The sequence below is a fragment of the Pygocentrus nattereri genome, chromosome 19 (assembly GCF_015220715.1).
Source record: "Pygocentrus nattereri isolate fPygNat1 chromosome 19, fPygNat1.pri, whole genome shotgun sequence".
In the NCBI taxonomy this organism is placed as follows: domain Eukaryota; kingdom Metazoa; phylum Chordata; class Actinopteri; order Characiformes; family Serrasalmidae; genus Pygocentrus; species Pygocentrus nattereri.
In genome coordinates, this window is record NC_051229.1 from 31,966,995 (window position 1) to 32,084,203 (window position 117,209).

Sequence of the window (117,209 nt, forward strand, 5' to 3'; positions counted from 1 at the left end):
CATCATATTAATGTAATTAGATATGTACTTAATTAGCATATACATTTGTATATGCTCAATTAATTGATTAAATCATTAATTAGATATATAACATTCAATGCAGTTTAAAAAGGGGGTTATATGTGGGTAATGTCCACAGTCCACATATTACTGCGTTCATTTTGTTTTATTTATTTTAGGGTAATTAGTGCATCTCAGACATGAAGCAGCATTCTAAACCATTCTGTGTGACCATTTTTTGAGGGAGCTTTTAAAGGCATTAAATATGCAGCATGTAGGATTTAGAAGTTGGTTGAAGATTGCAACCAAATTAATGCCCCTCCCTCACCCATCCATTTCCCAGTGGTGGATGAAGTACTTGAGTTAAAGTAGAGACACCCAAGGTAAAATATTACTCCAGTAAAAGTAGAAGTTCCTCCCTTTAGACCTCCACGTGAGTAAAAAGTACAAAAGTATTTGCCTTCAAATGTACTTAAGTATCAAAAGTAAAAGTACTAAAAGAGTAAAAAAAGAGTGCAGAAATCTTGTAAAAATCAAAGGGATTTCCCTTTAAACCATTGCTTACACTTTCTCAGGTTAACTGTTCATTCTGTAGAAATTTCATTCTGGGCTTCTTTGGTTGCCCCAAGCTGATCAGCAGTTCTTTACACCAAAACACAAGTTTTGCTTCTCTTATATTTCTCTCCCTCTATCTAACAACAATTTAACAGCAATTCCACAATTTTTGAAAGGACTCTACATAACTAGCTAACTGAGATGTAAAAAAGTCACGTGTTAAAACCACAGGCTCTGGTCTACAGAGATGTGGAAAAGTGTGATATGATCACCACAAGTGGGAGTGCTTGTGCAGCATAAACCAAGAGAACAGTACAGGCCCGAATGGGAGTGAATGGAGCTCAACGCCTAAAAATGGAAAGTTAAAATAGTTTCTACTCACTCGCCCAGAACATTTCTTTCATTTTAGAAAGTTGAAGGATGGATTTCACTAAAAATAAACAAAGAAATCTCACCTGTATGTTTCCTTTTTTCTACAGCTAACGGGTTTCGGGCAGCAGGAGGCGGGCTTTACTGCTAGAGCAGGATGATTGATTAGCAAGTGGAGCAGCTCATTGGCTGTTCGCACTCACTGATGTCATATATATGCATAAGGTGCTGTTTTAAACTCCTATAGCTCGAGTTTAAAAGCTCTTAAGATTATAACAGTGGTGTTAAAATGTTTTATGATATTCACTTTTCAGGAAATTAATTAAAAATGTTTATAAACGTTTAAGCGTTTATAAACTATGATTTTGCTCAAATGCTCCATATCAACCCATTCATTTTCGACTCACTCGGGAGCGCCCTCTAGTGTTTGAGAAAGACATTGCAGAGTGGGAATTCTCTCTACAAGTTCTCTGACTGATCACCTTTTTTCCATGCAGAACACTTCTATCCTGCTGAGAGTGGCCTCAGTGCTGCCATCCACAGGACACAAGGTGTCACTAAATGGTTTCATTAGTATGAAAATGATGTAAATCATGCGTTATGGCCTTTATAGTCACCTGATCTTAACACAGTAGAACACCTATAGGAATCAGTGGAGGAACACGTTACAGGTCATATCACCACCATCAAAACACCAACTGAGAGATTATCTTTTGAAAGATTGGTGTTCCAATCCCTCCAGTAGGCCTACAGTATTTTTATTTTTTCCCCTTATCCCTAGTATTTGAGTGTCTCCTTGCCCCTTGGAACTGAGTTACTGAGGGGTAGTGGTTGAAATCTTCCCTATGAAATGGGACCCTCAAATAAAAAGAGCACCACTTCATTAACAGCTACTAGTGCTGCTCTGTAGGCAACCCTGCCCGTCTGCAGTGACTGCAGAGGAGGGTAAAGTTCAGCTCCTCTCTGCTGGGCTTTAACTACATTCAGGCAATTATATGTCTTCAATTAGGGGGGATGGACAATTATTTACTATCACCCACCCCTAATTTTTCAGTGATATGAAACTGAAGTCAGATATCTCTGATGCCTAAGGCGGCAGAATGTAACTGCTGCACAATTTCAGTTGGAGCAGCAAATTTTTCTGGCAAGCTACTGAGACATCAGCATACTAGTAGCAATTTATTTATGTTTTTTTAAAGAAAAGGACCATAATACATTGAAATGACATTAAACTAAGGTAATGCAATGCTTCTTGTAATTTTTTTAACGAAGAAAATTCTCACTTTTGTGGGTTTCTTTGGCCATCTTCACCTTACCCCTCTATCTCATCATCTTCACACTGCCCTTCTATCTCAACAAAAATCAGGACACCCTACCCTTTAATGTGAATGCACAAAACAGAGGAGTAAGGGTTAAGTGAAATGGGATTGGCCCTAAAATCTATACCAAGATGCCCTGGTACTAATGCTCTGGTGGCTTTTAGTGGCCCAGTACCTTACTAAGACCCTTCATGATGGCTTTGGCATAAATTTGTACAATTGTGTGAATTGCTCTTGTTACCTAAACTTGAAATGCCTTCTTCTTCCCCACCTCTGGCCCCCTGAACACATGGATGGACATGGAGAAGCTGCAGATCGGGCCAGTGTTAAAGTGCACTCATCCCAGCGCTGACTCTGCGGGGGTCCTAAGCCACGGATGAATGGGAGTGCTGAGTGGCACAAGAACACATAGCCACCTCACATAGCCACCCTCCAGTCCATCACTTTTTCAGCAGCTCCAGACCACACATGGATGGTCAGAAAAGCATTGTTCAGCTTCTTTGTTTGATGTGTCTCCTTTCCTTAGCAAGAGTTTCTTGAAGAGGTACACATCCTTTCAGACCCCCAGCGCTGAGTCGTTGTCTTACAGTGGAAGGATGGACAGAAACACCTGTGAATGTTTTCAGATCTGAAGATCTGATTTCCTCTTCTATTTATTTAGGACAGTTTTTGATCATGGATGGTCTTTCATGGTTGTTATGAGTCCCAGTTCTCTATTTGAATAGTTTTTAAAATTTCTGTTATAGAAATGATCCTGTTATTTTTTGATTATCTCCTCCAATAACTGAGTTGACTTGTATTTAATGGCTGTTTTGACTATAAATGAACTAAATGAATGTAGTCTCTGACTTTTGCACAGAAGTGGGGCAGTCGTGGGCTGGAGGTTAGGGAACTGGCCCTGTGACCGGAAGGTTGCCGGTTCAGTCGACAGACACCTGACCCCCAATTGCCCCCCGGACACTGCGGATTGGGCTGCCCACTGCTCCGGGCAAGTGTGCTCACTGCCCCCTAGTGTGTGTGTATTCACGAGTGTGTATGTGGTGTTTCACTTCACGGATGGGTTAAATGCAGAGGTGGAATTTCCCCGTTTGTGGGATTAAAAAAGTATCACTTAACTGTATCTGCACATGTTGACAGAGACTTGCTTGAAATGCTCAGTTTATAGATTGTAAAAATGAAGCAGACCTCCTGTTTTGTTTGATGCTTAATCAGCAGTTTTTACCAACTTGACTGGGTCATTTCAGAAGGTCAGGAAAGGCAAGTAATAAGGCTAAGAGGCAATTTAGAGCTGGACTGTTAATACAGAGTAGACTAATCTAGAAAGTGCATCGCAATTCAATATTTCTTACAGTGGTTATATTGGCTGTGACTGACTCCAGAGATCATCCATTAATGAGTACATCCATTCAGTTATTACCTTCCTGAGTCTACAAATGGCACTTTGCAAAAAAGTCAACCTTTTATCATCTTAAAATCATCCTATTAAAAAAATGTGTCCTACTGTAAGACAGAGGTGACTAGAAACTCAAAGTACTTAAAGGGAATTCCACACATTTTTCAAAAGGGTGCGAATATAAACAACGTCATTTGGAGTGGTTTGATGTGAAACGGTGCATTGTAGAGAAACTTGCCAACTCGTATTTCTGTGTTATGGTAGTGGTAGGAGCAGGGTGCTAATGACTACCTCAGAAATAAAGCCATTTTTTAATTATTCAAAATGACCAGTGAACCTTATTTCATATGTACCATTAATCATCTTAATTAGGAGTAAACCTGGTTCCTATCACTGCTGCAGTAAACAAGCCTGTCACGATTGGCCCCTCCCAGTCCGGTCCATGTGCTTTGTTTACATTTTGATCTTCCATGTGCATTTGTTTTGGTTTCCTAGTCTGTCCCCTTGTTTTGGTTACGCCCCGATTGTCTCCACCTGTGTTTCCACCTGTCCCTCGTTTACTCTTATGTATTTAAGCCCTGTGTTTTCCCCTGTCTGGTTACTGGTCTTTGTCTGAACTGTCTGGATTGTTGGATGTATTGTTTTCTCATGGTGTTTGGTGGTTTGATTCAGTATTCATTTCGTCATGTCTACTTGCCCTGCGATGGACTGGCGACCTGTCCAGGGTGTATCCTGCCTTCTGCCCGATGACCGCTGGGATAGGCTCCAGCACCCCTCCACGACCCTGAGGGAGAAGCGGCTGAGAAAATGGATGGATGGATGGATGGATGGATGTCCCTCCTACTCTCTGTGTTGGATGTTTGACCCTGGACCGTTGCGACTATGACCCTGGATTTGCCCTTAATAAACGTCGCTTAACTCAGCACATGCGTCTGCCACCTCGCTCCCCGTTACACTAACTCCAGCACAGAGCTTTTCACATCAAACCACTTTGAATGACTTTGCTGGCATGTCAACTATTTATTAGACATATATTTGAAAACATTGGTGGAATTCCCCTTCAAGTACATGGATTTGCGCTTCTTTAGGTGTTTCCAAATGACAATACATTTACTTTTACCTAAGAAAAATTGCACAAAAAAGGTAATCAGTTCCGCTTGGTGGAATTCCCATTTATGAGCTGATCTATGAAATAAATTGCTAAGTGTTTTTTATAATTCTGCATGATTAGATTGTAAACATGTCAGTCATTTAGAGAAAGTTACCAAAGCAGAGTTGTTCATAGTGGTGGTGGTAGGAACCAGACGTCCTCGTCTAAAAGCTCCCTCACAAAAAGTTCCATGAAACGGTTATGAATGGTTATGAAGACTAACATCTGATACACTGATAAGCTGTAGTTGTGTGGTCTAAATGTATTTCAATCAATGCACTTTAATCCATTCATGGTGGATGGATACATGAAGGATGTACGACAGCAAAATAGTCCCCAAAGAAAGCGTGTTTTTAGATTTTTGGACCTTTACTATCAACTAAGATGATATGTAGTTTCACTGGTGGCTTTAGGTAGTTAATGCCTATGTTTGCATTATAGACATTGGGATCCCTGGTTCCTATCACCACCATGGTGCTGGTAAGTTTGTCCACACAGGAGTTATTTCACATCGAATCACTCGAAATGACTTTGTCTACATCTTATACACTGAATTATATTATTGTATAATATTGATAATGATGATGTGTTTACTTTTCCCTTTAAAAAGTTGCACTTTAGGCCTTCACATTTTTTCCCTTGGTGGCCAAAAAGAGAAATTTCAGTGCTGGTAGATGATGAATGGGCCAATAAGTTCCTCTGCAGTTCTATATGGAGCTCAGTACTGAAAGAGTTTTTGGATCAGAATTTTTTAAACTCATTTTCCATGCACCCAAATTGAATCGGTGCATTAACACTGGACTCCACACGGGGGCACTGTTTTGCATAATTTTCACTGTGCGGGCTGGAAGTTTGTCAGTTTGCCAGCGATGGACGCTGTGTGAACTTCTCCGAGGACTGATCTTGTTTAATCCTGGTCTGTCACGACTAATAACTTCGTTTGAACCCTGAAGAAAAAGCTACTTAGCCGTAGGAGCTTCTGTGGATATTGACGGGAGAATGGAGTGCAATGGCGCGGTGATCATGCACGGTGAGTTATTCTCTGGGCGGTAAATTCACCTTCATCAGTAAATGTCTGAAATCATTCTTCATTCGAGGTGACACTGTTGAAGATGTGTAGTTTTAAGAGAACATGAGTTCTAATTAAACCTAGTGGTCCCATGCTCAGTGAAAAGGGCGTGTTGCTGTAGCACGTTATTCCACTCTAAGCCGGATTTTTCCACCGAATTTTCGAAATTTCCCCACAGCTCAGTGTTGACAAAGTTATTCAGAGTGATTTGATCTGAAATTATCCACGTGTGGAGAAGCTCACCAGCACAGTGGTGGTGATAGGAACTACCCAAAACCACGTGTTTTCTGAGTATTTTTAATGTTTATTGTAATGTTGATGAAAAGTTTCTTTTGGGATTACTTTGCTCTAGAACATCATATATCCATCCACTTTTAATGTATATTAAAATACATTTTAGACCACAAAACTAAAATCGATCTATCAGACATTAGGCTGAGTATTCATAACTATTTCAGGTAACTTTTTCTGAGGGAGCTTTTAGAGGAGGACGTCTGGTTCCTATCACCACCACTGTGTACAGTTTTGAATCAGTTTCTCTTGGGGTGCATTCATTTAATAGATCACTTCTTAAAGGGGAGTTCCACTGATTTTTCATAATGTCGGCAAAATAAAGTATTAAAATGTAAGCAAAGTCATTCAGGTTGCTTTGAACCCAAGACCCTGTTCTAGAGAAATATACGTAATACATCATGCATCAGAGTTGTTCGCAGTGGGGGGCGATGGGAACCAGATGCCTGAAGCGTTTAATGCCTCTGAAAGCTCCATGACAAAGTTAATACATGAAATTTAGTATGAGAAATTGATGGCCACGATGCGGAGGGGTACATGCATGGTGATGTGTGGCAAAATAGTCCCACAAAGCAAACAATCAGCTTCACTCAGAAAGATAGCTAACAAGGCCCTGTGCAGACTGTGTGCCCAGTAGGAGCTGTTTTTCTTCTATGTATGATTAACTCTGTTTTCTTTTTTTTTTTTTTTTGGTTAAAATATAATTAATCCACACCGCGTCCATAAACACCCTATTCCAAATGTTCCCTTGAAAGTGCGACTCCAGAGTTGGCCCGGAGGGACATTCCAGGTAGCAAGCAGGTGGAGCGGGTCACGTAACACATAATCCACCCTGCGCCTCTCGCATTCCCCCACGGGACGGTGCCTCAAATCATAGGCTCCCCTGTGTGATTATACTGATAGGTGGTTCATGACACGATACAAATAATTACATGCTTTAGACCAACACGTGACACGTTCCACAGTTGCAGGAAAACTCCAGCGGTTTTTATTGTCTGTCTGATGCACATGTGGAGTGTGGTTGATCACCACAGCCAGTTAAAGGGAAGGAAAATAAGTATTCAGTACAATCAACCACAAATTTACATGCAGAATGCCTTCTGACTTTGTATATTGATGCCGTCCACAGAAAAGCAAGGGAAGGCAAAACATTCTTTACTTTTAATGCAAGTTAATGTGACAAGAATATTATTGTTCCAAGCATTTTTGGGGCTTTTCTGTTGGTCCCTTAAAGTTTCATCCAGTGGAAACGACAGCTGTCGCACTCAAATGATATGGAAAGGTAGAAAAAAAAAAGAGATGCGTGTTTTTCTTTGGACAGTGATGATATATTTTATGAATGAAAAGTGTTGTTGTGTGTCTACATATTAAAGCTGCAAACTAAAAATCTGAATATTTGGACAGTTGTTATGCTGATCACTGCCAGCCAGCGAAGCACACACACATCTTAAAGGAGGAAACACCCACCACACAGTGAGGTGGAAGCCAATGTGTGCGTTTACATGCACCCAATACTCCGATTATAATCTGATATCTGCAGTTATCTGATTATAAAAGTGGTCATGTCAACAGCACACTCTGATTTCTTACATTGGAGTCAGGTCCAGAAATCCGATTAAGAAATCAGATAAAGAGGCTGGATTTTAGCTCAGTAATCAGATTTCATCAGTGCATGTGGACTCTTACTCTGATTTCTTTCGGGTTTCTCAGTGAGAAACAAACCGCCGTACTGGAAATAAGCAAGCAGCGTCTCCGCGAGACGCAGCAAAACACGTTTCAGCAATGCTGAATGTTTTTGAAAAAAGCCACGGCGTGCAGTTTGAGTTTTAGTTCTTCTGTGAGTTTATTGGAAATCTGATTACTCTCTGACTCATGCAGACCCGGAGTTTCACATTATTTCTGATTGCTCAAGTGCCTTTAAACGAAATGATCGGATTGCTGACAAAATCTCATTTTCTCCAGTTATCGGATTATTAAGTGCATGTAAACGCACTTGCGACGTGGCAGAAATCCTTTAAAACCGTGCATGTTAGTACAACTTTAAAGGCGGTCGAACGGGCACTCTTTTTGCAACTTTGGCCATTTTGGGTGTCAATCGGATGTGGATATGTACACTGGACTGACTGCTATCTGAATACTTGTTTCCCCTCTGTGTTTAGAACAGGAAAAGAACAGGAAACCTGATAAGTCAACACACACTTGAAGCCAATGGGCAGATGCTTCTATTATAATATGGTCCAAGTCGAAGGGCTTTCTGTTTCTTTGCTAAGCCCCCTTACTAAGAGGAAGTTACACTCACTAAAAACTCCCTTTCAGGTCACCTGAGTGGAACCCTCAAGGACACGTCTTCAGTGTCTTTAGTTAGGAAACAATGTGCTGTGTTTTGTTACAGTTGTGTTTAAGTTGCATTGTCTCCACACACCCTGTATTGACTCCTTTACATTGTTTGTACCCTAAGAGACTGCACCTTTGTCCAACAGCATACTAAGAGGAACATCCTGCTGGGGAATGTGATAGTCCACAGTTTGCAGAATGTTCTTAATTATCGCAAGGCCACTTAAAAAGTGTGTTGGGCTGTAAACGCAGGTTATTTGTTGTTAACAGTCAATAATTAGAAATTATGCGCTGCTTTAATGATTAAAAAAATGTGCAAACATATGTGTCTCTTTTGTAATTCCAGCATGGCAAAGTCAACAGAGCTAATTTAACAACCGCAAGGTTAAACTGGTTTCCCCAGCACTCATTTAAATCAGTAAATCAGCATTTTGCGACCTAGTGTGCTGCATGTGTCGTGACACAACCTAGTATCTCCAAAATGCTGTTCAGGAGGAGGAAAGAACATTCTCAATGCAGACCATGCCTTGGGCTGAAGGAGATAACGAGGGGAGGGAATTTTGGGCTAGAGTCTTATATGGCTTCTCACTAGAAGGCCGTGTGCTTTCGTGGATAAAGCAGAGGAGAAGGGGGGGAGGAAGTGGGGTGCGAAATTTTGTCACGAGAATGAGGAGCTGGAGGACTGGTATTTTACAGGAATCCGGAATTGAGAAGGAGGAGTTTCAGGCGTGGTCGTTCCTCAAACATCACTTATGCCATAACTCAATTTCATGGGACAAGTCATTTTGGAATATTTCAGTTGGTCCATTCATCGTGAATTTTTAACGCACTGTAAAGCCCCCAAAGGTCAGTAAATCTAAAACTATGTCTTTAATTGAATAAACAGGCAGCCTTGAAATAGAAGTACTGAAATGACCAGCTATGCAGCGGCTCATTCTTCCTGCAAAGCAGCTTCAATAGCTAATTAAATGAAGCCAGACTTATCTAACAAAGTTCCCCACCTTCACCATACTTCACCAGCGCATTCAAACAATAAAATGCCAAGGTACAAGATATTCTGTGATGCTGAATGAGCCCCAGAACATTCTATAGAAGAATGAAAAGGACAAAAATGGAGATAAAGGTTTTGCCGCAGTACACTTCAGCACCTGCACATTGACTTCTGTTATAATAAGGTGCAGTAAATACAGACTGCAGATACAGACTATGTTGAAAAATGTTATAGTAGTCCTTTAATACAGTTGGATATATACAGATATTGCTATGTCCTTCCTTGACCCATAACCCAATGCTCTTGCCTAGAGGAGCCACATATGAGCTCAAGGTCACCATGCCCATGTGTATAAAGCACCCCAACAATGGACTGTAAAGCAGTAGAGCAGTAGGTCTATGTTCTCTGAAAGCATTCACACTGGGCCATTTAAATATTGGACCAGAACACATTATATGAGGACTACATCAAAAATTATGCCAGTGATTACATAAATATGTCCAAAGTGTCTTGAAATTTATAGTAGTGTTAGTTGGCATAGTATTTTACTAAAGGATGATTCCTCCAGTTTTTCAAAAATGCTGCATAATTCAGTTGTCGAGATGTAAACAAAGTCATTTTTACTGGTTTGTTGCGAAATATCCATCGTAGGGAAACTTGCCAGCTTGGATTCTCTTGTGGTGACAATAAGAACCAGGGGTCACAAATAAAAACGCTGTTGTCGGATGAAAACCTTGTATCTCCATTTTTCTCAGTTTTTCCGCTTTTGACATAATTTGATGATGAAATCCCTAAATTCCTTGCAGTTGCACGTTGAGAAACGTTCACAAAGTGGTGAACCTCGCCCCGTCCTTGCTTGTGAACGACTGAGCCTTTCAGGGATGCTCCCTTTATAGCCAATCATGACACTCACCTGTTTCCAATTAACCTGATCACCTGTGGAATGTTCCAAACAGGTGTTTTTTGAGCATTCCTCATCTTTCCCAGTCTTTTGTTGCCCCTGTCCCAACTTCTTTGGAACATGTTGCAGGCATCAAATTCAAAATGAGTGAATATTTGCAAAAAACAACAAAGTTCATCCGTTTGATCATTAAATATCTTGTCTTTGTAGTGTATTCAATTGAATATGGGTTGAAAAAGGATTTGCAGATCATGGTATTCTGTTTTTATTTATGTTTTACACAACGTCCCAACATCATTGGAATTGGGGTTGTACATTAAAAGTAAAGCAAGTTTTCCTGTACAGTGACCATTTTGGAGATAGGAGGTTTTCTTCCGACAACAGCGATATCCATTTTATTTATTAACCAAAATGACCAGTGAGCCTACATGCGTCTTCTGAGTTTTATATGTAGTGGTGAAGATGGCAAAATAGTGCTAAATCTGAATAAAGAGGTTTTTACAGAGCTATTTTGCCTTATAATGTGCTGCATGTACCCGTCCAGCATGACTGCATTTGAGGTATGTACATTTAAAACAGTGGCTCGTGTAACAGGATTCTGTGAGGGAGCTTTTATAGACGTTAAACACTTCAGATGTCTGGTTCCCGTCACCACCACTGTGAACAGTTCTGGCTTTTTGCTTTTCAAGAATAGAGCATTCTACATTCAACCACTCTAAATGACTTTGTTTACATCTTAACCGTTTAATTATACTAGAAATGCTAGAAATCTGTGGAATTCTCCTGCAGTAGATGGGGACTGTGATATATTCCCCCTAGGGAAAACATTGCAGTGATGTGCCTCATAGCGTTAATTTACAACTTTGTACTTTTGTAAATTTATGTACACGTTATGTAAATGGCAGTAGTCACAGGGGAGAGCTCATCTTTGTTTTCCCACAGGGTGAAATTTTCCACCACATCGACAAAGTCAGAGCAGCGCCACGCCGTGTATTACACGCGTCGGGCGCTAGATGTCGCCAAAGGTTCAAAAAACAACATACAGGCCACTGCCGCTTTCCTCATAGTGAGGCCATTGCGCTGTTTTACTTTTAGTATAAAAGTCAGAATGATTTCCTTTCTGTATTAACTCTGTGTTTATCTAACGATTCACACATGTCTTTATAAAACTGCCCTACTGGAAAAACACCATTAGAACCATTAGGATTAAAACCTGATGCTTTTGCTCTCTAATGGGAACTGGCTTAACTGCCTTAACTGGCTTAAACTGGCTTTTTCCCCCCACAGGGTTCCCAAAAATGCAAATTGTAGAGCTAGAGCAAGCTGTTAAAGGGAAATTCCACACATTTTTCACATTTTTTGGCATAATTCCATCATTGCATCGCTAGAAATTAATTTAGAGTGTAAAATTGATGTTAAATAGTTAATTGTAGAGGTTAGACTCTGGTTTCTTTACAGTGGCGGTGATAGGAACCAGGGGTCACAATATCTGCAAAGCAAATATAGCCATTACATTTACTATCCAAAATGACCAGTGAACCATTATGTGTCTTGTATTTTTTTGTATGTAATATTTATAATGATGGAAAATTAAACTAAGTGCTTTGGGGGCTATTTTGGCTCACAACAACCGGCATGTACCTCTTCGCCATTAACGATTAACGTAAACGGGGTGACCAGACACTTTAGGCCATCATTTTGAGTGCCTTCATCAGGCATTTCGTGTAATGACTTTCGGTGAGGGAGATTAAGAGGTGGACGTCTGGTTCCTATCACCGCCACTGTGCACAGTTCTGTCTTGGTGAGTTTCTCTGGTATAGAGCGTTTCACACCAAGCTGCTCTGGATGACTACGTGTATGTTCCAACCGTTTATTCGTGTAGACATTTTGAAGGACTGGTGGACTTCTCCTTTAAACTAGTCTGTAGTGCTTCTCAGCCCCGTGTGAGTTGCGGCAGGGTGCTGAGTAAAACTGATCGAGCTCCTCCGCGCCGTGTAACAGGCAGCTGCTGCTTCGTAACGCAAGGAGTGAACTTTGGATGGTACACGCCCCAGAAAAAAAAGAGAAAGACAGGAACACAAACTTCCTCAGAGGAGCAGAGGAGACGTGCGTCCTCGAAGCGTCGAGATGCAGTGCATAAGAAAGGAGACAAGCAGGAGCAAGTCGGAGGAACTCGTGCATCAAGCCCAGAGCCTGAGAGTGGCGAGTCTGAACTCGAAGCTGCTGGGTAGGATCAGCATTTTCACCTCTTTAGGCTTTTGCGTCGTTTTGGTTCTGATGGGAACGCGTTCGCGCGCAGTAAACGGAGCTGCTCGCTTTCTTAAAGGGGAATTTCACCGCCTGCTAAACATCTGGATAACCCAGTGGTTGTGATGTAAGCTAAGTCGGGGTTGTTTGGTGTGCGACGTCCTGTATGAATGGAAATAATGCGTGGTCACGCCTTATTAACGCGTGGGAACGAGATCCTAACGCGTGGCCACGACTTGGTGAGGCGTGGGAATGAGATGGCAAGGTCGCGGCCACGACTTAAGTAAGGCATTAAGTCGTGGTCGCGACTTAAAGTTAATGATGGCATTACAGTGGTGGTGATGGTAACCGGGTGTCACACGGACTACACAGTGTAGTCATTTAATCTGCTGTCTATTGTGGCTGTGCTGAGGTTTGATATGAAGTGTTGATAAAGGTAATTGGAGGGGTGGGGTGGTTGCGGGGGGGGGGGTGTATGGGGGTGGACAGGGCAGTGTTTAGTGATAAATGACATCACAATATGCTTATCTGAGCATATTGTGGTGCTTAAGTCACTCCCCAAGTATATTTAATTATAAAAAGAGCACCTGTTTCATTGGATTCAGTGCATTGCAGTATGTTAAATGCTGAATAGGAGTCATTGTATACGTAGTTTCTAATAGTGATTTTTAAATGTAGCACTATTTTCTTTTATTTACTTATATATATATATATGACATACTGTGTCATGAAAACATATTGAAGCCATGAAGTATGGATTTAAATGTACAGGTGTCATTTAAAAATATATATAACTTCACAGAACTAACAAACCTCATATCACAAAAATATCATGCAGCATATTCATAACCATGTCATGTAACTTTCTGTGAGGGAATGTTGAGAGGCATTAGACACTTTAGATGTCTGGTTCCTATCACCACCACTATGAACAACTCTGAGAGTCTTTGTTATGAAGCGTGTCGCGTCGTGTGGCTCTGAATTGGCTTTGTTTACATCTTAACTATTCAATTATTCAGACATTTTGAAGCATCCGTAGAATTTTCCTTTAATACAGCGTGAGTGATGCTAGTAATTCAAACTCACACGGGTTTACTTGGCCTCGGGAAGACTTTCTTAAGCAAAGGCAGGAAAAGGTGCTGCTCATTGACATAAAAATTTCAAGCGAATCTCCATATAAATAATGAATGTGTCCTTGCTTTTGGTTTCAAGTTGCCATGATGGGGTTATTAAAGCTGTTTTGCACTGTTTATGCTGTTATTGCACCAGAAATACATCCAGACTGGTGCAGATTGAATGATATAGCATGGTGGTGTAAGTGCATCTCCAGGAAACTGATGGATGCCTCTGTAAGTGTAACACTACAGAGTTGCAGACTGCACAAAAACTGTGTGTTGGGTGGTGTAATAAAAAGAGTTTTGATGGCTAGAGTGGTTTAAAACATGGAGCAGTGAATGTGTATTTTCTGGAATCACGCTTTTCTACCTGGCAGTCTGATGGGTGAATCTGGGTTTGGTGGATGCCAGGAGAGTGTTGCATACCGGAATACATAGTGCAATCAGTAAAGTTTAGTGGAGGAGGTATAATGGGCTGGGGTTGTTTTTCAGGTCCCTCAGTTCTAGTGAAGAGTGAGGGTCATCGTAAAGCATATAAACCCATTTTAGACAATTATAGGGCAGCGGTTTGGAGAAGGTCCATTCCTGTTTCAGTGTAACTGTGCTCCTGTGCACAAAGTGAGCTCTGTAAAGACATGGTTTAACTAGTTCGGATGAGGAACTCCAGTGGCCTGCACAGAGCCCCGACCTTAACCCCTTTGAACACCTTTAGGATGAACTGGAGTGTCAATTGCAAGCTGGACCTTCTCATTCAACATCAGTGTCTGACCTCACAAATGCTCTTTTGACTGAACGGGCCTAAAATCCTATAGACACGCTCGTAAATCTTGTGGAGGCTGTTACAGCCGCAAAGGAGGGCCAACTCCACATTAACATGCATGGTCTTGGAATCAGACGTCCGGCAAGCTCATATAAGTGGGATGGTCAGGTGTGGTCAGGTTAGTAGATGCGCGCAGTCGCGTGCAAAAGTTTGGGCGCACTGTCTGATGCCGTTTTGTTGATTTTTCTATGTGAAAAGCAGAGCACACACCTCTGCACATTTTTAATGCACAATGAGTAGTTTATTTGCTGAATTTAACATATTGGGGTGACGTAAAACATGAAATATGACCTGTGCAAATGTTAAACTGAGCAAATCCCTGTAGAGGATGTGTAAACTATTCCGTGCTCCTACCACACATATTTTAAACAAGCTACAACCAGCCAGATTGCTGATATGTGATGGAGTGTTGCGTTATAGAGATCGAACACTCAGACACACTGGCAGGAGATATGTTTGAGGGGAGGGTGATGTATTATTCAGTAGGTGGGGCGTTATCATGTGAGTTGAATTGTTCAAAATGCAAACTCCCTAATGTGAGTACACATGGGTCTCCGTTACATTTCAAATATTATTTTTCATTACAATTCAACATTCCTGACATTTGGAGTTGCTGCAGCCCGCTCAACACCCGTCCACATACCCGCTTATATAAAATAAAATTCTACAGCTCCAGAGACAGAGGCATGAAATAGTAGATTACTTTCCTTACAAACTACTTGCCTGTTTAATGGAAAAAGTAAAAAGGTCAAAGAAATGTACGTAAGTAGACGGAACTGAATAAATGGAGCCAGTGTACCATTTACCAAAATTTCAGTGTAAATAAATGGTTCAGATGTAAACAAAGTCATTCAGAGTGGTTTGATGTGAGATGCTTCGTACTCGAGAAACTGTTCACATTGATGGTGGTTGGAACCAGACGTCTGCACAGTTTCATGCGTTTAAAAATGGTTATGAATATGCTTTCAGATGCCTGAGACATTGTTTTACAGTAGCTTTGCAAGAAGATTTTAACTGAAATGTATTTTTACACTGCATGCCAGATGAAGAGGTACATGCAGGGCTTTGTGAGGCAAAATAGTCCCCAAAGAAAACCTACTTTTTCAGATTGACCACTATTTTGTCATTATAAGCATTACATTAAAAGGCTCACAGAACACGTGTAGGTACGCTGGCGGTTTTGGGTAGCAAATAGAATGGCTGTATTTGTGTTGTCAACATTGACTCGTGGATCCTTTCACCGCCAGTGTAAAGAAAGCTGGTAAGTTACTCTACAGTGAACCTCTCTGAAAGACTGTGTTTACATCTTGAATTATGCAGTTTGAAAAAACTGGTGGAATTCCCCTTTAATAGCCACCAGCCCTGCCCCTCAGACAGCCCATCTGTAAGAGAAGGCTGGAGAATGATTGCAGGGTAAGATGAAAAGGACTCTAACTTATCCCATCTCGTGCCTCTTTCCTGGCTGTAGGCATGGAGGATGATCCGGATCTGCAGTTTCTGCTGAGCGGCGCGGGGCTTGTGAAAGTTCGTTCCAGCTCGTGGAAGAAGACACGCTTCTTCAAGCTGCAGGAGGACTGCAAGACTATGTGGCACGAGTCCAAAAAGACCCTGCGCTCCAAACAAACCTGTGAGTTGATCCCACATGTGGGTGTGTCTGTGTGTACGGAGTTGCCTGTTTGCCACACCTAACTTGTGGTGCCACTCATTGCCATTTTATCAGAAACACCAACCAATATTTCTTGGTGTTGTTTTTCTTTTCATCGTTTCATGAGCAAAACTTTTATTAGCATCCTGCTCAACAAGACACAAGTCAGTTACATTAGATAATCAGATTAGATTAAAGGTCATGGCTTATCTGTGACGTGATTAAGTTCTGTATTATGAGATGTATTACATTAACCTGTTATATGGATCATTCTACCAAATTGGTTTAAAGTCAGAGTTGAAAACATATTTGGGACTTTTAAGCGACTTGAGCCCAGTCCCATTTCACCCCTTGCCCCTGACACTTAGCCCTACCCCTCCGTTTTGCGCATTCACATCTAGGGTTAGGGTTGTCCTGATGTTTGAAGGGCTGTTTGGCCCTTCAAACGGAGGTTTTTCCGAGGTGCACTACAAACAGAGGGTTATGAGAAAATTCCCAGAATGCTATTCAAATGATCTGCAAGATGGCTGGACAAGCGGCCAAAGAGACACATAAATGTGAGTATTTCTCTGTTTAAAAGTTGCTGTGTTGTAAGATAACCATGGTTATAACGGTTTATGGTAATTTCTTTCATAACACGCATAAAAATAGCTAGTAATACGCTGATGTCGTGGGGGCAGTCGTGGGCTGGAGGTTAGGGAACCAGCCTTGTGACCGGAAGGTTTCCGGTTCGATCCCCAGAGCCGACAGCACATGACTGAGGTATCCCTGAGCAAGAGACCTAACCCCCAACTGCTCCCCGTGCGCTGCGGATTGGGCTGCCCACCGCTCCGGGCAAGTGTGCTCACTGCCCCCTAGTGTGTGTGTGCTCACTAGAGTGCATGTGGTGTTTCACTTCACGGATGGGTTAAATGGGGAGGTGAAATTTCCCCATAGTGGGACTAACAAGGGTCTCTTAATCACTTAATGTCTCAGTCGCTAGCTGGCGAATTTTCAAGTTCCACCCTAAATGGCGCAGCAGTTACACTCTGGTACCCGAGGTTGCTGCACCATTTAATCATGAAGCTGGCGATTAGAAAGCTAAGATCAGCTTCATATCACCAAAGAATTCTTGGTGGTGATAGTAATTAATTGCCCCATCTTTGAAGGCATATGATGCCCTAAATGTAACTAAAGCCCAGCAGTGAGCAGCTGAACTTCACCCTCCTCTGCTGTCACAGGGTCGCCTACAGAGCAGCACTAGTAGCTGTTAATGAAGTGATGAAGTTTTTTGTTTGTGCTCTTTTTTATTCTGTGACTTGTTTGATTGATTGATGCGTAAAACTGAAGTTGTGAATGAATCGAGCGCCCATGCTTTTCAGTCTCCTTCGGATAAATGGCAAACATCAGCGTGATATACCATTATTGTTATAGTATGGAGACAAAGCAGGAAAACACGTCCTGATTATTTTCCACACCACAGCTGGAGGCGGCATATTGGAAATGGCCGGAAAATCTCGTCTCATCTGTTTACGTAAAAGTCGCTGACAACAACTGATGACTTATCCGGTTCTTGAAGGGTTGTCCCATTTCATAGGGGCAAGATTTCAACCACTACCCCTTGTAACACAAAACGTTTTGTAAATTTTTAAGGTTTCATTAGGCAGAAAAAAATGCACAACGCCCCTTTTTATTCAGTTTTAGTTTAGTGTTAAAAATTGGCCAGACATATTTAGAAAATCTCAGACCAAGAGTCGATGTTTACACTGTATATCACATGACATCAGTGCGAAAATGACGTGTGCTTTATTACAGTTGATCAAAGTTCACAATTGGCATGTTTGCTGGGGCTGCAGGAGCACCATCTGGAGAGCTTGGTTCCAGTCCTGATCAAGCATATTTTAGCTTGGTGACTTCAATTATCTAATTTTATTGGATTATGATTCTTCAGGAAATGATTAATTGCGTAATGAAATCTCAGATTTCACCCCAGTTCAATTTGATTTGATTAACTGTAAGTATTTGTAATGGGGAGTGAGGAGGCAGACGCATATGCGGAGAAAAAATGAGATTTATTATGGGCAAATCCAGGGTCATAGTCTAAATGGTCCAGGTTCAAATAGCCAATACGGAGAGCAGGAGAGACAGACATGACAAAATGAACACAGGCATAAACATCCAAACAACACAGACAGAGATTCAAGCAAAGACCAGTAACCAGACCGGGGAAAACGCAGGGCTTAAATACATTAGGGTAACAGGGGACAAGTGCAAACACAGGTGGAGACAGTCAGGGGTGGAGTCATGAAACAAGGGGGCAGGACTAGAAAACCAAAACAAATGCACATGGAAGATCAAAACAAAACTTTTTTGTATAAGAAAAAGTCATTTATGGCCTAAATTTACTTTACAGTTCACATATTGTGTTATGAAGATTACTGTATTTCTACGTTATTTAATACTAAAACATCTTAAGTAGACTTTCTTTGGGTTGGGGAATAATATGTAACAAAAAAAGCTCCTGTGAAATGAGCTGCACATGTGAAAATGAAAGCTAATGAGTTTTCTGGGTAGGCGCCTCTCACTCCATACATTATTACGTAAAAAAAAGTTTGGAAAGCAGGTTAAATGCCAGTAAGAGCAGAAAGAGTGGTTTGTAAACTGCCTTTACAGGTATTTAATTGAAAGCAGCGCACAGAAGAGATATTTAATATTTTACCTTATTAACTCTGCTGATTTTTGTGAATTTATACTAATTCCAAATGTAATGCCTGCAACACCTTCCAAAAAAGGCACAGGGGCAGAGTAAAACTGTGAAGTTTGTGGTGAGTGAATGGTCTAATGGAGCAATGGAATAATTTCTGCGTAAATGGCAAGGCCAAAAACTGATATTGACTGCCCATGACCTTTGATCCCTGCATTAAAAACTGAGCCCATGTTACTACATGGAATATGCATGGAGAATAGTTTAGAAACCCCTTGTCAGTAAACACAGTTTGTCGCTGCATCTACAATTCCCAAGTTAAGACTGTGCTACATGACGTCATGCATCAACGTTTAGAAGCGCTGCCGACTTCGCTGGGCTAAAGCTCATTTGAGATGGACTCGAACAAAGTGGAACCGTGTTGTGGTCTGACGAGACCATGTTGTTGTTGGAAAGAATAAACATTGTGTTCTGCAGGGCAACAAAGAAAAGGAGCATTCTGAATGTTACCAAAACAAAGTTTGTAAGTCTGTCATGCACCTGTCATGGTGTGGGGGGTGTGTTAGTGGGTAATATATACATCTGTGAATGTATTATTAACACTGTGGGGGACATTTTGGAGAAACATATTCTGCCATCTAAACGACGTCTTTTTCTAGGATGTCCCTGTTTGTTTCAGAAAGACAATGCCAAGCCACATTCTGCACGTTACAACAGTGGGGATTTATAGTAAGACAGCGCAGGTGCTAGACTGACCTGTCTGCAGTCCAGACCTGTCTCCCTTTGAAAACATTTTGTATGTTATGAAGCACAATATACAACAGCAAACAACTGTTGAAAGAAGTGATATATCAAACAAGAATGGGAAAAATTCCACTTTCACAACTGCAACAATTGGAGTCCTGAGTTCCCAAACGATTACTGAATGCTGTTAAAAAGAAATGTGATGTAACACAGGAGTAAACATGCTTCTGTTCCAACTTTTTCAACCATGTTGCAGGCAATAAATCAGAATAAGGGTATATATTGAAAATACAATTTAGTTAGTTGAAACTTTAAATATCTTGTACCTGTCAATTGAATACAGGTCAAAAATGATTTGTAAATCACTGCTGTGTGTACTTTTCCTGACCATCCCAACTTTTTTGAAATTGGGTTTGTAGACTGATTAAAAGTATCGGTCCCTTCCCCAACATGCAAATAATATCTAACTAACTTCATTGACTTGATTGAAGCTTGATCAGTATCTCCCAGAATGCGCTATTTTTGTATATTGTTGTTGTCGGAAGAAAACCAAAATCTCCAGAATGGTAACTTTACAGGAGAAGGAAAAAACATACTGTACTTTTAATATAAGTCAATGGAACCAGACGTTTTTCCAAGTCATTTAGAGTTATTTCTTTTAGTCCAGTCATCACGAAATTTACAAATCACGTAAAGGACAACGGGTATTTTCAAATTATGTCAAAAACTGAAAAACGTCAAAAATGGAGATATGAGGTTTTCTTCTGACAACAGCGATATATTACTGCTATGTTTCTACTGCAAATTTATGCATAATAGTGACTGCAGGAAGTGTTTACTTAATAGTGGAATATAGAAAATAGACATACTAAAAAACATGGTTTTTTTTTTTGTTCTTAGCACATTTATATTTTCAAGAAACGCCTTATTTTATTTACACCGAACCAGCACTCCAAAGTTCATACAGTTAATTCACACTGTTCAGATCAGTGCAACACACTGCATTAGTGGATGTTTACAGCTGTATAATATTGCATGAATGCAATGAATGTAATTTTCATCTGCTTTACCCAGTTTCTGTTGAAGATATTGACTCGGTGCGGTCCGGCCGACAGACCGAGGGTCTCAAGAAGTACACAGAAGAGGCGCTAGATCCGCGGGTCTTCTCCATCCTGTTCAAAGGCCGCCGCAAAAACCTGGACCTGATCGCCAACTCAGAGGGGGAGGCCAAGCACTGGGTCTCTGGCCTGGAGAAAGTCATCTTCAACTTGAGTAACCTCAGTCAGCAGAGTAAAACTGAACAGTATCCTTATCCTTACCGCCTCCTGTAGAGCAGAAAGGCTTTTGTTTACGTTTGTGGTACACGGACGTTATAACAATCGTCTTATTGTTTGTTTACAACATTTTGCAGCATTTTTGTGACATTTTACAAGGAACTGGCTGTGGGAGGTACTACGGTATTGTGCCTGTTGTGTAACTGACCCTTTTAACCCTTTAAACCCCAGGCTTATTATTCTGTTCTTAACCTTAATGCCCAGTAACTACTATGACTTACATAATAACAGCTATGGAACTAATATGCAAGTTCCCAGCCATTTTAAGAAGTTCCCATGTAATCATGTTAATTTTAACACTTTGCAGCATAATGTATGTTCTGTAATGTGGTTGCCCCTTACATCAGAGCATTAGCTGGATATACAACTGTTTGCGGAAAGCTGATATAAACTGTGACAACAAGATGAGTCCACAAGAGCTGATAAACTTCCTGCATGACATCAATATAGAGGTGGACGATGAATATGTCCAGATGCTGATTGAGGTGCCTTTTCCTTCACATTAACTAAAACTGAAACTACTTAACTACCATTCTCTAATACTCTTATTCCGTAGTTAAAATCCAGTTAATCTATCAGGAATGTTATTCCTATGGAATGTATCTAGTCAAGCTGTATCTCACTGTCCCATCATGCTTTTTGTTTACAATAGGTGGCATAGACATACAATAGCATAGACATTACTCCAGGTCTGGAAGACCTAGATATGTCACCCACTGTGAATACAAGCAGTTATCTAGCTGGCTTAATTGTTTGAAATCAAAAATACTTGTGGACGTTCTTTACCGCGTGTCTTTACTCCTTGAGTGTGTTTACATTCACTCAGTAATCTGATCATAATCAGTTTTCTGCAGTTATCTGATTATTCAAATGGTCATGTAAACAACACACTCTGATTTCTTAGATCGGAATCAGGTCTAGAAATCCAGTTAAGAAATTCGATAGGGAGAGCAGGATTTTAGCTCAGTAATCAGATTTCTCCTTGCATGTGAACTCTTACTCTGATTTCGTTCAGATTTGTGCATGTGTAGAAACAGACCGCTGTACCGGAAATAAGCAAGCAGCGTTAACATTAGATGCATATCGCTGCTGTCGGAAGAAAACCTTGTATCTCCAAAATAGGAACTTTACAGGAGAAGGAAAAAACATACTTTACTTTTAATGTAAGTCAATGGAACCAGAATTTTTCCCATGTCATTTTGGGTGATTTCTTTTAGGCCATTCATCATAACATTTACAAACAATGTAAAGACCAACAGATACTTTCAAATGATGTCAAAAACTAAAAAATGCCAAAAGTGGAGATGCAAGGTTTTCTTCCGACAGCAACGATATGTTCATATTTATGGGTAAAGTGGTGCGATGTTTTTAAAAGAAAGCCGCAGAATGAAGTTTGAGTTTTACAGTACGTTTGTGTTACGTCTTGTTCTGTGAGTCTGTCAGCCAGTTGCAAAGCAGAAATCTTATTATTGTCTGAAATCATGTAGGTGGCACAGCGGGCAGCACTGTCACCTTGCCTGGGTTTGATTCCCGGCCAGGTGACCAGGGCCCTTTCTGTGGGAAGTTCGCGTGTGGGTTTCCTACGGGTGCTTCAGTTCCCTCTTACTGTCCAAATTATATGTTTGTGTATTGCATTATTTCAAACAATAAAAATTTATAAACAGGTGACAAGTGACTTGAAATTTACACAAAGAAAGCCACATTTGAACTTACTTCACCTCGTAACTTTTGGTTTAAAAGCTGTGAGTTTGAGAATTCGAGAGTTATCTGGTAACAAAAAGTGTTGAATTCTGTGAATCCTGTTTACAGGTTTACTCGGTTAAATCTATAGAATAAGCATAAAACGCTCGCTGTTTTCGACACTTCCTGCGTGCTATAGCTGCGCTTTAAGCTCTCGACTACGTGACTCGGAAAGACGCTTCTTGTCCGGCGTGCAGTAGCCTTTAGATGGCTGCAGTAGTCTATCTGTGCTTCCTTTTTTATCTAAACAGAAAAACCCTGACCACAAGTCAAGCATTACACTGCCCTCTAGTGGAGCATAGAGTCCTGACATCAAATGATTGCTAAACATGAGAACATACAACATCAGCAAACAGATAAACTCAGTGTTTTACATTTTTATGACTATTTGAAATTCAGACTGATCACTAATGTAGATGTTGGTCACAAGCTTCGCATGTCCATCTTCAGTCTAGAATGGCCAAATATAGCTTCCGAGTAGCGTAACTGTCTGTGTGTTTGTGAGTTCGATCCTTGGTGATGCTGACAGTTCAAGAGAACATAATTGGCCTCTTTCTCCATTTGTGGGTGGGTAGAATGGCTCTCCCTCTCCACCCATCACCTAGAGCGATGCTGGCCAGTCTGGGTGTCTGTTGGCTAACAACAGCATTCGCCTAGTACGTGAAGTTGTCCAGTGATGTTGCGTTAGCAGCAGTTCTAAAAGATGTGGTGACTGGCGTAATGTGACTTGGAGGAAGCGTGTGCTAATCCTTCACCCTCCTAGCACTGGTGGCATTGTTTCATTGGGGGGTGATCTTGCTAGTGGGACCTAGAAACTGGGGGAAAAGATGGCAAAAATATTCCAGCATGTTCAAGAAATGTTTTTGCATGTTAGTTTCAGTTCTGTGCTCTTGCATTTATTGTACGTGGTTCGTTTTGCTGTGGACTTTGTTGTAGAGGGTGGAGCAAGAACCACCCTGATGGTGTGCGTATATGTGAGTGAGAGAAGAAAAGTGAGCTGGGCTAGAGAGCGAGCTGTTAGAGAAAATCTCTGCTTATGTACAGCGTGGTTGAGGCTGACAACCGCTCTAAAATAAAACACGACGATTTGGGTGAGTGCAGTGTCTCTTTACATTTTTACCCAATTTTCTCCCCAATTTAGTCGTTTCCAATTCCACCCACTAGTTAGGACTCCCCCAATCACACGATGCTACCAAGGTTAGAAGGGTGAGGCTGGCACAGGCTTCCTCCGAGAGTGTCTCTCTTAACAGCGGTGAGCGCTACAGTATCTTAATGCGCACCTTTCTTAAGTGTTAGCAGTTATTAGCATTATTATTATTTTTTTTTTCTCGTTTTTAACCGTTTTGACATTTATAGGCCAAATTGATGACCTCACTCTTATTTCTGCAGTGCTTTTGTGCAGTCGGAGCTGCTCATGTTTGTGTGTCTTTGTCCCTGCAGAAATGTGACCAGTCCAAATGTGGTTCTCTGGAGGGAGAGGAAATTCAGCATTTCTATGAGATCCTGACCCAGAGGGAAGAGATTGATGTGATTTATGGAGCGTATGCGAAGACAGAGGGAATGTTGAGTGCTGCCAACCTGCTGGACTTCCTGCAGAAGGAGCAGAAAGAGCAGGTGGATCTGTCTTACGCCGCTCAGCTCATCGAGAAATACGAAGTGGATGAAACAGGTCACTATTCACTTTCAGTAATGTGTCCTCATTTTAAAGCCTCTGGCTGACCTGAAAGCTGTGTGTCCAAAAGTTTGCAAACACCTGCTTATCCAGTGTTTCTTCTGAAATCGACAGTGTTAATAGTAACAGCATCTGCTCTTCTGAGAAGGCTTTACACTAGATGCTGGAACATTTACTGTGATGATTTGATTGCGTTAAGTCACAAGAGCATTAGTCAGGTCAGGTACTAATGTTGGATGGTCAGTTCTGGATCATCTGGATGGAGCTTCATCACTCCACAGAATGTAGTTGCATTGCTCCACAGCCCAATTCTGGGGACTTTATACCCCTCTAGCTGGCATTTGGCATTGGGCCTGGAGACCTTAGGCTCATGTGTTGCTGCTCCAGAGAACCCCATTCTATTGATAACGCTTTTCTCTGGAGATTATACAAGTTGTATGTGAGAAACTGAACACCTGTGTCAGCAATGAGTGCACTTTAAAGTAGCTGTGTTCACTGATTAGAAGGGTGTGGATACTTTTGGACATATAGGGTACAAAATTGAGAGACCACCCTTTTGTTTACTGAATATTCATCAGGAAAAAAGCCAAAAACATATATTTAACAGGAAACATCACCGAAGCCAGTATTTAATGCGTCCACCAATTGCCTTTATTACAGATTTTAGATGTGAAGCAAGAGTAGAACTTGATTTGCTCCTTTTTCTCAAAGATGAAAACTTTAAGTGCTGTTTATCTGCTGGACAGTTTTGGTGGTCTACCAGTTCAGACATTATTCTCTATATCTTAGTGTAATAACTGTGAATGTTTAAAAAGATATATCAGTGTCTTATACTCTGACAGGCTGGTTGTAGTTCTTTGGCCAACATTTAAACCGATAGGTCAGGCCGAGGCTTTGCACACGTATTTATTTGTCTTGACTCCACCTTGACAGCCAAAGCAAAGCAGCAGATGACGAAGGATGGCTTTCTGATGTACCTGCACCAGCCTGAGGGTCTGATCATGAACCCAGCCCATAAACGTGTATACCAGGATATGCAACAGCCATTAAACCACTACTTTATCTCCTCCTCTCATAACACCTACTTGATGGAGGACCAGCTCAAAGGCCCCAGCAGCACTGAAGCCTATATACGGTACGCTTATACTTACAGGCCGATTCCACAAGTTTTCCAAAATTTCTGCATAGTTTGATCATCGTGATGTAAAGAAGGCAATTCTTGCCTTCATTGATGTGAAATGATTCAATTAAACTTACCGACTCTGATTTCTGAACAGTGGTGGTAATAGGGGGCAGCATCATTGGGCAGAGAGCACACCCTGGACATGTTGCCTACTTGTAGTACTTATATAAACCAGAAATATATAAGGAAAAAATAAAGTAAAATAATATATACATATATGTACTGTATGTATGTGTGTCTGTGCATATATGTGTAGAATATTGTTTTGTATGTATGTGTATATATATATTGAATTGAATATATAATTTAAATTTACAGAATTGCATAGAAACACCTGTTAACTCAAATAAATGGGTTTTCTGTTTGTTTCTTTTCATGTCATGCCTGAGCTGTTATGTCCTCCTAACAGAGCCTTGATGAAGAGTTGCCGCTGTGTGGAGCTGGACATCTGGGACGGTTCTGATGGGGAGCCAGTTATATACCACGGCTACACTCTCACCTCCAAGATCCTCTTCAAAGATGCCATCAAAGCCATCAAGGAGTATGCCTTTAAGGTAGTTCTTCTCTTAAGTCAGGAACTTTTCTACCATGCATTTAAGTAGATGGAGAAATGGAGAGGTTAGACTATGATTTGGTTAAATGTAATTATACACACTCACTGGTCAATTTATTATGAAAACCTTCTTGTTTCTATATTCATCGTCCATTTTATTAGCTCTGCTTACTATATAGGAGCACTTTGTAGTTGTACAGTTACAGACTGTAGTCCGTCTGTTTCTCTGATACTTTGTTACCCCCTTTTAAAGCAGTGCTGCTAGAGTTTCCACTCACTGTCCACAGGACACTCCTACCTTGTTGGTCCACCTTGTAGATATGAAGTTAGAGACGATAGCTCATCTGTTGCTGCACAGTTTGTGTTGATGATCCTCTAGTCCTTTTTCAGTGGTCACAGGACAATTTGCACATTCTGTGTGTGTATATATATATATACATATATATATATATATATATATATATATATATATATATATATATATATATATATATATATATATATATATATATATATATATATATACACATACATACACATACATACACACACACACACACACACACACACACACACAGGAAGGGGCCATCCCCAAACTGTTCCCACAAAGTTGGGAGCATGAAATTGTCTTTTGATCTGCATTTAAAGTTCCTTTCACTAGAGCTAAGAGGCTGAGCCCAACTCCTGAAAAATAACCCCACACCATAATCCCCCCTCCATCAAACTTTACACCACTGCATTCAGCGCTTTGCATTGCGCTTGGTGATGTAAAGCTTGGATGCAGCTGCTTGGCCATGGAAACCTATTCATTGAAGCTCTCAACGCTGTTCTTGAGCTAATCTGGAGGCCACATGTAGTTTGGAGATCTGTAGCGATTGACTCAGAAAGTCGGTGACCTCTGCGCACTATGAGCCTCAGCATCTGCTGACTCCGCTCTGTCATTTTACGTGGCCGACCACTTCGTTGCCGAGTTTCTCTCATTCCCAATCGCTTCCACTTTGTTATAATCCCACTGGCAGTTGACTGTGAAATATTTAGTAGTGAGGAAATTTCATGACTGGACTTGTTGCACAGGTGGCGTCCGATCACGGTACCACGCTGGAATTCACTGAGCTCCTGAGAGTGACCCATTCTTTCACTAATGTCTGTAGAAGCAGTCTGCAGGCCTAGGGGCTTGGTTTTATACACCTGTGGCCATGGAAGTGATTGAAAAACCTGAATTCAATGATATGGATGGGTGACTGAATACTTTTGGCAATATAGTGTGTCTATATATATATATATATATATATAATATAATAGAACAGCAAGAATGAAAGACTGTTTGTGTTTCTCCTCAGACGTCAGAGTATCCAGTGATCCTGTCCTTGGAGAACCACTGTAGTGTGGAGCAGCAGAAGCTGATGGCCCACCACATGACCTCCATCCTAGGCAGTGCTCTAGTAACCAAACCCCTGGGAGATCACATGCCTACAGAGCTCCCCTCTCCAGAGGTGACTTAATGCCCAGAACACAAAGCTTTTAACCCTTAGAAGTCACTGTTCTTGCAGATGATGATTGAAGCATGTTGTAATTTTATATGGGTTGTTTCTTGCACGTAGCTCATAGAAACTCTGTTGAAAGAGCAGATTGTGAACTTTCAGGCCATTCTGTTTGAAAGCAAAAGAGCAAGTATTTGATTATGATTTAAATCCAATGAAAAGTTATTGCTGTGCATACAGCACAACAAAAGAAAGAAAAACCTTTTTTACATTATATTTTAAGAATGAAATTAAAACAGATGGATAAATTCAGAACTCGAAATTTCTGATACAGAATAGAAATTCTGTAAAAGAAATTATGACCTATATAAATAATTGTGTAATAATTAAATTATATATATATATATATATATATATATATATATATATATATATATATATATATATATATATATATATATAAAATTAATATAGCAAAATAGTAACAGTTTATGTATTCTAAGAAACAGTCTGACCAAGTCTGACTAACAGCATTTACTTTGCTGATAGTGAATAAAATCTCATGACCACCACAAATTATGCAAATAAGATCATTCTAAATGATGCCTGCTGGATACCTGCATTCACATTTATTCAAATTCGTCCTTTAATGCAGTTGGCTTCAAGCCAGGAATTATCTGTTTATGTTTTCTTGCTGGCTCACTGTCAGAGAACACACGTGAACACATCATCCCAAATGTACGAGTATTAATAGCCGCAGCACAATGTCGTCTTTCTTTGTAAAAGGCTCCCAATTCTTTGTTACATGATCACAAATCACATAGCGCCCCCTTTTAAGTCGTGATGAATTTAGACAGGAGTTTAAATTAGCCTAATAGAAAACCGAAAGTTGTTAGATTTTGTAATGTAGTTCACTAAGTTTACAGCAGTAAATCAGAAACTGAGTGATACTCATTTACATTTAGCAGCTGAACATTCTCCACCAGGGGGTGCTGTTAGCACTCAAGTAGATTTTGGTGCTTTGTGAGAGTGGGGAAAATCAAATTTTGTCATTAATCCGATCAACCCTTTTACATGCACTTGAGTAATCAGATAATGGTGGAACTCCAGGTTTGTATGAGTCAGGCAGTAATCAGATCTCTGCTTTGAAACCAGCCAATAGTAGAAGACATTATGTAAACGAAACATAAAACTCAAACTCTGCGCCAACTTTTTTAAACATAGTGTGACTTTATCTTAAAATATGAACATAAATCACATGTACTTGGTTTCAGCTTACTCCAGACCTTACTCCAGTCTAAGAAATCGGTCTATGATGGTGACAAGACCATTTGAATAATCAGGTGGCTGCAGAAATCCGATTATGATCAGATTATTGAGTGCATGTAAACCCACTTGGTGTGAGGCAAATGTGTGATTATTTGAGGTTTTTTTGACGCTGATGCTTCCATTACATTTTAGCTACATTAGCCTCATAGCTCCAGTTTCAAAGAAGAAGCAAACCTTAGACACCAAAAGGCCTAACTGTTCTTTTAAAAGTTCTATGTCTGGTCATGCAGACTAAGGGAGGAAATTTTCATTGCCTCTGGTTTCTTTTCTCATCCCTGAATTCACTCTGTGGAATTTGAGGAATGTATGCAGCTGGTGTCCACTTGGAATTGCTTGGGCTCCTCAGTCTCACTGCTTGGGCTCCTCATCTCATTTCAGTGTGCAACAGCGCAATCTGTGTAGAATTATTACAGTCATTTTAGGGAGTGTAACAATTCACAAAATTTCTAATTCAGTTCTATACAGTACAGTAACGCCTCAATTCTGTACATTTTTTATTATATTAGCATGTTTATGTTTCTGCTTCCAGTTGATTTAGATAATTCAAATGGAATAATTTGTAATAATGAGTTTACCCTGAGCTAATATGTCAGCCCTGAGGTAATACACATTTATGGGGAGTGTCCTGTTCTTCCCTGCTCTCGATATTGAAGTAAATCGTACTTTCAGAGTAAGTCGCCTTTATTGTGAGCTTGCTTTGTTTAAATTTTACTATACTTTATGCAGTATCATTCATAGTAAAATAAGTATTTGCTCCAGTCTAATATATGTATCAACTGGTGATTGTATGTATTAAAATTATAGGCCCATATCATGAGTTTTCCTGACTGTTTTGAAAGTGTTTAATGTAGTATATAAATGTAGAACAGCCAATCAGAACATAGCTAATTTACATATATAAATCTTAAAAGGCACAGCCTGTTTAGTTGAAAGAGATAAAGTGTGGTTGGAAAATTGGTTGTAAAAGTAATTTTGACTACTTTTGGTACATAAAACTGCACAAACATAATAAACGAAACTGATAAATAAAGAAAGGTGTAACAAATTAAGAATAGAAGGAAAATGTAGAATATGCACCCTTTCAATTAAACTGTATGTAACATTATATTGTTATTTTTCTAGCTGTTTTGCTATACTTTTCAATTGTAATTACATAATTATAATTAATTCATTACAGTTGAAATTCAGCATCAGTGGGTTTAAGTCTGCACTTCTGACTTTTTCTGGTGTAGGTGGAAAAAGTGGAAATATATATATATATATAATTTTTTTTTTTTTTTTTTTTTTTTTTTTTTTTTTGCCAAACAAGATTGTGCACAACGTTTTTATCAGATTTCAGTTAGTAAAATAGAAGCAAAATATTTCTGCCTCTACTTACACACGCAAATGTAGTCTTGATAGAAATTTAGAAACCAACATTCTAGTTGAATTCTAATCCTAGTGAACTTTGGCTGACTATTCAAATTAAACTACTTTTCATTCTTAGCTGCATACTGTTTGTTATCAACAGCGATAACTCAAAGATTCTCAGGGTTAATGGTGATGGTAAAAATGAAAAGTTGAAATATGTGAACACCTCCTCTACAGAGAGCTGTGTGAATGTATTGTTTTGGGGATTCCTCTCTGGTGGAAATGTGTAATTGTGTGCAATGTACGGAAAAACATTGTTACGTGGGTTGTGCTTCGGGCCCCTTGCCAGAGAGAATGAATCTGGTGATTGGAAAGAGAATTCTTTCTCTTTTAGTGTTGAAAGAGAATTCGAAGGGAACTTGGTCAGTGCTTGGTAAAGGACGTGTCTTCCAAAGCTACGAGTGAATCATCTATTATTGTCATTATATCTTAATCCGTCCTAAACATCAAGCTGGACCTTCTTTTCAGCCTGTGCCTGTAGCGTTAATACATAAAGATGCATGGCATCATCCAAAAAACTCCCAGCCTGACACCTCTGATGTTTAAATGAGTACTTCAAGGCAGTGCAACACAATGGTTTGGACAGACTACAGTTTATTTTTAATATTTTAATACATCAACAAACAAACAGTAATTGTGCATTAAATTGTGCAGAATTGTGTTCTCTGTATAGGATGTGTTGACTTTGTCAAAATCTTCAAAACATGCCATTAGACTAGGGCCGTCTGACCTTTTGCACATGATGGTAACAGCATTTCATAACCATCTGGTGGTTGAGCTCATCCTGAAATGACACACTGGTGCCTATAATGACCGTGGAGTTGTTTTGCAGGGAACTGGGTAATTGTAGCTGACCTATTGTTTTGTTCTATTCACCTCGGTGAAGGTGTGCCTTCAGTTTCTGACCTACTTCAACAATGCTGTAGAGTGATCTCCTCTGGGGGATTGCCTCAGACTCTTCGGCTGTTTAAAGCAATATTTAACCAAATATTACAATACTAGCAATCGGCAATCAGTCAGATCCCGTTTAGCATATTAATCTTCACATGCTGAAAACTTCTGTATGCCAGCCTAGCTAGCAGCCTCTATTTAAATTTAAATTGAACACATTACCTTTCAAATCTCTCTCAGGACTTGAAGCGCCGGTTTCTGATCAAAGGGAAGCGGCTGAACAAGCTGGAGGCCTCGCTCTCAGACCAGGCCTCTGCCGAGGAGGAGGAGTCTGTGACGGAGGAAGAGGACTGTCGCGATGATGAAGAGGAGAGTGAGAAGAACTTGTCGGGGGTACGCTGAAATTGTCCTTGCAGTGGTTCAGTTCAGTCCCAGTTCTTTCGGAAGATTATCCAGTGAGTTGTAGGATTGTGGAATTCGTGTCGAAATTTAAACTGTCCAAGGTGAACATGCTTCATGAAACAGGCCACTGGTCTGCATTATAGCCAGTTCTGATGTTCTAAATTGAAGTTGCCACCGTCATATCGATATATTGGGTAACGCTTTATTTGGATAGACCACTTTAGATGCTTTGTTGATACTTCTTTTACTTTCAAGCTACATAACTACATATCTACTAAATTGACCATAATCCTCTTTAACTCTAAACTTGGCTCTAATCCAATCTCCAACCTTAACCTCAACCTAAAACCTAAACCCAACCCTCACCCTAGTCCTAGACCCTAACCCTGGTCCAAATCCTAACCCTAACCCCACCATTGTTTAGAATCAATAGAGAGTTTAACAAGTTGAAAATCTGTAGATAATCTATAGGGGACTATAGTGGACTATATCCAAAGAAAGTGAGACTGAAAGTGGTGACCACAAACCTAAAAAACTCCACTGCACAGCTTTCAGAACTGTACAAAAACTGGTTTGGTTAGCCTACCTTGAATGATTGATTAACTAAGCTTTTTAAAAATACAATAATGTAAAAAAAAGTACAATAATGATGGACAGACCGATGGTAGAATGGTAGACTGACCGATGACAGGGCACTAATGTGGCTTAACCGCTTATAAATGGCCAGGACCCACTGGCAGAGCCACTAAGTGGCGGTTCTGGATGCCTAAAACAAATAACTTGCTCTGTAGGAATGTTATTAGCTGTTGAGGTGCAGCTCTATTTGGTTGTGGGGTCTGCAGTTCATTATATGTATGTATCTATCCATTTATCTGTGTGTGTGTGTGTGTATGTATGTATATATAAAAATATAAATGTAGAGTTCAGTAAGATTGAGATATAACTTTATAGTTTACATTTGTTGCTTATTTTTATATGGATTTCACTTTTGTTTATATTGTGTTTTAATTATTTCATGTCCTCTAAGAAAACGTAGACTTGCGCCAGTTATCTCTTCAACAAGCACTGTTTTAGAGACAGTTGTGAAAAATTTTTTTGGGAATACTTTTTTTAATTTATTGTAGTTCTGTCAGCATTTCTTTACTGATTCTGTACTGAAAATGTATCATGCAAAGCAACGGTTCTATTCATCATTCATTCAATAGTTACACGCAATGCAAAAGCAGCAGGCATTTATATACACAAATATATACGCAGTGTATATATAAGCATTTATATGCAATAATATGTCCCATATGTATTACACAGTAGTTTCCAGTCAAAAGAACCACAGAAGATTCATATTTCAGGGGATATTTCTGAGGAGATTATATATAAGACAATCAACTTGAATAAGGAAGCAAGAAAGTACAACCAATTTCTAAGACTGAACTTTGGAGGTGTGGAAAAAATATCTCGGCAGAATTCTTTTAAAAACTGTAAGCAGTTCTGCTGAAAAGGATTGATGCTGTAATTGCTGTAATTTAGTGGACACTAAATACGGAAAAATATGATTATTGCATTTAGTTGCTGAGGCTTATGTGTCGAATATGTGTAATATAAATTTTTTCTATCATATCATGAAATTGGCATATCAACACACCCCTAAATGTATGCATAGTGTTTACCAAGCCGGTCCTCAGGGTCTCCCAGTCAGTCCTTCAACCAGACTACCATTACTTAGGGATGAAGAAAAACATGGACTGTCTTGGTGACCCTAAGGACAATGTTGGGAAACACTGATGTATACAGTTTACTCACTTTGTGCTTCTGACTCCAAAGAGCATTAATTTTGTGTAATTAATTTTGAACTATTTATGGCTATAGAAATCAAAGACCCTGAAGCTAGCCAAAGAGCTCTCGGACATAGTCATCTACTGCAAAAGCGTCAAGTTCCAAGGATTTGAACACGCGCAGACCCACCAGGCCTTTTACGAGATGTGCTCTTTTAAAGAGGGGGATGCGTTCAAGTTTGCAGAGAAGTCTGGTAAGATACAGTTGCTGAAAGATAAGATGCCTAAAACAGTATCAGTTACTGTTTCATTCACATACAGAGATGCACAGTTCAAAAGTATGAGCACCCCTGGTCAAATTGCACATTTGCCATATTTAAGTGTATTCTCATCACAAAGCATGTGGATTTCCAAGCTTTTGTGTACGATTGTAGATTCGCTGTGCATAACCAGTCGACTGTTTTGCAGCATTTGAGTACATTCACCATAACGTGGACAAGCTGAGCAGAATTTACCCATCTGCATTCAGAACCGATTCCTCCAACTATGACCCGGTGCCTCTGTGGAACGCAGGCTGCCAGATAGGTGAGATTCAAATGTACTGATAATACAATAATAACAATTACAAAAACAAAGAGGGAATTTTCATTGCCTAATCCTGTGTAGTCTGAAACATACTATATTTATCTTTAAATAATATACAGTATTTGTTTCATCACACGCCTGTCAGGTGTCTTTAATATCATTGTGTGTTGTGTACACTTTCCTTCAGTGGCCCTCAACTTTCAGACGCCAGGCCCAGAAATGGATCTAAACCAAGGCCTGTTTGGCCAGAATGGGCTGTGTGGCTACGTCCTGAAGCCATCCTACCTCAGAGATAAGGCATCAGAGTTCGACCCCATCACTCTGACCAGAGGACCATGGCTCAAACATAAGGAGCTTCATGTGATGGTGAGCAAGTCAAATTTAAATGGGCACAGTTTTCCCTTTATCCCAAATGTAGTTGGTCAGGCAAGACATGTTTGCTGTCCTAAGCTGGCGTCATTGGTAGAGCTATGAGGCTAATGTTGCTGACAAGTAATGAAAACTTAAAGCTTCTTGTTATCACACATTTGCTTCATAGAGTTTCGTAGAGTTGTTTGGTAATTTCAAATAGACTTGCTGATGTGGTTCCTACCAATGTATGTCATATTGGTATCTTAAAAAGGGAAAAGTGGACCAAATCAGGCAAAAAATGTACAATTGCGCAATGCACTTTCGTCAATTTCTATAGACAACATTTTCATATACTGTCTGAAACCTCAATGGCAAGTCTATTTGAGATTACCTCAAAGAGAATTCCACTTATTTGTTAAACTTTTTGCATAATTTAGTCATTTATATGTAAATAAAGCACTGCTGTTGGAGCCAAAGTTCATATCTAGAAGGCTGCACAATATTTTGTGGCATGGGACCAACATTCTGTCTTGCATGGGAGAGTGGGCAGGAAACCAGCCCACTGCAGGCAGGAGCAGCCGAAGCACGCAGGAAGAGAAATCCTGCAAATAAAATGTATAGACTACAGTAGAGCAATCACAAAATCATATCTACAAGCAATATCTAAAGAGTTGCGAAGCAGCTACATAGCAACGGCATACAACAGCATACAAATTCTTGTAGCTTACAGAGATGATGGAGCCTTCAGTCCAACGGCCTGAGCTGCCCAGCAAAACACAAAAAATAACCGCTCTGTGGTGTAATTCCTGCTTTACTTTACTGGGAATAAATGTTGTTTGGTGAAGTTGCATCACAGTGAGCCTGATGACTGCCTCGTTATTTTCAGCAGAGAATAATGTATTTATGAATAGACTGTGTCAAGTATAGGATGTCAGGTCGGAATGTCAGGCGGGAGCGGGACAATATGTTTTGGTTGTGGGCAGGAGTGGGATAAATGATTCCAATTTTCTGTGGGAGTGGGCGGGAGCAGGACTGAGGGGAAAAAAAGTCGTACTTTCTCCAAGTAAGGGCCGCTTCTTTTGGTCCATCCATCATGAAATTTACACACTATGTAAAGGACATCAGGCAGATTTTTTTAGAGGTTTTGTTTTGATGGCAGCAAAAGTAATTTAGAGTGGTTTGATGTAAAATAGTTGATTGTAGAGAAACTTAGGAAGTCTGATTTTTTTGCTGTGACGGTGATAGGAACCAGGGGTTGGCAGTCCAAATATATCTGCTTTACATTATGATCCAAAAGTGAAACTATGTCAATAGAGTTTTTTAAGTAGTGTTAATAATGATAAAATAGTGGTAATGTGAAACAAACCTGCTCTTTGGGATTATTCTGTCTTGCAATGCCAAAACCTCTTCACCCTCCACATTTAAGGCCACAACCTTATCACAAAACTATCATGTCCCAGGCACGAGGCAGTGTATTCATGAACACTTAATGTCATAACTTTGTGGGTGGGAGCTTTTGGAGGCACACATCTGTTTCCTAACCACCACTCTGAAAAATTCTTCTCTAGAACGGAATATTTCACAGCCAGCCACTCTGAAAGACTGTTTACGTCTTAACCATTTAATTATGCAGACATCAGAAAAATGAGTGAACACTTTGGCAGCTCAACCAGGGTTCTACAACCAACATGTGAGCTGCTTTTTGTGAGTACACAGGATTAACTAGTGACATAGATCTCGTGCTGGAATGTTAATTATGTAATGTGTCTGAACTGTTGCCTATTTATTTGCCCCTGCCCAACCAATACCCCCCCCCTCTCCACCCAGTCCAATTGTATGCAATAAATTGAGTACTGAGGGTTGTGGTTCAGGTTTTAATTACAATGCCTTTGAAATGTAATAACTTTTTTCTTTTTTCTTTTTTTTTAACTCCTCAAAAGCTGCTCATCAGTAAGAGCTACTACTTGGAGACCTGTGCACTAGAGTTGAAGCTTATGAATGTTTTCTGAGGAGGTTAGCCTTATGAAATCATGGTTTGTTTATATGTTATTGTTCCAGCTTGCTCAAAGCTCCATATACCAAGGAGCACATTTCACGTTGTTTCGTTCAGATTGCTTCATCCTAGCGAGACTTATTGCAGAATATTCGGGGCCTCTTTAGAGTGAATCTCCCTGTAGTTTGAGAATACTCTGATCTGTATTTGAAATATATGAAACGTACTACAGTATCTTGTTATGTTGTAGGTGATCTCAGCCCAGCAGTTACCCAAAGTGAGCCAGAAAATGGCTTCTGTAGTGGACCCTCTGGTGCGAGTGGAGATCCATGGAGTGCCAGCAGATGAAACTGAGAAAGAAACGCGACACATTCAGAACAATGGTACTGTACCTTTTCACCACCACTTCTTTGAGTGCCTAGACAGTAATGAACACTGCCTGATATGGCTCACATGTTATAGTACAAGTTAGAACAGACAAAGTAGTTATTATACTTTACTGATTCCTTAAAATGAAATTATGATCCTTACATGAAGTGAAAATAGGTTATATGGGTTGAAATCTGGTCTGACAAGTTGGCAATATCAGGCCCAGAGTCAAGCAATGTAAATGCAGAACTAATGAAAGACTAACAGAGTTCACCTACAATTAGCATTCTTTTTGTCATAATAGCAAATGCTTTATATACAAATATTAAAATTCACTCGTAAATAATACACTTTTTAAACAAAACAAAACAAAAAAATCACCATAAATTACTAGCTAGGGGCAGTCGTGGGCTGGAGGTTAGGGATCTGGCCCTGTGACCGGAAAGTCGCTGGTTCGATCCCCAGAGCCGACAGTCCATGACTGAGGTGTCCTTGAGCAAGACACCTAACCCCCAACTGCTCCCCGGGCGACGTGGATAGAGCTGCCCACCGCTCCAGGCAAGTGTGCCCACTGCCCCCTAGTGTGTGTATTCATTAGTGTGTATGTGGTGTTTTACTTCATGGATGGGTTAAATGCGGAGGTGGAATTTCCCCGTTTGTGGGATTATGGGATTGTGGGAAGTATCACTTACTCACTTAGCTACTATAGTGATTTATTGGACTACATTAACAGCAACTGTAACATAATTTTAAAATTAATGCAGCTCATTTGCCTGTGACTTACTGTAAATTTGCATATGAGTAGCTCAACTTTCAGAAATAAGCGACTATTAATAGCTGGTATGTTACATGTTCATGTTAAAAACAATTGCATTTGTAAAACAGAGTCAAGGCTTCTGTCTTTTTATCATTACTGAATATAACTTATTAGAACAACAATGTATTTTGGGGTTTATTTGAGTTTTAAATATATTAGAATAGTAGCAAATATGTGGCTCAGCCTTTCTGAATGAAACAACATGTTAACGGAATATAATCGTGTAATGTTGATGTAAATAAAAGTTACTGAATACAGCTGTTAGTCCAGGGATTCAGCTAAGCACTTATTCAAAGTGCTAGGCATTGTTTAGCTAAAACTTGGCATGTGTGTCCACTTCAGCATCCAGTCTGTCTTATCAAAAGTACGAGGAACGTCAGGATTTTACAGCCATTACCTACACCTCCTTGTATCTACACTCTGTCCATTTTATCAGCTCCACTTATCATATAGGAGAACTTTGTAGTTCTACATTTACAGATTGTAGTCCATCTGTTTCTTACTTTATCCCCTTTTACCTTGTTCTTCAATGATAAGGACCCCCACAGGACCACCACAGAGCAGGTATTATTTAGTTGGTGGAATATTCTCAGCACTGCAGTGACACTGACATGGTGGTGGTGTGTTAGTGTGTTTTGTGCTGGTACGAGTGGATCAGACACTGCAGTGCTGTTGATGGTTTTTAAACACTGTGTCCACACACTGTCCACTCCTACCTTGTTGATCCACCTTGTAGATGTAAAGTCAGAGACGGTAGTTCACCTGTTGCTTTACAGGTCCTTCATCAGTGGTCAGAGGACGCTGCCCACAGGACACTGTTGGCTGGATATTTTTGGTGGGTGGACTATTCTCAGCCCTGCAGTGACAGTGAGGTGTTAAAAAGCTCCAGCAGTGCTGCTGTGTCTGATCCACTCAGACCAGCACAACACTAACACACCACCACCACGTCAGTGTCACTACAGTACTGAGAATGATCCACCCAAATGATACCTGCTCTGTGGTGGTCCTGTGGGGGTCCTGACTGTCGAAGAACCGGGCTAACAAAGTATCAGAGAAGCAGATGGACTACAGTCCATCCATCCATCCATCCATTTTCCAAGCCGATTCTCCGTCAGGGTCACGGGGGGGTGCTGGAGCCTATCCCAGCAGTCATCGGGCGGAAGGCAGGATACACCCTGGGCAGGTTGGACTACAGTCTGTAATTGTAAAACTACTAAGTGCAGCTATACAGTAAGTGGAGCTGATAAAATAGACAGTAGAAATATAGAAGCGTATTTTAATGAAGTGGCTTGTCAGTGTAGAAGGTTAGACACTGACAAAACTATGCCAACTATTACAAGCTTCAAAACCTCTTCCTGAGGAAGTACAGGCATGGCCACATAGTTTGGTTTTTCATTACTACTAATAATTCCTTTGTAATTAGTTTGAAATGAGCTGTATTTGCCTTTTCATACTTGAACTGTTTTTTAGTTTTGCGAAATAAATTTTAGGTTTAGTGACTTTAGGTTCAGGTTTTATATATTGCATCTCCTCCAGTAATGCCTCTAATATTTGCAGTGTCAACAGAAATGTTTGCATGTGACCAAGTTCCTCATTATTCTAAAAGTGAAAATGGGCCTAATACTGTTCCTTGAGGATCACCACTATTGGTGCTGACAGTTTAAACACAATGAGAAAGATCGACCATGATGCCTTTAAAAAGAAATTAATTTCAAACAAAATATAAAGGAACTACAAAAAAATTCAATCTATGTGAGAATCTAAAATACACTACTTTACTGGTGAAATTACGTTTTATTGAGTTTTTAAGTGAAAATAAAAATCCACACTTATGTACATTTGAGTGCACAATTCACTGAACTGAACATGTTGGTAAAAAAAAACATCAAAATTTGGCAAATACAAAAAGTTTTCAATATGTTAAACTCAGTAAATGAGTAGAAACTGTACACTAAATTTGTTAGAAGTACCATAAGTAGATGTACTTCCACTTTCAACAAAACATCTTGACCAGGAGTGGTCAAATGTACTTTATCATTGCTAAAATTGCCAACTTATCATTGCAGAATCATTCATCAAGAAGGTGCATTTTAGTAGATTGTTTTTTCGAGTAGTCTTAGCAGCCCTAATGTACAAAATTGTGGCTTTTTTCCAGGTGCCAATGAATGTTGCATTACAAAATAAGGTGTTTTTCTAGGTGTGTGTTAATGTCCCAAAGCTGTTATTTTACATATTCTTCTCTCATTTTGTTTAGCTAAGTGCAGGAAAGTGCCTCCGTTGCCCCTGTTTAACGTGCCTTCATAACTCTAGACTGTGCTTATGAGATGAAAATCTGAAATCCATAGCTCTGGGTCATCTTGGCACAAGCACAAGTTTTTCCCTGTGAATGGACTGATTAAAGAGAAGGACAAAAGCACAAAGTAACAAACATACTGCTTCTCTTCATGAAAGGCTTCAACCCCATGTGGAACGAGAATTTCCAGTTCGACTTGTACGTGCCTGAACTTGCGCTGGTGCGCTTTGTTGTGGAAGACTATGACGCTGTATCCAACAACGATTTCATCGGCCAGTGCACGGTCCCATTCACCAGCCTACAGAACGGTCAGTGTGCTTAACTTGGTCTCAGTCAGCCATGCTGGGGTGAGGCTGTTACGGTCTCCATTTTTCCTGAAATGATTGGAATATGTCAGCAGTGGTTGTTTTTGGTTTTTGGGGGAAGGGGTGTCACAAAATGGAATAATACATAGTTTATATAATATGGAAAAGGAACAATACATAGTGTTGCTCAAGTTGGAGTCGTCACAAAAACTGGAAGCAACTGAAATAACAGGGAACACAAATTACAGAAATAGCAAACCACAAAATAATATCATGCGTGCTAAGAGATAATGGAGTGTGGAGTATGTCTCAGTAGCATTAAAGCAACAGAAGCTCATTCTTATGGGTTGTTTCAGTTGTCAAAGCATCTTCGTTATGCTATAATCAATGAAGGTCACTTATCTTAGATAGACGTTCTTCTCAGACATTGGCCCTGGTTCATCCAAGTTGCGTACAAAATCTGAGTTTACGGTGAGCGCACACAGATTTTACCGAGAGTTTTGGTATTTTTCAGTTTCCTCTTTGCATTTATAACTCAAATTGAAAAATGTGCAGTTAAATAATCAAAATGACTCCGTAACATCAACAATATCGGCAAAAACTGTGAAAATAGAAAATGACCCTTGTGCTGAAGTGCATGCACTCATTTTTTTTACATGCACACTTATGCAAAATGTGACTACATGTCGCATTTAAAGACTTTTCCTTTATACCACTGAAACAGTAAATAACTACCTTCCAAAAATCCAAAACAAAGCTTACCTAGTACAGCAGAAGCCACTTCGAATACTGCAATGTTGTCGCTTAAGCTGCCAGTGGAAATATTCACAATATGTGGAAAAACGGGCTACAACATTTTGTTCATTTCACAGTTCATTCTTTTCAATTGTTGTAATTTTATACTTTAGAGCTAATTAAATTTTGGACAATTGGGGGCGGCGCACATCCTGCTCGATCCCAAACTCCACCGATGAGGACATCGGTGTGATGAATACTTTTCTATCAGTGGCTCAATATGGAACCGCCTGCAAGAATCAGGGCTTCATGTACATCATGTTTATATAGGAGGAGAAATTGGGGGAAAAATAAGATACTCATGCAGGCGGAAGCTGATTTATTAATCGTGCCCAAATCACTACATTTTACAGGACAGTCAAATCTGGGAAAAAAAGTCTTGTTGGAATTTTGAAGAGAAATGTGATTTGTTTCTCTTTGTTGGTTTCATCTGCAGGATACCGCCATGTGCCTCTGTTCAACGAGAATGGGGACCTCCTTTCCTCAGCTGGACTTTTTGTTCATACAATGGTTGTAAATGCTGAATAATTGAGCCATTTGCCCATCTCTGGTTCCCAATTCAGTTCACATTTTTGTTCCGTAAAGACTTGAGCCAGGCAATCAAAGGCGCTAAAAATGCTGATTACAGGCCCAGGCGTGGAAGAGCTGGAACAGAACAAAAACATGAACCTTCAAGGACTGGACTGGAGACATCTGTCTTATTCCATGCACCACTTTAGACATCAGAGACATTCTATGGCATTAACCCCTGTCAGCACATCAGCCACTGATCCAGCACCTGTCAACTGTTAACAGTGCGTTTATACTGAGCCACTGAAAATATGTATCTATTAACATTTTAATACACTGAAAGGATAGGATGAGTTAGTACACTGGTTTAATAGTCTGCAATAGAGGATAAAGTCCACTTTAATAATTTAAACCATCAAAACAAGCTATGAAGCTCAATTCCAAAAAAGTTGTAACGCTGTGAAATGTTAATGAAAAACACAATATTTGATGCTTTACCTGTTGAACTTGCCTGTAACAAGTGCGGGCAGGCTAGTCTATTTTTCTTCTTAAATCCAGAGAACGTGACTTGACAGAGAACATTATTTCCATAAAAAATTTGAAAGGTGGGCTCATTAAACCACAGCAGATTTATCCACTGTGTATTAGTCTATTTCAGATGAGCCCAGAGAAGTTGGCGGCGTTTCTGGACACTGCAGACATGTGGCTTCCACTGTGAATAGTACAGTCTTAACTTACAACAAAGAAGGGTATTTATTGACAGTAGCTTTTCAAAGGACTACTACTCCTAATCTAATCTTTGGCATATCCAGATAGTATCCAGTTTGATTTTTGATAGTCTGGACAGCCGAAAAGCACATGAAATCCGATTTTTGCAAATCCGCTCCAAACCACATTTGGAAGTGGTTTGAAATGCGATTCCAATCAGATTTTTTCAGAAGCGTCTCGGTTTTGACCCTCTGGCCACAAAGTGTCTTGTGTGTCACTCGCAACGCGTTTTTAATGCCGTGCCGTTCGAGAGTCAGTGCTGGTTTTCAGCCTTGCCATTTACGCAGATTTCACTGTATTCCCTGACCCTTTGGATAATATGCATGATAGAAGGTGATGTATCTCAAATCCTTGCAGTCACTTGTTGAGAAAAGTTCTTCTTAAATTGTTGGCTTGTATTTTTTATTTTTATTTATTTATTTTTTTGTGGCGAGCCCCAAATGCATTCTCGCTCGAGGCCTTTCCTGGAAGCCCATTTTATACTTAAGCAAATGCAAAATGTTTAAAAAAAAAAAAAAAACATTTCAGTCTTCCAAGCTTGAAATGGGCCTGTCTCAATTTTTTTTGGTAGATGTTGCAGGTAGCAGTTTCACAATGAGAAGACAGAGTGTATAATTACACAAACCAGCAAGCTTGATATGGTAAAACATTAAAATGTCTTTGTACTGTTTTAGATACAGGTTAAACCAAAATGTTAGTAATAAATGTTAAAAAGATTTTTTGTTGCATTTCACATACTGACCTACCTTTTTTTTTTAATTGATGTTTCTGTGTTAAATAACAAAAATACTGGTTATGCTATGCTTTCAGCATTAGTGTATTGCTAAGGGAATATGGGGGAATACTGGCAAAAAACTCATGTAATGCATGTCAGTGAAGTCAAAGGGAAAAGAAAACACCAATAAAAAAGCGAGTAAAAGCTGTAATCAAGACCACAAGCTGACTCTCCCTGTGTTTTGCCGAGTCGTAAACAACCCCTTTTTAAACACGGTGTCATGCAGGAAGCCCATTACTCACTGCATAGAGTTATTCTAAAATAAAAGGGTAAACCTTGTCGTAACAGTCTTCTAAAGACAGTTATATTAGGACCGTCCTCTTGGCCAGTTTGCCTTCGTATCACTTTGTAATCATTCCCAGATGTTTCCCGTTGGATTATCACACAACAAGGAAGAAAGCCATTGTGTTTTTCATTGGTAACATTAGTCTTGGCACCTCTTCAAGAATTCTCCAAGGAAAAGTGCTAGTTTCTCTCCACTGCCGCCATCTGGTGAGCTTAAGGGGTCAAATCACAGTAATAGGACGTGCATTAGTTATCAAAAGTAGAGTCAATAGAGAATGTGTACAAAAGACACGTGAGAAAACCCCACCCACACAACCATGAGAACATTATTCACCCTTTTTCTTTGCAACATAAAACCACTCCAGGTTCCATTTGTCAGCAGTTAGTAAATGACTGTGTCAGTCATATTAAGCCCACATGTATTTCTTGCTGCCACAGCACTTTTTTTTTTTTTTTTTGCTGCTTCGGGAGACAGTATGGAAAAAAACAACCATACGTTACAGACTACTTCCATAGATTTTCCAAAATTCCTACATAAATCCTCACGTAAACATTTGTGATTTGGTGTGAAATGCTCCATTCTAGAGAAACAGCAAGAATTGCTCACAGTGGTGGTGATGGGAACTAGATGGTTTTCCAGAGTTCAATGCCGTGAAAAGATACATCAAAGAATGTAATTTTACAAATACATTGCTTGATGCCTGAAACATTAAGATCATTTTGAGGTGTGTGTGTGTGTGTGTGTAAGAGGATAATGTTAGCACTTCTAAGGCAGAAGGCATTTCTACGTATTATCCAAAGAAAACTTAATTGTTCAAATTTACCACTTTTTTTTTTATCGTTATCAACATTATACAAGCCTATAAAAACTTCAATGTGTAGGCTGACCGGTCATTTGGACAGTGGACATCACCTGGACATCTCCTCACCACCACTGTAAAGAGCTGGAAAGTTGAATGGCTGCACAATTTAATCAAAACACTCAAAATTGCTACATTTACAGCTCAACAATTGAATTATTCAGAAATTTGGAAACATTGGTGGAATTCCCCTTTACAAACAAGTGTCTATGTGGGCTAAAACTAATCAATCAAATTTGACTTTCCACAGTTGACACAGTTAAGGTTGTAATTGGCAGCTGTGGCCTCAAGGGGGAGACCCACCTTTTGGAATTTTAAATCTTACACCACCCGCCCACCCAAAGCTTCTCCTTACCCCACCCGCAGCAGTCATTCATTTTTACACAGCAATTTTCTCTCCTTATCTCGTAGAACTAATTTTTTTTTGGTCACTGTGTCTGTAAGACTATATATATATATTTTTTTTTTGTTTGTTTTTTTCTCCAATGGGCTGCCCTGTGTTGTTCACTGCAGGCTGAATCACTCCTCATAGGTCAATATGTAAACTAGTTGGTTCTCATAACGTCACAGAAAGAGTGAAATTAACAGTTAAATGTTTACTACATACTTCATTAAACTCAAAGTCCAGTTATTCAAAATTTACTAAAAAAAATAATTACTTTTTTTGTATTTCGTCATCTATCTGTATTGCCTTCAATATACCAGAATCATGCTGACATGAATTGTAATGAACTACAGCTGGTCAACGTGAAAAGTACAATATGCAAATCTAGCTCCAAAAAACAGTGAAACTCATTTCTTTTTCTTAAAAAGGTGCTTTAATATAACATCATAGTCTGGAAGAAAATTTTGCAACAAACCATGGATCATATCACCTCGAAACATACTGCAAATGTGGCACAGCACAGCCCCTTGTCACTGGTTTCTAACTGCAGTGATTGCATTTGACTTGTCAACACATCTACATGGCTTTCCAAGTAAGAAGAAAGAAATTCAAAAAGATCTAAAAGACAGAACCCCAAGTGGATGTAATGCTTATCGATAATACAAGTAATGTTGACACCCCAAGTAATCGTGCCTGTAATTGTTAGTGAAAAAACACCTGCTGGAGGAACAGAACATCCTTGCCCAACACCAAAGTGCGACAGGTCATTTAACATTAGGACAAATGAACGACACAAAGAGAGAAGAAATGCAATTGCGGTCAGTGAAAGTAAAAGGAAAAAAAAAAAAAAAAAAAAGTCTATTCTTGCCAAATTCTACACTGAGATAAGACCATGATTATCTAAAAATTGTCAGATCTGAAACCAGAAACCGCACAAGGAGCTGCACGGAGCTGAAACAGGAAGAAACAACAGCAGCAGGATAATATAGATGTTTAACATTTTAAACCAAATACTGACAGATTATCATAATGAAAACAATGAAATACTCTCTTGCCTTGAGTGCAGAGATTAGAGAAGGATGGAGAGAGGTAGCGCAAAAAGGGACAAACTATCAGAGAGAAAGAGAAAGAAAAAACACTGACAGGTCATACAGAGTGAAGTGTGGCGTAGAAGAAAAGAGAGAGGTTATTGCGTACTTGGCGGCACTTCTCGATAAGCCGCGACTGCTCCTCTCCTAGGCACCGTGGTGAAGGAGGCTCCACACATACAGCGCACCTAGAGCCAAAAGAACACCTCTCTCTCAAAAACCCACGTCTGTTTGAGAGCTGCACTCATCTGGAATCTACTTTTCAGCAAGAGCCTACACTCCACACACCTCTGAATGGCCCCTTACTCCAACTAAAAATGTTCTGGACACCTGAGTGCATGGTGGTGAACTGCTCACGCTGGCCTCGCAGGGCTCGGTTATCACCTTAACTTTCGCCAGTCGGCCTCTGACACAAACCACACGGCTCTCCGGCGACTCTGGTGTCTGTAATGTACTGGAATCCGCTGTGCGCTAGCAGCAGCAGGTCCTAAACAAGTTGAAAAACTAAAAACAAAAGCCAATCTTATACAGGTGGCTCAAACTAACCACGTTCAAGAAAGTTACTACAACAAACAATGAAACTGATAAAAAGAATAGAGATACATTTGCAACTGTGCATCCTGAGAGGAAAAGGATGCTTCCCCTTTAAGAAGACTTAAAGAGCGTGGGGCAGGAGCAGGGCTTAAGTTGCATGGAGTCTAAGCTATATCACCAAAGGCAGACTGTTTAAATCACCTCTTTAAAATGCACTCTAAACACATGAACTCTAAAATTCAACATATAACTAACTTGCTATAATCTCTGGATGAATGCTGAAAAGGCCAGACACTGCTGTCGACGTGTGCCGTACCGATTTCTACCCTACATTTCAACACTAAAGTTCACTGGACCCACATGCTGATGACGAGCCTCAGCAAGTGAATGGCATAAAAATGGGGTGGAAACAACCATCCGTTGGCACAGTACAATCTTCAGTCTGAGATTGTTGCTCATCATCTTAAAAAGAAAAAAAAAAAACAAGGAGCTCCAACAAGTGCAAATGTATTCCTTTGCCCTTTAAGACAAACAAATATGCATGTCTATAAAGAATTAATGATAAAGAACATGTCTATATGATGGCACAAGCTAAAGCAAAAGAAAACAAGAACACAGATGGAGACATTTATCCATAATTAAAAAACCCTCTGGCTTCAGTAACAGTGCCTTTACAATAATAAAAAAAATAAAATTTAACCAAAAAAACCCAAAAAAAAAAAACCTTCTGACTTGCTGCCGCTTTAAAGAGTAGAATTCTGGAAAAGATTCTCTGGAAATATGCCATATACAAAAACATGCCCCCACCCAACCTCCCCCAATAAAAATGACATTCAAAAAAGGCACTTGGTTGGGCAAGTGAAGAAAAACCCCACAGTCCTTTTACTTCTACAGGCCACCAAGCCTGCCTGCATAGCAACAACCCAAAAATCTGCGCTTAGAGTCTCATTTCAAGGGAGAAAAAAAAAGGAGTTGGTGTTTTTGGTTTATTATTAAGCACTTAATAGGAGAGCCAAATGTGGGTCTCTTGAGAAGAAGGTCCATGTGTAGTGGAGTTTTCGTCACACTGTATGGGTCTCCCTGGTGGGCCGCAGACAATGGTCTGCTGTTCCTGTGTAGTAAGCAGTGGACTGCTATTAAGTGGCATCTGGGAGAGCAGAGGACGGAAGAAATCGCCCCGTCGCCCTCTGTTGGGCCACTCCACTGCACCCCCCTTAAGGCTGGGCAGCTCAGCTTGCTACCTGGCTCTGAGGTTCTGCAGAACTCCATAAACGTCCTCTTCTTTGCTCAGTCCTTCAAAGAATGGAAGCAGGTCCAAGAGCTCGGTGTCAGTCATGTCATCGAACCACGACTGCACTGGAACCTGTGGAGATGGCGCATTCCGTTTGCTTGTTAAACTGGGTGCATGAATGGATAAAATACTGAAGATGACATGCTTTGTTTTAACCTTCTTAAACATAAATGGGGTGTAAATCTCTGACCACACAATTTGAATGAATCACACTCACAATTATCACATTATCACAATTTAATTTGATTACAACTCAGAATTATTTATCATTCTTAATAAATAATTTTAAATACTTGATCATTTGTTTGTTTATCAATTCAGTAATATATATAAATAAAAGATTAAGAGACCCTTATTAGTCCCACAACGGGGAAATTTCACTTCTGCATTTAACCCATCTGTGAAGTGAAACACCACATACACTCTAGTGAGCACACTTGCCCAGAGCGGTGGGCAGCCCAATCCACAGCGCCCAGGGAGCAGTTGGGGGTTAGTTGTCTTGCTCAAGGACACCTCAGTCATGGACTGTCGGCTGTAGGGATCAAACCGGCGACCTTCCGGTCACAAGGCTGGTTCCCTAACCTCCAGCCCATGAGTGCCATACACATATACACATATATACATATATACACACACACACACACACACACACACACACACACACACACACACACATATACATTATATATATATATAAATAAAAGCTTTTTGTCCTCCTCACTGGAAGAGTCATTTCCGTCATTTGAGCAATCCTTTCTCTCCATTATAATGATTATCTGAAGACAGTTACATAGCTGTAACATTAGCTATCTGGCTTCCTTATGCACTCGGTTATTAATACAAAAACAGTTTGCTCTAAAAAAAAATGTATCCCAATGAATTTGCAGCTTTTAACAAGTTCCTTCCACCATCATTAGAAGAGGGTTTTCCTAATCTTCAAACTAGAAACAGAAAAATCTCACTCCAGAAACTGTAGCACTGCTGTAGGATGAATGTTTTCCAATGTAGTGATGGTTACATTTTTTCATCCTCACAAAAGTGTCTCGACGTTTTAGGGAAGTAGATTGGGTTCCTGAATTTTGTGGATTCTGACGTTTGAAAATTGCCATGAAATATTTTCTTGGCCAAAAAAAAAAGAAAAAGGCATGCACACTTTACTTTGTAATCAACTATAAATGGCACCAACCTTCTTAAAACTATATAACTCAATCAGCACCATCAGATCGATTTTACACAATAAACTACAAAAGAAACTGTTTGGTTTCAGACTGCAGTGAGTAAAGGACTTACAGCATTTTCAGGGTGGAAGATGTAGGAAGCGGGCGAGTTGTCCACTATGATGACATTGTGCAGCTCCCTCCCGAGCCGGCTGAGGTCTTTGACGTAGTTTCCTCTGTGGAACACGCAGGATTCCCGGAAGAGCCGTGCCCGGAACACTCCCCACTGGTCCAGAAGGTCAGCCACAGGGTCAGCGTACTGCAGTAGAAAAGTCCAAGGGTCAAAAATTAATTGTGTTAAAAGAATCACAGCACTTAAAGGAACTACAAATGGCAAGTTGCTCCTCACAAATAAGACAACAGTAACAAAAAGTGCCTACTGCCAGATGAAAAATGAGCTTAGAAAAATCCTTACATGGTCCATCTACAAATAATAAAATAAACAAACAAACTACAAAGAACCATGGGGACATGCGGGTCTTTAACCTAAAACAGGCTGTAACCTTTAGAGACTTACCTGAGTAATTAAAATCAACTTAAATACAAATGACAGTTTTAGATTGGAAGAGATAAGCATTCAGCCACTTGAGTTCTCAGCCTCGCAGACAAAAAAAGGCAGGCTAGGGCATCCTAAAAACAAAGCAACTAAGATATGCAAACTACTCTAGAACAATCAGCCTCAACTCTTAACAACTATTGTGCCATGTACCACTAACAAGACAAAATAAAGCAGCATCTGAGACACTGTATACAGTCAGAGCAACAAAGGAAACTTCACGATGGCCTGCAAAGCATCCCGACTAAAAACAACATAAGCTTTCAAAGTAGGTGAAGCTGGCGGCATCTGCGGCTAGGGCTCTGTGGGCTAATGCTACCGGTGCATGGAGTTGTGGTGGCAATAGAGACACTTACCCATGCATTAGCAGCTAAAACAAATGCTGGCCACACAGAGACAAAGAGGGGTGGGTCAGATATTAGGAGGAGAGCAAAAGAGTTCACAACCCATTCACAAGCCTTCAGGCATGCTACAAACAAGCTTCACAATCAACAAGCCCTGCCACAGTGGAGAAAAAAAAATCATTTTATGATTCATTTGTAATGGGTTAAAAAAACTAAAGTAAATAATAATAATAATAATAATAATAATAATAATAATAATAATAATAATGGGCCTCTTTTCCCAAAATTGTTATTGTGATGGCATAAAGAAGGGTTCTGCTAAAAGATTGTTTAAGTATTTTATTTCTAAAGTTCTACAAAATTCAACTGCTGAGATGTCAACAAAGTCACCGATTTGTCTAATGTGAAATGGTGCAGTGTTGAGAAACTAAACTTCACAGAGGTAGTGACAGGAACCTGGTCACAATGTCTACAACACCGATGTGGCCAATTTATTTACCATCATGAAAAAAAATATAATGATGGTAAAATGGAAAAAAGCACTTTTTTGGATTTTGCCTCAGCGCTTTACATGTACCCCTTCAGACTTGAGATTTTTCTCAAAACCATTGCGAATATTTCCTCATGGCATCAGACGGCAAACTTATTCCACAATTACTGTCATAGCTTTTAGAAGCATTAAAACCTTGAGATGTCTGGTTCCAACATTGTAACGAAATCTCTAGAACGACACATTCCGCATCAAACCACTCGGAATTACTTTGCTTACATCTTAACTACTGAATTATGCTGAATTAAAACATGAGAAAGGCATGTGCATTGACTTGAGGCACCACTAAGGGACAAATTTGAGGAGCTGTGTGCACACAGTATGTGTGCCAAAGGTCAAAGTAAGCAGTGTGTTTATAGTATGAGCATATGGTATGAAACCCCCTCGTTCTGAAAATGGCAGCATTAAAAGGGTGTTGTGAAACAGTCAAACCTTGGCTAGACTGGCTGTGAAGAGTACACACTCAAACAACTCTCCCATCTTCTGCAGAAACTCATCCACATGCGGCCTCTTTAGCACGTAGACCTGGAACACAGACACGCACCTTAACACATTCATGTTCCATTCAAGGATATTAACTGGTCTGTCTCATGAAGCATGTTCAAGGTAAACAAACAAACAAACAAATAAATAAATGTTCCTAACTAACGGAACGTTTTGAGCTGGATTAGTTTTACCTGAGGAGTAAAATCTGTGTAATTTCTCTAAATTACTTCAGACAGCCGTAGACCTGACATTCACTTCAGAGTTAAGATTAGAATTAAACAGGTTCATATAAATGAAACTTCCATTTAGTGGCAGATAGAGCAGCTTTAGGCTAGTAAAGCTACATCAGTAACACCCATCAGGACAGAAATCACTCTGAATTGTGAGAGGTACCTTCAGATATTTACTTTCATTTCATTCTCCTTTTACAATATTTTATAGTAATCCTATTTTGAATGAGGATGAAGGAACCAAGTCGAACTTTATTCAAGCAGTTAGCCTTGTCTCCTGGTCCTATTAATGAAAGAGCTCAGAGTAAGACCATTCATAGGTTATTCGCTCCAGAATTATGACTCGGCAGGCTAAAAACTATGGACCTGACAGATTCATATTGGGTTAAATCTTGCTCCAATATGGCTTTAAGTTTCAGCTTTACAAAACCTAAGAAATGCAATCAGTGTTAATAGATCCGATTTCAAATGTTTAGTGAACTTTTTCTGTACTCAGGTTTAAATACTCATTTCCACATGTGACAAACAGCCAATAATCTAAAACATAAGGATTTGTCAAGCAGATTAGTCTTCAAAGAAGGAAGAAATCGTGTAGAAAGTAAAGCATTTATTAATAACTTTTTCATATTGTTGATATCCGTGTTTCCTCAGCTGGACAGCAGTATTTTTCAGAAGACTTGTGACACAGAAAGTGAGCCATAAAGGCTCGGAGGGCTACACCTCTTTCAGAGGACTGATCCTGATTGGTCAGATGTTCACCCTAATTGGTCATAGAGCTGTTTATAATCCAAAACCCCGAACATAACCAGCCCCGGAGCACCCGTAGTGGTACAACCCGGTAAACAGTGACTCACCATCGTAAGAAAAGAAAATCCAAGGTTAGATCAAACTAGGCCTCAAATTAGTTGGCTAAGCCATCAATCCTGCTCCCTAAGGCAGACCATAGGAATTAGAGCTATAGTAATGCACAAGTATTCGCTGCACACTGATGAGAACTATTTTTTGGAGACAAAAAGCTGCCACCCAGTGCAAGTAATCGTGAATAGGCCAACCAGGACAGACACAGCCTATCCTGGATTACTTGAACAAGGTAACAACCATGCTTACCTCACAAAAGGCCATCTATTCAAAACGGCACAAAAAGTCTCAGAAGATCTAAACCATGCAGTTCATACAACTGCAGTGTGCTTTTATAAAGAAGTTATGATCCAAGTGTGATCAGAGAGTTACGTTCAGAAAAAGAAGGCACTGTTGCTTAGTTTCCCCAGAGTGTTACAGTACCTGATGCACCGTGCCATCTATCTCCACTGGAACAATGAAGTCAGCATTGCTAATGGGCTGTGTGGAGAAAAAAAAAAAAAAAAAAAGATGACACTGTGAAAGTGAACAGCAACATTTTTATCAAGAGGAACGGAAATGGACACTGTACACTCATTTATACATTATGCCAGCATTAATCAAAATGAACACAAGGTGGCATCAGTGCACCTATAAAGCAAAACAACACTAATAAAAATAATACTAAAATAATCATTTTGTGTGCTTATTAAACACCGCAAGGACAATTCCAAAAGCAAAAGCATTTCCCAAAAGCAGGAAAATTTAAACCAATTTCAGAAGTGCCCAACATAGCTTTTGAGGAATCTGCTTTCATAAATTATCCCATAGGCTCTGGTTTGTCCCATCTCTCATTCTTTTTCAACAGCACTAAAACTGGATTAAGTAAAAGACTAAGAAGAAATGCAGCAATCACGGACAAACTTAATCGTAATGAATCGAGTGAAGGCAGGTAGTTTTTTAGACTACTGGCCACTCACAGGCTCAGAGTATACGGATGGTGAGGGCTGCTAAATGAGCACTGCTCTCCAAATCTCTTCCAGTAGGAGCAGCAGTAAATGCACCATGACCGCTCAAATCCATGTGCATATAGTGCTGATTTAAACAGTATGGTGGGTCACAAGCATCATCATGTTTAAACCAAGCCTCACTTCAGCAGTCCTTTCAGTGGAGTTACAGATATGTGCAAGCCTTGCACAACCTACGCAGTGATTATCTTGGTGCTTTAATGGAGAACAATCCATGGTGGTACAGCAGCAGTGGGTTATTAACTGGCCTACCTTAAATGAACTGTGCACCAGAGTTTCATCCAAGTCTATTACAACACACTTCTTCCCGTAGTCATTGATGTTCACCTCGGGGAGGAGGTATTTCTCTGGAGGCTGCAGAAACAGAATACAGGGAGGATGAGCATGACAGAAAAGGGGGATTCTGTCAAGACAGAAGGGAGGATGGCTGAGAAACTGCATGGAATGAGCAGCAATAGCTTAAGGATGTTAAAATGTTAAAAGGAATGCACTCTGGCAGTATTCCAGTCCTATGCCACAAACTCCACAAAAAGGGAAGACAGAGGGGATTATGATTATGGCTTAATGCAGGAATTAGCAGCTTTTGTTCTCACGCTCAGACAAACAGGAGATGGGTCAAACTGGTCACAAAACCAAGAGGTGATGGCAACTCTGCCTCGGCTCACTCTCAGAGAACAGCCACAAACAATGTCCATCATAATGCAAGTGTCGATTATCACACAGATAAACGATATTTAATTTAGTAAATGAACAGGAGCTCTAAACAGAACACCAAAGAGTTCAATCATTTTCCCCCCAAGTTTTTCTTTACTCTTTTAAAAAAAAAAAAAAAAAAAAAAAAAAAAAAAAAAGTGTCTTTTCATTACCAAAATGTTTTTTCTTACAAAGAGTTTTAATCAGACATAATGAGTTTGTATTACTTTTTAACAGTTGAATCTATTTACTTCAATGTTTTCCTTGTAAGGAAGGTGAACCAAAATAAAATGTTATGCGAGTGGAAAAAAAAAAAATCTCAATGACTGTTAAAACTACATTTTGTGAAACACTTAATCACTAGTAGCTTTAAAACCCTGAAAACACTATACAGCTTCTGAATGAGAAAAGGTGGAGTGAGGAAAACATTACTGAAAGATTTATCTTGACATCTACTATGTGGCAGTAATGAGAATTGTCACTTGCAAATCTTAAATAAATAAATAAAAATCAATCAATCTATGAAATCATGCAGGTTTATTTGTAATTATGCAAGCAGATATACAAAAAAAGCAAAACATTCATTGTAATATTTTGTACTAACCCGGTATTTGTTATATTTGTTTGTGTAACCCCCTTGCAGCACACAGAAGTGGCGCTTCTGGAGTACAGAAGCTTATGTTGTTGTGCTAACCTAATCTATAATCCTTGTCTTTTTTTAAGTGGATGAATCAATCTAATCTCCTCAGCAAAGTAAATCTGTGTGCACTAATGAACCTCTCCTGGTGAGCTGTGGGACAACAGGTCAAACGAACAGTCTCAGCCTCAGCCTTTGTCAAAACTAGCGTCTAGTTTAGAACAAAAAGAACAAAAAACAAAAAGACTGATTAAACTTAATCTTCGCAATGAATCAGCAATGGTTAGCTGCTGGTTTGCATTATAATGATCTATACTTGAAACTCTGGACTTGAATTCTTTGCTTACTTGATATATTTTTAAAATAATAAGTACGTAACTAGATTTCCAACACAAAAGTACAGTAAAAATAAGAAGCCTCCTGTGTATACCGAGTAAGACATAAAGCAGACCACTCCTCTGCTTTAGCCTGTTTATCAGAGGATTGCCTATAAAACCCATCTGTTCCACTTTGGCCTTGATAAATCACCAGTGAAACAGTAAGACATTTAAAATTACGACTGAGCCTACAGCCCAGCAACACACAAATCTAAGTATTCGAGTATTTCTTACTTGCAATCTTTCATGGAAACCACTCATCAAGACTGTACATAAAGGGGTATAACAATGCATGTATTAACGTGTTTAATACGATTTTCAATTCTGAGGTCAGGATTCAATTTGATTATGGATATGCATGTGATGTCGACTGAGCTCTTATTATACACTACACTCATTGGTTTGGCTAAGATAAACAGGAGTGTTCATAAAGAGTACCTGCCTTGTCATCCCTTTAAACAAACAAACAAACAAACAAATAAAAACATTTCCCCACCCCCTCCCTACCTACTATATTCTGACAGGATGCACCTAGATGCCTAGTTTTCAGTTTGCTGATCAGGCATGGCTTGCACTCCATTTTTAAGAGGTGCATGATTCAGTCTTTGCTGCTTTGACTGCCCAAAAGCTCTGGCTCAGTTGGTGAAGTTGTGTGATATAAATGCCATGTGAAAATCATGGCAATCTCTGGCAAAGGATTGTAAAATTGAAATGTACTTTCTGAACCCATAAGTGACAATTTGCCCTCAAGACGGACAGGTACAATAGTTTCTAGTAGAGGTGAACAACATTACATAATGATATTTTATTGTTTTTGTGCTAATGTGTGTTCCTCAGCTGAATGTTTCATTACGAAACAGGAGCTGTTCAACTGGATTTAATGCAGTGCAGTTTGTAAACCGCTGAAAAATCATTGAACATAGAGGTTTTGCACATTTTTTCTGTATCAGCATGTTGTATGCTGATATTTATAATGCATTGTGATAATGGACAAGTACTGCGATATACTGTTTCCCCCCATATCACAAAACCTTAGTTTACAGTGACATTTTTACTGTAACTGCAGATTATTATTATTTGCTGAAGAGGTGGTATAAGTGGTGCTGAGACTCTACTTAAAACGGTTTTCCCTCACTTGCCACTATGCAAAACATAGCGAGCTGGCACGGGTAAACAGAGCACACCCACTGACAGTGGTTTCTATCAAAGACGATACATGAGAGACACTCAGAGGAGCAAATTAGTGATGTTAAATTTCATTTTATTATAATTATTAAGTGCCATCAAATTCTTTCTGACTCACGGTGACCACGTGGACAGCATTAAATTTTGATGCACTTATTTGACACTTTACTGGTATTCGTTACGCTTGTGCACTGGTCTTTTTCTTGTTTCTCAGAATGTCAGCTTCTAGTACATGAGAGTGTGAGGCCGTTGCTTGTGTTTCAAACAGTCTTGACCCATGAAGCTGTGCCAGAATCACTTCAGTCAGCCCAGCAGTGTTGGAAAGGTAATGCAGTGCGTGCAGTCCAAGGCTAACAGGAAGAAACTGGTAGAAGGGCTTTGCAGCAGAGCCCATTTCAGAAACATGGCTCTGAATTGCGTCTCTCTCCACTCTGCATGCAAAAACTCAAGCAGGAGGAAACAGAAAGGGGTAATACATACACCGGGAACAGGGATGACCTCAGCCTGCTCACACTGGGCCACGACACACCAGGAGAGATGAAGACACAGAGAGACATACAAACAGGAGAGTGTGAGGTGATACAACAAACATAGGACACGTGTACCAGTCTAGAAAAGTAACAATGAGGTTGAAATGAGAACACATTTGAGGTGAAACTGAACACAGAGGATTACACACAAAACTAAACACAAACGGGGTGAGATGGTCTGAAAGCTTCTTTCAAGAGGTCACAGACTGAAGGCCTACACCAGGGTTTGTTCAGTGCAGTCCAGGAAAGCCACAATATTTAAAATTTTCATGCTTTCCCTGCTCTAAAAAGCCCAACTGCACCAACAAGGAGAGTGTTATAGCTGAGAAAAATCTACAGTGGCTGTTCAGTAGGCTTGGGTGATTGGACCATACTACCAGCATTCCTGATGTAATTTCTGTTGAAATTTGCAATTGGTTAACTGCTTATTAATGATTAATGGTGTGACAGAAGGCACTCATGAGTCATACTCAGATCCACCAATTATTAAAAGTACAAAACTGAGTTTTATATGGAAAGAGTGCACAAAGAAACTAGTTTCTATCAAAATACATGCAGTCTGCAAGTACTGCATGAAGTTACTCCACAGCACTTACTTTAGGAACCAAAATAAGACAATAGATGGCTAGAGTGCATCTTTTTGTTCTCGTACAAATGAGATCATCTTTTGGAAATTTTAATTACTTTAGTAAAATGAACATCACTCAGCTGGAATTTAAGCCTAAGCTTGACTCTTTCACATTAATAAGAATTGCAAGCCTCAGTAAAGCCATGGTGGGGTGGCTTGAGTACACTCACCTTAGGAGGAGCTCCATTCTCCTCCACAGGAGGAGGCAGAGGGCTGGTGTTGTTGTTGGTGGTTGCAGGAGGATCAGCGTCATAGTTCCGCAAGCAGCAGAAGAACGAGCTGAAGAGACTTCGGCGATTCTTCTTCTTTAAGCTGCTACTGGACAGCGAAACTGGCCCAAAGAAAAGAGGAAAAAACATTTTTTAAAATAAAAAAAAGGCTTGAAAGAAAAATTAACTGCTAAGAAACAGTGAAAAATAGGTGGGGATTATTCAGAATTCTTCAGAGCTTCGCTTATAAACTAAAAAGTGAAAATGTCTAGTTTGTAAAGTTCAGTGCTGCTTGTTTGTAACAAACACCAAAACATGCGGACTTCCAGTGAACCTCTGGTGCTGAAAATCTTAAATGATGACGAATCCATTCAGTTAAACAGCATTTAATTGAATACTGTAAAAGATAAACTTCTAAAAAGAAGTGAACAAAACATTATGGGAAAAAAACAATAGTAGTGACAGAAATAGCACAAGGTGTTTGCATGTAATACTATTTCAGACTTCTTAATGCTCTTTTAAATGTAACTGAAGATCAAAATCACAATGGCAATTACAGTACATGCTTAGAATTAAAGTGTAAACTAAATACTATATTCAAAAACTCTGTGTCAATGTAACTGTCACTCATAACATCTCAGAGGAGACATTAAAGGTTACTTTATGTTTTCATGTCAAGACATTGAAATTGGAAGTCAAAAATCATTAAGCTAAGTGACACTTGATGGCATAAGAGCTTAAGCTGCCTTTAGGGATAAATCAAACCAGTAATGGAGTGTCAGTGTTATCACTAGCAACAGGGGTGGGGAACTGAGGGCTGCAGTGCAGCACAGTGACCAACTGCATGTTACGTTAAAAGAGCATAATTAGACCTGTTTGATTGGATTTTGTGCAATGCAGCGTGTAAATTGCTGAATGAACATAACTGTGTCCACAGGTTTCATATTGTTTTTTTAAAATGTGGCACCACTGGACCTTTTCATCCATTCCAACTCAAGAAAACTGAATATTGCGAACAGAGATTTGACCCCACACAAAATCGAGGGGTCAATATTAAAACACTGAAATCACTATTTAGGCGCAAGTGATGCTGCATTATGGGAAAACAGAGAAAAACAGCCCAACAATTCAAGTAAACACAAATTTTAATGTTTTAACAGGACTGTAAAATGAGACTGTTTGGCTGATATTTCACGAAAAGCTAACTAAAGGCTAATTAACTGATGTCATCTAACAACAGTGAAAATACATTTCTCAATCCAAGTAAAATGTAGGGACGTCATCCACTGAAGAGAAAATACTTTGTGCAGTTCTCATCAGCATTCAAGGTTGTGCTGGTTAGCTCTGTTAGCTCAGTAGCTCCTCTGAAGAAGCAGCTTCCGTTACTCATCTAAAGATTCCTCTCAGCTCTACCCAAATAATGAAACTTTTTCAAACTAACTTTCTTCCAAAAACGAACCCTTTGCTCAATTTTGGTCCCTTTTTTCCCCTTATTTGTTATTGTTTTTCATGCCCAGCAGCATTTGCCCATCCCTGTGTATAACAAAAAGAAGTGTACTTTTCTTTTCTGGGGACAACATAAATAGTCTAAAACCTGATTCACACCACGACACACAGCAGCAGACAGTGAGATGCCATCAAAGTCACTCTTTCAATCCCACACTAATAATAATCTCTTGCCATACCAAAGCCACAGCAAACACTTTAAACGGCTACGCTGAGGTCAACAGAGAGAGAATGTCCTTTAAAAATAGACATGGGGAGGGGGAGAAAAGAAAAAAAAAAAAAACGAAACAAGACCCTCTCACTTCCTGACTCCACCCAGTCCTCTATGGGCCCTAATACACATTGGCTGCCGCCTGCAGCTCCATTTTAAGAGCACTCAGATATTCCGTTTCTTTCCAGGGCTCGAGTGACGACTCCTGTGGCGGCATGGAGCAGGGAGAGCATGCGAGAGCTAAAAGGAAGGAGGGAGAAAGAAAGGGGCTGGAACAAAAGGAGGCGGCGCGAGATAAACTCCACAGCCAATAAAAAGGCTGCATTCCTCTCCCGCCCCTTCGCTCAGAGCTGAAGTTCTTCAGACCAAAATGTCACATTTTGGAGAAAAAGAAACCTCCAAGTCTATAACTGTACCCTCTTTACCAAAACGGGTTCTTCAGGATTTCCTTAGTAAAAGCAATCGTTATATTTCCAAAACCATTACAAACCATTTGAATGCTTGACTCGTTCTGGGTTTTTTGTGTGCCACTCTAATTATGCTACATTTACCATTTTTAGGTCTTTACAGCAGCTTCTCCATCATGCAAATTATACATAGTATTTATAATAGTACCAATAATATTATTTAAGACATTAGTAAAGAGTTTTTATAATTTTTTATAATTTTTAAAACCTTTTAAAAAGGCTCCCCGAACTTTTATTTTGGTAATACAAAAAACCCTCTTCGCAGTGTAGGATGCAATCAAAGCTACTGTGAATACTTCAAGGTTATATTTATCGTGCATGTTATATTTATCGTCTATGATTCTCAGAGGTTTTGCCTCCCACTGCTCACATAGCTAAATATAATTGTGAAGACTGTAACTGCACTGTTTACAAATAAGTCATAACACATACAAAACAGAACGTGATGAGGGGTTAGACATGAATGAGTGAATGAGCTACAATATTATGAATATTTTTAAGGGTCAATGCTTGTCTTCACTGCCTGCAATTAAAGATCATCTTATATACACTCGGATACAAAAATATTGGCCAAGACCAAAATGATAATGGTTGTTCCTAATGGTTTTGGCCTGGTCCGAGTCCAGATTTAAATCTACAGAGAACATTTGATCTCACATTAAACACGAGCTTGGCAATGTTTTTCAGCTGTTTGAAGCCATCAGTGCCAAGTGAAACACTGACTGAGATGAAATACTGACTCTTCTTTCTGTAAAACGTTGTCTACAAGTTTACCTACAAGACTTTAATACTGGAAGAAATCAAAGGGAACGATATTCCATATTAACTTACTTTATCTATTGAATTGCTGCGAAGAGTATGCAACTCCTTGAGACCACCAGTGGTTCCAAAATGCACCTCGTCATGTTCTTCATAACTTTCATATTTCATAAGCTACAATCAAAAGGGGGGGGCGTCATATGAGGCTGTAACTGTCTTCTTTCCAATCAAATAGACGGTTAATGTCATTTTAAACTCTTATAATAGAAGAAGCTGAACAATTTTTCTTGTCTTCTGAAAGTCGACCCATTTTTCTACAAATCTGGGCTATAGATAGATGGCGTCTCTTCAGTGATCGGCTCTTTAAAAATATTGTTTAGAAAATAATAGAAAGAGCATCTAAGATTTTTTTGGCTTTCAGCTGTAAGCATATAGCAATATGTGTATGATCATAAAACATGTTTTTGTTCATTTCAGGGGAGCTTTTACCAAAAATATAAATTAAATTAATACATTTAATGTACATTTATTTCATGCAGTTACTGAATAACTTGCCTTACGATTTGGTCACATGAATTCAGTTGGAAAAAACAAAACATAAGGAGAATAAGAGGTTAAAAGCTTAATGTTTTGGCATTTTAGGTTTGGCCCGTTTTTTGCATGGGAGTATATATATTTTATGTATGGAGACAATTTGCACAATACACAGAACAACATTTTAACCATCCAAAATTGTTCAAGTGAAAAAAAAAAAAAAAAAAAAAAAAAAAAAAAAAAATAATTATATATATATATATATATGTTTATATATATATATATATATATATATATATATATATATATATATATATATATATATATATATACACATACACACACACACACACACACACATACATACATACATATACACACATTAAACTAGGGATCTCACGATAACGCAACTTTGATAATGATACTTTATCACAAATGATACCAAATAGTACGATGGCAAGACATTTTATCAATACAAAACTCTTCTACTGTAAATGAAAGTTTCATTCTAATGCTGGTTTACTTCAAGTAACAACAGAAAGTAGTGAACTTTTAATACGTTGTGAAACTTTCTATCCAATAATAATATATTTCAACTCGCAACAACCAAACTGCATTTCATAAAACACGTCAACAGACTTTGCTATTATTGGCACACTTCATTGTCATATATAAATACAAAGAGTTATGCTGAAAAAGGCTTAAAAATGCATTTGCATAATCTGCCATCAACTGCACACCATTTTCCATAAAATGGCGCTCACCTGTGTGCCTCAAATGCTGCTGCTCTAGTTATATCTACATTACTGCTTATAAATGTTTGACTTGGCAACAAACGTTTCACACAACTGATACACCCAAAACACAAATAATATAAATAGATAATGTAATTTATGAGCAAAACATTTCCTTTTATGTATAAGTAACCCAAAACAGAAATTAAACAGCTTATTAATTCTTACACAAGCTATATTAAAGAGCACAGATAATTACATTTTCTTGTTTTTTTTTTAAATAATGAAATTTAATGTATGTAATTGTATTAAACGTAAGGCTGCAAAAAAGGCCATCATAAATCTAATGGGAACACGCCTTCATACTTGAACGCACAATTGCTGTTTATTTACTGAATGTACCGTCTTTGGGGGGGGGGGGCAAAACATAAGATGCAAAAGTTCTGGCACATTTCATATTTTGTTTGTTTCTTATGTTTAACCCACCAAAAAATAGAAAGTCCATTCAAATTTGCACATTTACAAATACAGAATGTGTTCATTTCGATTTACTTAGAAAATCAACTGGCTGTTCAAACTTTTGCACTTGACCGTATTCAGCATAGGGCAGTTTAGCACCACCCGTTGACATGGAGGTTGTAGGGAGTGCTTCAGTCTGAGCATTCTTTTTTTTTTTTAAACAAACCCCTCTGCAGAGCAGCCAATCAGAACAGAGGTAATTTACATATATCAGTCTTAAAAGGCAATGTAACAAAAATCACCTGTATAAGTAACAAGATGCTGGAACATGGAACAATATTCCATTAAACATAACATCAATATTAAACATGAATCAACACTTGAATATGCTTAGGTTGAAGTGGAGCCCTGAGGTCTGTTGGAGCAATGTGGTCAAGCAACGATGGCTGTGCAGCAGATGGCAGGCTGACTGTATTTATCAACATGAACAGCACAGAATATGTTTAAGGTAGCAATGAGGTTGGACGTGACACAGTAAGAGTTTGTCCAGACCACTAATAGAGCTAATGTAAAGGACTGGAAATTCACATTGAGATGTCAAGTCGGTCAAAGAAAGGAGACAACTTGAACATCTAATGGGTGTTATAATCACTGTGCTGTCGAAAGAGCATCTAAATATCTTTTCACAACAGCACAGCCAATCAAAAGTGCCAAGACATGCTATATAAACAGATAATAGAAAATATCTGGCACACAACATGGAAAAGACACTGATCACTGCAGGCAATGAGGCACCAGTGGAGCTGAAGCTATGTTACAATGCAGCTGCCTCAAACTGCTCAAACTGCTCTCGACTCGTTCACCCACTCCCTCGCTCTACTCTACACCTCCTCATTCCCCTATTCCTATTCAAAGACACCTTAGTGCTGTGACCATATTAAGTTGCCAACCCAGCTTAAATACATATCTCCTCCCGTTTCTGAGAGAAAATCAAACAAGCTGGTCTGCAGAAGTGCTGAGCGATTTATTAGTATCGGTATACTCTGATGCTGCTTTTCAGTTTCAGCGATATAAACTGGCCCCAAAAAGTAATCGGACATTTGTTCCATACTTGTGTTCAAATGGCATTCATTTTAAATGGACTGTTCCAATACTCTAATTTTCTCTGTGGCAATTTTTTCACTTTTGAGACCGTTGTTGTTTGAAGCGTCTTTGCAGAACTTCTGCAAGGCTGCATCCAAAATGCCTTTGTATGCTTCAGAGTTCATGTTCCCATCAAATAGCACAACCTTCCTCAGAGCAAGGTAGGAAAACGACCCCATACTTTGACGTTTCCGTCACTGTGCTTTTCAGTGGCTTTAGTGCCATCTTGTTGGAATTCCCTGCACAAAGAGTCTACTATCTGCTCGATGCTGTGCGGAGTGTTTTTCTCTGAAATATCATTTTCTTTTACAAAGCAACCTTAGGAACTTCATTAAAGGTTACCACTGGTTGAACTGTTAGTGTCCAAATACTTTTGGGGCCAATGTACACTGACAATGTACTTGATTAGTAATGATAACCAACATGCAAAGCCTATAAAACAGCAGTGTTTCAACTGCCAAGAGGTTTGTATTCAGTTTTAAATTCTGTTTTCTGTCCTTTACTCAGGCTCCCCATGATCTGTTCATAAAGAACCCACAGAGATTAAATACACAGTAGGTTCTCCTTCTGGAAATTCTGAATCTTTGCTAATACTAACCTTAGTAACATGTTCTTAGTGAATCCACGTTGATTCACTTTGGTGTAATTACAGCAAAATATTCCAAACGAAATAAGCGAGGCTTATTCATATTTCTTTATTATATATCAGGCTTTTTAGACATTCTTGTAACATACCAAAGCAACATTATATTGCATCAATAACAGCCAGGCTAGGCTGCTGTAGGCTACAGTCAAGAGAACCTTGCCTAGTTCTCAAGCCTAGTTCATTCTTTGTCTAAATGAAAAGGCAGCTGCTGGCAAGTCTCTGTCCTCACACAGCCAGAGGTCAAAAGGTAAATACCTGGAAGTACTCAGGCCTCAATTTGGTAAGCTAAGAGGACAGAGGGCATCTCAAACTGACTCATAGGGCAAAAACGCCACCATCCCTGGGATACTTTTCACCCCAGATAGCTTACCATAAACAGTTTTACGCAAGGTGCAGCGAGCGTCCTGTTTTAGACTGCACAACTGAAACAAACCTATGTACATATGACTTCAGAGGCTCAGATGGGGGGGGGGGGGATACTGATTCAACTGCGAAAAGAAAACAGCACATTTTTCCCACTTTAACAAAGCGTTGCATGGTTCATTAAGGTTTAGCTGCACAAGTGAGCTATTGCTTTTTAATAGTTTTAAAGTTTTTAAAAAAAAAAACTAATCTTGCTTCTTGATTCCCAAAAACAGGCCTACATTACATTCCCAGTTCAAAACACTGAAAAATACAAAACTAAACATATGACATGGTCACAACCCGCCTACCAATCACAGGATAAGCCCTAAACTTTAGTCTCAGCTCCAGTCATGGTGCATAACAATTATGTAACACCAACCTGCATGATGTGATATCAAGGCATGGACTTTGCACGAGCACGCATATGCACACACACACACACACACTCTTGATTCTAGTACCTATAAACACTCCAACCAATAAAAGACATCAACTGTTTACAAGACATGTCTCACAAAATTAAATGACTTTATATCCATATAGTTACTATAAACCAGAATTAGATCTTCTTGAAGAGGAACTCCACCGAATTTTAAAAATATATCATTTAATAGTTGAGAAGTCATTCAGAGTGGTTTGGTGTGAAATGTCTGTTCTAGAGAAACCTAAAGAGTCAAATTTGTTCACAGTTGTGGTGACAGAAACCAGATGTCCACCTTTAAAAGCTCCTTCACAGAAAGTCATTATATGAAACAGTTATGAACATGATGCCTCATGTCGAACACATTGTTTTATGCTCGTTCTGTGATGACGTTGTGGCTTAAAATGCGTTTTATCTCACTTTTTTATTCATTAATTGTGGATAGGTACGGCAGAACAGCCCCAAAAGTACATCTCAAGTAACTTAAATATTCAGAAATTTGGAAAAACGGGTGGAATTGCCCTTTAAATCCAGCCAGTTGCGTACATACAGCTGTTTAGTAGTTAGGTTAGCTAGCCACGTTCTCCCTGCAGTTGCAATAGCTATTGGCTAGCTTTAATTATCTGAAACTTATAGCTATATTATTGCCAATTTTAGATAACTGAATGTCATCCCCCCGAAAGGATTATCAGCGGATAGTTGCACAGATGCATTCCCATTCAATTTCTGCTCACTAGCCTCGCTAAAGAACGCTCGTTAAGCTGGTAAAACTGCATTTTTAACTTCGCCAAATCCACCTTACCTTTTTCAGGGTTTGACGATAGTATCTCCTCCTCCTTAGGATTCGTAACTTGCGTTATTATGGACGTGTTGTCCATGGAAAACAAATGCGTTAGTCCTTTTCTTCCCCAGCAGCAAAGCTACCAACTCAGCTCGATTCTTCTCCACTTCAGCTGTAGTCGAGCTAACGTTAGAAGGCTAACGACGGTGCCCGAGACGGAGAGCAGAGACGAACTGGCTAGCTAACGTTAAGTCCTGAGGAGAAAAATAATACAGCCTTGTGACTATTGTAGTTATTATAGCTGTCTATGGTCATGGGGAATCAGGCAGTCTGGCTTATAAGCTAGCTAGATAACGTTAGCTCCGTCCGAGGTAGCTGCTAACTAACCGAGTTTGCAGCCAGCTTTAGTTAGCAAGCCGTTTTGTTTTGAAGTCAGCTTTCGGCCACTCGCTCCCTCTTAAACCCGCTAGTATTTTTAGCACCGAACCGAGCTTCGCACGTACTCATCTGCTAAAGGTTAAATATTCCTAAAAATTGACTAAAATGTTCTGAAGAGGAATAAAACAAAACAAAACAAACAAACAAAAAAAACTTCGCGCTATACGCGCCGCTAGCTAAGCTAACCTGGTTGCAGCTAACGTTAGTTGTTACAAACTATAAAAGCAATAGTAAACACGGGCTGAGGAAACCGGCCGCTTCGTGTAACGGTAACACGGCTGATTAAACGAGTAAAGGTGGAGAGGAGTGTCTGATATCCAGTAATAATACACGTTTAAGTCCTCAAAAATACCCGTGTTTTAAGCCAAATGTCTCTTTTCTGTATTCTGCTTCCAATATGGTGGCGGCGAGTGTTTGAAATTCGCCAGATAAATGTGAGGAGACCTCCTCCGCCCCTCGCATTAAAAATAAAAGCATGGTCCAGCAGCACGCTCATGGCTTTCAAGGACTTTTATGACCCCAGACGATCCGTTCAGTTGTTATTTTATCCATAACTGATGTTATGCTTGACGCAGCTGAAGAAAAACGCTTTAATGCTGCGAAAACATCATCGCCCGGCCGCTTTTCACTGCATTTCATTCACGTTTTAAAGGGGAACTCTATCGATTTTTCTACACTTCTACGTAATTAACTGGTTGGGATGTAAACAGAGCCATTCAGAGTGGTTTGGTGTAAAATGCTTCGTACTATAAAAATTTGGTGAGTTAGAATTGTTCACAGTGGTGGTGATAGGAACCAGACGTCTGAAGAGTTCAATGTCTCTCAAAGCACCTCAACAGAAAACGATCACATACAAAGGTTACCCAACGCTACCCCAATTTTACATCATCCACAGAACATATAAAAGTTCAGAAGACACGTGTAGGTTGCCTGGTGGTGTATCTAGCAGCTAGGTGTCGCGAGGTCTACAGAACAAATAAAGCCAGTTTATTTACTATCGACATCGCGACCCCTGGTTCCTGTAAAGCCACCAGAGTCAGCGCGTTCCTCTACAATTAACTATTTCACACCAAACCTCCTTGAATGACCCCATTTACATAAAAGGACTGCATTTTACAGAAACTTTGAAAAATGGGTGGAGGTCCCCTTTGTTGTAGAGTTGAGTGCCTTGTATGCTGTTATTCATATCTTAAATTTCATATTCACACATCCGTCCATAACTACTGTGGCCCTACCTCACCAAATTAACCATTTTTACGAGGAAATTCACAAATGTTCACTAAAATATGGCTAAATGCATGTTTTCATTTAAATCTGCCTGGTTTGATTGGTAGTTTCCTTTCAGCACTCTTTGAGATGTAGTCCAGCTCCCTCTAGTGTTTACACGATGTGAGTGCAACATCATGGTTAATTGAAGATTTATTCTGAAAAACAACAGCCCACACAACAAATATATGGACATATATTTTATATGTTTAAAATGCATGTGAAAAACATTGCAATCCATGCTGGAATACACTCCAAACATTCCAATACATTTATTAGTATTTTATTTGTTTAAATGTATGGATAAATATTACACCTAGGAATATACCATGTAAATATATTTATTTATTTATTTACTGAAAGTGTATGAAAATAGCCACAATACGGTGTATTTCACCTGACTATTTGGATACTTTTTGAAATGAATATGTTTCTCAATTTTAAGTATTAAAGAATGAACCTTTAATATAAGTGTTGTTGGTATTGATACACTGAAAATGCGTTGCGATGATTTGATACGTTGTTTATTTGAATACATTTTGTCTGAGCTCTGCCTTACCACATGCATAACATTTATTCATAATTCAGTAAACATAATTCAAAGTCAGTCCCGTTCATTCAGTTCATGTGAATTTAGTTATATCTGTAACCACCTTTGTTAAAAATACATACAATTGAAAAAAATATATAATAACAAAATCAAGTAAATTTCTTTACAGTGGTGGTGATGGAACCACAGCTCATGCTCTCAATAGAGCCAAAATGACCAGAGAACCACACTAAGTTTCCTATGTGAAGTTGATTGTGGCAAAGATATTTGGAATACAGTGGAGGGCAGAGAAGTGAATACAGAAATACAGAAATAGAAATGAATGTGAGATTGTACAAATACGCTGCCTGATGCCTGAGACCCTGTTTTATGACAGTTTTGTGATAAGACTGTGGTGTGAAACGGTCTTAGGCCACAACCTTATCACAAAACTGTCATAGAACAATGTCTCAGGCATCAGGCAGATACTGTATGTCACTTTTTAAATTCTTATTTTCGGTTTAAATGTGTGTTTTAAAGTAACCTGATTACAAAATATAGTCTAATGTTATAAAATACATTTTGCCCTGTTTTAGAGGTGGACATCTGGTTCTCATGACTACCATTGTGAACATTTCTGACCACTCTGAATGACTTAGTTTACATCTTGATTTAACTGCAGTGGCCAGGCTTGTACTATAAAAAATGGGGTGGACAGATGAGACCCAGAGGTTTTATTCGTGTGGCATACTGCAAAGAAAAAATAAAATAGCATTTTTGTGTTAAATTTAGGAATTGTTTTTTTTCTGTGCATAACTGAATCTATCCCTACATGAATTAAATATAGCCTCAACACAGTTATTGCCAAAAGTAAAAAAAAAAGACAAAACTGTGTGGATTAACTTTTTATTATTTACAGTAAAACACACACACAGTATCAGATGCATATAAAATATACAACTATGGTATAAATAACAGAGGTGGATGAAGTACACAAATCATGTACTTGAGCTAAAGTAGAGATACCCAAGGTAAAATATCACTCCAGTAAAAGTAGAAGTTCCTCCCTTTAGACCTCCACTTGAGTAAAAGTGCAAAAGGATTTGCCTTCAAATGTACTTAAGTATAAAGTAAAAGTACTAAAAGAGTAATTATGGCTCTGATGTCCTGTTATCATTTTTATAACAAGACTTGCTTCATGAATTCATTTCAGGTGAAAGTCCTCCAGCGTCTCTCTTGGTAAACCAGTCTTTTAATAGAACGTCATTAATTAGTGATGCTGACGTCTATTAAAATAATCATAATCATTATGTTTTTATACACAGAAAACCAAAAGGAATGACAGATTTCTCAAAATGTAGTGGAGTAAAAATTCAGATATTTGACTTTGAAATGTAGTGGAGTGAAAGTAAAAAGTTGCCCAAAATGGAAAAACTTCAGTAAAGTACAGATACACGAAAAAACTACTTAAGTACAGTAACGGATTACATTTACTTAGTTACTGTCCACCACTGATAAACAAGCACACTTTTACTAGGGGGATGTACATAATTACACATAAGTACTGAAGTGCATGCATGCTTTAACAGTTCTTATAGTTTTTTGCTTCAAATAGGGCTGGATTTATTCGATATAATGTTTCATCTCCTTTTCAAAGGCAACAGAAATTGGCCTTTTGCCTTAGAATGTACATGTTTGAATATAAAACATATGAGCCAATAAGTGCATGTGCTGATGCAACATAATTTAGTTATTCGTGAGGAAATAATGTATTTGAATCAGGTGAATTTACTGCATCTCTTTTGTACAGTGCACAACTTTGACTTTAATGAAAACCCTTTAAATATAGACAGCCATAAACTGCTGCTACAGGTGCATGAGTTTGATGATTAGAAAGCTCACCCGACAGCACTGTATCAGAAATGCTATGCATGTGTAAAAAAGTAACAATAATAATATTCGATTATACTCAATAATCGATTATAGCTGCTTTTTGATAGTTAACCCATCTTACCATCTCACAGCTTACTTCATAATGTAGCTCGCCTTGCTCCACAGCTTACTCCATAAAGTAGATACGCCAACTATGCAGCGTCATCAGGCTCATAACAATTAATGTAAAAATACCATTTGTTTAAAATATCACAGGTGTCCAGCGTAGGGTTCTCCTGTAGCAGCTGTAGCCAGTCAGTAGCCTGTCCATGTCATCCACACTCACACACTAACAGCAGGCCATGTAGAAGGAGAACAGAGTGAAGGATGCAGCACCTCCACACTTTTACTCCCCGCAGGTTCACCCAACACCACATGGGAAATATAAATATATGGAGGTGAACAGAGTGACCACACTGAAAATGTGTCATTTTATAAGGTAGTCACAGAAAATGAGCGACGGCCAAGGAATCCGAGGTTGAACTAATAATAAATGACATCATTTTGTCTTTTGGTAACCGCTGATAATGAGTCCCACAGACCTGAACACCACACAAGGGTTAACAATGGCCATGCTTCTTACTAGGACGGCACTGGCCACCACGGCCAGGCAACAGCTGTTTAATAGCGCAGACGTTTTATAAAGAAAAGGTGAAGTTACCCTTTAGTCTTGGGGGTCTTTGGGCTGTTTGAATGCATTTGATTTTGCACGTTTTGGATCATGTTCATCATGCTGGGTCCCCTCCAAGAGCTAAATGCACACACACACACACACACACACACACACATACACAGTAAGCACGCATTCAAAAAATACACAGATTAAGAATACCATGCTGCACTCAGGTTCTCTTTTACATTTAGCTGCATTTCAGCTACAGGCAGGGCAGCACTGGAGCCCTCCCCCCTTTACTGCAGTACTAGACTGAAAAAAGAGCTAAATATACCCCCCCCGCCGTCTTACACCACAACCCCCCCCCACCCCCCACCACCGCACCTCGCAGTTCACAACATCCACACCAGTCACCGCACATCCCCACTGTACAATCAGCACGGATGCATTAAGACAAACCCCACACTCATCCCCCACCTTTCTTTTCTTTTCTTTTTTCCTTTTTTGTGGGGGTCGACACCTGCTCTCCAAAACTGCTTGACCTCCTCAGAAAAGCGGACCTAAGGTCAGTATCGAAAAGCTCATCTTCACTTACAGGGGCTGCTCTTTCAGTGCAGTGGACTAGCGCGCGCTCTGCATCCCTGCCCTAACCAGCACCGCGTTACGGGGACATTTCCAGCGTGCACGCGCTTCTCGCCCGTTTAGGTCGCGCGCAGTGCTTTCTTCTATTTGCTCAAGTTTAATGAGCGCCCGGTCAGCGGAGACTTTCCAGGGGTTTCTTCTGAATTATCCGCTGCTGGGGATCGCATAGCGCAGCAGATGCCGCGCTGTAGCTAAAATAGGAAGAAGGCTGTGCGGAGCAGCTGACGGTGCTCTTTCTGAGGAGCTGTGAACCGAGACACTCCCATTTAAGTCACTAACTCTCCAGCCTACAGCCCGCTGGGGTTTAACGGGCGAGTGGCTGTACTGCTGTAGAACCAGCTTGAGCTTTTAGATCCACCTTTAAAGAACGAAGCTGCCTTAACGCCCGTGTCTAAACTTTTCATTTACATTTGGTCTGCACGTTCTCTGAGCACAGGTCTAGATATGAAGTGTACTTTCCACCCTCCACTAAAATTCTCGTATTAAATTCAGTCTTTTGGGAAAGCTTTAGAGAAGCGTGACTGAAAGTGTGAAAATGAGATATTAGTCATAACATAATTCAAATGATGGCTGTTTGATGGTCTTTCAATGTACAGCCATACATGTTCTCACAGGATCAAACAGGACACAAGCAATTTTCCATGTGGCACTAATTTTAGGGGGTGAGCACGATAGAGTTCATTTAAAGGGGCACTCCACCAACTTTCCTAAATTTTCTACATAACTTTTTAGGTGTAAACAGAGTCATACAGAGTCTGAAATGCTTCGCTCTAGAGGAATTTACAAGTCACAGTGGTGGTGATAGGAACCAGACATCCACTCCTAAATGCTCCCTCACAAAACATTATTACACCGAATGGTTATGAATACGCTGCCTGGTGTCCCTGGTGTCTGAGACAGTGTTTTACAGTAGGTGTGTGATAAATTTTTTTTTGCCTAAACGTCTTGTTAATCCGTTTATTTTGATCCATTCAAGGCGGAGGGATACATGCAGGGCATTGTGAGGCAAAACAGCCCCCAGATATTTGTTGTTATTTCACCATCGTCATTAACATTACATGTATAGTCTCGCTGATGGTTCAAATGGCTATATTTGGATTATAGACGTGGACATAAAGACGCATAAGGCTTCAAATGAAAGACTAAAATTTCTGGATATGCCTGCATTCATGTCTCATTGATTGGATTAATAGTTTGCATGGTTATTATAATGTCCATGCGCACCCTGGGTTACTTGGTTTGGATTGCAGTCTATAGCTTTCAGAAATCAAATAACTTGAGCTGCTTGCTTGCTTGACTGCATATTTGAGAGTATTGTGAACTAAAGAAATTAGAAAGGTGTAATCTGGCTGAAAAGTATTGAAACCTGCCTGTTCCATTACGCTGATAGCCTTTCTGACTGATTTATTCATAACAATGTTTCAGCCAGTCATGCAAAGACATCACTGTGCAGACTGTAATGTGGACAGAACATCGTTAAAAGCAAGGAGAAGAAAACTCACAGGTGTTAAAAGGGAACTCCACAGATTTTTTTTAAATTTGACATATTAACAAAGTAATTCAAAGGAGTTTATTGTGAAACACCAAGTCAGAATTGTTCACCGAGGCTCCATGGCCACTTGGCGCCAAAGCTGTAAAAGGCATCAGGTAAGGCTGGATTGATGATTGCTGTCAGCCAATCAGTGCGCAGAACTGTTTGGAACATTCGAATTCACGCGTTGTCATCTTTATCAGCATCTTGCCAGCTGTCCCTTCATATACAACGGTTAGTTCCAGCCGTGCAAGCTGATTGGTTGAGAGCCGTTCTCACTGTGCTGAAATTTCACCATAACATCACAGGTTTTTCACAAACACTGTATCACCCCACTGAGACGCCGTTGCTAAGCAATGACTTTGACAGCTGTAGGAGACGCTCAAGCCATTTGAATGTTTTTACTTCTTACTTTGCCACAAACAGAAAACGGACACTTTTAACATCACATTTGACCGACAGCCGATTTGGTCCGACTCTGAAGATGAGACGACACTAAATTCCCAAACTGTCGTCACCACCGAGCAGCTTTTCAGTCGCAGCTGTGACAGAAGAACAGCTGAACAACTTGGAATCAGCCAGAAATGAACCCAACACCATTCGCCAGACGTGTCTGATCTTCAGAGTCTGACCAAATCAGACTGAGCCATAAAACTGACCCAGTAAAAACTAAAATCTGCTCAGTGGTGACGACAGTTTGGGAGTTTAGTGTAAGGAGCTGGAGAACAAACTGCTGGCTGAGCAGCGAGTGGGCGGAGCTCGTTACTCTGACGTAGCAACAAGCTGCTCGTTAAGGAGCTTTAATTAGGAGGAAGAAACTGAACATTAAAACATATTAAACGCCGCGTTCACGGCCAGTTTATTCATTTATTACTGTATTTATTTAACTGCTTTATAAAAGCAATAGAGACACTGTGTTATTGCTGTAAAATCATGTCTGTGATGATCTACGGCGGCCAAATCACAGCCATGATGCTATTTCACGATAACACAGTCCCTCTTATTATAAATTACAAAAACTATATTTTTTGGATAAAGTTACATTTTTGGTTTAATGTATGAGCTTCGGGTGTGTTTTTTACACCATATCCTTCATATTTTGTGAGCAGGCTTTTCATTACACATTAGCGATAATGATAATGATCAGAGATAATGATATTGTAATTGTAATGATAAGAAAAACAATAAAAACCCAACAGAACTCTAAGTCCATATGGATTTAGAAATGGTTCTCTGCACTTTTGGGCTCCACAAAGACAGTGAAATACTAATATTTTAACTGAGCATACAATAATGTTATCATTCTTCTGTAAATGAAATGGATACATTATGAAGTAGAAATCAAACTTAGTTTGGTTTATGGTGACCAAACCTCTCAGACAGCAGAGCAAGAGAAAAGTTAGCTAGCGCTTCTGTGTACTTTTTGTCTGTTTTATATTCATACTTTCCAGATAATGTAGATCGGGCTAACATTAGGGCTGTTATATGCTGGTTATAAACCAATCAGTCATGTTATTAAAACCACCTCCTTGTTTCTACACTCATTGTGTACTGTATCAGCTCCAGTGACCGTACAGGGCCACTTCGTAGTTCTATAGTTCCAGTCTATCTGTTTCTCTGCATACATTGTTCGCTCCTTTTCACGCTGTTCTTGAATGTCAAGTCAGGACCCCCCAGGACCACCACATAGCATGTATTATTTAGTTGGTGAGTTATTGTCAGCACTGCAGTGACAGTGACGTGGTGGTGGTGTGTTAGTGTGTGTTGTGCTGGTACGAGTGGATCAGACACAGCAGTGTAGTGAGTTTTAAGGTGGACCAACAAGGTAAGAGGATCTAATAGTGTGGATAGTAGACACAGTGTTTAAAAAGTCCAGCAGCACTGCTGTGTCTGATCCACTCGTACCAGCGCAACACACACTAACACACAAGCACCTCATCAGTGCTGAGAATGATCTAACCAAATGATACCTGCTCTGTGGTGGTCCTATGGGGGTCCTGACCATGGAAGAACAGGGTAAAAGGGGGCGAACAAAGTATCAGAGAAACAGATGGACTACAGTCTGTAACTGTAGAACTACAAAGTGCAGCTATATGGTAAGTGAAGTAGATATAATGGACAATGAGCGTAGAAACACGGTGGTTTTAATGCTATCAGTGTATAATATTTATGTGTCTGTGTTTTTGTTCATCAACACAACTGTCCTTCTTTTGTATCTCACAGATTGCCCTCAGAATTTGGTGCTAGATTTTGACAATGGGGATCAAGACAGCCCTTCCTAAGATTGAGCTCTACCTCTACACCTCTGTCCTCGCACTAGCTCTTTTATGGGCGGGCAGCTGGATCATAGAGGCATCAAGTGGTAAGTCATGCCATCTTTCTGAAAAGTGATGAAAATATGGCTAATACAAGGCCACGCGCAATTCTGAGGGGTTGTGCAGTTTTAGCCTGTGGTGAGGATTAGACTCTATCATCCCTGCAGGAAAAGACCCAATTAATGTTGTCCCAGTAGTGCCTCTGAACTATTTCTCTCATCGTCATATACTGAGATGAATTAACTTTGCTAAAAATAATATCAACACATTTAAATATGTTCTGACAGTTGTAACTGCAGTATGATGTATTGAAAAGCATCACTTTTGCACATATCATGGAAATAAAATATATAAACTGTGCTCTGTATCTTTTTAATTTCATCTCTGACCTGCACAGCACACTGACCTACACTTTGTATGGACAGGCAGTTTGGTTTAGCAATTGAAGGGTGCCAAGCACTTTGCTGGCATCAAAGCAAAATATGTTCTGCCATCAGATTCTTAGAAAAGTCATTTGTACATAGTGAGTCGAGCACTTGTGGCAAAAAGTCTTCAAGAGTTAACCCATCACCACCTACAAACAAAAGCACACCACCAGCATCAGTATGCAGTGACACGTATTATGTAATCCCTGATTATTTGCATTACAAAAAAACAAATGAGATGTTCCTGGAATAGATCTGCTCTGAGTGCTGCAATGTTAAATGTCTTGTCCTAATCAGTTTGCTCACAGACGTCTGTACAGTCACAGATCACCTTTTACTTCTTTAATCTGTTAATACGACCATTAAGTCCAAGTTTTACATTTTTCAGTATCAGGAAAAAAGTCAGAAAGCCTTTATATGTAGTGTGCCCACTCTTTGCTTTAATTACAGCTTCCATTCTTTTTGAGGAAGCTTGCATTCCGTTTCCTAAAGAAATCTGCTGGGAGATTTTTCCACACCTTACAATGAAAGGGAGGTTGGTATAGTGTAGTGGGTAACATCCTTCCACACTGTAGGCTGGGGTTCAATCCTCACCTGGGCAAACACCCGACACTATACCAATAAGTGTCCTTGGGCAAGACTCCTAACGCTATTTTCACCTACCTGTGTAAAAATAATCAAACTGTAAGTCGCTCTGGATAAGAGTGTCTGCCAAATGCTGTAAATGTAAACTTCCGACTTAGAAATCAGTCGTATTCCTGCTTCTTACAATACAAGAATCGCAGCAGCTTCTACGTTTGATTCGCAATTTCATTTAGTCTATTTCTCTTTCTCCTTGTCTATTATCAGATATTATTTCAGATCCATAGCGCTGAGTTGTCTGGAAGGATGAACAGAAACACTGGTGTATTTTTTCAGAACTTGATTTTCTGTGGTTGAAATCTTGCCCTATGAAATGGGATGATCTTCAAATAAAAAAAAAAGAAACCTTGCTTCATTAATAGCTACTAGTGCTGCTCTGTAGGGGACCTTGCTTGACTTCAGTGACAGCAGAGAAGGGTAAAGTTAAGCTTCTCACTGCTGGGCTTTAGTTACTTTTAGGGCATCATATGCCTTCAAAGAGGGAGCGTAAGATAATTATTTATTATCACTCACTCCTAATTCTTTGGTGATTCGAAGCTGGAGTCAGCTATTCGCCAGCTTCTTGTTCAGATATTTCCATTCCACCTTTAAATGGTGCAGCAGTTACATTCTGGCACTTCAGGTGTTAATACTAATGAACTATTTAAGGTGGAACAGGAAAGTTAGCTAGCTAGCTACTGAGAAATGAACATGCTATTAGCGATTTTTTATGCTTGTTATGAAGAAAGCGACCATCACACATTGAAACGACATTAATACAGTGGTATATAATTTTTTTTACTGAGAAAATTCTCACATTTGTGGGTTTCTTTGGTCGCTCGCACAGCCATCTTGCTGGTTTTTCTTTTTTGTTTCGTAACACTCCATTTGGAGTGAGCCTCTGAAAAACGTCTGGATGGCTATGTAGCCCAAACATTTGGCCTTACCCCTCTGTCTCAACAAGAATTGGGACACCCTAACCCTAGACGTGAAAGCACAAAACAGAGGGCTCAGGGCTCAGTGGTAGGGGCAAGGGGTGAAATGGGATATTTATATACACACACAGTATATACATAATGTAGTTGATGTATTGCACATTGGACAAAAAAGAACCAAATAATTGAGATGCAAATGACATTAAAGTAATTGCTGATTTGAGGCTGGAATGTGAAGTATTTCCCTTTCCTTTGTAGATAATGTAAACAGGAAGACCTTTAAGGAGACTGTAAAACCAGGATGGCACTACTTTGGAAGAAAAATGGTAAAAAAAAGATTCATACATTCTACAGCTGTAGATATAACCATGACACCAAACTGTCTCGGTTAGCATATATATCACATTTTTGACTGGAAACACACTATATGTCCAAAGGTTAATACAAAGTTTATTATCCAACATTATTGCCCCTCTTTGCTGCAGTAACAGCCTCTTCTCTTCTGGGAAGGTTTTACTCTGGATGTTGGAACACTTTATTGATTGCATTCAGCCACAAAAGCATTAGTGAGGTCAGGTACAGATGTTGGATGAATAACCGAGTACCCTAACAACAATCTAAGGGACAGCGGTTACACCTCAGATCCACACAATTCCACAACTGTCATATCATCAAACACACTAGCTGCATTTCAGCCACAGCTCAACCAATAGAAACACCAAATGTCAGCTCAACAGCTTAGAAATTGAGCCCAAGTATTAATAAACCTGCAGCGAAAAAGGATGGCAGGTGTCTAGTTCAAGCAAGTAGATTTAAGCAAATATTTCAAGTATTCTACTACAAGTATAGTTATCTGAAAATGTTGTTGAATAAACAATGGCCAGTTTGGATTATAGCACAACTTTAATTAAAAATTAAATAAAACATTTTTTTCTCTGGCCCGCAGAGATTTTTTTTAATATGGCTCTTTTAGTGGTTGAGTTTGACACCCTTGCACTAGCTGATGATTGCCATTGGGCATGATGGCCTTTGGCTCATGTGCAGATGCTTCAGAGCTTCCAGTTCCACTGGCAATAGTGTAGACACTTCTGGACATACAGTGTGGTGATCATTGTTCTACTACAAAATCTCACCTGTGCATTAATTGATTTTCTCTCTCTAGGATGTGACTGACTTTGAGTGGGCAATGTGGTTCACTGCTTTCCGCAACCACATCCTGTTTGCCCTCTCTGGCCATGTAATCTTTGCCAAAATCTGCTCCATGATTTCTCCCAAGGTGGGTATTTGTTTCCCGGAGAACCATCCCAGCAGTGCTGTGCTGTAACATTAGTAGCTATTAAAAATGCATGTGCATTTTAAGATTGCATCAGCTGGTGTATCAGTTGTGCTTTGGAGGCCGATTACTAAAGAAAATGTCAACTGTGAGAAATCCATAACAAAGCTACTCCTTATTTCTGCGGATTGTGATGATATATGCATTGTTGTTTTGTGTTTTCTGCTTCCACTGAAGATTGGTAGAAATGGATTTAAGGTAACAATTTTGAGGCTTTTGAAAACAGATTTGCATTAGGTCCTCCTAAAAACTCAATGCTTATTAAAGGATTACTAAACAGAGAATTACTAAAGGTGTAATTGTACTAAGTACATGTGCATCATTATTCAAGTATATCGCTGTTGTTGAAAGAAATCCTTGTATCTCCATTTTTGTTGTTTTTCAGTTTTGTTTGTTTTCGAAAAAGCCTGTTACCCTTTACATTGTATGTAAATGTCATGATGAATGGACTAAAAGAAGCGGCCTTGAATTACTTGGAAAAAACTCTGGTTCCATTGACTTACATTAAAAGTAAAGTATGTTTTTTTCTTCTCCTGTAAAGTTACCATTTTGGAGATGCGAGGTTTTCTTCTGACAACAGCGATATTGTGTTATTACCTTATTAATTGTGACCTAGATTTGTAATCTTATTTATACTTCTTTTACTTCTAATAAACCCCCTTCATGATAGCCATTTAATGATATCCTAATTCATTTGTTTGCACATTCAAACTAACATTTAGTTATGCTCTTTTTCCCTGACACTTATCTAATGCCATAGCCTTTCACATCCTGATCCACAGAACAGGTCGCTGATCTACATGCTCTATGGCTGCTTGACCGTGCTCATCATTATGGGCTGGACATACGTCTCTCTCATCCTGTCCCACTGCATCATCCTCTACAGTGTGGCCCTCATGAAGAGAAAGTGGCTCTGCTTTGTGGCTGGACTCACCAGTTTGGCAACGTTCAAGATGGAGCCCTTCAACTCCTGGCAGGTGAGTGACTAATGAGTAACTTTTTAAACTCCAGATTTAATATTCAGTTATTACCTCTAAGGCATATTACTCAAAAAATATAGATCAGGGGTCTTTAATTAAAATTCAGTCAAGGCCCAGTTAGAGGTAATTTCCTCAAGCAAAAATTCGGAACATCATAATCATGATTCAGCGCCGTATACTGTTTACTAAATAGCTTAGTAGTTATAACAACATCTTATATAGTCAACAACTGAATGTCAAATCAAATAAAGTACAATTCAGTAACATTTCAACGACATCTATTGTCAGTTTTCTCTTTTTAAATAACTTCCCTCTGACTCACTTTCTTGTCTGACTGCTGTTTCTTGCCTCATCCCTCCTCTGTGTGTGCATCACTCACTTGTGTCTCAGTGCTCATCATAATGCACAGATCTGTTTGACTGAGTAGTGTAACGTTTGATATTTACACATGAGAATGGTCTGTGAGTCTCCCAGGCCGTTAAAGCTACCGTAAGGGCTAGAAAAGTTACGCCGATTAAAATATTAAAACCCCGTCAAAATGAAATAATTCTCCATAGTTTATGGGTTATAGGCCCAGGTCCGCATAGGGCAGCGACTGGGTCTGGACTCAGACCGCAACCTGGCTATTAGTAACCTCTACTATAGATTATTTGGTAACTTCTATGAAACTAATATGTAATCTATGTAGTCGTGAGAAAGAGCTTCCTAAACCTTTCACAGTTCCCTGGAGTTTGGCGGTTAACTGTTAGCAGCAGAGCCATGCACCACACAAGCACAGTAGTCTAAAGTCTTCAACAGACGAAAGAATATGTGCGGACTGTAACCCTTTCTATGTAAATTAGATCTGTTTTGTTTGGATTGAAGCACCAAATACTAAATAACTTCATAAGTTGAACTTGAAGTATCCACACTGTTTCTTCATTTTAGATCTATCTAAACTAAATCTGACTAACTTAATTAAGCTTTCTTATTTATTCTCTGGGTTCTAGGCTGGTTTTGTGACTGGCACTTTTGAGCTTCAGGATATCCTGTTCTATGGAGGCTGTGGATTCTCCATCATGCGCTGCATGAGTTTTGCCCTGGAGAACTGTGAGAAGAAGGATGGCAATTATACCTTCATGGATTTGATTAAGTACAACTTCTACCTCCCCTTCTTCTTCTTCGGACCCATCATGACTTTTGATCGATTCCACGTCCAGGTATCTCCCTCGTACTGTCAGTGCCACTCTGAAACAACCATCAAGCTTATTTGTAATCGTTCTATTTCTGTAAAATGTATGTCTGATATTGAGATTTCATCTGTGCATTGATAGAGGCCACTACATAATACTGTGTTCTTGTATTTCCAGGCTAATGACCCCAACTTGACTCGTAAACCTAGAGAAATGTGGAACATAACCATCCATGCTTTGGTGCACCTGGGATCCATCTTAGTGGTGGATGTGTTCTTGCATTACCTGTATATTTTGACCATCCCAAGTGACATGAAGCTGGTGAAAGAGCTCTCTGACTGGTCTTTGGGTCAGTTTTTTAATATAATAAAAATAAGTATTTTATTTTAAACTGTTGCAAATACATTGGATATTACCAATGGCAAGCCATGGTCTTTAAAGTTAGGCCTTCAGTTTTTGTCATGATATTGGTCCCACCCATTGGAAATCTAAAGTGTGAGGCCTGCAGTCCAGCTTCTGAAGGCCTATCTGGTGGGAGAGCTTGCTATCCATGTAGATGTTGCAGGGAAAAAAAGTCCCTTTGTTTCCAACCAACACTTAACAGTTAAATTAGAATAGTGGATTATCTACAGTTTAAATACAGCAAACATGATGATCAACATTACATACACTACAACAGTACATACTATGTTCTGGGTGGACTAACAAATGGTTTGTTTTTGTCACTCATCCAGCTGGTTTAGCCTATTCAAACCTTGTGTATGACTGGGTGAAATCAGCAGTCATGTTTGGTGTTATCAACACCGTGTCACAACTTGATCACCTGGACCCTCCCCAGCCTCCTAAATGTATCACCATGCTGTATGTCTTTGCTGAAACGTAAGTATTCATATTTCTTGCGCACTTTACATGTTATAGAATAGTTTATAGAATTATCTTTAATTAACCACTTTTCATATTGTTTCCTTCTCACAGGCACTTTGACAGAGGAATTAATGACTGGTTGTGCAAGTAAGTAAAATTCATTCATGTCAATTAATATATATGCTCAAAATATTTTTGCCAGCTAGTTTTCTGTTTTTTTTTGTTTGTGATCATTCTGCAGAATATAGTATATTGTATACATGCAGTACTGAAAGTTTTGGTATTTTGCTACTTAACAAGCTTCACTGTCAGGGCCAAATCTTGTATCTCTAGAATGGTAATTTGGAAAACTGAAGGAAAAAAACCTTCTTTACCTTCAGTGAAAGTTAATTGAACAAGATTTTTTATAAGACATTGTAGACAACTTGTAGAACTTGTAGAAATGATGAAATAATGAATTATTCACACAATGTAAAGAGCAATTACAAATTCTGTAAACAAACAAACAAACAAAAAAAACAAGACTGTGTCCTGACACTGATTATATGTAATTTGAAAACGTGCATAGATTGTAGCTGGACTCAGATATTTGGCAAGTGCTAGAACTTGTCTGAGCCAAGATTTTTTGAGTGTTTCACATGCTTGTATCTCAGATATCAACAGGTTTATAAGCCATCCTCCTTTACTTACTATCAAGGTACGTCTATGACTACATTGGAGGCAATCATGATGGAATCTTCAAGGAGCTGGTTGCCACAATCTCTACATTTGCTGTTACAACTCTGTGGCTCGGACCCTGTGAACTGGTCTATATTTGGTCTTTCTTCAACTGCTTTGGCCTGAACTTTGAGCTGTGGGTGGCTAAGCTCTTTGCTCTGCCACCTTTGTCGACTATTGAGGTAAGATTCCAGGAACACCCTAGACAGTAACATCTGTCAGTCAAATATAGCTTAATCCTTTATGACGGACAGATTGGACTACCTGTGCTGAATGAGCAGCGTCTCACCAAGAGAGATAGAAGTCTTAAATCCACCAAAGCAGAACAGTTGCTTTGGGACTTATAACATCTTAAACTCCACAGAACTGCTGGTGGTTGCAGACTTGCATTCATCACCTCTATAACTTAAGAATATGCTTTGTTTTCCTTGTGATTGCTAAAAAATAATCTAACATTTTCTATGAATGTCACATTTGTAAGCACCTATAAACACATTTATGACATGTTATATTGCATTCATCAGGCATTATAAACATAGATATAAATCTTTATAAAAATGAGTTACACTGCATTACACTTTATAGCCATGTTTATTATACATTATGAATTATTAATATAATGCATTACAAGTAGTGTTAATAACATGTTATACCTTCAGTGCCAAAGACATCAGTCCCAGCTTGGGGAGCATAAAGACAAATACAAAGTTTATTTACGAACTGAAATTTCCAGTTTTTTTCCAGTTCTGATAGGGCTGCATCTTCAGGGCTTCAGTCCTGAAAATTCAGATGCTCCAAACAGGCTGTCCAGCCTAGGATTATGGCTACAATGTGATTTTCTTAATCAGCGCTGTGACTTTAAATGTTTCATTACATCACAGTCAACAAAAACACTGACGGCAGCACTAGTTTAAACTCTGACATTTGAAGCCTGTAATGTGCTTTACTCTGTATATTTTAGTGTTTCCAGTAAATTATTCAGTAAATACTTCAACCGGAAGCCTCACTCTTAACACTGGAGGAGGCTTTAGTACAGTATGCTTCACTTTACTTAGTGGACAAATAAAACTTATGAGCTCTTATTATTAGTTATGAACAGCACTTATAATGCAATATGTTAACAATTCATAATGCATAATAAGCATGGCTATAACGCATATCTTCATAAATATTTATAGCCATGGTTATGACGCCTTATGAATGCATTATAACATGTTATGAATGTGTTTATAGATGCTTACAAATGTGGTGTTCATAGAAAGTGTTACCTAATAATCTTGACAATGTAATAAAAATGAAAGCTTTTAAGAGGTAAAGAATACATTTTAAACTTTCAGATAAAGCTCAATAAGGACGAATGGCATTATTATATTCTTGTGTTTACTTTCAAAGGGTGTTATGTCTGAGGCGATGTCACGCCGCATCAGGGGATTGTTCAATGCTGTCAACTTCTGGCAAATTATCCTTTATAATGTCCTCGCCCTGAACAGCCTTGATTTTGCTAAGCTGGTGGCCAAGAGACTGCTTTTCAAGGGTGAGTGCCATATTTTACTGTAATAACATGCAAAGTAATACAGCATTACTGAGGCATTGTGCAGAAGTAAAGAACTAGCCACAGTGCAATATAGTCAGTACCTTTCTTGTACCACTGAGCAGAGACATTGCCTTCTAAAACCAGCTGTGTTTGCCTTTATTTCTCCCTCAGGTTTCCCTCTGTCCACTCTTTCGGTGCTCTTTGTGACCTATTGCGGCATCCAGCTGGTGAAGGAGCGAGAGAGAAAACTGGCTCTGCTGGAGGAGCCGGAACCGTCAGAGCCTGGCAAACCCAAAACTGATTAAACAAGTGCAAAGTGACGGTTCACTGAGTCCAAGCTTCCATACCAAACCATAGCAGCCCCCGTCGCCATGGCCACTGCTGAGCACAAGCCTGTTTTTTTAAGCACAAGGCGTTTTTAACTGTGAAAAGTCCTCAAGTGCACTTGCTGTGTAGATGCCAACTGCCCTTTACCACAGACTCTCACATTCAAACACTGAAACCAAGTGCATTTTTTTATTTAATTCATTTTATTTAAAACTATATTGGATCTTCAGAGAATGGGCTTGCCAAATATTTTATGCAGATGTAATATATAAAACCATTAAAGCCAGAAATGCCTTTTGTGTTTGTCTGTTGTTGTTCTCCTCATGAAATTTGGTTTAACCTAATGTACAAATTAAAAATCAATTATTTGGGCATTTTTCATGGAGGCCCTGTTTGAAAAGCAGCATCACTAAAAAGGGGGAAAATAGCAGAAACTACACAAATGGGTTTTAGCCTGTGAACTACAGTTACCCTTGTTATCCTCAGTGAGAGGATTAACTGACAGTTTTGTATTATTCTGTCACATGACACAATATGGACAAATGTGTCCGTGAGAGTGCCCTACATCAGACTGCGGGTACCGCAGGGGAAACAGGGTCAGTGAATAAGCCTGTAACCTGCACCGGCTACAGATATTTTGGCTGTGCCATAGTACAAATGTATGATGTGGTCTTCATAATCTAGAGAAATCTAAATCTCATAGCTCACCAAAACTATCACCATCAGATATATATAATTTTATGAGAGAGAGGAGAAAATCAAGCTGCTTCAGATCTGAAAATATCCACAGGTGTTTCTGACCATCTGTCACTATGGGAACACAACACTATGGGTCTGAAAGGGAACTCAGAAATGGACAAAAAGATAAAAGTTAAAATAACAGACAAAAAATGAAAATTGAACACAAGAAGGCTCCTGGTGTTTTCAGAACAACGGACTGACCATCATAGGGTCTACACCATTGCACATGTTTGTGTTTACTTTTGTTTGGATTATAAGAAGCAGAAAATGCAACCGACTTCTAAGACTGAACTGAAAAATATTCCAGCAGATTTATTTGAAAAGCTGAAGGCATGTGTCTAAATGCTGAATAAATTCATATTAAATGTATTGAAATTTCTGTTCAATATGTTTCTGTTCTTCTGACACAAAAAAATAATAACTTGTACTTAATGGCCTTTTGACTGGACATAAACAAAAGAGTGGTCTCTAGCTTTTGCACAGTACTGTATGCACTGTATCTTATATGTAATAAATACTGCAATGTAAATTTACATCATGATGTACTGTGAGGTTTTGATATCTGATCATTCCACATTCTCCAGTTAAGTAAGACTTAGTATTCAATTCACAGGGCAGCCTGCCGACTAGTGGCATAGCGTTTAAATCAAGCTCAAGTCCTGTGGAAGAGTATATTATTGACTGGCTGTTAATTTGTACTCAAACTAGAACATTCCTCAACAGTCATTGTTCTCCCATTTTAGTGAGTAAGAACTTCGCACCCCCAACAAAAACACTGTTATCCTTAAGACCTAATATGTGATGGTCTTCTTTGGCGACATGTCAGCTGTTTGCCTGTTGCTGAAGATGGCGGAGAAGAAGTGGGGGGAGAAGGCAGAAGACTCGGGTTTCAGATTCTCCAAATGTGAGTCCTACAGCTTTGCTCAGGACTAAAAATAAACATAGCTGATGGTCCATGACAGCTGAACGGAGAAGCCACGCCACCATGCCAGCCTCCATTTCTCTCTCTTTGGGTCACGCAGTTAATACAGTCAGTCCAGTGGTGGGAGAGGAGACCCAGACCCTCCTACTGCCATATCACGCTAGTGTTACGAAAACCCAGACAAGATGGCTGCCGAGCTAGTAGACCCAGTGACGGAGCCACGGATGTACCAGCAGACACTCTTGCAAGATGGGCTCTGTGAGCTTCTGGAGAGCGACAAGTTTGTGGACTGTGTCCTGAAGATCAATGACCAGGAGTTCCCATGCCACCGGCTGGTGCTTGCTGCCAGCAGCCCGTACTTCAAGGCAATGTTTCTCTCAGACCTGGAGGAGAGCAAGAAACGAGAGGTTGTGCTGAAGGATGTGGACCCAGGTATCATGGGGATGATCCTTAGGTACATCTACACTTCTGACATCAACCTTACTGAGCAGAATGTCCAGGACATCTTCATGGTGGCCAACATGTACCAGATCCCTTCGATCTTCAGCGTTTGCGTGTCCTACCTGGAGCAGAAGATGGTCCTGAGCAACTGTCTGGCCATCTTTAGGCTGGGGTTACTTCTGGAGTGCCCCAGACTGGCCGCCGCAGCTCGGGACTACATCTGTGACCGCTTTGAGCTCATTGTCAGGGACACAGACTTCCACCAGCTGGGATCCGGAGAACTGGCTGCCATCATCACTTGTGATTCCCTGAACGTGGAGAAGGAAGAGACCGTCTTCGAGGCTCTGATGGACTGGGTGGAGTACGATCCGAGAGAAAGGCTGAAGGATGTGCCAGACCTCCTGCATTGTGTACGGTTCCGCCTGATGGCACCAGTTTACTTCAAGGAGGAAGTGGAGGGGCACCGGTTGATCAGAGCCAACCAGGAGATCAAGAAGGAGTTGCAGCTAATCAAGGATGCGCAAAGGGGGATGCTGCCTAAAGTCAAAGGGGCATCCGGCAGGAAGGCAGGAGCTGCAGGAGCTGCAGAGGGTGAGGAGGATGAAGATGAGGATGAGGGCCTGCTTCCAGGCATCTTGAATGACAACCCACGCTTTGGAATGTTTCAAACGGACTTTATTCTCATGATCAGTAACACAGGGACAGTCGCCTATGACCCTACTGAAAATGAATGCTACTTAGCATCCTCATCAACCCAGATCCCGAAGAATCACTGCAGTTTGGTGACAAAGGAGAATCAGATCTTTGTGGCTGGAGGTCTCCTATACAATGAGCAGAACACAGAGGATGCCTTCAGCTCCTACTTCTTACAGGTAACATTATAGGTACACTATTATTCATCTTTCTATGATTCTTTCCATGATTCTGTATCTTGTTCCCTTCACAACATGACTAAATTCATCTGCATTACAAATGCATATAGTATGTTATACATCACTGGCTCTAAACACAGTCAGTGATTCATCTATTGCTCATCGGGGATCAAAACAGCTGTTAAGACTACATAGCTCATCTATCAATGTGGCTACAATTTGCATGACTCACTTTGACTTCATTACCATGTTATAAACATCCTGGATTAGCACTTTTGTCCAACTCAGTGAATGTCCTGAAAACCACACATCTAGATTTTGTAAGCGATCACAGAAAAGAACAGCACAAGCTCATTTGTATGCTGCACATTGTTTTTCGTCTCTCTCGGCCAGTTTGACCCCATGAGCTCTGAATGGCTGGGGATGCCCTCAGTACCCAACCCCCGCTGCCTCTTTGGGCTGGCCGAGGCCAACAATTCCATCTTTATCGTGGGTGGAAAAGAGCTGAAAGAAGGAGAACATGCATTAGACTCTGTTATGATCTATGACCGACAGTGAGTACAGCAGGGTCTTCTTACTAATGGAATAAAAATTCCATCAATTGATTTCTTGCCAAATTAGGTGGCATTTGCTGAGCAAAAGTCAGAGACTGCCCATTCATAGTATTTAATGTTGCTTTTATTACAGCTTCCATTCTTTTTGGGAGACTTCAGTTTTGCAAAAGAAATCTGAATAAATCCACACCTCGAAAGTTCAGTCTTAGAAGTTGGAAGATTTGTTTTTAACGTCCAGTTTAACTAAACTGGTGCTTAACTAGTACTTAATGGCAGTTTTGACTAGAAGCAGAATAGACAGAAAGGCGGTCTTTAACTGTTGCGCAGTACTATGTTTTTCAAGATCTGTCATTAATGAATTTAGAATGACACTGTCTGTTCTTTCTTGTCCACAGATCATTCAAATGGGGAGAATCAGACCCTCTTCCATATTCAGTCTACGGGCATGGCACCGTCTCTCATAATAGGCTCATCTATGTACTGGGTGGAAAATCAGAGAGCAAGTACGTTTGTCTTTCTTGACTATTCTGAACTAAATGAAGGAACACCTTATCTAAAAATGGCAGCCAGGTGGCATTAGGCACTTTTGAAGAATTGCCTTTACAAATACATAATGCTCTTTACAAACTAACTGGATGTTACTGCAGAGAAAATGTCTGGGGTCATGCGCTCACCTGAAGGTTTTATGTTGTGTTAAAGGAAGTGCTTAAGGAGAGTATGTGTTTACAACCCATCTAAGTTTGAGTGGAAGGAGCTGGCCTCGATGAAAACTGCTCGCTCCCTCTTTGGTGTTGCCGTCCACAAAAACAAAATCTACGTGGTGACCGGAGTCACTGACAATGGCTTGACCAGCAGCTCAGAGGTTTACGACATTGCCAAGAATACGTAAGTGACCCATCTCAAACTGCCAACCTCTTAGCAGCATTGCTGCCTAAAACCGCCAGCGTTCATTCTGTTTGTCATGTTATGTAACATTGTTATGTAATGTTATAATATCCTTAACATTGCATCCCTCAACCTCATCAATTTGACAGAACTGACCATTCTTTTTGCGTTTTGGTGTATCAATGTTCTCATACTACAGTAGCCAGCATACATTATGTCAAATGGGAACCATATTACGGCACTAAAAATGCCAACTGCCAACATAGTGTAGCTTTTAGCTAATGGGCATCCTCTGCATTAGCTAGTAAGGAAGAAAAAATAACAGTCCAGCCCAAAGGAGTTGGAGTTTTCCCAAACGTTCCTCCCGCCTTCAAGATACATCATCAGAATGTGTTTTTTCATTCTTTAAACTGAAAAGTTTCACTCTAGAGGTCACGACATATGCTAACCAGTGTGGAGATCCACAGGACAACAGAGGTAAAAAAGATGGTACTTCAAGGGTTCTTTAGTAAAGGCAATGGTTTTTTAGAACCATGAATTTTTAAGGATTCTTTATTAAAGAGGATGGTTTTATATAGAACCATGAACACTCAAAGAACTCTTTGCATGATCAAAGGTTTTTTTTCGCTTCATGAGTTGTAAAGTATGTGCTTTATATGGTTCTATATAGAACCTTTTGAAATGGTTCTATGTAGCACCAAAAAGGATTATTCTATTGTTATAAGCTTGACATTGTAACAACAGCAGAACCCCCTTTGTTGCTATATAGAACCATTTTCGAAAAGATGCTTCATAGGACCATATACAAATATTAAAGAACCATTTAAGCATAAATAGGTTCTAGAACTCATAGTTCTAACAAAGCATTGCATTTACTAAAGAAACCTTGAAGAACCATCTTCACTCTTCCAACAGTAACTGTGCAACAAATTACAACTTAGAAGTTAAGTGCTAATGTTTTTATGGGTTCCTCATGTCGCAGGTGGTCAGAGTTCACAGAGTTCCCTCAGGAGAGAAGCTCTCTGAACCTGATTGAGCTGGCCGGTTGTCTGTACGCAGTGGGAGGCTTTGCTATGATGCCCAATGACACCACTGAGAAGCTGGAGCCCACTGAGATGAATGATATCTGGAGGTGAGTCATCCAACTATAATATAGGTGCCTTTTATTAGACGTTTATCACTGTTCTTTAAAAAAACTGCCATTTAAGAAGATCAGCGGAAATGTCTCACATTTCGCTGCAGTATTTAAGCTGGAACAAGCGACGCCACAGTGGATTAATCTGGAAGCTCATTCCTGCGACGGTAGAGGAGAAAAATATATATATTTTTTTCGTCCCTTTTTTCCGGCATCAATGTGTCAATTGTGAAATTTTGATTACGTCTAAAAAATTTTTTTCATTCTGACTGACCTTCTTAATGATGGCCTCTTTTCTTGAGATCATGACTATGTCAAAATAATTGCTTGAGAGTTTGTCTAAATATGGTTTATTATCTAAAAATTATGACGAATTATGTCAAAATAATGTCTTATTTGTCACAGGATATTTCCACAACGTTAAAATAGTAAAAGGTCTTCATTATTACACCCCTATAATATTAAACACACACATTTATGAATGATAATAGCTGTTATTCAACCCAATGTTAAAAAATGCTCTGTTACCTTTGCCCAAAATCAGGAAACCATGGGTTATAAATACATTGCCTCATGTCTGAGAATTTGTTTTATGATCATGTCACATTTCAAAATAAGATTTTGTCCAAAAATAGATTTTTAAATAGTTCCCAAAGGAAACCTTTTTGGTAACACTTTCTATGAATGTCACATTTGTAAGCATCTATAAACACATTCGTAACATGTTATAATGCATTCATAAGGCATCATAAACATGGCTATAAATATTTATAAAAATGCATTATATGTCTTAGTCACACTTATTATGCATTGTAAGTACTGTTCATAACAAGTAAGAGCTTGGAAGTTGTATTAGTCCGCTCTAAGTAAAGTGAGGCATACTGTACTAAAGCCTCCTCCAGTGTTAAGAGTGAGGCTTCAGGTTGAAGTATTTACTGAACCCCTCTTTAAATGGCTGTTTATTGGACTCAATTGTACTGAGATTTTGAAAAATCAATGTAAATCCCCTCCAATGAACCATTCGTCATCGGAATGCGTGGATCAGGTGGATATGATTAGAGCTGCAATGAAACTCTATTGGAGTATCACCAGGAGCAAAGCAAATAAGAACACTTTGGGTGGATGTAACAGTTTCTTCTATGCTGAACCTCAATTATATCTTGTCCATTACAAACGTGTGGCCAGTAGTGAAGGTAATCAGTGGCCAGTGGTGCCTGTACTCTTTAAAAGAATCAGAACTCATTTAAATCACTGTAACATTCATATAAAATGCACTGTGCCTCACAGGTTCGATGAGAAGGAGAGCTGCTGGAATGGGATGCTGAGGGAGATCAGCTACACTTCCGGAGCCACAGTATTAGGAGTGCGTCTCAATGCTTTGCGACTCACCAAGATGTGATCAACAGCATTCATTAGCTAATGGACAGAAATGTACATTCATTTTAGAGTACTGGAATATATTGAGAGGTTTTAATGGTCACATTTAAAGTGCACACACTTTCTGAAGATAATGTAAATTCCTGGAAGACTGAGTGTAAAAGCCGGACAGCAGGGGGAGACAAAGAACGGACCACTACAGGGTTTCAAAGCAATGTGTGGAAACGTGAAGTCATGGTGAACTTTTGGACCGCAGGACAGTTTGATGCAATTTACATGTCCATGTTTGTGTATTTATATTATTCACATCTTTATTTGAGTTATGCTGAATTTGAATAATATTCGCTCTATGATTTCCATGTGAAAAAGAACAAATGTAGTAGTTACAATGCGTGACATCACAACAGACTGGAATATAAAGTTAGTGAAAATACAGATGCCATCCACTTGCATGATGAAACTGAATGATATTTGGCAGTCTAATAGGTACTGTACAGTGCAAGAGTCAGAGAACACCCTGCATTTATTTCATTTACAGTACAAGGTTTTCAGTGACAAGAAAAGAAAAAGAAGAAAACATATTGTCACTGCCCAAAACAAACAAACAAAAAAAAGCAGGTGTCTCCATTTCTGTTGATTTTTATTTTTCTATAACATTTGAACATGGTAACTGTCCTTTACATTGTGTGAAAATTTTGGGAGGAATAAACCAATAGAAATTCTCCAAAATCATTAAGAACATAACTAAAAGTTAAGAATTTTTTCTTGGAAAGTTACAGTTTTGGAGATGTTTTTCTTTGGACAGTGATGAGTGCTGGAGCCTATCCCAGTGGTCACTGAGCGGAAGGCAGGTAACACCCTGTACAGGTTGTCAGTCCATCACACTCAGCCATACACACACACCTAAGGGTGATTTAGCATCTCCAGTTCTGGATATCTTCGGACTGTGTGAGGAAACTGGAACACCTGGAGGTATTCTCCACACAGAAAGGTCCCTAGGTGCCTGGACAGGGAATTAAACCCAGGCCCCTCTTGCTGTGAGGCGACATAAAACATTCAGCATCTATTGTGTCCTCTTTGCTTTTACAGCTTCCATTCTTTTCAGAAGACTCGCTACCTCACAATCCCAATTACAAATTTAGGCTCATCAGTCTATAAAACTGTATGCCACATCGCAAACGCGCGGTTTCAACGTTTTGATTGGAAACTAAATTAATGAAGGGTGGTCTCTGACTTCTGCACAGTGCTCCAGAAACAAAGAAGAATGAAAAAACATAACTGGACACAAAGCAATTAGAATCAACAAGGATGTTGCTTTAGGTTTTTACAGATATAATAGGCAGTACAGTAGATGACGGAATACAGACCAGAATAAACATCACTTTTAAATTCTATAGTTTTTATAAAAGACTGCCTTTCATGTAACAGCAAAACTTTAGACATACCGGTATCACTACAGAAACAGTTCAAACTGTCCATTTTACCACCTTCTTTTATAGTATAATAAATCAACATACTGTATCTTTTTTCCTTCACAGCTGACATTTTCCATCCAGAACAGACAAAGCAGCAAAAACAAGCTGCTTCAAAAAGAACCTGAGCAGCTTAGAGGGGCATTCTGGCTTAAAACTATTATTAAGTATGTTATTTATCATGTTATGTCATATTTTGTGGAGCAGCTTTGCATCCCTCAGCCTCATTCGTAATCAAGATTTTGTGTTTTTGTCCATCACTGTTTTCTCACTACAATACCCAGCACGCAAATACATCACAATCACTGGGAATCGCACCAGCACTCAATGAATCCTGAATGTTAGCCACTGACCTAAAAAATAACTTTGTATTAGCTGGTATTAGTGATATAACACTAAAGTCAATTGGTTGTCAAACCTTTTCTTTCTTTGGAAGACTTGTAGTCTTTCAAAATTTACTTCCACCTTCAAAATACCTCATTAGAAGGAGGGCATTCCTAGACTTTAAGGGAAATCTCCCTTAAGACACTATGCAGCACCACTGTAAGAGGCAAGTAGTCATGTTTACAACAGATGCAGCGATAGTTGCGTTTTTCATTTTGGCCAGAATGCCCCTTTAACAGTACACGCCCCTCTTTCTGGTACAGAAAAAAATGCACTTGTAGTTGAACTATACTTTCCATTTCTCCTTTTTCACTGATTAGAACAGCTTAAAAATACCTCAAGCATTTTAAGTTCAACGGGGGAAAACAAACTGCCAAAAACATGTTTGACAATATTCAGAAAGCAGCACAGATACTCTGCCTGCCATTATAATTTATAAGGAATACAATATAAAAGACATAAGAGCAGATTCATTTGTATTTGGGCTACAAACCACCATAATTGACAACTCTATACAGTACAACATGTTAAAACCACTATTTTAAAGTGCCTACTGCAGCGGCTTGCACGCTCCCCCCAGGGGAATCCCATGCACTGTGTAGTTTAGTCTTTGACCTGATGTTACAGATAACAAATCAATTTCAAGAACACTTGAGAGAACTCCGATAGAAGCTGAGTGACCCAACTGCCCCACCTACAGATGCGTTCTTTCATAGGTACTGTTGGATGAGCTTTACAGAATGCCGGCAAAAATCAGATTCAACCTAATGAGAAATTGTAACTTTAAATCTGACATGATTTTGAGAAAGACTGGGCAGGGTATTGACCTATAAAGAAGACCTCAAGTGACCATTATGGTGCAATGCCATGGTCAGCAGACTTGTCACAAATGCTGATTTTTCAATAATCAAAAGTCATTTTTGAGACAAGTCAGGTGGTGCGACCCCAGGAAAACCGTTCAACATGTATTACTAAGGCAAGGAAATAATAATAATAATGTTCATTTATTTCAAAAACATGCAAAAACTTGAGTTCAAGCACTAAAGTTTATATGGGTGTCCATGTACAGACTAGTTTATACTCATATTAAATAGTGGTAAATTATTTTAAAGTATATTTTAAATTAACATTGGGGTTGCATCACCTGACACTTTTGGTGGTAAAAGTTGATGCTGTTTAAAAATGATAGCATTATAAAAGCTATGAAAATATAATCGTATAGCCACTGTCACAACAAAACATTGTATCTCCAAAAAAGATAACTTTTAAAGAGAAGATAAAAACTTGAAATCTTAAAAAAGAGTATAATTAAACTTTTTTTTTTTTAAAAATGATGTAAAAAATGAACAACATTAACTTGAAAGTTAAAAGTTCTTAGCAGTAGCTATGAAGAGCGCATTTGTGGACAGAGCATGGACAGGCCAGTTGTCAAGACCTAATTATATGAATTAGCTGTATTAGAGGGAAAACACTAGACCTCACAGTGCAACCACACTAAATGGATAAACCATTGGACTGTTGAACTATTTTGCCCTTATACGTAGCCTAATTATACTAGGACAGAGAATCTAAAAAAAATAAGGGCTTTTGACGTAATGCATGACTTCGACAAATGAATATGCCATTCTTTAACATGGGCACATTTAACAACACGGACATACAGTGTACCATGTGGCTACATCCATTTAACATCCATTGAGAGAACCCTAAAAAATGACCACATGGAATACTATTTTAACTCCAGTCTGTTTTGAGGGATGTGGGGAACTGCCTTGGCACTGGCATCAAAAACAGTCTTTCACATTATTACTTATTTTTTGTTATTTTATGTTTATATATTTTATTTTCTGTACAAACTGGAATCTAGAAAAAAGTCTTCTTCTTAAAGCTGCACTGTGTACTATTCTTTTGTTAAAACTGAAAGAAGTAGTATTATTAAGTTGGGGAAAAAAAAACATGTTAAAATATGGCGTGCATGTGAGTAAAGCCTGAAAACACGATTTAAAGATTAGAGCCTTCGAGCTGGATTTAGTCTTAATTTGTTAACACCACATGCACAGACTCAAAAAATGTGCTCGTAATCTTCAGATTCATCCCATCTGGGAAGATTCCACAGCAAAACTGACCTTACAAAACGTTCTGTGTGTTGCATGCAATTACACACGTCTACCAGAGAGGTCTCCAAATCCCCAAAACAAACATAATGTAGCTTTAATGAAAATTGAAAAAAGGAAAAAAATCTAATCTGTAAAACAATGAATAACTCGAGGTAACACATGGGGCAGATTTACTAAGAAAGGCTAAATAATGACAGTCTACTGATAATTTCATGGCCAGTTTAGTAGGTTATCTATTAAGAACTTCCATGCAAATGAACATGGATCCAACTTTATATTATCCATGCTTTATATTAAAGTCCGTTTCTTCCAGATGACTAAGAATGATGTATTTTGACTTAGCAACTAATAATAACAACTAAGTCAAAAATAAATTGTTATTATTCAATGAGAAAGCATACGAGTGTTTAAACATATACAGTCCCATAGAAAATAAGGTGCTATTTTGAGTTGAGCTGAGTTCTGTGCCAAATGCATTGTCGTTTAGGCATTTGGGACCACTCTGATTTTGAGCTTAACATCTTGTCTACAGCGCAAAAAAATAAAGTAAGGAGTAGCTTTGGTTAAGCGGAGATTAAGGAGTGAAAGATTCTCAATATATACTTTAAACAATCATTTGGAAAAGAAAACTGTTGAATCATTATTTAGGCAAAACCTGCTTTTTTTGACAGAGTTGTAAGATAAACCCACAATGTTAGAGAATGACATTAAAACACTGCTTTTGTAAAATACTTTTTTTTTAGTTTTTTTTTAAATTTCCTTTAACAAATTATGAATAATCAAAAATAAATAAGTGAGCGTTTACAACATTTCAGTATTTACTATCAGCTTTAGTCAATCAGACTAGATTCTTCATTATAATAATCTCTTTCCATTTTGTGCTTTGAGAGCAAAAGTCCTATAAATGCATAACTAATGAAAAGTTTGCAAAAGTGCAAAAGCGCCTATTAAGTAAATCACAAACAGCTACTTTTTAATGCCAAAACAGGGTTTGCCATTGTGCAAAATGTTAGTATATCTGTCTCTATAACAGCTTGGAGATAAAATAGCTTCACAAAATACAAAAAAAAAAAAAAAAAAAAAAAACCCCACAAGCGACAATCCGAAATATTCACTTTGACAAAACTTTTCCTCTCTGGTGTTACTGAATAAACGGATCCATTTCCAGACGAATATTTCAACAGAAAACAACACCTTCGTAACAATCACATTCACTCACACAATGGTTTTCATTTCCATACAAACCTTCAGTATGAAAATAGACTTGAAGAAGTTCGGTCACGTATTCCAGACTGTGTGTTAAATGAGGTCTGCATTTCAACCTTGGATTTCTGTGGAATGCTAAAAAGTCTGTGATACTAGACACAGACTATAAGTGATGTCATTAACTATAGCTATATCTCTGTAGTATATTGAATATATATTTATATATAGGAAATATAACTATAATTACATACATACCTTGAGGTTACTGCTAGTCTCAGTTTTGTTTCATTATACATTTGAGAGTTATATTATGTACCATAATACCAAAGATTTCTGGCCGTTGAGGTGTTTTTCATTACATATAAAAAGACGACAGATTATTATTTTTTAAAATCTAGTTGTACAGATGATATGAGATGAGAGATGGTCAGTATACTGAACTTACGCACTTTAGGGATGGGCCATAAAATAGGAGTTTAATCACTCACACCTGACGGAGAAGTTGAGGTTTGAGGAGCTGATGGTATTGTTTATGTAAAGTTATTTTTTGTAATAAACTTTTAGTCGAATTTTCATTTATGTTCAATATCGACTTGAGTCGGTGTAGAAGAAAATGGCAGGCTGATAAGCTGTATAGCTTATTTGTGTATGTATTTATTTATTTATTAGGATTTAAAAGTATTTTCTCAAAATTTCACCTAACTAGTAGTTTTTTGGCAGCATTTGCAATTTGAAAACCAACAACCCTGGTTGGTGAACTTGCCTAATGTTTTGCTGGACTTTCACAGTTTAGCGGTCATCGGTAATTCCCACCCACAGGTTACGACCCCCTGTCACACAGTGCCACTGCCTGGGGGGTGAGAGCTCTCTCAGACTCCTGAGTGCTGAGTGCTGAGGGCACTCAGAATTCAAAAACATGATCTCTTTTCTCCTGAGGATCAGGCAGTTAGACAGTCACTCCACTCTGAAGCTGTGAAACTACAGAAAGCAACAATAAAGCACAACTGAAACACTGAGTTAATTCACATTTTCATTCTTCTTTGGACTAAAACAGCCATTAGGGGTGTACTTTGTGTACTTCTGGTGCCGGTCCCAAGCCCGGATAAATGGTGAGGGTTGGGTCAGGAAGGGCATCCGGCGTAAAACTTGTGCCAAAACTATCATGCGGATATCAGCTTTGAGCCCCTTCTTGTTTGCAATGGTGATGGAAAGGTTGACAGATGAGGTCAGGCAGGAGGCTCCATGGACCATGATGTTTGCAGATGACATTGTAATCTGTGGTGAGAGTAGAGAGCAGGTGGAAGAGAATCTGGAGAGGTGGAGGTTTGCACTGGAGAGGAGAGGAATGAAGGTCAGTAGAGACAAGACGGAATACATGTGTGTGAATGAGAGGGAGGCAGGTGGAAAGGTGAAGATGCAAGGAGTAGAGGTCGTAAAGGTGGATGACTTCAAATATCTTGGGTCAACCATCCAGAGCAATGGACAGTGTAGAAAAGAGGTGAAGAAGAGGGTGCAGGTAGGATAAAGTGGGTGGAGACGGGTGTCAGGTAAAGCCAGAGAGGCAAGGTTGTGATGGTTTGGACATGTGTTGAGGAGGAATAGTGGATATATTGGTCAAAGAATGTTGGAGATGCCGGGTAGAAGGAGAAGAGGTAGACCTCAGAGAAGGTTTATGGATGTAGTGAAGGTGGACATGGAGATGGTTGGTGTAAAAGTAGAGGAGGCAGTGGATAGGGCAAGATGGAGGCAGATGATCCGCTGTGGCGATCCCTAAAGGGAGCAGCCGAAAGAAGAAGAAGATTCTTCTTTGGACTCAGAAATGTAAGCATCTTCAGGGCTCTGAGTGGTGCAGCTGTCCAGCTGCCTAGTCATCAAGAGATTTGAATCCTGATAATGTCTCAGCCTCTGTCCACACAATATGTCTGGATATTTATGAAAATGTATATTCTTTTTCTCCGTTCTCAAAAAAAATCTTCTCCCACATGAAAACACAGAAATCAGAGGTCTCAAAAATCTCCATTCTGGCAGGATTTCGAGTCACCTAAAATGCTGTGTTATTGCGGACGTGAGGCCAAAATGCATAGAATATTCCTATATGTGTGGACAGGCTCTCAGTCCTCTACAGTCAGAAGTTTGAGAATTGGAAGTCCTCCAAGCCCACCTAGACCTCCCCAACGCACACCACACCCACCTAGGATAAAGGGGAGTCATAGCCTGTGGATGGAAATTAGCAATGATTACGCTGGCAGAGGAACTGAGTAACAATCCCACTGGTCTCTGTTTTTTTCTCTGAGAAAGCTCAATTTAATTTTCTTGACTGAACTGAGATCCACAAAAGTAGAACTTTTGACTGAGAAAAAGAAAAAAAAAGCTAAACAGTAAGTTGACCGACCCAACATTTAATATTTTTGCACTGTGGTTATTTATTTACTCATTGATCAATAGCTGCTCCGCCCACAAAAGAGTTCTTTTATAGCCACTGTTACAAGATTGGACAAGCTTTACAGCATGTTAACAAAAATCTCATTTACCCTAACGAGGATCTGTAACACACAGCTTGAAACATCTGAATAGCAGGGGCGAACCTTGAATATTAAAGCTAGGCCTTCAATTCAGGACATATATTTAAAATAATGGTGATTGACATGAACACTTTCTGATGAGGCTGAAGTTTTCCATTCCACCTTTACAGTGAACCACATTTAGGCACCAGAATGTAACTGCTGCAGTGTTTAAGGTGGAACGGAAGAATATTTGGCACCAGAACGCAACTGGGTTGGAAAATCTGAAAAAAAAGGTAGTTCCAGATTAAACACAGACATCTGAAGCTTCTAAAAATGTTCCATTCTTATTTAACCCTTCTGTTTCCATCTAAAACTTAACAATTGAACAAGAGTACAATACTTCAGAGTTTTAAATACAAGCTCTCAAGTTCTCTGTGGGTTCCAACCTGCTAATAATGTGCATTATTCATTTCCAAAAGATATTTTCTTGCATGCGCATTATTTGTAAGTAACAAAACATTCCAATTATAAGTATTTTGATGAAATCAGTTGTGTGTTAAAATGCTTAATTAGGTTTAATGGGCTTTTGTCAACATTCTGTCGAGCTTCAACATCACTGAAGTAGCTATGCACTCCTAAATGCTCTTGTGGGCGGGGCATTGATAGGTCAACTGCTGAATAATTTTTATGCTTCATATAGGGTATTTGTGTTTGTGGGTGTGCTGTAAAGATGTCCACTTGAATGCCAATCACATTACTATTCTGTTATTGATTAATATTGAAAATGCCCATCCCTAATACACACACATAGAAAAGCCTAACATGTTACACAATGAGTACCTGTAGCCTGATGGGAACACAGAACCTTAGCTAGGCCTCGCTAGAGTCGGTCCTTGCGTTGGGGAACAGAGGCGGCAGAGGAAGCAGGTGTGAGGGGTACTGCGGCACTGCTGCTGCCGGGTGAGCAGGTAGGCCAGTGTCTTTACCCGTCTGAAATGAAGTGACCTGACTGGCTGCAACTTGACTGGTGATGGGGGCGGAGTCATACTCAGTGGGAGGGGCCTCAGAGGCTGGCAGGTTGTTGACCGAAAAGCATTTCTCTCGGTGGGCTTTGAGCATGTTGGAGAAGCGGAAGCGCTGGCCGCACGTCTCGCACGGGTACGGCTTCTCTCCGGTGTGAGTGCGCCTGTGTCGCTTCATGTTGGGTCGACTGGTGAAGCTCTTCCCACAGATCTCACATATGTACGGCTTCTCTCCTAAGACACATTAATACAAAACATCAGCAGCGTAACAGCCAAGGAAAACATTAAGAGCATGTAAATAGGGCGGAATGTGTCAACACATGGCTTACAAATGTAACAGTGAGTTCCAACCACACAGTGTGTGCCAAGTTTCCCGAAAACGATGAATCTTAGCTCATAACAAACTACTGAAGGACAAGAGAATCCATGAGAATCAGTCAGTTGTGCATGCATATCTGAATAATATCCCAATATTCTACTACTACTAATAAAAATTATATTATTATTATTATTATTATTATTATTATTACGCAGACTACATATTACTATATATTATGTTTTGTATGTATATTTTATTGAAATATATATTATTGTGTTACAATAAATAAGTATTTGAAGAGTCACAACTCTGCAGAAGCTGAGCTCTGAGGAGCTCATGTTATTGTACAGAGTTTAAGAGAGTGTCTGCTTGATTTTTCATTTATTTTTCTAATTATTATGGGGTCAGTGGAAAAGAGGATAGCTGTGACACAAATCCTTAAACAGCACCTGTCTGTTAGTCACCCAATTTTCTCCCCAATTCCACATGCTAGTTAGGACTCCCCCAATCACATGATAATATCAATGCTAAGAGGGCAAAGGCTTACACAGGCTTCTTATCGAACTGCTGCTAACGCAACGTCACTGGACAGCCGAACTTGCCGAACACTAACCGCTAGATCTGTTACATCAGCTAACAGAAGCCTGAGCTGACAAGCATCGTGTTGAGTGATGGGGAGCATCCTATCCTAAAAGAGAGCAATGCCAATCCTGCTCTCTTGGACTCCCAACCTCATGTGGCTATAGCATCACTGGGGATCGAACTCTAGATGCTTAGACAGTTGCGGCTCTGGGAGCCCAGAAAGAGTGATTTATATTCTACACTAAGCTATGAGGATCTGGAACAGAATGGCTCAAATACACTGTGTGTGAACTCTTACCTGTGTGGGTTTTCATGTGCTCATCAAAGTACTGCTTCATGTTAAAGTCCTTGCCGCACCACTGACACATGAACTGCTTGTGTCCGATGTGGATACTCATATGAGATCGTAGCTGGTACTTGTACTGAAAACGCTCATTGCAATTCTGCAAAATAGGGATTTAAGAAATGACTGGCAAAGAAAACTTTTTCTAATGCTTGGAAAAAGCTACAAACATTACCTTAGTACCACACATGTGTATATCATACAGTGACACAAACCTCATTAGCAAGTGTATTTGAGATTACTTAACAACTCAGCCAGGTAAAATAGTCTTTCCACACTTCTTAGCAATGTTAGCCTTGTAGCCAACAAAATGCAGGTAGAGCTGAGGGGTCCAGGACCTCATAATTAAGCCCCCTGATAGGACCTTCAATATAAACTTATTACGGTGTTATGGTGTCCATTATGGAAATAGATACACAGGGTGAGTCAAAAGTCACAGTACGTTTTATTTCAGAAACGAAAGGGAAAATGACGTGTCTGAATACCCCAGCAGGTAACGGGTGAGGGGGCCTATCTTTTAAGCTATGTCTGGAACATGGCCACCATCTTGAAAACTGGCATATTAGATCAAGGGCAAGTTTTTCCAATGGGAAGCTGGTCATGTAGCAGATCAGAGAAGACCAGAATTGTCTCAGAAATCGAGCCACAATCAGATTTGCAATATCTATTGTGGTTCAAATGTTATCAACACAGAAATTTGCAACAACAACTGGGAACGTTGCCTGTGATGCAGCTATCTGACGTGTTCACTGTGCTGTCCCTGGTGCTGAACACAGAGCTGAAGGTGCAGGATCCAATGACCCCAGAGATAAAAGTTGATAATAAAATAAAAAATAAAATAAAATAAAATGGTGTCCTGTGACTTTTCACTCACCCTGTACTCAATTATGAATTCAGGACTGTGAATTCAACTGTTACTTTGTTTATTTTAGCCTTCGTTACTCATAAAAAGAGCTGAGCCACTGGCCTGCCTCGGTTGACACTGTAACAGACTAATTCACTCAGTGCTTCTCTGAAAAACTATTTACTGAGCAAAGGATACTAGCAAATTGGATATCCAGTATATCCATATATCCAAAAGTTTAGGTAGTAAGAGTAAAATGCCTAATTTTTTGGCAGGGAAGTGTTTTACCTCACATCTGAAGGGCTTCTCTCCTGAATGTTGGAGAAAATGAACTTTCAAAGACATGCTTCGTTTGAAGGACTTGCCACAGGTCTCGCAGGTGAACGGCATCTCTTTTGTGTGAGCTGAAAGCACAGAGAACTGGTTAGGAGACTTCAGCTCATGTGTTCATAATAAAGAAACAGAACAGCCTGAAGGCGTAACTCACCTATCATGTGTTTGCGAACGTGTGCCATGGTGAAGAACTTCTTCTCGCAAATCTCACAAGTAAACTTTTTTTCAGCGTAGCCATGGACAATTTTATTGTGCTCATGCAGGGACCACAGCTTCTTGAAGTCTTTGCCACACGCAAGACACTGAGAGACGTAAATAGAAAAGAAAAGAAAAATAATGAGAAAGAAGAGATTTTAATGTAAATATATACATACTACTGCACATGTAGTTGGCTACTTCACTTTGGAAGAGGCACATCATCATGCAGGAGGCATTCGGATACAGGGACATGGGAAGCAGGGGTGCCGCGGGTGCTACGGCCTCCAGATTTCAGGAATGCAAAATTAATAAGTATAGTAGTACACATACCATAGTACACTCAGCTGTACTATTTCTGCAAGTTTTGATGTTTTTTTGAAAATTGCCCAGTTTGAATTTGATGCCAACAACACGTTCCAAAAAAGTTGGGACGAGGGCATCAATACGCTGGTTAAGTTGTGTAATGAATGTTGTGTAAAAAACACCTGGTAGTTGATTGGCAACAGATCAGTAACATGATTGGGAATAAAAAGCATCCTAGAGAGGCTGAATCTTTCAGAAGTAAAGATGAGGAGGGGTTTGCCACTCTGTGAGGACAAATAGTGCAACATTTCAAGATTAACATTACTTAATGCAAAATAGCAATAGCAAAGATCATTTCATCATCTACAGTACATAACATCATTAAAAGATCTAGAGAACTCTCTGTATGCAAGGGACTAGGCTGAAAATCTATATATGTATTGTACAGACTAGGGACTAAATGGCGTTCTTTGAAACTTTATTTGTATAGTACATCAATGCCCTGGAGGGCACCGCTCTCTAACACCACACAGAGCCCAAGAGGGAACTGGCAGGCCAGCGACCAGCTCACTAGCACTGCCTAGAGTCCCAGAGGGCACCATCGAGTACCTCAGTGCCACGCTCAGCAGCACTGCCTCCCGAGCCTGCCAGTGCTCAGCCCCAGTGGCTGTGCTGTGAAAAAGAGGACAGAGCTAGCTGTTGGACAAAGCTGCAAGTACTCAAATGCCCATAACGAAGAATGCTTGGATAAATAGAAAGGCTACTGAATAGATCTCTCAACTCCTTTATGGTGCTGGTTGTCCAGCAACTCTATTTAGACACCATGTGAAGGACCTGCGTTGACTTCTAGTAGTAATTCTTGCCTGGAAGTGAAGTGATTTTTATTCACAAGCTGTGAAACATGTCAGCGGTCCCTGTCTGTCAGTTTCATCTTTCAGACACAATTCTGACGAGAATCTCCTGTAGACTGCGATTTTGCCACACCCGCAAACTCAGCTACTTCCTTCACACTATGGCTTTTGGCTGCCCAAATGCAAACACTACTTTTTGCCAATCATTAACATCTGCTTTGTGACCCATTTTCCACACATCAAACGAGACATTCGCTGCACTGTACCACCTTTTCTCAATCTATGAATCCTCTCACACATTCTTCAGGTATTTATAGCCAGATCCTCCATGTGCAACGTCATCTGCAGGAGCCTGAAGTTAGTATCATCTTAAACATACAAGGTGACATTTTTTTATTTTGGGGAGCTTAGGTTGGCATCGGAAAAAGGGATAGTTTTGTGCCTTGGTGACGGCATCATACAGCCCTGAAAATCACTGGTGAAAATGGAGGAATATCAAAGCACAGCTTTAGCAGTATTAACTGTTTATTTAAGGTGGGACAAATAGTAAGGAGGATCCTCTGTACTCTGTTATTATTGATTATTTATCAATTTATTCCACTGCCACAGTTGAAGAAAAGGTTGAGAAAACTGGTCTATTGATACTGCGTTTACATGTTGGTGGCATCCGCATGACAGCAAAGCGAATATTCCATTGTTTTCCACGGAGCAGTGATTTCGATAGCATCTGGCTGCAGTAAGGAATTGTCATTGCTAAAACTGTCGTCTGGTAGTCTTCATGGCAATGCTTCTACCGCTGTGTGCTGCTGTCGGTCGTGTACTGCTTTGATATATGGAACGAAGTATTTTCAATGCCAACATGAGAAGATAACATGACAGAAGGTTCCTTCGACCATGACTTTAATGCGATACTCTGTAGTTGCTGCGCCATATCTGGCTTGGCATCGACCTGCTACCACCACGTAACCACAGCTTCATAGTAACGTAGCCCACACCTGGTATGTGAAGGTAAACTTGCTGCATTAATATGTTAGCAGTAGATTGCAGACTAGATATTCTATTGTTCTAATGTAGTGGCAATGGTTCCATTTTCCCAACTTTTGAAAGTTGGGAAAAGGTGTTGAAAGTGGAATAAACCATACACTGGATTTTTGTGGTGCTGAATGGTTATATTTGGGGCAGTCGTGGGCTGCAGGTTAGGGAACTGGCCCTATAACCGGATGGTTGCCGGTTCGATCCCCAGTGCCGACAGTTCATGACTGAGGTGTTCTTGAGCAAGACACCTAACCCCCAATTGCTCCCCGGGCACCATGGATAGGGCTGCCCACCGCTCCGGGCAAGTGTGCTCACTGCCCCCTAGTGTGTCTGTGCTCACTAGTGTGTGGATGTGGTGTTTCACTTCACGGATGGGTTAAATGCAGAGGTGTAATTTCCCCATTTGTGGGATTAAAAAAGAATCACTTAAACTTATTTGTAGCTGAGGCATAGCTATTACTGTACATCAAGTCACAAACATCAAATACTATTGGAAACATTAGAGTTACATAAAAGAGTGGCACCACCATCGCCACAGACACGAGTTATGCTGTCACCGTGGCAACTTTTACATCATTAAATGGAGCCATCAGCTCTGTACGGTTGCCAATCCTACTACGTTTTTTGACAGTAATACTATGTAAGCAAACCTTGTGATTTGAGCAGGTGTGTGATTTCATACCTGTATGTTCTTCTCACAGTCAGTCTGCTGATGCAGCATCAGCTCGCTCTCCAGGAGGAAGCGCTTGCCACACTTGTCGCACACCTGCATGTGGCTGTGTGCAATGCTCATGTGCTTTTCCATGTCCCAGCCATTGGTAAAGACCCGCGGGCACCTCATGCATGGGAAGCTCCGCCTCTCCTCCATTTGTGCGTCCTGCCCCAGACCCTCATCTTCCTCCTCCTCCTCACCACGCCTATTCCCGCCACCGCCCCGCCTCACTCTCATGCTCGTTCTCATAGTAACCGTCGCCATAGTGTCCACCGAGGTCCTGGTCTGTCTGCGCGGTCTCTGAGGGAGGAACTCAGGCAGGTTGAGGTCACGATGTCCCACCTCAGCTGCTTCTTCTTCGCTGGTACCTCCAGGTGCCTCCTCGTCACCTTCGCTTTGGTCATCTTCCTCTGAATCTCCGTTGTCCTTCTCCTCTGTCTCAAAGCCAGGAGTTACAGTGGGGGAAGTGCTGCCCCCTTCCAGACCTTTGGACACATTGAGGGTCTGGTTGTTCAGATTCAGCTCCACAATGATCTGCTCTCTGTTGTACGTTGTGAGGTCATCCGAATCTCTTGCCATCTCCAGTTTTTCCTCCACCTTACATGGCTGTCCCACCTGTCCATCTCCGATGTGAACAGCATATGGACTCCTCTCGCCTTTCCCTGCAAAGATCTTGGCGCTTGACAGGTCCTGCTCCTCTTTGATTTCCACATAGAAGCTGGAGCCTAGGCCTGAGTGATAAAATGATGACCATAATTTAATTGTTTTATTTTGTTTAACGCAGATAAACAGAATAACTGTTTCTTTAAAAAGTTTCTGACTGAATTCCTTATTATTCTTATGAACTCCTTATTCCTTATTTCTGGGGATAATGTCAATCTAATGTGCTTCAGTGTTCAAATCCCACTTTTTTTTTAAAGCTCTACATCTCAGAAACTAATGAAGATTTCAACATTAAAAGCCCATGTGCAAAAGTCTTAATTAACTGTGTTAATTAAGGAAATATTGTGCCTCATTAAAAAGGGACCTGGACAGAAACACCCTTTGTAATTTCAGTGTGAATGGGTGGAGCTTGACTGCCGTAGGCTGAATAGGTGGATTTGAATGAGATGGTTCTCTTGTTACATCCTTAGTATCTCCTCGGCACAAATTTTCAAAGCAAAAATACAGTCATGTCTATTTTTTAAGCCCATCTTTCATATCTCACAAACTAATCAAATAATATATTTTTTCAAATTTTGCACATTTTTTCCTCACTACAATGAGATTATTAAAAGCTACATGGTGTAAGATTTGGGGATTTGGACTCTACTCTGGTAGAAATGTGTAATTGCATGCAGCATGTGGACGAAGAGTTTATAACATGGGTAGTGCTTTGGACCCCTTCTCCGAGCTGATTAATCTGATGATAGCAAGTGTGTTGAAAGAGAATCCAAAGAGAACTCATAACTTGGTGAACAGCATGTCTTCAAAAGGAATAAAGCTGTATCGTGTAAACGTATGTGAACCCTTGGAATTGCCTGCATTTATCTTTAAAGGCATCTTAAAATACAGTGGGATCTTCATCCAAGTTGTGATAAATCTGATGTGACAATCTCTCTTACAACACAAAAAATAAAGCAGTATTTTGTCCTTATACTGAACATATCATTCAAACATTCAAATGTAGCTTGGAAAAACAGTCAATAATTGCTGAATTCCATAAAGCTGGTAAGGCTTGCAAAGTAATCTCAAACAGTTTAGATATTCATAAGTCTACAGTTAGGCAAAGTGTCTATAAACGGAGATGATTTAGAACTGTGTCTACCTAGAAGTGGGCATCCAGCCAAGATCACTCCAACAAAGAATGCTCAATGAAGTAGAAATGAACCCTTGAGTAAAACCTAACGTTTTAGGTTTATTGAAGACATCAATGGAGCTGGTTAACATCTCTCTTTGTGGGTCTACCATACGAAAAACATGCAAACAGGCATGCTGTCCATGGTAGGACACCACAGAAGAAGCAGATTTTAAAAATTTAAAAACACTCCTGGGAACATGTTTTGTGGACTTACAAAACTAATGTTGAAGAGCACTGCATTCCAACATGAAAACATTATCCCAACAGTGAAGTATGATGGAGGGAGCATCATGATTTGGAGCTGCTCTGCTGCCTCTGGGCCTGGTTTGATCACCATCATCATGGGCAAAATGAATTCCCAAGTTTATCAAAGTGTCCTAAAAGATCATATCAGGGCGGCCCTCTGCTGGCTGAAGCTCAGCAAAAACTGGGTGATATAGCAGGATAATGACATTAATCACTACAGTAAATGAACTATAGTATGGCTTCAAGAAGCATAAATGTAGCTTTTTAGAGTGGCCCAGTTAGACCCCAGAACCTAACCCAATAGAGTTGCTGTGGAATCACCTCAAAAGAGCCGTTCACTCCAGACATCCAATTAATAGGGTTGAGCTAAAGCAGTTCTATAAGGAAGAATGATCCAGTATTGTTCTTGAGCACTTTTCAGGTCTGTTCTACAGATACTTGAAGCAGTTTGTTTGAGGTCACTGCTGCAAAAGGTGGGTCGATCAGTTATTAAATCCAAGGGTTTGCTTACTTTTACCACCAGCACTGCAAATGTTAAGCTGGTGTGCACAATAAATGTTGTTAGCTTTGCTTGTGACTTAGATGAAGATCACACTTTATGACCAATTAATGCAGAAAACTAGGTCATTCTAAAGAATATATATACTGTATATTTTTGTTTTCCTCAAATTATTTATTAACATATCATAATTGTTGGTCATATTGCCCAGTCCTACCAGCAGAGCCTGCCGAGCTGCTGCCTCCATTGCCACTGTTGCCGTTGCTCCAGGGCTTGTCATGAGTGTCCTGGTGCCTAGGTAGATCTGTCGGAGTAGGCCGGGCGTGCAGCGAGCCACGGGAGATGAGCTCACGGCAGGACGAAGCGATGTTGCTCATCTGCAGCACGGTGGCAGCACGGAGCACATCCTGTGCGTTCCCACTGTTCACCAGCAGCTTGGAGGTGTAGATGAAGTTGAGGACCTGCAGCAGGCCCTGTGGCTGGAGCGCCTCCAGCGACAGCTCCACACGCTGCAGTTCCTTACTGGAGGCGAAGAGCGAGTGGAAGAAGGGACTATAGGCCGCCAGCACGCCCTTGTGGGCCTGGAAGGTGGCCTTGTGGCGCAGCAGCACGATGTCCACGTCGCACAGATCTGGCTGCAGCAGGCGCTGCTCGTTCAGACGGTCCATCAGGAAGGTGCAGTGAAGGGCCACATCCTCCACCACAGAGTACTCCACAGACGGGAGGTCAGCAGTCTTCTCCACTATCAGCTAAACAGGAAAACGTATGTTTAGGGATGTAACATTAGGCCAACAAAGAAGCAAACAAACACAAACAAAGTCAGAAAGGTTTGATGTAAAAAGCTTCATTCTAGAGAAATGAGCCAAAATTTCTCACAGTGGTGATGATGGGAACCAGACATCTGAAGTGTTTATTACCTATAAAAGCTACCTCACAAAATTTTATTCAATGAAATGGTAATGAATGCTCTGCCTGATGCCTGAAACATGTTTTTGTTGCTGTGCCTTTAAGACTGATACAAGGTAAATGATCTTTTTCAGTTTTGAAATGAAATGAACATTTTCAGTTTTTTTTCTTTTTAATTTGGGAACTTCAGCACATTATTAGAAACTACTTGGAACAACACAGCAGCATCTTAGCAACCATTTAAGGTAACACAGCACTGGCCTGTCAACACATTACCAACCACCTGGAGAACCAGGCTACTAACTAGCAGCTCTGGGAACCCCTAACAGTGGACTAACAACAATTTAGTGACCACCTGGGACACTATCACAATGGCTTTGGACTAGAAACACTTCGGCAACCATATGGGACACCGTCACAATGGTCTAGCAACATCTTAGCAACCACCTGGGACACCATAGGAATTGCCAAGCAACACCTTCGCAACAATCTGGGACACCATAGTAATGGTGACTCCTTGTGACTCCTTAGCAATGATCTGGGATCACACAGCCATGGCCTTGTAAGAACTTAGCAACCACATTGGATAACAGCAATAACCCAGCAACACCTTAGCAGCTACGTGGAAAAACAACTGATAGTTATCTCCAATTGCCTTAACCTTTTAAACCTGTTTTTGTCAAGCCAACTTCATGAACTTTCCTCTTGTATCAGCTCTTATTTGAAAGTTGCACTTCAAATTGCGATTTCAATATGAAAATGATTAATCTTTCAGCTCTACCTTCATCAAGACCCAGCTTCTCCAACAGATAAATGGTTAACCAACCACTGATACAAATCACGATTTATAAATGGCTAATGACATTCTTACAGTAAACACTGCAAACCTTTGGCTCTAAACCCCACATAACTCAGCACAGAAATAAGTGACGATGTTCTCGCCTTGATTCTTCACGGTACTCCACCACAGCACCACTGAACAAGACACCGATGAGCTTAATGTGTTTAAAAAAAAACTAACAAACAAACAAAAAAAACCAAAATGAAGACGACACTCCTGTTTTGGTATCTGGAAAATATAGTTCTCTTCAGCTCCTCTATAAAGACACATATAGGCCTCTACTGAGGAGCACTCAGACATTTTTGATGTAAAGGCAAACTCCACTCGTTTTTTTTTTTAATCTGCATCATTAAGTGGCTAAAATGGAAACGTCCGTCAGAGTGGCTTGGTGTGAAACGCTAGTTTCAAGAGAGGCTTACAGTCAGAACTGTTCACAGTGGTGGTGATAGGAACCAGATGTCTGAAGAGTTTAATGCCTATAAAAGTTGCACAAAATTAAATTATACTATATAATTTGTGGCTTGGGACGTTGCTCAATTGTATCACCCAGAGAGCTGCCAATATTTTACCATCATGAGTATTATCAACATTACATAAAAACTCAGGAGACACGACAAGTTTCACTAATCATTTTGGATGGTAAACAAAATTGCTATATTTATGAGACCCCTGGTTCCTATCACCAGCACTGTAAAGAAATCAGTGACCATGTTTTTGGGCAAAAGGCTTCAAAATCTGGCGCTAGTTCGATTGTCTAGGTTTGGTCTGGAATGTGTGAGGCAGTATTTTGAAAATACCACCAAAGTGAGAGGAAAACGTAGAAGGCATAGTGGTTGGATCTAGAGGTGGAAGATAGGGCAGAAATATTGCAATATTGCGATACTTCAAGAAAATTTCATGATACATAATAAATCAATATTTATTTTATCAGACATCTGACCAGTTGGAGCACAAAAAACTGTAATCCTACATTTTTAAAGTATAAAATATAGTATAAAAAATGTTTTTTATTCAATATTTGGCATACGGTGTTGCACTAAATCCAGTTAAAGGACTAATTTTGCTCTCTTTACAATGAAACAGGCAGTTGATCATTGTTCCACAGGTAGTGGTGATACGAACGGTATGTTCAGAAAAGCACATTGCATTGTGACATAATTTATCATGATAGCTATATGTATGTTGTCATATCGCCCAGCCCTAGTTTGATCAACGGATTAATCAAAAAGAGCCTACGGATAAATCGATAACAGCTGTGGCCCTACTCCCTGCAATGCACCACTTCACTCTTTTCTCCATGATTGAATTATGCAGAAATTTTGAAAACTATGTGGAATTCTCCTTTACTTCTGAATATGCCGAGTGTGCTGGCAACCCGCTCAAACTGCGAGAGGGAAAAGTCTGAGCATTTTTAGCATCTGACACTTCTTAGATGATTCTTAAATGGTAGTGCGAGCATCACACTGAACACTCTCTCTACCAGTTAAGAAGATTTCACGTTAAGATGCTTTCGGGAAACTGAGACCACATAACATGCTGTCAGCACTTCTAAGCCGACCTTTTCTGCAGAAGATTAAAGGGGAACACCACCTCCGTCTTCTTTCGGCTGCTCCCTTTAGGGGTCGCCACAGCGGATCATCTGCCTCCATAAAGGGGAACACCACCAATTTTTCTAAATTTCTGCATGATTTAAAGGTTCACATGTCAACAAGGTGATTCAGTGGTTTGGTGCGAAATGCTCTGTTCTAGAGAAACACACATTTAGAATTGTTAACAGTGGAGGTGATAGGAACCAGACGTCCACCTCTAAAAGCTCCCTAACAGAAACGCATGACATTGAATGTTTTTGAACACGCTGCCTAATGACAGTCTGTGGTTTTGTGATAAACTTTCAGTCTAAAGGCTATTTTAAACAATTACTGGTAATCAATTCACGGTGGAGGGATACATGAAGGGTGTTCTAGGGGAAAATAGTCCCCAAAGAATGTTTTTCATCAACATAACATAAAATTTAGAAGACTGGTGTAGGTTCGTTTTGGATGGTAAATAAAATGGTTACAGTTGCAGTGCAGACATAGTGGCCCCTGGTTCCTATCACCACCACTGTAAAGAAATCAGAGTCTGTAAGGTTCCCCACAAAAAATGACTTCACATCAAACCACTCTGAATGACTTTGTTTACATCTCAACATCTGAATTACGCAGAAATTTCGAAAGCTTGTGAAACATTCTAGATGTGGAAAATAACAATACCTTAAAGAAAATTTCAAAATGTCTGTATAATTAAATCACTAAAATGTACATTTAAAATGTACAAAAGTCATTCAGACAGGTTTAAGGTTCACTGCTGGTGACAAGAACCTGACGTCTGCCTTTAAAAGCTCCCTTACAAAAGGTTAGAGCATGGAACAGTTACAAATATCTTGCTTGATGTCTCAGACGTTGTCGTGAGAGAAGATTGTTGCCTTTCAAAACCCGTCACTGTGTTGCAAAACAAAACAGCCCCCAAAAAAATACATTGTTAAATTTTAACCACTACCAATATTACAGGTAAAAAGTCAGAAGGCACATGTAAGTTCAGTGGTGACTGTGACCCCTGGTTCCCTTCACCGCCACTGTAAAGAAATCTCAGTCGGTAAGTTTCTCTGCAAAGAATCGTTTTACAGACGAACTGCTCTGAATGACTGTTTATATCCCAACAACTGATTTATTCAGAAGTGCTGAACAATGTGTGACGTTCCCCTTTAATAAGGCACTGTATTACTGAGGTACATACAAAATTGCAAGTTAACGTTCTGAAGTTTGTCTCCAAGTTTGGTGCCTCTGGGCTGAAGATCTGAAGATGGTAACGTAGTGTGAAGACTTTAAAACAGGGCGAATTCCGAACCAGGCTAACTAAACCGAGTAAAACTGTTAGAATCTACAGGGAGACCGTCGCGCACCTTCACTACCCAGAGCTCGGAGCTCGGAGAGGGTGCAGCCTAGAAAAGTTACACAGCGCTGAATGGTGAGAAAATGACTAACAAGCCAGGTGAGCTGGGGGCGAGATATGCCCCATCCCACCCTCCACACTGACGGCATGAAAGGTTTGTCTGAAACGCAGAGGCCTAAACGGGATTCCCAAAATCACAGACCAACCAAGAACGACACATCAAAGAGGAGACCGAGCCGCTACCATTGCGATCCGGAGGCGTTTGCTGCTTCCCAGGAGCTCCGTTTGGTTTCCCCTCCTCAGCGCTCGGACGGCTCCCGTCCACCACAACAGAAAGGCTACTCTTTGTATTTAAACGGCGTCCTTTGATTCGGACGGCGGTTCTTTCTCGCCATGTTTGCATGCAGAGTGATCGGCGGCTGCCTTTGGCGGAGGGCAAGTGGTGATTGGAGCTCCAAAATCATATGGGGCGCTCCGTCTGGAGCGTTAAAGCGACAGAGATGCCATAATCCAGACTCGCTGTTCGTGCGGGAGGCTTCAGAAGCCGGGGTGGGTTCGGGTGTGCTGGTTCGGCGTGGAATGGACAGGGCAGTGTTTTGAAGGAGAGAGAGGACCGAACGCGTCAAAACGCGCGATTGTCCGCGGCACCTGGTGTTGCCCACGGGCAGCCTGCAGCTCAGCGAGGCTGCCGGGGTCAGTGAGTCCATAGCGGAGTGAACCGGTTCAACGCGACCGGCGCGCTGGGTGTAACGCCGACCTGCTCCACACGGGGGCAGCACAACCCAGCGGACTGATGTGGGGCTTCGGGGAAATTGGATCTTTCACTCTTTCTCGTTATTCGGTTACTTTTCCTTTTCTTTGTCTTTTTCCATCAACATTGCATTTTATTGATGAATGAAAAAAGTCATGTAAATAAACCATTTTTTCCCTTCCCTTGTCTTTTTTGCTTTTTTGCATCTTTTCCCTTCATCTATTAATGAAAAAAAAAAGTAAATAAATAAACGTTTGATCTCTTCTTTTCCCATTTCCTCTTACTTTTGTTTATACACGACAAACGCCAAATAAATAAACAAAGAAACAAATAAATAAATGTTTTCTTTACTTTTCATCTTCTTTTCATTTTATTTACAAATGACACAATTTGCACACCAAATAAAAGAAGCAATCTAGAACAATCTGGTAATGTAGTACAGAAATCTAGTTAACTTTCACGTCTGATATCTGGATATATATATATATATATATATATATATATATATATATATATATATATATATATATATATATATTAGTATAATACACATTTTTTCATTTCTTCACAGCTCTTATATTTGTGATATATAGAGAGATATATGTGAAATACAAGCCAACATATTAGAAACTGGTCATATCATATGTGACATGTTTCAGCCTTATATCAATATATACAAACAATTGTGTGTCACAAATATTTAACACTGTGATATTAAACACTGAATATGAATGAAGTATATTACTCACACCACCACGTCAGTGTTACTGCAGCGCTGAGAATGATCCACCACCCAAATAGTACCTGCTCTGTGAGGGTCCACGGCGGTCCTGATCACTGAAGAACAGCCTAACATAGTATCAGAGAAACAGATGGACTACAGTCTGTAACTGTAGAACTACAAAGTGCAGCTAGACAGTAAGTGGAGCTGATAAAATAGACAGTGAGGGGAGAAACAAGGAGATGGTCATAATGTTATGACTGCTTAGTGTATATTAAAATAAATATTTTCACGTGATTTTGACTAAAACCAAGATACTTTTGAACATAGTGTGCAAAGTGCTGGTTAGGTTTGGTTCTATTAGATGACTTCACCCTGAACATCAGGGTTAATTTGAAGAATTAACTGAATAGAAAAGATACAAATCTTCCTAGCAGCACCACTTCATGAAAATGTCAAGTGACTTTATAGAGTATTATAAGCTGCAGTACTGTGCAAAAGACCCTTTGTTTATCTGCCATCCCAAATGGGTCTGTGTTCAGGAGGTGTTTCTGAGAAGATATATGATATTCTGAGTTGATATGAGATAATCCACTTGCTTAAAGAAAGTCCAAGAAAAATTAGGAGGTTCCAAAACTCTCATTAAGCCCTTAAAATCACAGACATATTACCTACTAAAGTTATTATTTCAGTTACGACAGGGACTTCAATACAAACTGGCTGAGCTAACTCTTAGGTTATAGAAGTGTGTAATAAAACTTTGGGTCTGCTGGTGGGCCCTGACCATTTAAAGGGTTAAAAAACGAGTGCTAACAACTGTACAAGACCTGGTAGACATCAAAACTGTCAGATAAACAGCACTTCAGTTCTGAAAGCATCCACAGGTGTTTCTGTCCATCCTTCCACTGTGAGAAGACGATTCAGTGCTGTGGGCCTGAAAGGATGTGTAGCTGATCAAGAAGAACCTCACTGAGAAAAGGAGACAGACACATCAAACACAGAAGCTGAACAATGGACTGACCACCCACAGAGTCCAGACCTCAACATCTCTCTGTGTGTTTGGGATTACCTGATGGTGAGAAGCAGAAAATGTAACCGACTTCTAAGACTGAACTTTGGAAGCGTGGAAAACCATCCCTGCAGATTTCTGTGAGCAAATGTAAGTGAGTCTAACCAAATGAATGGACGCTGTAATAAAGCCACTCCAAATGCTGAGAGGGTTTTTTTTTTCTTAATGTTGAAAAATTAAAATCATGTACTCAGTGGCTGTTTTGACTGAAATAAATAAATAAATAAATAAAGGCGAGTCCCCAGTATTGAACATGCATTACTGTTGCAATAACCACACTGCAGAGATTGCTGTAGTTACCAAGGAATTCAGTCCAGCTTGAGAATATCCTCCACAAACACTGCCTCCTGGTAGATAACTCCCAAGGTTATTAAAACAACGGGTTGCTGAAGATCTCTTATCTAATTGGACATCAAGCCAAAGCACGCTCAGTCCGGCTCATGCCTCTGACTGGATTTGAGCGCTGCGGGATGGACAACATGACTGCTGGGGTGTTGAAGCCAGAATGTCGTTGAGGCAAGGGGAGAAACTTACGGGAATAATCTAAGAAGGGATTTAGTGGATAAATAAATAGCAGATGGGATATATTTCGGAGGAGGGCTAAACAAAGATGCTATCACTCGCATATGCTCTCTTGTGACCTCTACTCGTTCACTCTTTTTTCACTCTTCTTGTCTGGCTTTTTTCTCATTGTCTCTTGCTTTTGTGCTCATTTTGCACACAGTGATGAATTTAGCATACTTCATATTAGGGCTACATACATTGAGACTTCAAAACACATGCAAAAGCAATAAATGACATATTTATGAAGTATATTTGAATATTTGTTTATACCAGTTTATACCAGTATTGACATGATGTAAATGGCATTGCATTGACGGAAGGACGTTTAGTTAAACTAAACGTACAGACATTTGTTCCATTTATAACACTATGGAAGTTGTGGGCTAGTTAATGACACCATGTATCTCTATATATTTGCACTTATATTTGTAGTTATTTCTGTTTATATAACCCTATTTCCAAAAAAAGCTGGGTGCTGTGCAAAATGTAAATAAAAACAGAATACAGTGATGTGCAAATCATTTAAACCTTATATTTAATTGAAAAAAGTACAAAGACAACATATCAAATGTTGAAACTGAGTACTATTATTGCTTTTAGAAAAATAGTTGCCTATTTTGAATTTGATGCCAACAACATGTCCAAAAAAGTTGGCACAGGGCCAATAAAAGACTGTTAAAAATTGGTATAGTGCAACAATTCAAGAATAATGTTTCTCAACGTAAAACAGAAAAGAACTTTTGCTTTTCATCATCTATGGAACATAATATCTTTACAAGATTTAAGCAATCTGGAGAAATCTATGTATGCAAGGGACAAAAGAAACAGTGTTTGCTGGTTAAGATCTTTGGGCCCTCAGGCAGCCCTGCATTAAAAACAGACATGACTCTGTAGAGAAAATCACTGCATGGGCTCAGAAACACATCTGAAAACCAATGTGTGAACAGTTAATCGCTGCTTCTATAAATGCTAGTTAAAACTCTAAAATGCAAAGGAGAAACCAAACAAACAGCATCCAGAAATGCTGCCACCTTCTCTGGTCCTGGGCTCTTTTAAAATGGACTGAGGTGAAGTGGAAAAGTGTCCTGTGGTCTGCAGAATTAAAATGTGAAATTCTTTTTGGAAGTCATGGACAATGTGTCCTCTGAGCTAAAGACCACTCAGCTTGTTATCAGTGCACAATTCAAAAGCCAGTATTCATGATGGTTTGGGGTGCAGTAGTGCACATGGCATGGGTGACATGAACATCTGTGAAAGCATCATTAATGCTGAACTATATATACATGTTTTGGCATAATATGCTGCCATCCAGACAACGTCTTTTTCAGGGAAGACCTTGATTATTTCAGCAAGACAATGTGAAACCACATTCTGCATGTATTACAACAGCATTGCTCTGTATTAAAAGAGTCCAGGTGCTAAACTGGCCTGCTTATAGTCCAGACCTGTCACTAGTGACACCAAAATGTGACAAATGAGCCCGCGAACTGTTGAGCAGCTGAAATCCTATATCAAACAAGAACGAGAAAACGTTTTATTTTCAAAACTAAAGCAATTGGACTGTTGATAAAAGAAGAGGTGATGAAACACAGTGGTAAACATGCCCCCGTCCCAGCCTTTATGGAACGTGTTTTTGACATCAAATTTAAAAAAAAATAAATAAATTTTACTATTAAACTATTACATTTCTCAGTTTCAACATATATCTTGTATTTGTAGTATTTTCCTTTAAAAATATAGTTTAAATGATTTGCATGTCATTGCATTCTATTTTCATTTACATTCTGCACAGCATCCCAAATTGTTTGGAAATTCGATGGTACATAATCACCTTTTTAGAAGTTAAACACATCATTCAGAGTGGTTTGATGTGAAATGCCCTGGAAAAGAGTTAGAGCTATCCACAGTGGTGGTGATAGGAACAAGACGTTTGTTGATGATAAAGATTCATTCATAACCTCTATCACCCATGTCATAAGAGCCTAATACCTGGTTGTGCCACCCTTGGCAGTAATCAAATGTTGGTGATAACTTGTGATGAGTCTTTTGAATCAGTGAGGATGAATTTTAGCTCACTCTTCTTTTACACAATTGTTTTAATTCAGTCACGTTGGAGGTTTTTGTTTTAACATCAACTGCCTGTTACAGGTCTAGCCACAGCTTCTCAATGGGAGTCCAGTCAGAGTTTGACTTGGCCCTTTAAAACCTTACCTTTAGCTTTGGCTGCATATATCAATGCAATGCCATTTACTCTGCATGACATCTTAGGTCATCTTGCAATTAAGAGCATAAACTGCTTATAAATATGTTATTAAACACGATGCGCTACACAGTCCCTACGTAGGTAACCTTCAAAGTGTTACTCATTTACGGCTAAAGTTTGCACAACACTTCAAGTAACATTAGAAATGGCCCATTATGCAGGAAAGCAAACTGTTATTTCTGTTTCCTTCATCATGCACGTAAACATGCTCTGAAGGTCTTGTGCAACAAAACAATAACCACTTGATAATGCGCAACATCTGCGAATCACTTTAATTGACCA

The 117,209-nt window shown here is 39.7% G+C and overlaps 5 protein-coding genes across 8 annotated transcripts; 3 read left to right on the forward strand and 2 right to left on the reverse strand.

The window, feature by feature from the left end:
• The first annotated feature begins 5,638 nt into the window (after positions 1-5,638).
• On the forward strand, positions 5,639-43,114 carry plcd1b (phospholipase C, delta 1b). Of its 2 annotated transcripts, none has more exons than XM_037531066.1 (15): positions 5,639-5,816; positions 16,023-16,181; positions 20,701-20,929; positions 21,316-21,445; positions 24,141-24,369; positions 25,306-25,507; positions 25,965-26,109; positions 27,449-27,601; positions 31,460-31,612; positions 33,488-33,647; positions 33,862-33,978; positions 34,166-34,344; positions 36,573-36,705; positions 39,960-40,109; positions 41,338-43,114. In XM_037531066.1, the coding sequence occupies exons 1-15, from the start codon at positions 5,786-5,788 to the stop codon at positions 41,427-41,429; spliced, it is 2,262 nt and encodes a 753-aa protein (XP_037386963.1). In that variant the 5' UTR covers positions 5,639-5,785; the 3' UTR covers positions 41,430-43,114. The 2 variants fall into 2 exon arrangements, with proteins under 2 accessions (XP_037386963.1, XP_017566863.2); XM_017711374.2 differs by lacking the exon at positions 5,639-5,816 and adding an exon at positions 12,417-12,599.
• A 1,780-nt stretch (positions 43,115-44,894) lies between these two features.
• Positions 44,895-65,822, reverse strand: ctdsplb (CTD (carboxy-terminal domain, RNA polymerase II, polypeptide A) small phosphatase-like b). 2 transcript variants are annotated; one of them, XM_017711372.2, is made up of 8 exons: positions 64,992-65,822; positions 56,866-57,026; positions 56,018-56,050; positions 52,898-52,999; positions 52,062-52,118; positions 50,497-50,589; positions 48,688-48,873; positions 44,895-47,469 (listed from the first exon to the last, which is right to left on the reverse strand). In XM_017711372.2, exons 1-8 carry the CDS (start codon positions 65,065-65,067, stop codon positions 47,344-47,346), a joined length of 834 nt encoding a protein of 277 aa, XP_017566861.1. In that variant the 5' UTR covers positions 65,068-65,822; the 3' UTR covers positions 44,895-47,343. The 2 variants fall into 2 exon arrangements, with proteins under 2 accessions (XP_017566861.1, XP_017566862.1); XM_017711373.2 differs by lacking the exon at positions 56,018-56,050.
• Positions 65,823-70,130: 4,308 nt separating this feature from the next.
• Positions 70,131-84,260, forward strand: hhatla (hedgehog acyltransferase like, a). Of its 2 annotated transcripts, XM_037531051.1 has the most exons (13): positions 70,131-70,313; positions 74,145-74,283; positions 76,476-76,543; positions 77,380-77,493; positions 77,728-77,748; positions 78,333-78,527; positions 79,520-79,729; positions 79,880-80,051; positions 80,437-80,581; positions 80,678-80,713; positions 81,264-81,465; positions 82,676-82,817; positions 82,989-84,260. In XM_037531051.1, exons 2-13 carry the CDS (start codon positions 74,178-74,180, stop codon positions 83,120-83,122), a joined length of 1,545 nt encoding a protein of 514 aa, XP_037386948.1. In that variant the 5' UTR covers positions 70,131-70,313; positions 74,145-74,177; the 3' UTR covers positions 83,123-84,260. The 2 variants fall into 2 exon arrangements, with proteins under 2 accessions (XP_037386948.1, XP_017566859.1); XM_017711370.2 differs by lacking the exon at positions 77,728-77,748 and having other exon boundaries at positions 82,989-83,131.
• Positions 84,261-84,853: 593 nt separating this feature from the next.
• Positions 84,854-91,465, forward strand: klhl40a (kelch-like family member 40a). The gene is made up of 6 exons (XM_017711358.2): positions 84,854-86,120; positions 86,514-86,674; positions 87,070-87,177; positions 87,374-87,559; positions 88,542-88,691; positions 89,982-91,465. The coding sequence occupies exons 1-6, from the start codon at positions 84,993-84,995 to the stop codon at positions 90,091-90,093; spliced, it is 1,845 nt and encodes a 614-aa protein (XP_017566847.2). The 5' UTR covers positions 84,854-84,992; the 3' UTR covers positions 90,094-91,465.
• Positions 91,466-96,674: 5,209 nt separating this feature from the next.
• Positions 96,675-112,396, reverse strand: zbtb47a (zinc finger and BTB domain containing 47a). Its single transcript, XM_017711357.2, has 7 exons — positions 111,803-112,396; positions 107,099-107,630; positions 104,267-105,027; positions 101,352-101,499; positions 101,153-101,268; positions 99,976-100,120; positions 96,675-99,010 (listed from the first exon to the last, which is right to left on the reverse strand). The coding sequence occupies exons 1-7, from the start codon at positions 111,803-111,805 to the stop codon at positions 98,625-98,627; spliced, it is 2,091 nt and encodes a 696-aa protein (XP_017566846.1). The 5' UTR covers positions 111,806-112,396; the 3' UTR covers positions 96,675-98,624.
• Between the last annotated feature and the right edge of the window lie 4,813 nt (positions 112,397-117,209).

Coding starts and splice junctions, on each gene's coding strand:
- plcd1b (XM_017711374.2), top strand. CDS start 12,500: ATGCAGTGCATAAGAAAGGAGACAAGCAGGAGCAAGTCGGAGGAACTC. Junction 21,446..24,140: donor ATGTCCAGATGCTGATTGAG/GTGCCTTTTCCT, acceptor TTGTCCCTGCAG/AAATGTGACCAGTCCAAATG. Junction 40,110..41,337: donor ATTCACCAGCCTACAGAACG/GTCAGTGTGCTT, acceptor TTTCATCTGCAG/GATACCGCCATGTGCCTCTG.
- ctdsplb (XM_017711372.2), bottom strand. CDS start 65,067: ATGGACAACACGTCCATAATAACGCAAGTTACGAATCCTAAGGAGGAG. Junction 53,000..56,017: donor AGGTCATCCCTGTTCCCGGT/GTATGTATTACC, acceptor CTGTTTCTGCAG/CCTCCAGAGAAATACCTCCT. Junction 50,590..52,061: donor TAGATGGCACGGTGCATCAG/GTACTGTAACAC, acceptor TCTGTGTTCCAG/GTCTACGTGCTAAAGAGGCC.
- hhatla (XM_037531051.1), top strand. CDS start 74,178: ATGGGGATCAAGACAGCCCTTCCTAAGATTGAGCTCTACCTCTACACC. Junction 78,528..79,519: donor AGCCCTTCAACTCCTGGCAG/GTGAGTGACTAA, acceptor TCTGGGTTCTAG/GCTGGTTTTGTGACTGGCAC. Junction 80,714..81,263: donor ATTAATGACTGGTTGTGCAA/GTAAGTAAAATT, acceptor CTTACTATCAAG/GTACGTCTATGACTACATTG.
- klhl40a (XM_017711358.2), top strand. CDS start 84,993: ATGGCTGCCGAGCTAGTAGACCCAGTGACGGAGCCACGGATGTACCAG. Junction 86,121..86,513: donor TCAGCTCCTACTTCTTACAG/GTAACATTATAG, acceptor TCTCTCGGCCAG/TTTGACCCCATGAGCTCTGA. Junction 86,675..87,069: donor GTTATGATCTATGACCGACA/GTGAGTACAGCA, acceptor TCTTGTCCACAG/ATCATTCAAATGGGGAGAAT.
- zbtb47a (XM_017711357.2), bottom strand. Junction 100,121..101,152: donor AGAAGCCCTTCAGATGTGAG/GTAAAACACTTC, acceptor CCTATTTTGCAG/AATTGCAATGAGCGTTTTCA. Junction 99,011..99,975: donor GCACATGAAAACCCACACAG/GTAAGAGTTCAC, acceptor AATGTGTCTTAG/GAGAGAAGCCGTACATATGT.